Source organism: Hyperoodon ampullatus (genome assembly GCF_949752795.1).
Source record: "Hyperoodon ampullatus genome assembly, chromosome: 12".
Classification (NCBI taxonomy): Eukaryota; Metazoa; Chordata; class Mammalia; order Artiodactyla; family Ziphiidae; genus Hyperoodon; species Hyperoodon ampullatus.
The window spans coordinates 78,003,516-78,147,694 of record NC_136925.1 but is presented as its reverse complement, the minus strand read 5'-3'; the positions used below and the strand labels follow the sequence as shown (position 1 = coordinate 78,147,694).

The window sequence follows — 144,179 nt, the reverse complement described above, 5'->3', positions numbered from 1 at the left end:
TTGAGATACACTCCCAAATCCTTCCAGGAGTTCTCATTCATTCTTTCTGCCTTTAAGGACATTTTTACACACTTGAGAAATGCCTCAATGGGCAACTGCACATGAGTGAAAGCCTTCCAATGACAAGTTTGGAGACTTGACCATGGTTTGAATAAGGTCTGCAAGTCCAGAAATTTCATTTGGTTAAATACATGGTAAGGTTATAGTTAGTTCACAATAAAATCCAAAATAAAAATGTAATGGTTAATAGTGATGATGGGGCTAATTATACCAGAAATCTGGGCTAAATAATTACTAAATTGTATAAAAGCAGATACTCTGAGCTTACTGGAAGCTAAGTAAAAAGAAAATAGAATAAGTGATGGCATTCTCATTTTATACTAAATGAAGAATAATATTGTAAAGGAGAGTAGACAAATATATCCAAATTCAGAAAAATCAGAGAGGCCAAATGCAGGTGTGTTTTTATAAGGAACATTAGGATTATATAATGAACGTTGTATATAATAGTAATTTTATAAATTATGGAGAACTACCCTTTATAAAGTCATTTCTTAGCTTGACCTTGGAAAAGGTGAAAAACATGTCACTATATTGGAAACTTGTCAAATCACTTCTGCAGAAAGTTGAACACTAATGTGTTCCAGCCATGTAGCATTTCAGCGACCTAACTTGATACAAGGGTAGATCTTAGAGAATATGGAGAAATGAATGACCACTGCTTTTTAAATGGTAAGTACTTAATTTTTATAATTTTGCACATTAAAATGTCACCAATTCCACAAGAAATCCATGTTATACTAAAAAGAGTAAGTTCAGTTGTATCCTTAAATATTAGTTGTTTAAAACAGAGACCATACAAGAGATGTTTTGTATCCCTGAAAAGAAACAACCCACAAATGTTTACCCAAGAGCCCATGGTAAATTGGGACTGGGAATACATTGTTAATTCTTGTCTTAGATTTTCAAACTGTAATGGTGATTAAATACTCATCAGTAGATGACTTTTTCCTTGATATTTTTTATTGTGGTTTAAAAAAAAACACACAATGTTAAATTTACCTTCTTAACTATTTAAGTGTACGGTTCAGTGGTGTTAAGTATATTCACATTTTTGTGCAACAGATCTCTAGAATTTTTTAAACTTACAAAACTGAAAAACTCCACTGATTAAACACTAATCCCCTTTCCTTCCTGCTCTTAACCTTTGGAAACCACCTTTCAACTTTCTGTTTCCATGAATTTGACTAGTTTAGATTCTTCATATGAGAGGAATCTTACAGTATTTGTCCTTTTGTGACTGGCTTGTTTAATTTAGCATAATATCCTCAAGGTTCATCCATGTTGTAACATATGACAAGATTTCCTTCTTTTTCAAAACTGAATAATATTCCGTTATACGTATATACCACATTTTCTTAATGCATTTATCCATCAAAGGACATATGAGTTGCTTCCACCTCTTGGCTATTGTGAATAATACTGCAATGAACATGAGCATACAAATATCTCTCTAAAATCTTCCTTTGAATTCTTTTGACTATATACCCAGAAGTGGGATTGCTGGATCATTTGGTAATTCTACATTTAATTTTTTGAGAAGCCTCCATATTGTTTTCCATAATGGCTGCAACATTTTACATTCCCACCAATGGTGCACAAGGGTTTCAATTTCTCCATATCCTTGTCAACACCTGACATTTTCTTTTGTTAGTGGTGATCCTAACTTCTGTGTTGCCCTATCAAATATCAACTGTGCCAGCCAGTCTCTTGATAGGAATACTGTATAGCAAGCAATTCAAGATGGAGGTTGTTTGGATGCCCTGAATCATAGAATTGTAAGGGTTGCAACAATCTTAAATGTATACATTTAATTAATTTGAAATGGTTTAATAATGGTGGGCAGTCAATGGTGGGTGCCCATGCTATACAGTAGTGGCCTTTGTTGACGCAGTGGCCTTCGGTAACGTGGTATAGCACTGTCAGAGAAGACGGCTTGAGTTTCCCAACCCTGATCCTGTCACTATCAAGTTATAGGATGTGGGAAAATCCTTAACCACTCTGAGCTCATTTCCCACATTTGTGAATTGGGAATAATGATATCTAGTGCACAGCACATTGTTGGCATGAGGATTAAATGTAAGGATGTACATAAAGTGTCTGGCACATAATATGCTATCAACAAATTTTAGCTTCTTTTTGCTTAATCCCCAAATCCATTTCTCATGCAAGTTAATATATTGAGAGATCAAGACCTGAATTTTTAATAAAAGTATGATAGAAAGTTTCAGGAGACATTCAACAGTCTCTGTAATTTTAAGGAAGATTTTTTTATAGTAGTCTACACCAGACATTCAACCTGAAGCTACCCTACATGAAGAGGAATCTGCCACCCCAGATAAGATTTAAGCAATGCCTTCTGGAGAAGAGTTGCCTTATCTTTATCTTTAATATAAGATGTTAAATCAAAAGGGCTTTCATGAGTGAGTTGTCCTAGCATCTTCAGCAACTAGGGCCTGAGAATCTATACTCATAGGCCCGAAGGAACATGGAGAAGGCCTTACACTGATGTCTTTGGTAGCTCACCAGTCCATTCTATTTAATAAATGCATTATTAATCTATTTTCAACAGATCAGCCAGAGGGATATTCTTAAGCTATTATACCTCTTAATCCTGTCACACCTCCAACAGCTACTAGAAAGTTATTAAGCCATAGATGGCAGGAATCTTGGTCCGTTTTGATCACTGCTTTAAGCTTAGTACATAGAATAGTGCCTAAAAGATAAGAGGCCCTTAATAACTACTTATTGAATAAATACATATATGAGTAAAGGAATAAACGAAATAGTCAAACTGAAAGAATTTCCATACAGTATCCCAGGTTCTGATTAAATGTCCTACTTCTTGTCAAAGCCTTCCTTGACTTCTAACCAAGGTCTCTGAAATAGAGTCAGGAAACCAGTGAATCCCTGGTGATGCAAGTGTGTGTCACTTCCTCTCTGATGTTTGAATCTACAGTCAGTACAGACATCTCTCCCTAAAGACTTCCGGGCTTGAACACTGTAAATTGTTTTTAACTCCTCCCCGCCGGAGGAGAGACCTCACTCCAGTTCAGGCTCCAAGTCGGCATAAAAACTCAGGGCAGTATTGTGGAGGGAGAAGCAAGTCTAGAGCACCATTATACTTTGAATTCCAACTAAGATGTTCTTCTCATGGACAAACAAGGATATGCTAAATAGTCAATTATCAATAATTTTTTGCTCCTTCTATGCAAACGAGGTTACCGCAAGACTTATCTTTGAGTTTCACTTAAATATATTGAGTTGTAGTTGTGAGTTTGATCCACAATTTCTCTTGTTGGATAGGATATCACTGTAAGAACAATGGCCTATTGGAAAACAATATCCTAACATTATCCTAAGCTAGGTAACCTAGCAATAGAATTTTATTAGAACCATTTCTATTCTTGACATTCTGACTCACAAAATTACTGTGTCAAATAAAGGGTGCCTCAGACATATAATGTTTAACCAGCTCTCTACTTGGGACCATAAATCTGGACTTTCACATGCCCACTGGTAGTGTGCGTGTGTGTGTGTGTGTGTGTGTGTGGTGGAGAGACAGAGGTAGGGACAGAGAGAGAGTGAGATAAAGACAGAACATACTCAGAGCTGACTTGCCAATTAGTCAGTCAGGAATTAGAAATAGATTCTCACTGGTTTACATTCAGATAGTTTACACATGACCTGATTGATACTGACTTCACTCAGTGTGATCAAGAAGTCCTGAACTCCACTAAACATATGTGGTTGGGTGATATTCTCTCAAAAACACAGAAAGAAAAAAAAACATAAGTAGAAAAGAAAGGTTACTATATTGAAGTATCAGTAAGTTAAATTTAGAAAACTGAACTTAAGGCCTTAGAATATTGTTTTCAGAATTGAAAGTGCACACATATCACCCAAGGTTCTTGTTAAAAATGCAAGTTTTTGCTCAGTGGACCTGGATTGGGACTGAGATTCTGCATTTCTAACAAGTCCCAGGTGATACTGATGCTGCTGGTCCACAGATCACACTTTGACTAACAATGTTTGCAAACATGCTGGCAAAGGCCTGGTCCCCCCAAATGAGAAAGAAGCCATCCAAACAAGGTAGGTTAAAGCCACAAGTGATTTTAGAAAGCCCTTGAATCATTGTTAACTCATTGGAAGACCATGATTACATTATGGGAAGAAATCATTATTTTATCGTGTGTTATAGTTCAAGCTCCCTTCCTGTCACAAGCACGAATCATTGACGCTTAGTCTGCAGTTGTTGCCATGAGTTGTTATTTCTTGAATTCAAGAGCTACACAATAAGTCTCGCCTTTAGCTCATTCCACATTTATAGGAAAAAGAAACAGAATCCTATGCAGCAGCACTGTATAAAACCAGTGATCAGGGCTTCCCTGGTGGCACAGTGGTTGAGAGTCCGCCTGCCGATGCAGGAGACGCAGGTTCGTGTCCCGGTCCGGGAGGATCCCACATGCCGCGGAGCGGCTGGGCCCGTGAGCCATGGCCGCTGAGCCTGTGCGTCCGGAGCCTGTGCTCCGCAACGGGAGAGGCCACAGCAGTGAGAGGCCCGCGGACCGCAAAAAAACAAACAAACAAACCAGTGATCAGAATGACTGACACCAATAGGGAACAGCTGAGACCAACTGGGAGAATAAAAGCTGTTAGAAGTTCATCTGTGGACATGATTTGTCCACTTAGCCTTGAACTTTAGGAAAAGTCTTTAAAGTGTGAGCAGGCGCATTGGGCAGGAAGGCTTACAGAAGCTCTGCACCCCCCTGGATGCCTGCAGCTCGCTGCTGCCTTGCCTCCTGGGGGCGCTCTGGTCCCCTGCCTCCTCCAAGCACCACGCTGGGCCACGATGAGCATCCCTGCCCCTCCCCAGGACACATTCAGCATCAGAGGCTACGCCTGACCAGCACAGAACAGAAGAAAGGGGACAATCATGTGAAAGAGCCTAGGGGGAAATACCAAATAAAAGCACTCAGAAAAGCTCTTTAACTTGCTGAAAATTCATAACTTGAATAAAGGTCATTTACTTTTGAGCTTTTCCTACAGAATTCTCTGGCGTGTCCTGTTGTGCTGCATTGAGAAACAAAGCAAAGTCAGACAGTTATTTTCCTAACTGACTGAGCAGAAACATACATTGAAGTAGATGTGAGTATATCCGGAAACAGCAAACTCATCCACCTACAGTAAAGAGAAGATGCAGAGACCTTTGACTTTGGAAGTTTCAAGGTTTGACTTCCTTGTTATAATAACAAAACATAATTTATGGGCCTTACATGACCATAGTTCTAGACAAAATGATTTTGGCTATGACACATCCAATTGAATACTGAGGAGAAAAAACAACTTATTCTTTAACAGTTGTCAGGGTCAGTGTGACTTGCCTGAATATTGAAGCACATGTTCTGTGGGCGGGTAGGACATTGTTATAGGTTGAACCCTATGAGTATTGGAGTGGAACGGGTAGGAGACACTGAGGGCCTAAGGAATGTGTTAATGAAGAAAATATAACGAAAGACAGAGCCAAGGACTTAACTTCAGGGAAATTTTATACTTAGGGACAGGAAGAGAGAGAAGAGCCATGAAAAGTCACTAAAAGGAGTGGTCAGGGTCAAATGTATTAGCACAGAAGCCAAAGACAAGAAATGACTTGGGAAAGGGATAGAGGTGTCCAATTGCATTAAATATTCAAGAAAACTCAAGAGGTATGAGCACTGACAAAAGGTCACTGGACTTCACAAGCAGCAGTTTACCTTGAGTATGTAGCGTAATTAGAGTTAATATAAATGACATTAGAAAGGGTTAAATTTAAAAGATAATGTGTTCGCAGGGAAATGGCGAAGTTTAACCTTGTATGAAAGAAGGTTAAGAGGGAATAACAAAATTAAGAGTTTTGAGAACAGGATGGAGAAAACACATTTATGTCAACATAACATGGAGAGGATCCATGCCAGACAGGTCAGTTTTCTAGTCATGGTAGGTGGTGCCATATCATTTCTGAGAGGGACACATGGAACAGAGCTAAAGGAATATAATGGGCTTTGTTCTGAAATAGTTGGGAAATTAATACGAGAAGGATACAAAGCCTGCTGTGTATTTATATACAAATATAAATACACTTAAAGTTGGTAGAATTTAGCACTAAAATGACCTTAAAACTCACTTTATAAAAAAACATTGCCCATTTCTTTGATTTCTCGGAGTTATTAGTTTTATCCCTTGGTAATAATACTATCCTTTGATAATAATTTATAGAAAAAATCTTTCTAAACAAATTTATTATATTTATTTTTTCTGTGCACATCTCTGCTCAGCCAAAGTCAGAGTAGCAAACACGGAAATAAACATGGCAGAAAGAGGCCTTGGGAATCTTCTGGTCCAGTGTGAGCCCATTTTCGGCCTCACTGAATGTGCAATACTGTGATTATCACTCATGGTTGTCACCCACTGCCTCCCCTACTCTCCATTCTTCAGAGGAAGGAAAACACATAAAGATCCTGTCATCCTCCTGACATTACGTACCCAACTGGTGATTGATAAAAATCGCCCAACCTCTGTTTAAGACCCAGTCCTCTGTCTGTACCTCAGGCATATCCCCCTATTTAGCCAGAACTCTTAACCTCTTAACAGAGACCTGAGTTCACTCAACATTTGATCTATTTGGTAATCAGTCATCTTAATAGTAAAATCTAAGAGGGTTCACCAAAGGAATGTGTTATCGTTTTAAAATATTTACTTTATTCAATAATAGTCCTATACAAAATAACTCACGACATTATTCTATTGATTATTTTTTTTAATAAATTTAGTTATTTTATTTATGTTTATTTTTGGCTGTATTGGGTCTTTGTTGCTGCATGCAGAGTGGGGGCTACTCTTCGTTGCAGTGCGCGGGCTTCTCACTGCGGTGGCTTCTCTTGTTGCAGAGCACGAGCTCTAGGTGCACGGGCTTCAGTAGTTGTGGCGCACGGGCTTAGTTGCCGTGGACGGCACGTGGGATCTTCCCAGACCAGGGCTCGACCCTGTGTCCCCTGCATTGGCAGGCAGATTCTCAACCACTGTGCCACCAGGGAAGCCCTATTGATTATTTATTTATTTATTTATTTATTTATTTTTGGAAATGTTCTGATTTTTTTTAATTAAGTAATTTATTTATTTATTTATTTTGGGCTGTGTTGGGTCTTCATTTCTGTGCGAGGGCTTTCTCTAGTTGTGGCAAGTGGGGGCCACTCTTCATCGCAGTGCACGGGCCTCTCACTGTTGCGGCCTCTCTTGTTGCGGAGCACAGGCTCCGGACGTGCAGGCTCAGCGGCCATGGCTCACAGGCCCAGCCGCTCCGTGGCACGTGGGATCCTCCCAGACCAGGGCTCGAACCCGTGTCCCCTGCATTAGCAGGCAGGCCCCCAACCACTGCGCCACCAGGGAAGCCCCCCTATTGATTATTTTATGAGACATAGTTATGCCAAACAGACTCTCCCTGATTGCCAATTCTGCACACACAAATTCTTGGTTTTTCTACAAAAGTAACTTGCATGTGTTTATATTATCTTCATATAAAGATTTGTCCCTGCCCCGTAGTCACCAAAATGTGTATTTGTATATGAAACTCAACACTGGTATCATTGGCCCTGGGCTACCCATACTCCTTTGCTTAGAATCCTTTGTGATGGAGTGTATATTCATGCAACTTTTGACCTGCTTAAGTGTATCATCCAAATAAAACAGTCATTATTTCTTTTGTATAAATATGTGGTCTAAATGGAAACTAAGCCTAAGAATTTGGACTCATTAGCATGATGTTCAAACTGGCTTTGTTAACTCCCAGGAGGCATTATTACCCTGAAATATTTTTATTTATAAATCAGAATACAATCTCATGTTAATATATCAGTATTGTTGGAAAAGGTAGTGTTCTAGGAAGATTTCAAAAATAAAGCAAGGAAACAGGATCAGGTACCACAATACAGGGAGAGACACTGGTACACACCAAACATGTACAGAGGTAAACAACAAGAATCCTGGTCAAGGGCTTCCCTGGTGGCGCAGTGGTTGAGAGTCCGCCTGCCGATGCAGGGGACACGGGTTCGTGCCCCGGTCCGGGAAGATCCCACATGCCGCGGAGCGGCTAGGCCCGTGAGCCATGGCCACTGAGCCTGCGCGTCCGGAGCCTGTGCTCCGCAACGGGAGAGGCCACAACAGTGAGAGGCCCACGTACTTCAAAAAAAAAAAAAAAAAAAAAAAAAAGAATCCTGGTCAAAAAGAGAGCTGAGGGTCAGAAGCCAGCAGTTTATGGTGATTTGCGCTGGTTGATCACTCAGAGCAAGGGAATGAGGAAATACACAGGCAGGAAGGAAAGACAGGATGAGTTAAGAGAAGCAGACATGCTCCACAGGAAGCGAGGGGAACACATCGTGAGGTCAAGCTCTACCAGAGCCAGGAATTTCCTCCCACAGGGAGTATCATTTTTCTTGCAAACAAACCACCTTAGAAATGAGTGGTTTAAAACAATATCCACTCTTATGTAACATGGGTATATGGACCCACTGGACAGTTATTTCTGATGATGTGGGCCAGGCTCAGCTGATCTTGGCTGAGCTTCCTCATGCATCTGTGGACAGCTGGGGTGTTGGCTAGGGCTGGCTGGCCTTGGAGGGCCTCACCTCAGAAGACTCAGCTCTTCTCCAGGTTAGCCTGGGCATGTTCTCACAGTGGAGTACAAGAAAAGAGATTATACAAGTGCCTTTTCAAGCCTTTGCTCACATCTGGTCTGCTATTGTCCCATTGGCCAAAGAAAGTCATGCAGTTAATCCTGGAACTAATATGGAAGGGCACAACCAAAGAAGATGGTATACGTTGGAACCATTCGTACAATCCATATAGCACACTAAAGAGCCAGTATCAGGGCATTGGTCGTTTGGAGCTAAATGATAAAGACAGGTAAGTGCACATACCTTCTGATGAAGAAGAGCCTGGGAACTGATGCAGGGAAGGTAAATATTTCACTTGTAAATACTTGCTCAAAAGTAATTCAAGGAAGACAGGCCACTCAAAACCTGGCTGCACATTTCTACCTGCTAAGGTTTCAGAATGCAGCATGGGAGACTTAGGCTACATGTAAAGAAAATCTTGCTGACAATGAAAGTTTTTAAACACTGCAATGGATTACTAAAGGAAACTGTAATTTTCTTTTCTTTTAAAGTACTTAAAATCAAACTAGCTACCTTGTTCTCTGGTACGTGCTCTTGGACAGAAGCAGAAAGATGAACTCATTGACCTTTCAGAGTTCCCTCCAGACCTGTTATTGTCCCGCTGAACCTCTTCACACAGTGGAAGAAAGACTCTAACAGCCTGCCTTTTATTCCTACACTTAACGCACATTCATTACAGACCCTCTCTGTGCTTGGCACTCTGCTTGGTGCTAGAGATATAATCTCAGCCTTTGAGGAGATCACAGGCTTTGGTCAAAAGGTGAAGCAAAAATGCTCCATCTACATAAGTGTTAACACATGGGGGACAGAAGATGCTATTTAAAACAGTGAATGTCTTCAAAGGACAAAGGCTACTGTGAAGGGGAAGACCCCTTGCCCTGGGTCTCTGCCTATCTTTTGAGCTGCCCAAGAGACCAGAAGGCTCTTTTGTTCAACTGGGCCCATTGATGGGTTTGAGATAGACAAAGGGACTTAGAGCAGAGTTACAGGTACGGGACTGGAGAGAGCAGAGCTCTCTGCATAATTAAGTGAGAATTTGTGATTTGCTGGAAGACGTAGGTAAGGATGGGAGCAGAATAGGGATGGAATAGGGAAGGCAAGAGTCCAGGCGTTACAGGGGGTAACATGGCCAGTGAGAAAGCCCTTGGTCTGTGGCAGCTAAAGCCTATCTGTGAACCTAACAATCTCACTTTTAAAAAGCTAACAAGAGAGACTTCTGTCCAAACAAGATAACTAGTATAGACTCGTCTCTCCCTACTTTTTCCGACTTAGGATAACGATAAACGCTGGAAATAATGCAGGATAAAATCAATCAAGGAGAGGGCTTCCCTGGTGGCGCGGTGGTTGGGGGTGCGCCTGCCGATGCAGGGGACACGGGTTCGTGCCCCGGTCCAGGAGGATCCCACATGCCGTGGAGCGGCTGGGCCCGTGAGCCATGGCCGCTGAGCCTGCGCATCCGGAGCCTGTGCTCCGCAACGGGAGAGGCCACAACAGTGAGAGGCCCGCGTACCGCAAAAAAAAAAAAAAAAATCAAAGGAGAACTCTGAGAGGTGGTAGGTGAAAGGCAAACTGATTTAAGGAGGCCAGGACCAAAGAAACAGCATTATGTCTGGGCATCTTACAACCTCATGCCCAACAGAAGGGCACGTGGTTGGCATTTCCCAACCCCCAAAGCTAATGACAGAAGGTGTTCAGGTAGTCCACAGGGGTTTGATCGAAGCCCCAGTGAAAACAGGTTACCCAGGGAAATAGTCTCCTTCCCTGACAGTCCTGGGACTCCCCTCTCCTACTCAGAGACACCCACAAAGCAGATCCCACCACAAGCACCTGCCCAGGAAACCCTCTCTGTCCCCACAGGTCAGAGACTTCATTTTCTCACCTAGAGATTTAGGACAGGTGACACACCTGGTGACATTCCTTCCACCCTTTCAAGGAGCACCAGTGAAGATCCGTTGGAGTCCCGTGGCTGACCTTAAAGAATGGCCAAAAGAAGTTCTTCAAGCAAAAATGAAATGAAAAAGAAGGTTTCCATGCCACGAAGAAGGAAGAAAAAAACAGTGAGAAAGGCAATACAATAGACTGTCATTCTTCTCTTGAGTTTTCTAAAATATGTGTTAGGATTGAAATTAAAATTATAACACCATCTAATACTTAAGACAATGATATTTAAAGTAGAGAAGGTAAAAGATAAATTGAAGTGGGGTTTCCACATTTAACTGGAAGTGGCAAAATGCTGATACCAGTAGTCAGTGGTAAAGCATGTATATATATTGTAATGCCCAGAGCAGATACCAAGAAAACTATACTAAGCAAAATTCTCAAAAATACAAAAATTATATCAAGGTGGAATCTTTAAAACATGTTCAAGTAACCCGCAGAAAGGCAAGGGGGAAAAAAAACAAAGAACAAGAAACAGAGGAAATAAACAGAAAACAAATAACAAAATGTTAGATTTAACCTCTATCACATCAGTAATTACTTTAAGGGTAAATGGTTTAAATATGCCAACTGGAAGGCAGAAATTGGCAGACTGGATTTTTTTTTTTTTTTTTTTTTTTTGCGGTACGTGGCCTCTCACTGTCATGGCCTCTCCCGTTGCGGAGCACAGGCTCCGGACGCTCAGACTCAGCAGCCATGGCTCACGGGCCCAGCCGCTCCGTGGCATGTGGGATCTTCCCAGACCGGGGCACGACCCCGTGTCCCCTGCATCGGCAGGCGGACTCTCAACCACTGTGCCACCAGGGAAGCCCAGACTGGATTTTTTAAAAAAATGATCCAATTACATGCTGTTAGCAAGAAATTTACTTCAAATTCAATGGCATAGGTAGGTTGAAAGAATAAGGATGAAAAAAGGCATATCATTTTGTTTATAAAAAGGGATTGAGATACATGCATAAGCTTGTATATGTATAAAAATGTTACAGAAGACTACAAAAAACCATTAACAGTATTTAGTTCCAATGAGGGTAATTGGGGATCTGGTATGAGAATACTTTTCACTGTCTACCCTTCCATGCACTTTAAAAAATTTAACACATGCACTTGTAAAGTTTATGTAAAAATAAACTGAAGAAAATGACTTTGGTTAATAAAACGTAAGGACTATCTAATAAACAATGTTATGTTACTATCTAATAAACAATAATAGACCCCACCAAGGCCAACAACAAACCATTAGTAAAAGTCCCACATTAGGGCTTCCCTGGTGGTGCAGTGGTTGAGAGTCCGCCTGCCGATGCAGGGGACACAGGTTCATGCCCCGGTCCGGGAGGATCCCACACGCCGCGGAGTGGCTGGGCCCATGAGCCATGGCCACTGAGTCTGCGCGTCTGGAGCCTGTGCTCCACAACGGGAGAGGCCACAGTGGTGAGAGGCCTGCATATCGCAAAAAAAAAAAAAAAAAGTCCCACATTATGTGAGTTATCTGCAGTAATATTGCTCTAGAGTTAAAGGAGAATCACGGAAAAGGATCCATGTTCCCTGTTTGTGTCAACACCGGGTCTGAGATATAGGAATAGCCACAAGCTAAAGAATGAAGAATAATAGCTCAGCAGAGGCAAGAGAGAGCCAAAGTTGCTCATAAAAATATAAGTCCCCTTGCCCTCCCATTCCCAACCACCAGAGAGTCACAGAAATCTTGATGAAGCCATTGAATTTTACAGTCATGTGTGGTTGTTCAAGCTCATCTCCTTTTCAGCTCAAAGAAGAGAGACTTTTAGCTGACCATTAGGTGACAGCAGCATGACCTATACCTTGGTGTAGGCCACTTGTGTCCACTTGTGGAAAGACAGCGTTAAATGGTTTGACCAAAAACAATTCATCCAGAGTTCTCAAAATTTTTCAGTGGTAATGCCCATTGACAAGATTTATTATTTTAATTACTTAAGTATTATTTCTAAATTATAACAAAAGAATCATGTTCCTTAGATACAAGCTACTTAAAGCATCTATACCATGTTTGCAATATACCTACATCCATTTTCAAATTCAGGAAGAAAATTCTCCATGATCAGAACCCTGATGACAAATTCTGTTTCCTCCTTCATGACAGTAGCAGTGGGTGAGATAGATGACTCAGAGCTTTCATACATTAAGGTTTTCCCCATTAGCTATTTATAGGGAAATCTTTTAAAAATGTATATGCTTAAAAGTTTAAAGTGTGTTTCTCAGGACATTACATTGACAAATAGATATGCCGTAGGTTCTTTCACTCCAGACAATTTTATTGCCAAAGGAAACAGAAAATGTAGAACGGTTCAAGCTCCTGATCAAAACCCTTAAGTAGGGACTTCCATGGTGGCGCAGTGGTTAAGAATCCACCTGCCAATGCAGGGGACATGGTTTCGAGCCCTGGTCCGGGAAGATCCCACATGCCGCAGAGCAACTAAGCCCATGCACCACAACTACTGAGCCTGCCCTCTAGAGCCCACGAGCCACAATTACTGAGCCTGCATGCGACAACTACTGAAGCCCACGTGCCTAGAGCCCATGCTCTGCAACAAAGAGAAGCCCCGCTCACCGCAACTAGACAAAGCCCGTGTGTAGCAACAAAGACCCAATGCAGCCAAAAATTAATTAATTAATTAATTTTTAAAACTTCAAGTAAAAAGAGAATTTCTTCCTAGATAAAAAATATTATCCAAAAATCCTTAAATTAAAAGGAAACAAAACAGGATTTTTTTCCCTAGAAAAAATACAACAGTACAAGACAATACACTTGTAAGCGTGATTCAGACCTAGGAAAGAAGTGGTATTTGGAGGTACAGGAAGAATATTTAGATTAAATGGAAGAAATGACAAGAAAAACCACCAAAGAGGAGTTGGTCTTAAGGACCTCATTGCCTATCCTTGTCACCCATCTCTTCTGTCTAGTGGCCTTAGAAGTGGCACATTTCTAAGTGAAGAGATGAAGAAATTACTGTAGTGGTTGCCATATTAGAATTTTATCTACCTCATTATCAAGTGAAGTTCATTTGATTCCTATGGATAACTAAGGTGCATTAGTCAGCACATTGAGATGGAGAAGTTTTTTTATATAATCAAATGACCTATTTAATTGAAAATCATGATTTCATCTTGGACAAACTACTTTTGGCCTATGCCTGCCTAACAGTAAAAAAAAAAAACCAGACCAGATCTTGCACTACCATTCATCAGTAGGCTTAAGCTTCTTGGGATCCACTCAGTTTCCTTAAAGCCAAGAATACAATCTTCCACTTGGCTCCCAACCAGAGACGCCAAAACTCATTGCCTAATGCTGCAATTTATTTTGAGTGACAGCCCTCTTCTTATCCCATATTTAAATTCCAATACAAAATAGATACAGGAGGCACTTGGGGTTTCAACTCTTATGGATTATATTGTTTAAGCCTAGAAGAACAAAATGCCCTAAAGTAGTGCATGCAAAACATGTATAAGTATCTTGAAGATCCAAATTTCTTTAAATCAATATAGTATTCCCTTTCTGCTTTCACTATAGTACTAAGTGGCATATGTGAAGGACATAGGCACACCTGTGGAACCCGAGTCTGAAAGATTTTAGGACAGCAGCCCATAGTATAATAAAATCACTTTTAATTCAATAGAGTTATTAGGATAACCTAAAGTTATATACCAGCTTTTTAAAAAAATATACAAAGCTTAATTCAGCTGACTCCCCTAAATTTTTTCCCTGTATTCAAGGAATTTGTAACTGAATAGTATAACCAGCATAACAAATTGTTCAGTGATGCAAAAGATTATAAAGAGAAGAAGAGAGGTAAAGAAGGAAACAAGGATCACCATTGGAGAAAGGAAGCAATGATTTACATGGAATATTTGGCATGGAATGCTTTACCTTGTCAAGACTTGCTGTGCACTGTAAAATCCTGTTTAGAAACTATGGCAGTATATTAAGGAGACTTAGTGTTATGAAAACAAATGGGGAACTAAAAGTAATAAAATGAAGTTTCTAAAGTCAACTGACACTAAATGTGTGACCTCGAGCAAGTCACTTAACTTCGTAAGTTTTCATTTCTATGAAGGCTTTAAACTAGAATTATTTCTAAGCTCTACACAATAGGAAATATGTTTTGGTTTTTTGTTTTTTGGGTTTTTTTTTGTTTTTTGGGGTTTTTTTTGTTTTTTGTGTGTGTGTGTGTGGTATGAGGGCCTCTCCTGTTGCCGAGCACAGGCTCCGGACGCGCAGGCTCAGCGGCCATGGCTCACGGGCCCAGCCGCTCCGCAGCATGTGGGATCTTCCCGGACCAGGGCACGAACCCGTGTCCCCTGCATTGGCAGGCGGACTCTCAACCACTGCGCCACCAGGGAAGCCCGGAAATATGTTTTTTAAGTATTAGGAGTCAAAATTTTAAAACATATATTTTGGAAGAAGTAATACATTGACTATTGTTTCTTTCGGAAAAAAATTTTTACATTTGATATTTTGCAAAAATAATTTCTATTAAAAAAGACATCTATGATGTTTTTCTCAAGAATTTTGCATTATTAAAGGTTGGAAAGTCAGGTGAGACTTGAATGTTTCTGAATAATAACTATGTCTAAAATTTTTTTTAATTATTCAGTCTTCAGACAAGTTGATAATAGTTTATTTTAAAAATATCTTGCAATATGATATCAGAAGATGTGATACCTGTAAAAATCTTTTGTCAACTGAAAGGCAATAAAAAATATAAATATCACTGTTATTATTGTTATGCTAGAAAATTCTACATACGCTGCTGAGTTCTTAGGTTTATGGATTATTCCTTTGTATTTTTAGTGAGGATAAAATCTAGATGTTAAATTCTAAGCAAGATCCTAAGATGAACAGCTCATACGAAGGTTCTTTCTCCTTAGCTTTTAGAATATTTGGTAAACCCAGATCCTATCTATGATTCTTCAACAGTTTTATTCAAATACAGTACTAGTACTGATTTTAACTTAAGAAGATATCCATTGTCACTCATGTAGCTCTGGATGAATGAATTTTAATTTGACCCTCAAGAGTTAGTCTAGCCAAATAATAACAATGAAAATGCATGAGAACAGTAATTTCAACCTGGCTATTTCACAGACAAGCTTATTTTATGCATCAATAGCAAATAAATCAAGAAATTGGATGGACTTGCTGAATGTCTTTCACTGCTCTAAGTAAATCCATCTAGCTAGCGTAACAAGCAGTTCTGAAGATTGGAATGTAAGCAGAGAAGAAATATTGATTGATTGCTTTATTTAGAGTAGAACTGTAACACTACCTATGCAAGGCATTTAGCATATCAAGCTAGGCAGTACCATCTTGTTGCTATAAACTTAACTGCAAGATAGATTAGACACTGGTGTGTGGAGTCTGGTCCCATAACTAAGAGCCATCTCTAATAGCAAAGCAGCTCCTACTAAAGGCATCAACTTTAGGGAGATGCAAGTGACTGCTGGCTGGCACATTTGATTTCCATACTGCAACACTACAGGGCAGCAGAGCATCTGTGGGAATGTCAAAATTCGTGTGTAGGAGTGAGGTGTTTCCAATCAATCTTGTAGGCACTTTAAAGAGGAAGAACGCCAAATTCGTGCACCATTTTGGATGTTTGGACATTGTTATGGACACGTAACAACAAAGCAACCTCTAGAACAGTGGTCCCCAACCTTTTTGGCACACCAGGCACTGGTCTCATGGAAGACAATTTTTCAACGGATGGTGGCGGGGAGGGGGGTGGTTCAGGCGATGGGGAGCGGCAGCTGAAGCTTCGCTCACTCTCCCACCACTCACATCCTGCTGTGTGGCTAGGTTCCTAACAGGCCACAGACTGGTACCGGTCCACGGTCCAGGGGTTGGAGACCCCAGCTCTAGAAAATCCTCTCCTTCCCTATCAGCAATTCTTATTGTTGCTGTAATTATTATTTCACAAATAGAAATAATACAAATAAGCCCTGGCCCATCATCTGAGACCTAGTAGATGTCCTACTGAGCCTGAAAGAACAGAAAAGAATTAAAAGAATGGGAAATACCTGCATTAGCAATGTAACTGCCTGGTAGAGATATGTTTAAGTGCTTATTCCATGATGAGCAGCATTTTAATAACAATGCCAGGCCTGAGAAAAACTGGGAAAAATATTTACCAATCTCGTAAATTTCTAGACTAATCCACAAGATTATCCAGATCACTCAAGTTTTCCAGTTGATGTTTCTCTGGGATTGACACATCTATTTTGATGCCTTGCTTGAACAGCTTCCAGCCGGGGCTACATTCATGGGCATTTGAAATGCTTGCCTATCCCTGGTGCCTGAGATTTCAGGGCACCCCTCATGCCCCAAGCTCCATCTCCTACTTGTACAGTGTTGATGCAGACACTCCTTGGGGAACTTAGATATGGGGGAAACAAACTTTAAAAGGAGACAACTAGAAATTCGAACAATTGGTTACCTTATGCCAAGAAACCAAATTGTCTGAAGTAATATAGTGACTTGACATTCCAGGAGACCTAAATCCCAAGAGCTTTGTGTACTACAAATTAACACCCAACAACATAGCTTATAAATTCTTCTGTAAAATAAAGCAAGTTGTATCTGAAGGACAGACTTAAATGATGTCTGCAATTGCTCCAAAGAGTTACTTTGAATATCATAACCAGTAGAGGAAAACAAAGCAGTATTCAGATTTAGGAGGGTCAGCTAGACTCACGCCCTAGCTCGAGTACCAACCAGCCCTGTAGAGGTGAGAATGCATGGAACCCCAGTGCATGGAATTCCAACTGCTTTTTCAGAAAAATGACAAATTGCTATAGATCCCAAGCCTTGAGGAGGGTCACTTGTAAATATAACTGCTCAACCTTAATTTATTACTGTGTAAAACCTTATAGGCATTTTTATCAGAAGAAGGATGTTTGTTCTCACAAATAACTTGATATAATCAGTTGTAATGTGATTCAGAAGTAAAATCATTGGTTATATTTGATACAAACGTCAAGGGAAAGTGTTTAAATATATTTTTAGTACAATCAAATGACCATTAGTAGTTTGTTAACTTTAAAAGAAGAAAACGATTATAATTCTTTTTAAAGGCTTGGTTTATAAAGATCTTCTCCAATAGCCTTCAGAGACTGTCCTGTGAAACTGATGTTTGTCTACCTTTTACTCTGCAGTTATAGTACTCTAGCGAATCCATCACGACAAGCCTTCTCTAAACACCACAGTTCCTACACTGGAGGATTACAGAAATAGGTGATATGTTCTACTGAATTTTATAGCTTTCACTCTGTTGCAGTGATGTCACACAATGTGAGCATTATTTGTATGAAGATTCTGGAGCAACCTGACCTGGGTCGCTCTCCTTTTCCCGTGAGACCTCACCTCTCCTTGGTGCTCCTGCAGTTCTCTTTACCTCGATCCTGGCACACAACCCACCGTGTTGATATTAATCCAAACATCATGTGAATGAATAGACAATAAGCTCTACAAGAGTAGGAGCTTTCTATTATTCAGCTTTCTGTCCACAGCCTCAAGCAATAACTGCATGTCACCCAAAAGTTCACATAACATGTTCTTACCTGTTGAACTGAGTAATGACCATTTGACTATGTCAGCTTATTTTTTCTTCTTTTCTTTTTGCGGAATCTAAAAAAAAAAATGATACAAATGAAGTTATTTACAAAATAGACACAGATTCACAAACATAGAGAACGAATCTATGGTTATGGGGGTGGGGGGAACAGATTGGGAGTTTGGGACTGACATGTACACACTGCTATATTTAAAATAAAATGCCCTTCCATATGTCAGCTTTCTATGCCTAAAGACCAATACTTTCATCTGAGGCCCCAAGAGGCGTAACCAACCAACTTCCTGGCAGCAGCTCATAGGACTTTTTGGTCCTCCAGTGACAGAAGACAAAGCCAAAGCAGGTTTTAGAAAGGAAGCTACTGTAACTTTACACAGCAATGCTGAAGGGAGATCTAAGTGCCTCTCTTTGAGATGCAGAAATGGGAATAGTTTATCACCTACTATAAACAGAAAAAAATGAGCATGTTTACTCTCTTTTCTTGTAGTACAGTATGAAAAAAAATTGAATAAATATCCTTGATGCCAAACTCATTAGGTTTCATTCTAGAAATGACTGTGTGAAAAGGGAGAGTTTCAGAAAAGCTTTTTCAAAATGAGCCTGTTTAAGTAGGTTTTTTCCTCAATCCAAACTACAAATTTTGATTTATAAACCACAAGCAGTTTCAGAAGCATCTCTGAAAAGGCTACTTTTACTCTTCCAGGCAGGAATCTGATAGTGCTGGGTGGTTATTTTTCTAGAGAAAATGCTGTCTTCCAACAGGTTGGGCTTGCATTGTTCCATAGGAAACCACATTTCTCCCATCAGTGAGATCTCCCTGCTGAAAAGAGAATGCCATTTTCTTGAACCTTCTTTCTGCCACATCAGAGAAGAAATACCTAGAAGTTTGCACAAAGCTTGCCGAGGATTGAGCTGCAACAGCATGAGAAGACTGGTAAACTCCCCACCCCTCACTATGGGCACGGTGGCATAATGCCACGTGACTCCTGTGGCGGGTATCACAAGCTCTGTCATAGAAGAGGACACAGCGTCTGTGTCTGTTCTAGATTTTTCTAGCAGTGATTTTCCTGTTCCTGCTCCTGTTTGAATTGCCCCTTCTCTTTCTTCACAAAACAAATCAAATCACAGCTTCATTTTCAAGGCCAAGGAGGAGCGTAAGCTGTTTCCATCCAAGGGTGATTTTCATAGTCAGTTCATCCCATTTCACATTCCCAATTTATTTCATGTATCTTCCAGTCCCAATAAAGGACCATATGAGCATTTTTATTTTTTTAAAGATATTTTGCAAATGGAAAAAAAAAACAGTTTTAAAGTGTCCTCTAAAGTTGTCAGGAACATAAAATTCAAATCCCTTTAAGATACCAAAATCAACCTAATGAAGAACAGATGAATAAGATTTCAGGAAACCTTTTTTTATTCCCTTAAGCAGCTCCAACTAAGAAAAATATAAATTCAACTCAATAGAAAATTCTTTCATGGGAAATGATTAAGGTTTGGAGAATGAAGTTTAGGAAGGGAAGAGGGAGGCCATTCTTCCACAGTGAGGACTAATTTCTAAGGTTAACATCATTCACTCATGTACAAAATGGTTCTGAAAATTTATGTGGACAACTTACTATATCTACAGAGTAAGGAAACCATCATGAAAGATTTCACCCATGAAGGATTAAATGCTATGAAAATTTCCACCTGCAATAAACAACTAGAAAATGAGATAATATATATGAAACAAATGTTTTCAAACAGTGGACAACAGGCAATGTAGGTCAGTGCTTCCTAAGAGAAGGAGAAAATAAAGTAAGTCCTACAACTGCCCTTGTTTACTGCCTGGGGTCAGTTTCTAGGTCCAAAACAGTGAAGCAGGAAATAAAGAGAGGCTGAAGCTCTCACTGAGTTGAAGAGATCAGGTCTGGAGTTTGATTGTCTAAGCCAGATTGTCTAAAATTTACAGAACAGAATAGGGGAGAAGAGGGTAGCTCCTCAGTGGGTAGCTACACAGAGGTAGCTCCAGAGATCTGCAGAAGTGTCCATTGAAATCATTGCCTAAATACTAAACTATGCATGTGCATGGTAGAACTCCAGAATGCTGGGGAAAGAACCAGAAAGCAGTAGGATAAAAACTTAATCTAAGAGAAGGCAGGAAAAACAGGAGAAAACAACGACCAAAAAACCCCAGATGGGACAAATAGGTAACAACTAGCAAGATGGTAGATTTAACCCAAAACTTGTCAATAATTACATTTAATATAAATGGTCTAAAAACTAATTAAGAGACAGAAATTGTTAGATTTAATAAAAAACCAAAACCAGCTATACACTAGCTTCAAGAAACCAATTTTAAATATAAATACTCAGATAAATTAAATATAAAGGAATGGAAAAAGATATACCAAGAAAAATAATCTAAAGAAAGCCAGAGTGGCTATATTAACATCAGACAAACTAGACTTCAGAACAATAAATATTACCAGTAATTAAGAGGGATACTGCATCACAATAAAACAGTCAGTCCATCACAATCTTAAAGGTGTACATACCTAATAACAGAACTCCAAAATATATGAAGTGAATATTGATGGAATGAAAGGGAGATATAGATGAATCCAAAATTATTGTTAGATATGGCAATAATGTTTTTTTCTGTAACTGAAAAGACAAGTAGAGAGAAAAATCATTAAAATATTGAAGACTTGAGGAATAACACTATCAATCAACTTTGACCTAACTGATATTTATAGAAAACTCCACCCAAAAACAGAAAACTAGGGCTTCCCTGGTGGTGCAGTGGTTGAGAGTCTGACTGCTGATGCAGGGGACATGGGTTCGTGCCCCGGTCCGGGAAGATCCCACTGTGCCGCGGAGCGGCTGGGCCCATGAGCCGTGGCTGCTGAGCCTGCGCGTCCAGAACCTGTGCTCCACAACGAAAGAGGCCACAACAGTGAGAGGCCGCGTACCGCAAAAAAAAAAAAAAAGAAGAAGAATATTATTTTCAACTGTAGATGAAACACATTTACCAAGATAGACTGTGTTCTGAGTTATAAGACAATAAATTTATTTATCTGAATAAATTTAGATAGACCAAAATCATATAAAGTATATTCTTTGATCACAGCAGGATTAAACTAAAAATTTAAAAAGATACCTGGAGGTCTCGGGCTTCGGTCGGAGCGCAGGGAGAGGACTGGGGTTGGCGTAGTGAACACAGCATGAAGGGGGCTAGTGTGCCACGGCTAGCCGGGAGGGAGTCCGGGGAAAAGTCTGGAGCTGCCGAAGAGGCAAGAGACTTTTTCTTCCCTCTTTGTTTTCTGGTGCGCGAGGAGAGGGGATTAAGAGCGCTGCTTAAAGGAGCTCCAGAGATGGGAGCAAGACGCGGCTAAAAGCGCGGACCCCAGAGACGGGCATGAGACGCTAAGGCTGCTGCTGCCGCCACCAAGAAGCCTCTGTGCAAGCACAGGTCACTCTCCACACCGCCCCTCCCTGGAGCCTGTGCAGCCCGCTTCTGCCAGGGTCCCAGGATCCAGGGTCGGCTTCCCCGAGAGAACGCACGGCACGCCTCAGGCTGGTGCAACGTCACGCCGGCCTCTGACGCCGCAGGCTCGCCCCGCCTCCGTGCCCCTCCCTCCCCACCCCACCCCGCCCCGCCCCGGCCTGAGTGAGCCGGAGCGCCCAAATCAGCGGCTCCTTTAAGCCCGTCCTGTCTGAGCGAAGATCAGACGCCCTCCAGGGAACAACAAGCAGAGGCGGGGCCAAATCCAAAGCTGAACCTCGGGAGCTGTGAGAACAAAGAAGAGAAAGGGAAATCTCTCCCAGCAGCCTCAGAAGCAGTGGATTAAAGCTCCACAGTCAACTTGATGTACCCTGCATCTGTGGAATACATGAATAGACAACGAATCATCCCAAAATGAGGAGGTGGACTTTGAGAGCAAGATTTATGATTTTTTTCCCCCTTTTCCTCTTTTTGTGAGGGTGTATGTGTATGTTTTTGTATGAGATTTTGTCTGTATAGCTTTGCTTCCACCATTTGTCCTAGGGTTCTATCTGTCCGTTTTTTTTGTTTTGTTTTTTGTTTTTTAATTTTTTTTCTTAATAATTATTTTTATTTTAATAACTTTATTATATTTTATCTTACTTTATTGTATTTTACTTTATGTTCTTTCTTTCTTTTTTCCTTCCTTCCCTCCTTCCTTCCTCCCTCCCTCCTTTCTTTCTTTCCTTCTTTCCTTCCTTCTTTCTTTCTTTCTTTCTTTCTTTCTACTTCCACTAATTCTTTCTTTCTACTTTTTCTTCCTTTTATTCTGAGCTGTGTGGATGAAAGGCTCATGGTGCTGCAGCCAGGAGCCAGTGCTGTGCCTCTGACGTGGGAGAGCCAAGTTCAGGACACTGGTCCACAAGAGACCTCGCAGCTCCACATAATATCAAACGGTGAAAATCTCCCAGAGATCTCCATCTCAACACAAGCACCCAGCTTCACTCAACGACCAGCAAGCTACAGTGCTGGACACCCTATGCCAAACAATTAGCAAGACAGGAACACAACCCCACCCATTAGCAGAGAGGCTGCCTAAAATCATACTAAGTTCACAGACACCCCAAAACACACCACCAGATGTGGACCTGCCCACCAGAAAGACAAGATCCAGCCTCATCCACCAGAACACAGGCACTAGTCCCCTCCACCAGGAAGCCTACACAACCCACTGAACCAAACTTAGCCACTGGGGACAGACACCAAAAACAACGGGAACTACGAACCTGCAGCCTGCAAAAAGGAGACCCCAAACACAGTAAGATAAGCAAAATGAGAAGACAGAAAAACACACAGCAGATGAAGGAGCAAGATAAAAACCCACCAGACCTAACAAATGAAGAGGAAATAGGCAGTCTACCTGAAAAAGAATTCAGAATAATAATAGTAAAAATGATCCAAAATCTTAGAAAGAGAATAGACAAAATGCAAGAAACATTTAACAAGGACCTAGAAGAACTAAAGATGAAACAAGCAACGATGAACAACACAATAAATGAAATTAAAAATACTCTAGATGGGATCAATAGCAGAATAACTGAGGCAGAAGAACGGATAAGTGACCTGGAAGATAAAATAGTGGAAATAACTACTGCAGAGCAGAATAAAGAAAAAAGAATGAAAAGAACTGAGGACAGTCTCAGAGAGCTCTGGGACAACATTAAATATACCAACATTCGAATTATAGGGGTTCCAGAAGAAGAAGAGAAAAAGAAAGGGACTGAGAAAATATTTGAAGAGATTATAGTTGAAAACTTCCCTAATAAGGGAGAGGAAATAGTTAATCAAGTCCAGGAAGCACAGAGAGTCCCATACAGGATAAATCCAAGGAGAAACACGCCAAGACACATATTAATCAAACTATCAAAAATTAAATACAAAGAAAATATATTAAAAGCAGCAAGGGAAAAACAACAAATAACACACAAGGGAATCCCCATAAGGTTAACAGCTGATCTTTCAGCAGAAACTCTGCAAGCCAGAAGGGACCGGCAGGACATATTTAAAGTGATGAAGGGGAAGAAGCTACAATGAAGATTACTCTACCCAGCAAGGATCTCATTCAGATTTGATGGAGAAATTAAAACCTTTACAGACAAGCAAAAGCTGAGAGAGTTCAGCACCACCAAACCAGCTTTACAACAAATGCTAAAGGATCTTCTCTAAGCAAGAAATACAACAGAAGGAAAAGACCTATAATAACAAACACAAAACAATTAAGAAGATGGGAATAGGAACATACATATCGATAATTACCTTAAATGTAAATGGATTAAATGCTCCCACCAAAAGTCACAGATTGGCTGAATGGATACAGAAACAAGACCCATATATATGCTGTCTACAAGAGACCCACTTCAGACCTAGAGACATATACAGACTGAAAGTAAGGGGATGGAAAAAGGTATTCCATGCAAATGGAAACCAAAAGAAAGCTGGAGTAGCAATTCTCATATCAGACAAAATAGACTTTAAAATAAAGACTATTAGAAGAGACAAAGAAGGACACTACATAATGATCAAGGGACTGATCCAAGAAGAAGATATAACAATTGTAAATATTTATGCACCCAACATAGGAGCACCTCAATACATAAGGCAAACCCTATAGCCATAAAAGGGAAAATCAACAGTAACACATTCATAGTAGGGGACTTTAACACCCCACTTTCACCAATGGACAGATCATCCAAAATGAAAATAAATAAGGAAACACAAGCTTTAAATGATACATTAAAAAAGATGGACTTAATTGATATTTATAGGACATTCCATCCAAAACAACAGAATACACATTTTTCTCAAGTGCTCATGGAACATTCTCCAGGATAGAACATATCTTGGTCACAAATCAAGCCTTGGTAAATTTAAGAAAATTGAAACTGTATCAAGTATCTTTTCCGACCACAATGCTATGAGACTAGATATCAATTACAGGAAAAGATCTGTAAAAAATACAACCACATGGAGGCTAAACCATACACTACTTAATAACAAAGTGATCACTGAAGAAATCAAAGAGGAAATAAAAAAATACCTAGAAACAAATGACAATGGAGACACAACGACCCAAAACCTATGGGATGCAGCAAAAGCAGTTCTAAGAGGGAAGTTTATAGCAATACAATCCTACCTTAAGAAACAGGAAACATCTGGAATAAACAACCTAACCTTGCTCCTAAAGCAATTAGAGAAAGAAGAACAAAAAAACCCCAAAGTTAGCAGAAGGAAAGAAATCATAAAAATCAGATCAGAAGTAAATGAAAAAGAAATGAAGGAAATGATAGCAAAGATCAATAAAACTAAAAGCTGGTTCCTTGAGAAGATAAACAAAATTGATAAACCATTAGCCAGACTCATCAAGAAAAAAGGGAGAAGACTCAAATCAATAGAATTAGAAATGAAAAAGGAGAAGTAACAACGGACACTGCAGAAATACAAAAGATCATGAGAGATTACTACAAGCAACTCTATGCCAATAAAATGGACAACCTGGAAGAAATGGACAAATTTTTAGAAATGCACAACCTGCCAAGACTGAATCAGGAAGAAATAGAAAATATGAACAGATCAATCACAAGCACTGAAATTCAAACTGTAATAAAAAATCTTCCATCAAACAAAAGCCCAGGACCAGATGGCTTCACAGGCGACTTCTATCAAACATTTAGAGAAGAGCTAACACCTGTCTTTCTCAAACTCTTCCAAAATATAGCAGAGGGAGGAACACTCCCAAACTCATTCTACGAGGCCACCATCACCTTGATACCGAAACCAGAGAAGGATGTCACAAAGAAAGAAAACTACAGGCCAATATCACTGATGAACGTAGATGCAAAAATCCTCAACAAAATACTAGCAAACAGAATCCAACAGCACATTAATCGGGTCATACACCATGATCAAGTGGGCTTTATTCCAGGAATGCAAGGATTCTTCACTATATGCAAATCAATCAACGTGATACACCATATTAACAAATTGAAGGAGAGAAACCATATGATCACCTCAATAGATGCAGAGAAAGCTTTCAACAAAATTAAACACCCATTTATCATAAAAACTCTCCAGAAAAGTAGGCATAGAGGGAACTTTCCTCAACGTAATAAAGGCAATATATGACAAACCCACAGTCAACATCGTCCTCAATGATGAAAAACTGAAAGCATTTCCACTAAGATTAGGTAAAAGACAGGGTTGCCCACTCTCACCACTCTTATTCAATATAGTTTCGGAAGTTTTTGCCACAGCAATCAGAGAAGAAAAGGAAATAAAAGGAATCCAAATCAGAAAAGAAGAAGTAAAGCTGTCACAGTTTGCAGATGACATGATACTATATATAGAGAATCCTAAAGATGCTACCAGAAAACTACTAGAGCTAATCAATGAATTTGATAAAGTAGCAGGATACAAAATTAATGCACAGAAATCTCTGGCATTCAAGTTTACTAATGATGAAAAATCTGAAAGTGAAACCAAGAAAACACTCCCCTTTACCACTGCATCAAAAAGAATAATATATCTAGGAATAAACCTACCTGAGGAGACAAAAGACCTGTATGCAGAAAATTATAAGACACTGATGAAAGAAATTAAAGATGATACAAATAGATGGAGAGATATACCATGTTCTTGGACTGGAAGAATCAATATTGTGAAAATGACTCTACTGCCCAAAGCAATCTACAGATTCAATGCAATCCCTATCAAACTACCACTGGCATTTTTCACAGAACTAGAACAAAAAATTTCACAATTTGTATGGAAACACAAAAGACCCCAAATAGACAAAGCAATCTTGAGAATGAAAAACGGAGCTGGAGGAATCAGGCTCCCTGACTTCAGACTATACTACAAAGCTACAGTAATCAAGACAGTATGGTACTGGCACAAAAACAGAAATATAGATAAATGGAACAGGATAGAAAGCCCAGAGATAAACCCATGTACATATGGTCACCTTATCTTTGATAAAGGAGGCAAGAGTATACAATGGAGAAAAGACAGCCTCTTCAACAAGTGGTGCTGAGAAAACTGGACAGCTACATGTAAAAGAATGAAATTAGAACTCTTCCTAACACCATACACAAAAATAAACTAAAAATGGGTTAAAGACCTAAATGTAAGGCCAGAAACTATCAAACTCTTAGAGGAAAACATAGGCAGAACACTCTATGACATAAATTATAGCAAGATCCCTTTTGACCCACCTCCTAGAGAAATGGAAATAAAGACAAAAGTAAACACATGGGACCTAATGAAACTTCAAAGCTTTTGCACAGCAAAGGAAACCATAAACAAGAGCAAAAGACAACCCTCAGAATGGGAGAAAATATTTGCAAATGAAGCAACTGACAAAGGATTAATCTCCAAAATTTATAAGCAGCTCATGCAGCTCAATACCAAAAAAACAAACAACCCAATCCAAAAATGGGCAGAAAACCTAAATAGACATTTCTCCAAAGAAGATATACAGATTGCGAACAAACACATGAAAGAATGCTCAACATCATTAATCATTAGAGAAATGCAAATCAAAAGTACAATGAGATATCATCTCACACCAGTCAGAATGTCCATCATCAAAAAATCTGGAAACAATAAATGCTGGAGAGGGTGTGGAAAAAAGGGAACACTCTTGCACTGCTGGTGGGAATGTGAACTGGTACAGCCCCTATGGAGAACAGTATGGAGGTTCCTTAAAAAACTACAAATAGAACTACCATATGACCCAGCGATCCCACTACTGGGCATATACCCTGAGAAAACCATAATTCAAAAAGAGTCATGTACCAAAATGTTCATTGCAGCTCTATTTACAGTAGCCGGGAGATGGGAGCAGCCTAAGTGTCCATCATGGGATGAATGGATGAAGAAGATGTGGCACATATATACAATGGAATATTACTGAGCCATAAAAAGAAACAAAATTGAGCTATTTGTAATGAGGTGGATAGACCTAGAGTCTGTCATACAGAGTGAAGTAAGTCAGAAAGAGAAAGACAAATACCATATGCTAATACATATATATGGAATTTAAGAAAAAATAATGTCATGAAGAACCTAGGGGTAAGATGGGAATAAAGACACAGACCTACTAGAGAATGGACTTGAGGATATGGGGAGGGGGAAGGGTAAGCTGTGACAAAGCGAGAGAGAGGCATGGACATATATACACTACCAAACGTAAGGCAGATAGCTAGTGCGAAGCAGCTGCATAGAACAGGAAGATTAGCTGGGTGCTGTGTGACCGCCTGGAGGGGTGGTGTAGGGAGGGTGGGAGGGAGGGAGACGCAAGAGGGAAGAGATATGGGAAAATGTGTATATATATAACTGATTCACTTTGTTATAAAGCAGAGACTAACATAACATTGTAAAGCAATTATACTCCAAGAAAGATGAAAAATATATATATATAAAATAAATAAATAAAAAGATACCTGGAAAAATCACCAACTATTTGGAAATTAAATAACACACTTCTTAATAATCCATGTGTCAAAAAAAATTATAAGGAAAATGAGAAAATATTTTCAACAAATGATAATGAAAATCCAACATTTGATATTTGTGGAATGTAGCAAAATCAGTGCTTAGAGGGAAACTCATAGCTTCAAATACTTATATCAAGAAAGAAAAATGGTCTAAAAATTATTATCTAAGAAATTAAACTCAAAGTAAGCAGAAGAAAGACAATAATAAGAAAAGGGACTATGAATTAGAAACGGGACAAACAATAGAGAAAAAAATCAGTGTAACCAAAAGCTGGTTATCTTAAAAAAAGAGAAAGAATATAAATTACCAATATCAAGACTAAAAGAAGTGACATCACTGCTGATTCTGTAAATTTAAAAGAATAATAAGAAAATACTATAAACATATTTATACTAATAAATTTGACAGCTTAGATAAAATGGAAAAATTCCTTGAAAGACAAAAATAATTCACTCAAGAAGAAATAATGTTGAAGACCTATATCCTATTCAAGAAGTTGAATTTATAATTTAAACACCATCCCACAAAGAAAATTCCAGGCTTAAGTGACCTTATTGGTAAATTGAACCAAACATGAAAGGAAAGAATAACACCAAGGCTTCCAGAAAACAGAAGGGAAAGGAATATTTCCCTAAGACCAACACTATCCCAATTCCAAAACAAGACAAAAAAATATTACAAGAAAAGAAAACTACAGTTGAAGATCTTTCATAAACATAGGGGTAAAAATTTTTAATGAAATATTAGGAAATCAAATCCAGCCATATATAAAGACAATTCACCATGACCAAGTGGGATCTATTTCAGGAATGCAACATTCAAAAATCAATGTAATTCATCATATTAAGAGGTTAAAAAAAAGCAAAACTACATGATCATTTCAATAGATACAGAAAGAACATTTGAAAAAATTCAACACATACTCATATCAAAAACTGTTAATAAACTACAAAAAGAAAAAACCTTCCTCAACTTGATAAAGGACATCTACAAAAAAAACATCTTCAAAACACACTGTAAAGAAGTTAAGTCACTCTTGGAGGAGATATTTTCAAAACATATATCTGATAAAGGACTTTTACCCAGAATATCAAAATAACTCATAATTTGTTAAGAGGAGAATCCAATAAAGACTGGGCAAAACATGTGAACACTTCTTAAAAGAAGATATACAAATGGCAAATAAGCACATCAATAGGTGCTCAACATCATCAGTCATTAAAGAATTTCAATTGCTACTAATATCCACTAAATTGGCTAAAATTAAAGACTAATGCTACCAAATGTTATTGAAGATATGGAATAACTGAACTTTCTTACATTGCTTCAGTGTATAAATAAAATGAAACTTGCTATAGCTACTATGCGAAATAGTTTGGCAGCTTCTTACAAATGCTGCAAGTACATTTACCATACTACCAGAAATCCCACTCCTATATATTTACTTAAGAAAAATGAAAATATATGCCATGCAAAGATATATCTGAACATTCATAGCAGTTTTATTCATAATAGCTCCAAACTGGAAACAAACCAGATGTTCCTCAAGTAATGAATGAATAAACAAATGGTATAACTATACAGGTGACTACTACTCAGTCACAAAAAGAAATACTGAAAGACTTGAAGCATAGATGATTCTCAAATGAATAATGCAAGTGAAGGAAGCCAGACACAGAGAATCTACAGGCCAAATGACAAAGACAAAACTAATGCCATGCAAAGATCAGGAGTTTCCAGGGTCCAGAGCAAAGGAGAGACTGAATGCAAAGGGTCATAAGAGGATTTTAGGGATGATAAAAATGCTCTATATTTTGATTGTGGTGATGCTTACTTAGCAGGATTCATTGTCAAAATTATACATTTGATTAATTTTATTATTTAATTCTTCATCAATAAAGCTTATTCTTTAAAAATATCAGAAGGAAACATAATAAAAAGAAGCCATCATCATTTATTTAAAATTCTATGTGAAAAGATATTGCTCTTTTTTTCCTATTATTGTGTGTCCTGAGGTGTGTTTTATCTTTTATCGAATAGGGGAAAAATCAAGCTATTTTAAACTGAGATTATGTGGAAAGAGCTTCAAGTGGTATAAATACATTTATATTAAAATTAGAGTACTTTACAATAACTAATTGATGGTTTTTTAAGATATATTTTAGAATGCAAAGAATACACATGGATGCTTATCTTTTTTTAAATTAATTTTTATTGGAGTATAGTTGATTTACAATGTGTTAGTTTCTGCTGCACAGCAAAGTGAATCAGCCATACGTATACATATTGGATGCTTATCTTCATTGTGATTTATTAAGTAGTTGGATGGATCTACTCAAATCTCAATATTTACTACTTTCAGTACTTCATTTGAATTACAGTTTCATTTAGAGAATTCTAATTTTTATAATCAATAAGTCATTACTTTTCATATACAATTATAATGAACATAACGTTGGGATAACATTATGTTTACTGTTTTGCAGTTTCACTTCTAGACTATTTCGTAAAAATTTGAAAAACAAATTCACTGATGGGAATAGATTTCCTCTGCTTGGCTTTCAAATTCATTGTAATCAATCCTGTAACATTAAGCACATTTCCTCATCAATATGAAAATTAAACTTCAGGGACTGACCTTATAAACAGATCAGAGAAAGCAGAATGACACTGAGAATAAGTTAACATATCCAAATAATCAAGCCCAATAAAAATGTAGTGTTTGAATATGAATTTGCAAAATAAATGAAATTCAAAGGTACGTTCCCAGACTTTAAATAGCCCATGCTGAAAGAGAAAAGAGTAACCTAGTAAATCTTGATCACTTTAAATTGGCAACACCTTGAGTGTGCTCTACAGAAGGTTTGTGTTAGATACACACACACACACACACACACACCGTGAGTTCATTATTAAACCAATCACAATAATGTAGTGTAAACAAAATAAAACCAATTTTCTCATATCAGGACATCTCAGAACCTTTAATATGCTAATCTACATTGGGATTCTTACTAGAGAAAGTTGCATGTACCACAAATTATTTAACTATGAAATCTTTTATCCAGGATCAGCTACTGGAGTTTGTATTTGAAAAACGAACTTTGGGAAAGCTGGCCTAAAGTGGTGTTTATTTTCCCAGAAAAACTCTTACATATGTGAGCACAGTTCTCTAAACCACATCTCACTTAATCTTTTAATAGGTATGTTGTTTTATTTGTTCTGTTTGGTAAATGCCCGAAATAATTATTTTGTTGCTTGTTTTTTAATAATCTCTTGGAAAGTGTTTATTTGTACACATTTTCAATAAGTAAATAATTATAAAATGTATGTATATAATTTAGCTAACTATGAATGGCTCTATAACATTTTCTAAACCTAGGCAAAGCTAGTCTGCTTTATAGTAGATAGGCATACCCTCTTATCTACAAAGGGACACTTTAAACAAGAACAGTTGTTAGAAGACAATTCTCCATGGGTCTCATGCATTTCTGTATGTCTTATGACCAGAGGCATTGACAATTTTTTCAGTACTATCTTTTGAAAGACATTTGTCTAGCAAACAGCCTTGGAAGATACAGAGTCTTCCTCTGGGGCACAGTACTCCAGACAAAGGTTGGGCAGGATTGCTAGCAGTCCCCTTCAAAAGAATAATTCCTTTAAAGTTTGGTCCCTGAACTCCCTTTAAACACTCAGGGCTTCTCAGCCATGAGACAAATGCACTGCACGGGAGTGTCCACCTGGGCTGCTCCATATCACACCTACGGGCCTCACGGTGCAAGAGAAACATTATGAACATGAAGTTCAAGCTTCCTGCTGTGCCATGAGTAATAAGATCCTTTGTCTCTGACCCAGGAGTCTCGTATCTGCAAGCATCCATGAAACTGTGACAGGCTAACGTTAGCTTGCAAATAGGATAAAAGCTCAGACTTTTCATAGTTCTTGGCAGCTGTAACATTTACACTGAGGTGACACTTTCAGGTGAATAACTTCCTGTATAACAGCAAGAAAAGTTTGAAGATGTCAGTGGAGGATTGGACAGCACAAGACAGGGAAGGAGTAAGGAGGCTTAGTCTTTGATTTTATTTTACTTTTATTTTTTGGCTGTGTTGGGTCTTCATTGTTGCTCACAGGATTTCTCTAGTTGCGGTGCACAGGCTTCTTATTGCGGTGGTTTCTCTTGTTGCGGAGCATGGGCTCTAGGTGCACAGGCTTCAGTAGTTGTGACATGCAGGCTCAGTAGTTGTGGCACATGGGCTTAGTTGCTCCGTGGCATGTGGGATCTTCCAGGACCATGGATCAAACCTGTGTCCCCTTCATTGGGGGGCAGATTCTTAACAGCTGTGCCACTAGGGAAGTCTCAAAGGAGGCTTAGTCTTATTGAAAGAACCAAATACATACCATTGTTTCCCAGGAATGACCAATGTAAGACACAATGACAAAGTCAGAAAGAAATGACAGAGGCAGAATTTCAGAACACAGGGGTTTTGTTTTCATGGTCCAGCTGTACCTTCTACACAGTTTATGGGACTTACAAGCAGAAAACAGTGACAGGAAGAGTCAGGACAAGTCTATTCTATAGGTCTGCAAGAAAAAATCTAAAAAGCTAAAATGGTTCTATGTGTAAACTATAGTACATCTTATTTTGGTTGCTCTGGCATGATCAGAATACATACTTCATGCTTGCAATTCTAGAATGGAAGAAAGGACTTGAAAGGTAACTTGGAATAAGGACAAACTGTAAAGGAGAACATTCTAGAAAAATAAGTGCTCTAGAATTAGAGAAATAAGATCCTACTGTCTACACTCACGGTTAACACCTAACAAGTTATTCCTATACCATTTTGTTCATTTTATTCTTTTAGGACCCAAAAACCAAAAATCCCAAAGTTTTGGATGATGAAACTCTGGGTCTTATTATTCAATACTGTGGTAAGCAGAATGATAACCCCATAAATATTCATGCCTTAATCCTCTGAACCTGTAAGTAAGTTGCAGTACATGGCAAAAGAGACCTTTCAGATATAATCAAGGTTACAAACTTGAAAATGGGGAGATTATTCTGCCTTGTTTGGGTGGACCAATCTAGTCACACAAATTCCTGAAAGCAGAGAATTTTTTTCCAGCTAGAGGCAGTAAAGATGCAGCAGTGGGAAAGTCAGGGAGATTTGAAGCATGAGAGGGACTCGACTAGTTGTTGCTGTAGGGGCACCACATGGAATGCATGAGAAGGAATGTGGGCAGCCTCTAGGAGCAAAGACCAGCCAGGGGCAAGACCTTTGCTGACCATCAGCAAGGGAAGGGAGACCTCAGTCCTACAACTTCAAGGAACTAAATTCAGCCAATGACCAGAATAACCTTAGAAGTGGATTCATCCCAGAGCTTCAGAAAGGAGTGTAACGCTGCCATCACATTGAATTCTGCCTTATAATCCTTTAAGCAGAAGACCCAGCTAAGCTAAGCTATACCTGGAAATTCTGACCTATAGAACTGTGTGATAATAAATGGGTGTTGTTTTAAGTGCTAAATTTGTGGCAATTTGTTATGGCAGAAATAGAAACTAATACAACACTAAACTCCCTCTGTAACCACTGATGGACAATTTGTCTGAAGCTTTTATATTTGAGGATTCAAGCAGTGATGACCCGATAAGCAAACCTATGGAGATGATGCCAGTTTTTAATTCCAGTGTCATTTATTTGCCTACAGACATTTGTCTAGTAAATGAAATAACTTGGTGAATAATTGAAACTTTGCTATTTGATACCTTTTCAATTATTCAGTAACAAAAGAGAATAACAGTATCAGTCCCAGAGAGTTTAAATAAATATTTCTCTCCTGAATTTATTTAACACTTACACTGTGACCATAATGTCAAGGCTACCAGGCTGACAGTGAAGATTGGAAAACTTCCTTTGAATTATTCTTTTAGGCATTGCATGTGAGGTCGCTGTAGGTTAGTGAAGCACATAGGTTAGTATTTTCATCAAGATGCAGTCCTTCTAAAAGGATCTTTCTTGTTCCTTTGAACTAAGGAAGCTAACTTTGAGAATAAAATTCCTTGACAATCTAAACAGTAGAATTGGAGTGTTGTAACTTTGGGGAGATGGTTATATAGCTGATCATTAGTTAACTCACAGCAAGATTATTTTTATTAACAACACAAGAATAGTAGTAAAGCATGGAAAAGAGAAGAGTGGTCTCTCTAGGATACAGTGAGTGGTTTGGAAAGATCACGATTATTTATGTGGTAACTCTGAGTCAATACTCCAGAGGAGGGAATGCTTTTCAGTATCACTAACGAGGTCTTAACCCTTCACAGGGTTTCTCCCCATCCTTTCATTTAATATTAAAGTACGTTAGCTGATAATAACAGATTACCAATTACCTTCTTCCAAACATAAATTTCAGAAGCAGAAGATTCTATTTTCTGTCAACAGAAACAAAACTAGAAGAGAAAAAGATGCTGGTACCTCCCTAGACAATGTTCTGCACTGCAGAATGTGGTAGAGAGAATTAAACCCCTGCCAGGAGAACTTCCACTTTGATAATAAGAATACACCATATCTCACTTACAATGTATGGTCTCTAGTAATGGAGTATCAGAAAAATTGAGGGGAAATTCTCCTTATTGAGTCAACATTTATTTTTTAAATTGTACCCGGACATCTGTAAAGGGCAAACTCAAAGTGGAGCTTAAGAACTAAATGCTATGTAATATGTCCTCTTTTTAAGAAGGACAATACCATCTCAAGTGGATAAAATTTCCTGGTTTGAAAAAGTCCTCTAGAAAGGGGAATTTCCCAGTGTCCTATGGCAACTCATATTGATACAGCATTTTTGGAACACTTATTGTCATATATAACTCAGCTGTTGAAGTCTGCTTCTTCTTGAAAACTCTTTCAGTCAATATTTATTAAGTACCTACCATGGTCTGATTCTTCCTATCTCTTTAAATAAGAGACAAAGTTATTGAGCTATAATTCACATACCAAAAATTCACCCATTTAAAGAGTTTTTAAAGTGGTTTCAGTGTATTTAGAGTTGAACAGCCATCATCCCAGTCTGTTTAGAACATTTTCATCACTCCAGAAGGAATCCCATTAAAAGTCTTTCCAGCATTCTTTCTTCCCCCCCAGCCACTGGCAACCACTAATCTGCTTTCTGTATCTGTAGATTTGCTTATTTTGGATATTTGATAAATATATGGAATCATATCTTTAAGACTGTTTTTTTTCACTTAGCACAATGTTTCCAGGTTTATCCACACTGTGGTATGTATCAGTTTATCATTCCTTTTTATGGCTAGATAATATTCCACTCTATGAATATATAACATTTTACTTACCCATTTATCAGTTGATGGACATTTGGGTTATTTCCACTTTTTGGTCATTATGAATAATGCTGCTTTAATCATTCATTTGTCACACAAGTTTTTGTGCAGGTGTATGTTTTCATTTCTCTTAGATACATACTAAGAGTGGAATGAGGGATCATATGATGTGGTTAACATTTTGAGGGACCACCAAATTTTTTCCCAAAGTGGCTGCACAGTGTTACATTCCTACCAGCAATGTCCTACACATCCTCTCCACACTTGTGATTAACTGTCTTTTTTCTTACTGCCATCCTAGTGGATCCACAATCACCTTTTCATGTGCTAATTAATCACTTATATATCTTATTTGGATAACATTCTATTCAAATAGTTTGCCCATATGTTAATTGGGTTATTTATCTTTTCTATTATTGAGTTGTAACAGTTCTTAATATATTCTGGATACAAATATTTTATCAGATACATGATTTTCAAATATTTTCTCCCATTCTGTGGGCTGTCTTTTCATTTTCTTGATGGTATTGTTTGCCGAAAAAACTGTTTGTTTCTCTGTTGAATTGTCTTGACACCCTTGTCAAAAACCATAAATGTATGGGTTTATTTCTCAACCTTGAATTCTATTTCATTGATCTATATGTTTATTTTTTTGCAAGTACCACACTACCTTGATTACTGTAGCTTTGCAGTAAGTTTCAAACTTGGGAAGCAAGAGTCCTTTAGCTTTCTCTTTTTCAAGATAGTTTTTGCTATTCTGGGCCCCTTCAGATTCCATATGGATTTTAGAATCACTTTATCAATTCCTACCACGACCAAAGAAAAAGCAGCTAGGATTTTGACAGAGATTGTTTTGAATCAGAAGATCAATTGGGGATGTATTGCCATTTTAACAATACTAAGACTTCTGTTTTGTGGTTTGCACTTCTTTTGTTAATTTGTTTCTTTTGTTAATGTGTTTTACAATCAGTCCCATGAATTAACTGTCACTGTGCCTACTGACCAGGCAGTTTGACTTGTTATGTATAAAAGTTCTTTAAAGCTGCAAATTCTCTTTTCTGTTGACTTTAAATCTCCCACAGTACCCGGTTAAAGTATAAGATACTCCACAGAAAGTTAATTTGTAAGCATTGAATAAATAACTTTTACTGAAAGTTAATTTATTACACATTGTGGGAGCTGAATGATCCAATGATCACGAACGTGGAAATGAAGACAATATGCCAAAAGATATTGGAGAAAGTCACCCCAGGAGTGGTTGCTGAAGATAAAAGATGCAGTCGTTGACTTATAAATGATCTTTGGCTGTATAGCAAATGCTGTGGCTTGTACATTTTTTTTCCACCACCAGAAACCCAGACATCCATAAAGGCGGGGGCATAGGCACAAGAAGCCTCTTCAGTCAATAGCAGTGGTCAACATTTTTATTCTAAAAAGGATCAGATAATAAATATGTTGCGGGCTATCTGTCCTCTGTTACAACTACTCAATTCCACCATTGTAGCACAAAAGCAGACACAGACAATATGTAAACAAATGAGTGTGCCTGTGTTCTAATAAAACTTTGTTTATAAAAATAGGTAGCAGACCAGATTTGGGCAGCAAGCAGTACATAGTCAACTCCTGGTCTATCGTGATGTACCTAGAACATAGTGCTGTCATTACAGACCCGTTTAACTAAACAGCATGGGCAGAGGGTGCTAGTTCAAAGAGAAATATTTTTCATTATTACAACCTAAGGTATCAGAAACACATCTGCATCAGGCATTCAGCTGACCAAGAGGAAGATAGACTGCCGATTCTATACCTTCAGTGATGACTGACTACTGAAGAGGGAGCTGGGTTCATGCAGCCAGAGAATGGGGAGCTACAACTGCCCAAGGCTTCTGGATTAGTTTGCTAGGGCTGTTGCCACAGACTGGGAGGCTTAAACAACAGAAATTTATTTTCTCGCAATTCTGGAGGCTAGATGTCCAAGATCAAGCACGTCAACAGGGGTTGGTTTCTTCTGAGACCTCTCTCTTTGAAATGTAGATGATTGTCTTCTCCCATGTCTTTACATGATTTTCCCTGTGTGTCTGTGTCCAAGTTTCCTCTTCTTATAAAAACACCAGTCATGGGCTTCTCTGGTGGCGCAGTGGTTGCGAGTCCGCCTGCCGATGCAGGGGACACGGGTTCGTGCCCCGGTCCAGGAAGATCCCACATGCCGCAGAGCGGCTGGGCCCGTGAGCCATGGCCGCTGAGCCTGCGTGTCCGGAGCCTGTGCTCCGCAACGGGAGAGGCCACAGCAGTGAGAGGCCCACGTACCACAAAAAACAAACAAACAAACAAAAACCCCACCAGTCATATTAGATTAGATCCCACCTTAATGACCTAAGTCTAATTTAATCACTTAAAGACCCTGTCTACAAATAGTCACATTCTGAGGTACTGGGGGTTAGGACTTCAACATATGAATTTGAATACAGTTCAGCCTGTAATACTTCTCTCAGAGAAAACCCAGAAACACTTAGTGTAAAACCAGCCCCTATATTTTCCTTTTCTTTGTTTCACCTGTCTCTGTACCTGTACTTCCCACTTCCCTTTCCATGGCCACCACCAGCTGTGTAGGATCTGGATTTCTTCCCATCCTAGTCTACCAAAGAACAGATAAAATCTCCCAGCTTCTTTCTTATTTCTCCAGCCTATAAAGCATGCTCATAGCCATCTGAAGATTTCCATATGTTTAAAGTAGTGTGTCATAAATATTCTTTCCCTCTTTCAGAACTTAAACCTTGTTAGGACAGACATAGTTATACTAGAAGAGATTGTTGCATATACAATGGACAGAAGAAAGATTTGTCTAGTTTACTGTTAATAACACTAACTCACATTAACATCAAACTTTGCCAGCCACCAAAATATACATATACATATATCATCACTTTTGATCCTTATGGTAGCCTGTGAGGAAAATAGGTCAACCCCAATTTACAAATGAAGGATCTGAGCTTTAAAGAGTTTCAGTGATTTTGCCTAAGATTATACAACTAGGTTATACAACCAGAAAAATCCCATGGCTCTGACAAAGACTTGGGGTTACTTGTTCCTGATATTGCTCAGATATTCAAAGCTAGAAACTTCCTTTTAAATGTAAATGAAAGTGCGTCATTTCTGTCCATCAACAGATGAATGGATAAAGATGTGGCACATATATACAATGGAATATTACTCAGCCATAAAAAGAAATGAAACTGAGTTATTTGTAGTGAGGTGGATGGACCTAGAGTCTGTCATAGAGAGTGAAGTAAGTCAGAAAGAGAAAAACAAATACCGTATGCTAACGCATACATATGGAATCTTAAAAAAAAATGCTACTGATGAACCTAGTTGCAAGGCAGGACTAAAGAGGTAGACATAGAGAATGAACTTGATGACATGGGGTGGGAGGGCGAAGCTGGGGCGAAGTGAGAGTAGCATCAACATATATACACTACCGAATGTAAAATAGTTGGCTGGTGGGAAGGAGCAGCATAGCACAGGGAGATCAGCTCGGTGCTTTGTGACCACCTAGAGGGGTGGGATAGGGAGGGTGGGAGGGAGCCTCAAGAGGGAGGGGATATGGGGACATGTGTATGCATATGGCTGACTCACTTTGCTGTACAACAGAAACTAACACAGTATTGTGAAGCAAGTATACTCCAATAAAGATCTATTTTTTTAAAAAGTGTGTTATGTCTGATTGAGAAAAAGGAGGTAAAGATGGAGGGTAGATTTGCCCAAGGACTAATGAGCAGATTCAGTCCTAGAAGAAAGGGAAGAAAATAAGTAAGGTAAGTAGGCTGCAATATTCAGAAAGTACAATACAAACCCCAACCAGGAGGGGAAATAGTGGGCTTCCCCTCCCCCCACCTCTGCTAGGCTGAGGGCCCCCAGGCAAAAGTCTGAAGTGCTAGCTTAGGGGAAACATGAGGGAGAAGCTAGGCAGAGCTGCCTGGGCTTCCCAAAGCCATTTTCTAAAAGGAAAGATGGCAGAAGGCTATCCCAAGAGGTAGCTGCTCCCACGACCACGGGGGAACAGGCTTGCAGACCTGTTTCAGGTGTTCCAGGCCAATGTTCCTTAATATGCAGCCAATGTATGTCAGACACAAGTAAGCCTGGATCTGCCTGCAGCCTGTTGACAGAAGAAATGGTCTTAGGTTTATCTTAGCGATAAACCTAAGAAGAAATCCTCACATTGGAATACTCTGTGTTGAAAAGAAATTGTACAATCCTTCCCTCCCTGTCCTCCAGAAATGGCTTTTTATTTTCTAAAGGGCATGATGCTTAAATTGTTCCAACCAAGGCTGTGCAGAGCTCTTCAAAGGGGCTTCTGTGGCTGCCCTTGGGAGACAGTGCCAAAATACATTAGATTTTGAAGCTCTAATTTGAAAAAATGTTTCTAATTCAGATCCTCCAGTTTCCTTTAGTAAATTTCACAGTGTTATTTCTCGTTACACTTCCTCTTGGCACTATATATAATCCTACCCTTCTTCTTACCCTTCAGATAGCAGTCAAGAGTTATTGCATCTCTCCAATTCATCACTTAGTTAAGACGTATAAAGCATAGTGAGTTATTTTAGCCTCCTTTCTCAGGCTTAAATCCTTAACATGGTCTCTTTATCGTCCCTAGCACTTTTCTGGCAGAAGATCTCAAAGCTGGGAGAAATTTTAAAGATCACCTCAGTCCAGCCACCTAATTGATATCTAAATCCCATTCACCCAGAAAACCAATAAAAAGAACCCCAAATGGCTACTCAGCCCTCAGGTAACTCAGTACCTTGTGAAGCAACTCTTTCTTTGGACAGTGGATATGGTTTTTCTGTGTGTTTTTTTGTTCTAGTGGGGGAAAAAAATATCTGTGGCTTCCAAATATTGTTCCATGCTTTAGCACTAAACAAGAGTCTATTCTTTACACATGCAGCCAATCAAGTATTGAAAACAAGTTTCGAGCTCATTGACTATCCCCAAGACTCTAGCCAAGGTCAGATAGCAAGGGTGTACATTAAATTTAACTATGAAGTAAGCAAATTGTCTACCTACTTACTCATTAGCTTGAGTGGAAAAAACACAAAGAAAGCATCCAAGTGCTATTTACAGAATTTCCACCCTCCCCATGCCTTTTCTTGGTCAGTGTCCTGCTTGTTCTCCCTGGAGAGCCTTTACTTTTACCTTTTCCCCCATCATTAACCTATATTTTCCTTAAGTCCCTACTACGTAATCGGTTAAAAATCTAACATGTGAATTTGGACTACTAAGTGACCATGACAGAATGACTTAGTCTTCTCTGACAACATCATTTTTTGAGAGACCATCAATATTTCACACTAATAAATACAGGATAGTGCAAACACCAGATGACCTAATAGTTTGAAAGGGGTGAGACCCTGAGCTCTGGAAAGTAATTTTGACCTTTTTAAAAGTACATTGTTTGTCTAGCCTAGGGCTCAGTGCTGGAGAATAATAGTAATGTATTTCAGATTCTTGAATAAACCTCCATGTCAACGTTGAAGAATTGCTTATGTTTTTTTGTTTTGGGAGATGACTCAACACTTCCAGGGTAAGCTGCAAATCAGCTCAGCTGAATTGCATTTGCATCTGGGAAGTAAGAAGCTTACCATAAGCATTCTCCCTTGATTAGTCATATATTCAAGGGAAGAAAGGTCTTGACTAAATCTTTACCCTCATTTCTAGAAATCCCTTCATTCTATGGACAGAGAGACCCATTAGCTTAGCTGTTTCTCTACCAAGGCAGCACTCCTGCACCTTCTCTGACTGATGAGAAGTTAAGGATTTCCCAGGAAGCAAGTGCCACTGACTCCTGTGGTTACCTTTGTCAGCGTGGCACTTAAATATGCCTGTATGTCGCCCTGCACCTCCCACCCTGATTGCAAACCCTCTGAGTCTCCTTGCCTTTTTCTATTCTCCCCATGAAGGCATTTTTCACCCTTCTGGCCCTGACAGATTAATCTTTGCTGGGCCAGCTCTGACCTCAAAGAACTCTAGACGTTCCATTTGCTTCCAGAATAAAAGCCAAAGTCTAACCAGGCATTCCAGATTCTTCGTGAGTGAGCCTCTTCCTACTTTTTTGGGCTGACCTCCCACATTCCCTTCACAAATCCTCTTAGGCAGAGCTAACCATTGGGCTCATCTCCCATAAACACAGACCCTTTCACACCAGCCCTTGATGTCCCTTCTGCCTGGAACTTCCAAAGGGATACGTTCTGCCGCCCTTCAGAATCTAACACTAATGCTGCCATCAAGAGTTCTTCGATATTGCTCATAACATTTCCTTCTAAACTCTCAGGAGATTGGCTTTATTACTTTTTTGTGGTACTTACAAATAGCCTAACTTGCACTATTTTATCATCTTCCTACCTGCCTATAATAATGTCTTACACCAGCACCTAGTACTGTGTTTGAATCCATTGGCACTCAATAAGTGCTTATCGGATGGCATCAAGCTAAAGCCATTAACCTGAGCTTATTCATAAACTCAAATTCCAATGAAAAAGAAATAAGAAAGAATAAATATATAAATGACACATATACATGTTCATTTTAGGCCCAAGACCAGCTTTTTAGAACATTGACCTTGGGCACTTGATCCAAGGCATTTTTGTGGTTGTATCACTGGGTCCTATGTTATTTATATATTTTGCTATTAGAAGAAAATGAAAAAAGCTCATCACTCACTCCCACCAAGTTTTAGTACTGATAAACCACCCTGGAAACTCTTTTGTGTTTCATTCATTGCTGGCTCTGTCACAATGTTGTATTCCATTGGTGCTCTTGCTTTCCTTTTAACATTTCTGCGTTGTTCTCTTAAAGTCCTTGGAGTTGTTGCAGAATATCATTTTGTCTTGTAATCACTGAGAAAAATGGAACAATTCAAGTTCCCACCAACATAACTCTGGGTAATCCTCTTTTGCTGCTAATTCTGGAAAGTACCAGAAAACACAAAGAAAACATCAAAGTGCTATTTCCTGAAGTAATTCCATTCTCCTCAACGCCTTCTCAAAAGTGAAGCAGAAGCAGAAGAAACAAGGTGCAGCTTCCAGAAGCTAATGACAGTGCCGCAATCCAGGACTGCAATAACTGAGTTTTAATGTTCTGAGCTGTTGCTTGTCATAAATCCTCTATATGTAAAACTCTAGCCTCCGCTAGGCGAGATGAATGGTTAGCAGCGTATATATTATTTATTAAACCTCTTTTTATGTTGCTTGGCAGTCTGTGCTACCTTCAGACAAGTTGAAATAATTGACATTTAGCACATCAACCTGCTTTTGACTGAGAAGCATGACATTCATGTAGATAGTAAACATTTGGCAATTGCTGTAAATGTCTCCAAATTTAACGTCATGACCTTTCCTCAGGTAAATGTTTTTGGATAAAATGTAAATAATGATTCACTGTATGTCAAATACCACAGTATGTCAAATACTGTGCAGTGTCAAGTTTACTGTCTTGTTACCCTCCAGAGGTTCATAGATTGGTTGACCTGTTGCATCTTTCAGTGAGTTTTATATTAAAACTCACCATTATTTATTATAATTTATTGGCTTTCCAAACTTTTCTCCCCCACAATAGTTCTGATTAAGAAGAAGTGTGGTTTGGTTTCATTGTTTAATTAAATGAAACTTGGCATTTTAAAAATCCATACTGCGGCATGAAAAAATTAATTCTATTTCAGAGGCTTCTAAGCACAAGGATACACACATGCCTCGGAGTCTCTGGAAGTAGTGACTGCAAATCACCAAATAGAAAGTAAGACTAACGGATTCAAGGGGCCCATTTTTTACCCTCCAACATCTTTGGGCTCTTCTCCAATCACATAACAAATGCTGATGTTATGAAAGTATAATGTAACTGCATCTAATCGTGCTGCTTTATAAAAATTCATCCTCATTCATCACCATGAAAAGGATCACTCTAATTAATAATCCATAGGGCCTTTGTTACTGCATTTAAATCCTTTCCCTAAGAAGAGTTCTACTTTTCAGATGGCGTTCTCTTTGTACATGCTAAGTGCACATGGAATTTTTTTCATGCATCTTCCATTCCTTTAGTTTAACAAAGTATTCTAGACAGAGTATTTTGCAACTGTTGAAGTGGTTCAATTAGACTCTTTTAATGTAGCAGTAGAAATAGATATGCATTGACATGCTAAGAATAAAATGAAATCTATTTAAATTTTTTTTCTGATGTTGAAAAATAAGATAAGCAATTCGGTCAAATTTCTAGAGAGGTTCCTACAGAGGAACTCAGATAATCAGTTAAAGAAGAAATAGGTATGAATTCTGTTTTTAAACTGAAGTTTAGTTGATTTATAGTGTTTCAGGTATACAGCAAAGTGATTCAGTTTTATACATATATATAATACATATATGTGTAAGTATGTATATATATATATATATATACATTCTCAAATATATATACATATTCCAAAACAAGAATTTAAAAAAAAGAAATGGCTATGAAGACCCATTGTTTGCCTGATATTCATTTTGCATTTTGATCACCCTTTATTCAACAGTTTTTTCAACAGAATTTTATTAAGCCCCTACTCTGGGCAAAAAGTCACTCTAGACCTTGTGACTTTCACTCTGGATGAGGCATTGGCGTGCCTTCCTCACAGAGCTTACACTCTGGGGGAAACTTTACATTACACAGACTCACCCTCTCTTTGTTTTCACAACACCAAGGCACAGTTAAAACTGTTGAAGCCTAAGAGATCACTTCTTCCAACACCTTCATTTTCTATATGGAAAACTTTAGTCCCAGGATTTCTCTCTGACTTGTCCAAAGTCACACACTTTCAGCAGAATGAAATGAGAATGGAGTTCTCCCACCTCCTTCAGGGTTTGTGATCATCCCACTGTCCACCTAATTCATCTTCTAGTCCATTTAAAATTCAATTCAAAATGGCACCTCATACAAAAGTTTGGGAAAAATTATCTTATCCTTATGCAATTGCCATTATGGGAAAACACAATAAACTGCATAGATATTTAAATATCTCTTAGGAATACTGTCAAATTGTGGTTAAAAATAATAGTGATGATGATAATAATATTAAACTCCTTTATCATGCCTCTTAGCTTCCAGATATACTTCTAAGCCCTTTACATATATTAACGCATTTAATCCTCAAAACACTATGGGGCAGGTCCTATTATCCCCACTTTACACAAAGACACAGAAAAGGCACAAAGAAACAAAGAAACTAGCTCTTAAAATATTCTTCAATTTAATGAGACAGTGAGGCATTAAAAATAATAAGCTGACAATGTGTACATACTGTACACATTATTGATACTGTAGGATTTCCATAGTTTATTGTTAAGTGAAAATATATGCATTTATGTATGTGTGTAAATACATATATGTATACATATGTACATATGTACCTGTATATGTGTGTGTGTTGCTATTGTTTGTTTTCTTTTAATCACCAGAGAAATTTGTCAAAAATACACTTTCCACACTAGTCAGGCATAAAAAAGAATGAAATAATGCCACTTGCAGCAATATGGATGAACCTAGAGATTATCATACCAAGTGAAGTAAATCAGAAAAAGAAAGCAAATATCATATGATATCACTTATATGTGGAATCTAAAATATGACACAAATGAACTTATCTACAAAACAGAAGTGGACTCACAGAGAGAACAGACTTGTAATTGCCAATGAGAGTGAGGGGATGATTTGAGAGTTTGGGATTAGCAGATGCAAATTGTTATACATCAGATGTAGAAACAACAAGGTCCTATTGTCTAGCGCAGGGAACGATATCCAATATCCTGTGATAAATCATAATGGAAAAGAATATGAAAAGAATGTATATACATGTATAACTGAATTACTTTGCTGTACAGCAGAAATTAACACAACACTGTAAATCAACTATACTTCAATATATACAACACTGTAAATCAACTATATTTCAATAAAATAAATTTAAAATAAAAAAATTATATACATACATGTGTATATACATATACTTTCCAGTGTCTTAAATCTAACCTATCAAATTAGAGTATCTCTGGATGGGGTCTACACCAGCTGATTCATAAATAGATGATGCATCTAAGCACTCTTGGTTAGGATTGCCTGCCCTAGTGTAGTCGAACTCAGCAGGGAAACAGCATTCTAATTAACTGATTACAATAAGTTATATTAAGTTATGAAATCCAATAATCTTAAAATTCTCAAGACTTATTTACATATATATAAATATATCCCACATCGTGTACAAGGAAAGAACACATGAACAGGAACAAGAGCTTTCAGCCCATTGCTAACAATGGGCATCCATGAAATCTTTCCTGTCACTAATACACCAGAAAAGCAGGGTTCAGAATTTTAATTGTTAATCCCTGATTTAGACCATTGAACTGCAATGCCCTTTAAGGCTAAACTAAATTTTAAATTCAATTCACTTGAAGGAGTTCATTGGTGACCTTTGAGAAATCAATTGTGTAGTATTCCAGGTAAAAAGATGATCTAACTTCCCTGTAAATTGATGACCTTAAAAGACAAGTGCCATCCCTACCAAATATATTGGGAGCGCACTTTCACGGTTCAAGTTCGATGACAGACTCTTATGTCCTAATGGGAAACTTTGAGTCTCCACAAAAAGAGGGATGAACTCTGAGAGCCAGCTCTGAGTTTGGTTCTCTGGAGAAACATTTAGCAATTTTTTTTTTTTTTTTTTTTTTTTTTGCTTTTACGCGGGCCCCTCACTGTTGTGGCCTCTCCCGTTGCGGAGCACGGGCTCCGGACGCGCAGGCTCAGCGGCCATGGCTCACGGACCCAGACGCTCCGCAGCATGTGGGATCCTCCCGGATCGGGGCACGAACCCGCGTCCCCTGCATCGGCAGGCGGACTCTCAACCACTGCGCCACCAGGGAAGCCCTAGCAATTTTTATAAACACTATTTTGGCCTCACCCGCTCATTGTTTTGATTACTTAAATAAAAATTAAAGTCAGTCCTTGATTAAAATCTTTATTTTAAAAGTAATAACTGTTCTGTTTTGGAAAAATAAAAGGTGAAGTGTTTTGTCTCTAGACAAACTTTAGAGGTAGTCATGGAGACACAATTTTCAGTATGTAGATACAGAAAACAGTAGCTGTCACCATGAATTTTCATAACGCTTGAATGAGTCCACCTCCCACAAGTTGCCATGGTCTCACCACGTGCTTTCTGTCTGTCAGGGGCCCAGGATCCCTGAACATCCAGATTCAGGAGTTCCTTTCCTATGGCTGAACCTTGTTTCTATTAAATTTCATATCAAGATCAGTGGACCTCCCTACATGATGTATGACCTGTTGCGGAGAAGCTCCCTCTCCAGAGACAGCTGACATCCAAGCAGCCCTTGTCCCATGGAAATGCAAACCAAGCTCCAGTATGTTAGCCGGGGTGGTGGCCATCCCATGAGATAACTCCGTGATTGACTACAACTACCAGTTCCTAATATTACTGGCACTTATTAGTTTAATAAATCCACTAATGAGGTAAACAACAGAGTACAACGTTTAGACAAAACAAGGAGATGACCCCTGTTTTGTGAGATCAGCAGAAGCTTAGAGGAAAACAGAACTGGTCCAGAAGATAACGAAAGAAGTGTTAAGATGCCCCACGTTTCATTTGTTTTCAAGGAGTGTTTGTCAGCTCCACTCCGACTCTCAGTAAACAGCGGCCTAGGTCCCTGTTCTATCTGCCCAGCCAGCAGAGTTAAACACTGCTTCTCAGGACAGCCTTATATAAATAAGTTATGGACAATATATTGCCACCTTCCGCCACCTAATAACATCATGTATTTTTCAGGTATTGTTGGGATTCATAAGTTGGAGCTATATCCATTGAGATGGATAATGGCTGTGCTCTTTTACTTTATGCACTTAGCCTTCTTACTGAGAACTGCATAATCTTGTGTTTTATAATGGTGAATGCCAAAGATGTGTCTCTCCTTCTCCGATTACAAAATAAAATCCTGTTTTGACTTCTAATATACTTGCTACTTCTTTCATCTCCTGCTTAGACATTTTTTATTAGTATAATTGTTTTTAGAGTCATAAACCAAAAGCTGAAGGAATGTTTTTAAATCATTTCCTAGAGGAGATCTAATACAAGTGCCTGGAAACGCTAGGGCTCCAACAAATGGAGTTAAATTTCAGATTAATTTGCATTGATATCAAGGAGTATTAGGTGATTTAACCATCACTAGTTTCAAATTGTTATACAGATTAAGTAGCTATTTTATCCTAAATGCAAACACAATGGCAAAACACAGAACTATAATTTAATTGTTTTAAATAGGCTGTAATTTTGAATATTTCTAGTATGACAGATTTTCTCAACCCCTCTGAAATAAGCAATGCTGCAAATATGTGAACAAAAACCAGTTAGTGCAAACACACCATTACACCGTAGAAAAGAAAGCTTCCGCAGATATAAGCTTTCTGCAACTACACATCTATGTGGACTTTCTAACAAATTTCTTAGCTTACAAGACATCAGAGACCAAAGGGACTGTGAAAGATAATCTAGTCTTGCACCCTTATTTTACACTGGACATATCTGAGTGGATAAGTGGTCATCACACAGCTGTTTGAAGAAAGAGATTATGTAAGAATACAGGACTCTGTCTTCTACAACAATATTGTTTCCACCAGACCATCTCATGTCTACATGACCATAGAAGAGCAAAGTGGTAGAGTGTATGTGAAATTTTTTGCCATCCTTGAATAAAAATTTGAAGGACTCCATGACTACTATAATATTTTAAAAAATAAAACTAGGTAAAAACCAAATTGTTCTTGGGTGTTACATACAATACCAGCCACTTTTTTTTCTATTTTTGTTGTTTTATTTTTACTGATGGTTCATGGAACTTATTTTTACTGTTTCTCTAACCTTGAAACCATCTTTTAGAAAGCATTGTTTTCTGATCTTTGTTGTTTTCACTTAGGGTGCAGTGATTGTAAATACTTTGTTAAGATTTGAAAAGGAATATCTGAGGCATTGTGACAAAGCTATTGAGAGCTATTACATCTATACCATCAAATGACTCTATTAGACATACACATTTTCATACTAAGCCTAAAAATGTGATTAAGACCACCAGAATGAGAACCAAGAGGACAAATCTAATTGTTGTACTTATATCAGTAGTTAAGATTGCACTGTTGCACTGTTGACATGTTGCATGTTAGTAGAAATGTAAATTGGTGCAGCCACTATGAAAAAGAGTATGGAGGTTCCTCCAAAAATTAAAAATAGAACTACCATATGATCCAGTAATTCTACTTCTGGATATTTATCTGAAGGAAATAAAATCATTATCTCAAAGAGATATCTGCACTCCCATGTTAAATGCTGCATTATGTACAATAGCCAAGACATGGAAACAACCTAAGAGGCCACTGACAGATAAGTGGCCAAAGAAAATGCATATATATATATATATATATATATATATATATATATACATACAGCCATAAAAAGAAGGAAATTCTGCCATTTGTGACAATATGGATAGAAGTTGAAACATTATGCTATGTGAAATAAGTCAGTCAGAGAAAGACAAATCCTTGTATGAGTTCACTGATATGTGGAGTCTTAAGAAAACTGAATTCAGAGATACAGAGAACAGACTAGTGATTGCCAGAGGCAGGAGTTCAGGGTTGGACAAAATGGGTGAAGGCAGTCAAAGGTACAAACTCCCAGTTATATGACAAGTCCTGAGGATGTAAGGTACAGCATGGTAAGTATAGTTAACAATACTGTATTGCATATTTGAAAGTTGCTAAGAGAGATCTTAAAAGTTCTTATCACAAGAAAGAAAAAATTTGTAACTATGTCTCATGATGAATGTTAACTAAAAATTATTTTGGTAATCATTTCCCAATATATACATATATAAAATCATTAGGTTGTACACCTAAAATGAATCCAATATTATATGTCAATTATATCTCAGTTTTTAAAAATTAAAATATATATGTGTAGCAATAGTTAAAATTTATTGAGTATCTATTGTGTGCCAAGCCCTTGTGAAGGGCCTTATATATATATATATTTTTTCATTTAATTCTCAGCACAAAACTACAAGGTGGATAGCACTACTGCTCCAGTATGCAGTTGAAGAAAGAGAAGGTCAAAGAGAACTTGATCAAGATCATATTGCTTGGGAGTTCAGGATTTTTGAGAATGAGCCACCAATTCTTGCTTGGCCCTGCAATAAATCTTTCTCTGCTCAAAAAAAAAAAAACATTAAAGAAAAGAAAGATCATATTGCTAACCAAAGATAGGTCAACATTCATATCCTGGCAATCTGGTTCCAGAGACTTTGCACTGAAGGAATCCAATGGAAACTTATTAAGAACTTCACTTGGAGCACATTTAGGACCAGTCTATCTTCTAATATGCAGGTAACAACTTCATGAGATTTGAAAGCTCTTTTTCCAATAGGCTCATCAATTGCTTTCAATTTCTTATGCAAATGAATTTACAGATATGTAAATGCAAGCTCAAAGCAGAAATGCAAACCTAATAAATCTGTAATGAATGCAACCTTTATCAACAGTCTATGGTTCCAATGAGAACTCTTCCTATAATTTATAGCAGTGGCGTAATTATTCTATTTCCCATAAATGGCTACCATAGTGATACCAAGTTTGTAGCTTGTCACATGGATGACAGCACAAGTCATATACAGCTGTTCATTTTTAACAAGTCAGATACATTGTGGGTATTCCCTAACAATAACATTATGAAATATATTTATGAATTTATGGGAACATTTACTTAATGGCACAACTTAAAACATTAAATAAGAAGTAAATATGATAAACAATGAACTGCAGCATACAAATAAAATGTTGTTATACATTTTGTCACTTTTGCCTTGCTACCTCTATACTTATCCATTTGTGCCATGTTTTTAGTTAATGTCTGAGTGACAAATGTCACCACAATTAATCCTCCGGTGAAGAGAACTATTTCTATCAATGCAGTTATGAAGGGAAGAATGATATCTGGAAATACTTTGGAGTCCTATTTCTGAAATATTGGTATTAAATACCAAAGAATGGTTTAATTATCTTATGTCATTATTTTACTTCAAAGTCTAAAATATTGATAATGAAGTAATTCACAGAGAGTGATGACAGTAACCTTTTACCTTTGTTATGTCTTGAAAGGTCACTTGGTTTTATGGACTTCTACGGGCACTTGTTTCAAGTAATTGTATACTATATATATATCAGTGAAATCAGATGTATAATGTCAGAAGAGAAAAAATGTTCCAGCCTAATTTTACCCTATGTCTTCTAGACTGAAGGTCACAATGATGTGTTTTCACATTCACTTAGTTTGCTCAAACAATTACATCTTGGATACCTTCAAGATGACAGAAAATGGTGTAATGAATCTTAAGTGTGTGATCCTCATGTTTGCCCCATAACACTGTGTTTTCTTCTGTCTTATTGCTCTGTAATTGTCCATTTGCTAATTTAGGGGTCCTATCTCCCCCTAAATTATAAGTTCCTTGAGATGATGACTGTGTCTTCTTCCTCTTTGAATCTTCATGTTCCTCTTTGGATTTTGAATACAGGCACATTACTTTGAACACAGTAGGCATGTGACATCCATTTGTGGAGAGAAGAAAGGAGAAAAGAGGGAGAGAGGGAAAGAGTGATGGAAGGGAGGGAGAGAGGGAGGGGAGGAAGGCAAGAAGGAAGGAAGGAAAGAAGGAGGAATGAATTCTGCTGCATCCTCTTCTTAAACTAACAGACTCCCTCCTTGTAGTCCTAGCAATGACATACATATGAAGGAAATGTGAATTCTAGATGAAGATATCACACAGATACAATTGATACCAACAAAAGACATCAGCACAATATTCTGCTGCTATGAAACTTAGAGAAAATTCCTCTGGTTACAGTGTACTTGGAGTTCTATTTAATTAAGTTAATCAAGCATGAGATCATACTGATCATTGTTTTATTTTTTTTATACATCTTTATTGGAGTATAATTGCTTCACAATGCCGTGTTAGTTACTGTTGTACAGAAAAGTGAATCAGTCATATGAATACATATATCCCCATATCCCCTCCCTCTTGAGCCTCCCTCCCACCCTCCCTATCCCACCCCTCTAGGTTGTCGCAAAGCACTGAGCTGATCTCCCTGTGCTATGCTGCTGCTTCCCACTAGCCGTCTATTTTTCATTTGGTAGTGTATATATGTTGATGCTTCTCTCACTTCCCCCACCCCCACCCTGCATCCTCAAGTCCATTCTCTATGTCTGCATAATTTTAAAATACTCAAGTAGTGTTTATTAAGTGTCTAGCATAAGTCTGATATTATGCTATCCACTGAAAGAAAAGCAAAAGAAGTTGTGCAATCATCCATTCATTCAGCATTTATTATTTAGTAATTTGCCAGATGTGTTGAACACTTTCCCTGCCCTTGAGATAATTACATTGTTCCTGGGAAACCAAGCCCTGCAAGTGTAAAAGAGGACACTGAGAACGCTGGGATAAATATAAGCATTTAATGATAAAGGTAGTATTAGCCAACATTTAGTAAGTGCTTACTATGTGTCAGTCAAGGTGTCAAGCATTATACGTGCATTACTTTATTTAATGTTCACAGTACTTTATACTCATGTCATTGAAATACCCATTTTATAGCTGAGAAGTCTCAGCCCAAAGCATTTAAATAATTTGCCAAAGGCATCACCAATTAATCTGAACCAATGATCTTTCTGGCTCCGAAATTCATGCACTTAAACATTATGCTCTACTGTCTCTGGTCACCTGCCTAAATTTTTGGAAGTAGACAATATACTCTAAGGAATAGAGACTCTGTTTTGGCTAAAATTAATTTTTTTTAAGTTTCATGGAATAGACAAAACTTGAGATACAGGTCCTGAAGTGTGTGCATGATTTATATTATTTGAATAAATAGAAGAAAGAATTGGTAACATCAAAGTGAAAGTGTGGAATAGTAAATCCAAAAACGTCAATGCAAATTTATGTGAAATGATGAGATCTGCCTAGGAGCAGATAATTTCATGGGATGGACGCTTTTGGACCATGAGTCTACCAAGACCAATGGATATGCTCAAGATGGCAACCTAAAACTAATGAACCCCCATTCTCCCCTTCTCCATCAGCCCTTTCTTAAGGACACCAAGTTCTGTTCACTTAGCTTTTGAATCAGTTTTCTCCTTTCCACGTCCATCAACAAAACCTTAGTTCCCAACTACACAGTTTCTTCCTCAGATTTGTGCTCCAACATAACTACTTTCATGCAAAGTATTAAATCTTTCTCTAATCCTAAGTTTTCCTATTAGAGAAGTGAATAGGAGAATAAAACCTGTTTCAAGGCTAGTATGTGCATTGAATAAAACAATACATGTAAAGTACATAGCTCACTACTATTTGCCTGGCACATAGTATGAACTCAATAAATATTAGTTTGCCATCTTCTTATCTCATCTTTTTATAATGTCTCCTCTGTTACCTATCTCCTAAAATACTGCTAGAGTTAATGTTTCCCAAAATACACATCTCATCATTTCAGTTTGCTGCTTTAAAATTTTCCAGTGAGAGGACCTTCAAAATGGCAGAGGAGTAAGATGTGGAGATCACCTTCCTCCCCAAAAATACATAAAAAATACCTCTACATGTGGAACAACTCCTACAGAACACCTACTGAATGCTGGCAGAAGGCCTCAGACTTCCCAAAAGGCAAGGCACTCCCCACGTACTTGTCATGTGGCTGACAGTGTCTCGATGCTCTGGCCAGGTGTCAGGCCTATGCCTCTGAGGTGGGAGAGCCAAGCTTAGGATATTGGACCACCAGAGACCTAATGGCCCCATGTAATATCACTTAAAGAGAGCTCTCCCAGAGATCTCCGTCTCAACACTAAGACCCAGCTCCACTCAATGACCAGCAAGCTCCAGTGCTTGACATCACATGCCAAACAACTAGCAAGGAACACAACCACATCCATTAGCAGAGAGGCTGCCTAAAATCATACTAAGTTCACAGACACCCCAAAACACACCACCAGATGTAGTCCTGCCTACCAGAAAGACAAGATCCAGCCTCATCCACCAGAACACAGGCACCAGTCCCCTCCACCAGGAAGCCTACACAACCCACTGAACCAACCTTAGCCACTGGGGGCAGACACCGAAAACAATGGAAACTACGAACCTGAAGCTTGCGAAAAGGAGACCCCAAACACAGTAAGTTAAGAAAAATGAGAAGACAGAGAAATACACAGCAGATGAAGAAGCAAGGTAAAAACCTACCAGACCAAACAAATGAAGAGGAAATAACCTGCAGTCTACCTGAAAAAGGATTCAGAGTAATGAGAATAAAGATATCCAAAATCTTGGAAATAGAATGGAGAAAATACAAGAAACTTTTAACAAGGACCTAGAAGAACTAAAGAGCAAAACAAACAATGATGAACAGCACAATAAATGAAATTAAAAATTCTCTAGAAGGAATCAATAGCAGAATAACTGAGGCAGAAGAATGGATAACTGACCTGGAAGATAAAATAGTGGGCATAACCATCACAGAGCAGAATAAAGAAAAAAGAATGGAAAGGAATCAAGGACAGCCTCAGAGACCTCTGGGACAACATTCGAATTGTACATGTTAGTACAACATGGTAAATGTACCAACATTCAAATAATAGAGTACCCAGAAGAAGAAGAGAAAAAGAAAGGGACTGAGAAAATACTTGAAGAGATTATAGCTGAGAACTTCCCTAATATGGGAAAGGAAATAGTTAATCAGGTCCAGGAAGCAGAGAGAGCCCCATAGAAGATAAATCCAAGGAGAAACATGCCAAGACACATATTAATAAGGCTATCAAAAATTAAATACAAAGAAAAAATATTAAAAGCAGCAAGGGACAAACAACAAATAACATACAATGGAATCCCCATTAGGTTAACAGCTGATCTTTCAGCAGAAACTCTGCAAGCCAGAAGGGACCGGCAGGACATATTTAAAGTGATGAAAGGGAAAAACCTACAGCCAAGATTACTCTACCCAGCAAGGACCTCATCCAGATTCGATGGAGAAATTAAAAACTTTACAGACAAGCAAAAGCTAAGAGAATTCAGCACCACCAAACCAGCTTTACAACAAATGCTAAAGGAACTTCTCTAGGCAAGAAACACAAGAGGAGGAAAAGACTGACAATAACAATCCCAAACCAATTAAGAAAATTGTAATAAGAACATACATATTGATACTTACCTTAAATGTAAATGGATTAAATGCTCCAACCAAAAGACATAGACTGGCTGAAAGGATAAAAAAACAAGACCCATATATATGCTGTCTACAAGAGACCCGCTTCAGACCTAAGGACATATACAGACTGAAAGTGAGGGAATGGAAAAAGATATTCCATGCAAATGGAAATCAAAAGAAAGCTGGAGTAGCAATTCTCATATCAGACAAAATAGACTTTAAAATAAAGACTATTACAAGAGACAAAGAAAGACACTACATAATGATCAAGGGAACAATTCAACAAGATATAACAATTGTAAATATTTATGCACCCATCATAGAAGCACCACAATACATAAGGCAAATGCTAACTGCCATAAAAGGGGAAATCGACAGTAACACAATCATAGTAGGGGACTTTAACACCCCACTTTCACCAATGGACACATCAACCAAAATGAAAATACATAAGGAAACACAAGCTTTAAATGATACATTAAACAAGATGGACTTAATTGAAATTTATAGGACATTCCATCCAAAGACAACAGAATATATTTTCTTCTCAAGTGCTCATGGAACATTCTCTAGGATAGATCATATCTTGGGTCACAAATCAAGCCTTGGTAAATTTAAGAAAATTGAAATCATATGAAGTATCTTTTCTGACCACAACACTTTGAGACTAGATATCAATTACAGGAAAAAAACTGTAAAGAATACAAACACATGGAGGCTAAAATATATGCTGCTAAATAGTCAAGAGATCATTGAAGAAATCAAAGAGGAAATCAAAAAATACCTAGAAACAAATGACAATGAAAACACAACGGCCCAAAACCTATGGGATGCAACAAAAACCGTCCTAACAGGGAAGTTTATAGCAATACAATCCTACCTCGAGAAAAAAGAAAAATCTCAAATAAACAACCTAACATTACACCTAAAGCAATTAGAGAAAGAAGAACAAAATATCCCCAAAGTTAACAGAAGGAAAGAAATCATAAAGATCAGATCAGAAATAAATGAAAAAAAAAGAAGGAAACAATAGAAAAGATCCATAAAACTAAAAGCTGGTTCCTTGAGAAGATAAACAAAATTGATAAACTATTAGCCAGACTCATCAGTAAAAAAGGGAGAAGACTCGAGTCAACAGAATTAGAAATGAAAAAGGAGAAGTAACAACTGACACTGCAGAAATACAAAAGATCATGAGAGATTACTACAAGCAATTATATGCCAATAAAATTGACAACCTGGAAAAAATGAACAAATTCTTAGAAATGCACAACCTTCTGAGACTGAACCAGGAAGAAATAGAAAATATAAACAGAACAATCACAAGCACTGAAATTGAAACTGTGACTAAAAATCTTCCAACAAACAAAAGCCTGGGACCAGATGGCTTCACAGGCAAATTCTATCAAACATTTAGAGAAGAGCTAACACCTATCTTTCTCAAACTCTTCCAAAATATAGCAGAGGGAGAAACACTTCCCAACTCATTCTACGAGGCCACCATCACCCTGATACCAAAACCAGACAAAAATGTCACAAAAAAAGAAAACTACAGGCCAATATCACTGATGAACATAGATGTAAAAATCCTCAACAAAATACTAGCAAACAGAATCCAGCAGCACATTAAAAGGATCATACACCATGATCAAGTGGGGTTTATAACAGGAATGCAAGGATTTTTCAATATATGCAAATCAATAAATGTCATACACCATATTAACAAATTGAAGGAGAAAAACCATATGATCATCTCAATAGATGCAGAAAAAGCTTTCGACAAAATTCAACACCCATTTATCATAAAAACTCTCCAGAAAAGTAGGCATAGAGGAAACTTACCCCAACATAATAAAGGACACATATGACAAACCCACAGCCAACATCGTTCTCAATGGTGAAAAACTGAAACCGTTTCCACTAAGATCAGAAAGAAGTCAAGGTTGCCCACTCTCACCACTATTAGTCAACATAGTTTGGGAAGTTTTAGCCACAGCAATCAGAGATGTAAAAGAGACAAGAGGAATCCAAATTGGAAAAAAAGAAGTAAAACTGTCACTGTTTGCAGATGACCTGATACTATACATAGAGAATCCTAAAGATGTTACCAGAAAACTACTAGAGCTAATCAATGAACTTGGTAAAGTAGCAGGATACAAAATTTGTACACAGAAATCTCTTGCATTCCTATACACTAATGATGAAAAATCTGAAAGAGAAATTAAGGAAACACTCCCATTTAGCACTGCAACGAAGAGAAAAAAATACCTAGGAATAAACCTACCTAAGGAAACAAAAGACCTGTATGCAGAAAACTATAAGACACTGATGAAAGAAATTAAAGATGATACAAACCAATGGAGATATACCATGTTCTTGGATTGGAAGAATCAACATTGTGAAAGAGACTATACTACCCAAAGCAATCTACAGATTCATTGCAATTCCTATCAAACTACCACTGGCATTTTTCACAGAACTAGAACAAAGCATTTCACAATTTGTATGGAAACACAAAAGACCCCGAATAGACAAAGCAATCCTGAGAAACAAAAACGGAGCTGGAGGAATCAGGCTCCCTGATTTCAGACTATACTACAAGCTGTAGCTTGTAGTGCTCATGATTGTATGGTACTGGCACAAAAACAGAAATATAGATAAATGGAACAGGATAGAAAGCCCAGAGATAAACCCACGCACATATGGTCACCTTATCTTTGATAAAAGAGGCAAGAATATACAATAGAGAAAAGACAGCCTCTTCAGTATGTGGCACTGGGAAAACTGAACAGCCACATGTAAAACGACGAAATTAGAACACTACCTAACACCATACACAAAAATAAACTCAAAATGGCTTAAAGACCTAAATGTGAGGCCAGAAACTATCAAACTCTTAGAGGAAAGCATAGGAAGAACACTCTCTGACATAAATCACAGCAAGATCCTTTTTGACCCACCTCCTAGAGAAATGGAAATATAAACAAAAATAAACAAATGGGACCTAATGAAACTTCAAAGCTTTTGCACAACAAAGGAAACCACAAACAAGACAAAAAGACACCCCTCAGAATGGGAGAAAATATTTGCAAACTAAGCAACTGACAAAGGATTACTCTCCAAAATATACAAGCAGCTCATGCAGCTCAGTATCAAAAAAACAAACAACCCAATCCAAAAATGGGCAGAAGACCTAAACAGACATTTCTCCAAAAAAGGTATACAGATTGCCAACAAACACATGAAAGGATGATTAACAAAACTAATTATTAGAGAAATGCAAATCAAAACTACAGTGAGCTATCACCTCACACCAGTCAGAATGTCCATCAACAAAAATCTACAAACAACAAATGCTGAAGAGGGTGTGGAGAAAAGGGAACCCTCTTGCACTGTTGGTGGGAGTGTAAATTGACACAGCCACTATGGAGAACAGTATGGAGGTTCCTTAAAAAGCTAAAAATAGAACTACCATATGACCCAGCAATCCCACTCCTGGGCATATATCCAGAGAAAACCATAATTCTAAAAGAGTCATGCACCACAATGTTCATTGCAGCACTATTTACAATAGCCAGGACATGGAAGCAACCTAAGTGCCCATCGACAGATGAATGGATAAAGAAGATGTGGCACATATATACAATGAAATATTACTCAGCCATAAAAAGAAATGAAACTGAGTTATTTGTAGTGAGGTGGATGGACATAGAGTCTGTCATACAGAGTGAAGTAAGTCAGAAAGAGAAAAACAAATACTGTATGCTAACACATATATATGTAATCTAAAAAAAAAAAAAAAAAAAGGTTCTGAAGAACCTATGGGCAGGACAGTAATAAAGACCCAGACATAGAGAATGGACTTGAGGACACAGGGAAGGGGAAGGGTAAGCTGGGACAAAGTGAGAGATTGGCATGGACATATACACCTGACCAAATTAAAATAGACAGCTAGTGGGAAGCAGCCCCATAGCACAGGGAGATCAGCTCGGTGCTTTGTGACCACCTAGAGGGGTGGGATAGGGAGGGTGGGAGGGAGACGCAAGAGGGAAGGGAATGGGGGATATAAGTATATGTATAACTGATTCACTTTGTTATACAGCAACAACTAACACAACAAAGTAAAGCAATTATACTCCAATAAAGATGTTAAAAACATAAATAAATAAGAATAAAAAAATTTTTTTAATTAAAAAAGAAATAAAAACTTCCAGTGATTTCTCATTGCATCCAGGATGAAATTCAAACCGCTTAGTCTGATACTAGCCCTGTAGGCCATTCATTCATTGGTAGATTAGTTTCATTTTAAAAATAAATAAGCACCTCCTATGTGCCAGGAACTATTCTAGATGTGCAAACAAAAACAGCTACAAACTTGGTAATTCAAAGTCTAGAGCTCAAGATGAAGTTCTGGACTAGAAATAGTTTGGGGTTCACCATCATTAGGGTGAAACTATAGGTCTGGTTGAGATTGCTGATGGAGAACATGAAGCTTGAGAAGAAAAAAGGGTCAAAAATAAAACCTTTGAGATAACCAACATTTGTTGTGATGTTGATCAGGATAGACAAAGAAGAGTTCATGAAGGAAATTCGAAGGAACAATAGGGAGAAATACAATGGGAACATATGAGGCTGACAGTAAAGTCAAGGAGGAGGAAGAAAGGAAGGAGAGAGTAGTCAACGACATAGGTAAGTAGACCCTGCAATGAGAAAGCCACCAGTAATGTGTGCCCTGGCAAGGGTAGAAACCTACCTGCAACAGCTAGAAAAGAGAATGGCAGGTGAAACAATGAAAGCAAGGTTATGGGCTACATTCTTAGGTGCTTCTTGGTGAAATGAAAGAGATACATCCCTCTATGCCCACCCCTGCATCTCCACACAGACAAGAGCAGAATTTTCTTTAAAGAAAGATTTCATTTGCCAGGAGCTTTCAACCCTGACTGCTAATTAGAATCACTTCAAGATGGTTTAAGAAATAATGACACTGTGCCAAAATTCTTATCCAGTTGATTTTGAAATAGATCTGACATTAATATTGTTTTAAAGCTTCAAAAGTGATTCAAATTTGCAGCCAGGTTTAAGGACCATTGTCATAGGCAACAAGGAAGAAACGAACCACAAGTCTTCTGGCTATCTCATGAAAGAAATGGGTAGAATCCTGTTGCGTGGCAGGGACTTTGAGTAATAATAACTGATATGTTTTATGCGTTTATGCTGCACTGTGCCCAGGAGTTGATGTACACCATCTTAATGTATCCTTACCATCACCCTGTGAGTATGAGTATGATAATCATCCCCATTATATGGCTGTGGAAACTGAGGCTCAGGAAGGTTAGGACTTTAGCCAACGTTAGCCAGCTGGTAAGAGCAGAGCCAGGTTTCACAGGAACCCAGTCTGTTGATTCCAGTTTCCTGTATGCCTAACCTGCTCAATCCCACCACAAAAGCACTGTGGCTGACAACACAGAATAACCAAATAATTCATTCCTGTGACTATACAGACAAAAGCAAAAAACCAGAAGTGAAAATTTAAGACTAACAACACAAACCAACTCTACTGTAGGTTCTACTAGAACATTCAGAAGTACTATGTTGTTAATTTCCAAAGTTATCCCTACATCATTTACTTGGCTAACCCTAGACTGCAGAAATTTAATTAGCAGGTCCAACACAATCCAGATAAACCACTAGACAGATAATTAATTTTGCTTAAACTAACACTGAACCTGAATGGCACTTCTATTCTACATTCCTAAGTGACCCAAAACCGAATGGATGTGATGACATAAACTTAAATAATGATTTAGTAGATCAATTACCAGAAGTTAAAAATTTTCTCCTAAATGATCTGCATGATAGAGAGTCCTAAATTTGCACGTAAGTGAAAGTTTATAAATTATTCAAGACAGATGAGTGGGAGAGTATCACCAGCCACCCTAAATTGTAACTCATTGTAACTAAAATTCATTTCATGGCACACACACATACAAATCATGCCTCAAGGAGTAGACATAAATATGTTAGCATGTGTGTGTATGTGTGCAGTATTCACATGTTCCCTAACATGGAAGAGCTTAGGTCAATCACAGCATCTACAGCCGCACTGACAGCCACAGCATTTTAGGGGCTAAGTAAACAATGGATACTTTTTTAATTTGTAAGTGACAGGATGAAGAATATTGTGGATTTTCCCCACCAGACTATAACAATATTAAGGTAAATCAAATTTTGTACCTCATTTATTTAACAATGTCATTTTTCAGTTGCTATAGGGTTTTTTAGCCTCTCAGAACACAAGGCTGCACAAATTTCCCAGATCTTATTTTTGCAAAGAAAAAAAAATTGTTACCTCTTGAACACTTAATTATAATTGGTTATGCTTCTTTTCTTTTATTAAAAGATAATTTATGAAAGACTATTTCAAGATTGTCTAAAACGCTGCCTTTGGAAAGACTGAAGCAAGGGAATGTAATCACTATGTAATGTAATCAGAATATGTAATTAACATATAATCATAAAAGAAGAAAATAGTCTCACAGCATCTGTGCCCCAAAGTCAACAACAGGACTGTATTTAAAAGGCTATATATGTTTTTAAAAAATATTTTTAATGAAGATAATACGGTTTTTTATAAAATATTTTCCCAATTTTTTTTAAAATTTCAAACAGAAAATTTAAAAATTTGACCTAGAACTTAGTACCGGAAGGATACTGCCTCTGGTTTTCAAATCAGTTCACACACCCCTCCATATTCCCCAGCTCTCACTGAGCTCCCAATCATTCTCCGTCCCAAATGTTTCTCCAGTCACATCCTCCTCCATCCACCCCATACATTTCTTCTTTCTCTTGAGTCTTTGTTTGCTACTGAGGGCCATCCTCCAAAACCAAGACTTTGTTATTTTTAATTTCTGGTAAAATTTTTTCCTAGTTAAGGATCCATAAGAACATAGAGAAATGCAATCACGGAAAATCACTGAGGATGGGGAGTTCACATAATTTTGTACCCCAAATCCATGACAAAACACAGGGCAAGAGACAAATTTGATTGAGTGATAAAGGTAATACTAAGAATCATAATAGCAAACAAAATTCAGAATCAAGTGCCTTTTACACATTCTCCTAGTTGTAGACATGAGGTGGTTTAAAATTTATTTCTTTTAAAAAATGCAACAAACTTCTTGTACATACCTCCTTGGATACATGTGTGAAACTTCTTTAAGGCAGGCACCTAGCAGAGTTGCTAGGTGGTAGGGTGTACAAATATTCCAGACAGCTACGTACTACTCAAAGCCTTTCCAGAGTGGTTTTAACAGTTAAATGGTTGGGGGAATTCCTTTGCCTTAATCCTTGCCAACTCAATATACTCTGGCATTTTAATTTTGCCAATCGAATGTGTCAGAAAGGTTTCTTTGTTTCTTCAGTTTGTATTTCTCAAATTATTAATAAAGTTAAATTTCCTTTTATAAGTGTGTTGACCAATTTGATTTCCTCTTCTCATTGCTGTCCAGATTCATGTGTTTAGTTTTCTAGAGAGTTTTCTGTCTCTTTCTTATGGATTTCTAGAATTTCCTTCTATCTTTATATTAAAGGTATTAATTATATAGCATTAATATATGTTAAAATTTTTTCTCAGTTTTCACAATCCTTTAACTACATATTATGTTTGTTATTGTATAAATTAAAGCTTTAATTTTGTTGTGGTCAAATTTATAAATCTTCTCTTTTGTACCTTGTTTAAGACATCCTTTTTTATTCCCAGGTGATAAATCTATCTCCTGTATTTTCTTCTAATAGTTTCAAATTTTTGGTTTTCATCTTTATGCATTTAATCCACACAGAATTCATTTGTATAGATAGAGTGAGAAAGGGAACCAATTCTATTTTTTCCATATTGAAAGCCATTTATCTTCTTATCACGTATTAAACAGTCCATCTTCTGCCCACTGAGTTGTAACGGCACCTCTCATATAAGTTCCCACATAAGATAAATCCTCTACTAGACATTATATTCTGTACCATTCAGTAATTTGTTCTTATTCCAAAACCACATCATTTTATATTGTATCATATTTTTAATTAAGCTTTATATTATCTTGGTACTTGACAGAATAATTGTCCTTTCTTTGTGCCTATTACCTTTGCTTAATTTTGCTTTTAGAATTATCTTATTTTTCAATTTTAATTTTTGAATCTCTTTCTCAAATTCCAAAAACTTAGTTATGAGATTTTAATGTAATTGCATTGAATTTAAAAATTGATTTGGTGGGGAAATGGCATCTTCATTATTGTGAGTCTTCTCACTCATGAAAATGATACATTGTTTATTACTCTAAGCTGATTTCAGTGTTTACATTACAAAGTTTTGTAATTTTTTCCATAACAATATAACATATGTTTTGCTAAATTTGTTCCTGGCTACCACATAAATTTTATTGCCATTGTGAATAGGATTTTCTTACTGATTGTATTTTAGAAATAGAAAATCTATTAATTGTGTATGTTAACCTTTTATATACCAACTTTCTTAAAATCTTTTAGTTGCTATAATTTCTGATTCTCTTGGACCATATATGTAGATAATCATTTGCAGTCTGCCTTTTTCTTTATAATTCTATAAATTGTAGTTCTATTTCTTGTATTATCTTCTTGGTTAAGTCCTCGAGAACAAGGTTGGATGATTATAATGAGCATCTTTGTTTTATAAAGTATATTAATGGAAAATGCTTTTAAGTTTGTTTGTTTGTTTGTTTTTGCAGTATGCGGGCCTCTCACTGTGTGGCCTCTCCCGTTGCGGAGCACAGGCTCCGGACGCGCAGGCTCAGTGGCCATGGCTCATGGGCCCAGCCGCTCCGCGGCATATGGGATCCTCCCGGACCGGGGCACGAACCCATGTTCCCTGCATTGGCAGGCGGACTCGCAACCACTGCGCCACCAGGGAAGCCCAAAGTTTTATCATTAAGTCTGAGGTTCATTATAACTTTTTGTTAGATGCCCTTCTTTAGTTTAAGAACTCTATCTCATATTCATAGTTTAATAAGAGCTTTCATCATAAATGAATATTGACTTTTATAGAATAATTTTTCTCCAACCGTTGAGACAGTTCTATTGATTTTGATCTGAATTTGTTAGTACAGTGAATAATATTTAGAGATGTCTATTTTTTTTAAAAAACACTCTTGAATTCCTTAAATAAACAGTAGTTTGTCCTAACAATTTTTTCTCTATACACTTATAGTCAATTTGCTAATATCTTACTTAGGAATTTTACATCAAGTTTCAAAACAAAATTTGTCTATAATTTTCTTTTCTTGTACTTTATCTAGTTTGGCTATCAAGATTATACTAGCATAGAATTGTATTTATAAGAGAGACATCTCTTGTAAAGGTTCCATAAAACTTTCTTCTAAAAATTCCCGGGCCCTTTGTCCTATCACTGCATTGGGAAAGGACAGGGTAAGATTTTGATTATTAATTAATTTCTTTAATAATTACTTTTCTACTCAGGTCTTCTATTTCTCCTTGAGTACATTGCACTAATGTATATTTTTCTTGAAAGTCACATGTTTTATCTATTTTTTTCAAAATTTTAGAGAGTTATGCATAGTATACTCTGATGCTTTAAAAAAATCTATGTTGTTGGGTTCATTGCTTCAGTTTTGTCTTTACTGTTTTGTTTTACTTATCTTTCATTATTCATGCTATTATTTAATGATCATCTTCCTCTCTTAACTCTCTATTTTAAACATTTATTTTAAAGTCTCTTTCACATTTTTCTATTATTTCTTTTTCTAGAACTCTTTATTTTGTTAAATATTAGAGAGGGTAATATTATGAACCCCCATGTACTTGCCCTAGATTCAAAAATAGTAAACTCTCGGCCAGTCTTTATTCATTTGTTACCCCCCATCCACTTTCTCCTACCCCTTGATTATTTTTAAACAAATCTCAGACATTATATCTTTGCATCCACACATATTTTAATATATCTCTAAATGATAAAGACTCTTTTTTAAATGTAATCACCATAACATTGTCATACCTAAAGACTATATATATATATATATATATATATATATATATATATATATTTGACATCACCAGATCCACTCAGTGTTCAGTTTTCTTTACAGCCTCATAATTTTTTATAGTTTTATTTTCAGTTGTTTATTAAGGTCCATGCTCTGCAACTGGCTAATGTGTCTTAATGTATAGATTTCCTCTAACTTTCATGTTGTTGTCTGAAGAAACTGAATAGGTTGTCCTACAGAGCACCTCTTAGTCTGGAATTTGCTAAATGCCTCCAGGTATTATTTTAAATAATAGAGTATTTTATACTCTTCTATACCCACTACTCCCTGAAAATTGGTGGTTAGATCTAGAAACCTGATCATATTCAATATTTTGCTTGGCAAAAATACTTTATAATGTTATGGACCATGAAGAGATTCATAATGCCTGGTTGAATTTCTTTTTTTGATGTTATCAACTAGTGATAAAAGTTGCCTAAGTCCATTCAAGTTGCGTTTCCAAATGATAATTCTAAAATTTTATTATTCCTTTTGCCATCATAAGCTTGAAATCAGCCCTCCTAGAAAGAGAATTTTTCTTCATCAATTATTTGGTTACCCCACAGACAGTTCAAACAGAAAGGATAAAAATGTAAAAACGGTTGACTCTTTCCTTTTAACGGGTTTCAAATGAGCTGGTGTCCCAACAGCTTTGAAAGGTGACAAAGGAGGGGCTTCCTTTTAATATCTTTATGAACTCGTGCCTTTAAATATATTTGATATGTGCTGTCTTTCTTGGTCCTCAAATTGTTCCATCTCTGGCCTGTGGGAACTTTCTCAGTTTGGCTCTGAAGTCTCATTGACATGTTACTTGGAGTCTTTGATAGTTCCCTTGTTTTCTGGCATGACAAGGTAGTCCAGGCTCTTGCAAATTTCCTGCTCCAGAACTCAGCCACTTCTCCATGGATTTGTGGCAAATGGTATTTAGAAACCACAACCTGAGCCAAGAGATGTTCATTGCCCCTTTGCCATTTGGTCCCCTCCCCGTCCCCACCACTGGCCTTTTTTATTAGCATAACTAGAAAATAATCTTTTAGATAAATATATCATGATGTTATACTGATATTTCTAGTTCAAATCCATAGAGTTTCCATTTAGCCTCTTTAAGCTCACATATGTATCATCTTTCCCCACATTGAAAACCTTGGTTCTCAATGACACAAAAATAAATATTCATTTTCTTTATCCTTAATACACACAACAGTCTTACAGCAATATTACCAATAAAAGTATAATTTAGTTCTTTTAGTCCTTACAGTTTATACCTCAAATGTAGTTCAATTACTTTTAAAAATAAGTTGGAATAATTCCTTTTTATATAGTTATTGCTCCTTTATTCTTAATAATTTAGATGATAATTATCTAATTTACTGTCTATGGACCGTCTTGCTGTGTACCGAATCTTAAATGTACTAAAAATTTCCCTATGTAAGGTTATCTCTCAATCTTAAAGGAAACCCAGTAGTTGAGTGCTACCTTCCATGGGACATCTTCCAACGTCTCTGCCAAGACCTTAAAAGTTTTGCTGGTTATGAACCATTTGTACATTAATTCATGGCTCTATGTTTATTGCCTTTTAGCACAAATTCAGGGTTCCAACTCTCAAGGCAATTGTCTCCTCCCACAGTAAGGTATGAACTCCTGTCTTCCAGGATTATACGCAAATATCTTTCAGTTCTTATTGACAGACAGGACAGTGATGTCACAGCTTCTTCCATTGGGTAGGGAGCCTGTATCACCTCTTGGGTATGCGTGGGGCATCTTTCCTGACCTGTAAGTCCTGAGGTGAGTTTCCACACTGGAACCCACCTCTCACCACTACTTCTCTGCATACTGTGCCCTCTTCATTTTGCTACCTGGAGTTTTCTCATAAACTTGGTTTCTTAATATTTAAAAATAGTTTAGGTGGCAATTTCTGTGTACTCTAAGTAGTCGTGGAGTTCCCTGCATCTATGAACACCACACCCTTGATCAGAAGTGTCAGAAATTAAACTTGTACAGATATGTTCACACAGTCCAGAAAATCCAGGTGAAATCTGGAAGCTTTCTTCATCCAGATATTTTGATATTTGTAAACATCTGAATAATTGAATTTTTCACCTGGACACTTGAGTTCATGTAGATATATATCCAGTTTAATTTCTGGTACTCATTTTAGACAGTTTTTAACCTTTTAATCTATGTCCTGCAATAATTTGACCTTGAGCTTGATATTTACACTCTCAGTGATTCAATGGGGACTGCCTTCTAGATCGTGTGACTTTAACAGATGCACTGATGCACTACAGGCTAATAGATCCTACAAGTTTGAAAGCTTTTTCTCTGAGTGTGCACCCAGCACAGTTTAGGGGTATTATCTTTTCCAGTTCCTTATTTAGTCAGTAGTTGTTCTGAAGGAGACTTCAGGGCTCCTCAAGTGTCTCATTTGCATTTGTTATTAGGTTCCTCAAACTTAGCCCCCATCTCTTCTTAAAAGTTTAATTTTTCAGAAGAGAAAGAACCACATGTTTTCAGCACTTTCTTCTTTTATGTCTTAAACCTATCTTAACACGATTTTTTAAAGATGTTTTAAAATTAAATTTATCCCTCGGCAATTTGATTTGTAGGGTAAGGAGAGCAAAGTTTTACAAATGGAATACTTTTAAATAAATCATAATTAATTAACTATGCAAATATATCAAATAAGTGTCGATACATAGTTAGATGACTAATTACCATTCAGAAAGGTTAGAAATTGTAATACTATTTTTTAGCTTGGTTAATATAATATTATAATTGGGGTTGCTTTGATCATAGGGAATGTCACAGACAATAATTTTTCAAGCTTGGCTGATTTTGAAATCATATGGTTATGAGTATTAGCAGCTTAATATAAAATGTGGTGCTGTCCACAAAGTTAAAAGAAAATTATTTTTGTCATAATAAGCTATATTAAGTTAATTAGTTGTGCATATGGTTACATTTTTCATTTGAAAATGAAAGCAGAAGGGTCGTTGATAGATCCAGTTTTTTAAAAAGAGAAAAAAGAATTCTTTGATATTTTAATTTTACAGGAAAAAATTTTTGTCTCCTTAGGTTTTATTATTTCATATGTCCTAGTTTTTTTTAATGCCTGTTAATTCCTGTATCATTCAGTAAGTGTTCACAGGGGCTCGGTGATGCATTAAGGCTGCCACTCCTTGAATTAACTGAATATGCTCTCTCCCAGCCTAATGCAATGACCTTCTACTTTGCCTCCTGGTTTCTAGGCTCACTCCCTCAGATCCATCCTCCACCTTGACACCAAGATCGTCTTCTGATGCTGCAATCTGGGGCCTGTACCCTGTGTTTCACATTTTTACAGGGCTGATCATCCCCTACAGCAACAGTTCTCAACCAAGGGTCCATGAGCCATTCCCAATCAACAGATTCATTTCTTGGGCTCATACTGTAATATAAGCCTTGGTTTTATTTTCATTTAAATTTGTTCCGGAATTTTAAAATAAGGAGATTTTATGTAAAATTCTAGAAATCTGACTTTTCTTCAAAAATTGAAAAGATATAATAATGCTGGCCCACGTTCCTTCAGGAGCTGAGTAGCGGCTGCTCCTCTCAGATGAGGTCGGTCACAGCAGGCAACTTGGGCCCCAGCTCACTGACATTAACCACCTGGAATCTGAATCTGTGGTCCCTGAAAGCAGGCTCAGATCCAAATCTGTCATTTTTTTCCTACAAGGCTGTAGTGGATTAAATTGTTGCCCCCAAAAGATACGTCCACCTGGAATGTCAGAATATGACTTCATTTAGAATAAGGGTCTTTGCAGATATAATAAAGGTAAGTATCTGAGATGAGATTATCTTGGATCAGGACAGGCCTTAAATATGATGATGGGCTGTCCTCATAAGAGACAGAAAGGGAGAAGACAGACACACACAGAGAGCAGAAGGCCAAGTGAAGACGGAGGCAGAGATTGGAATTACACAGTCCCAAGCCAAGGAGAGCCAAGGGTGTTGGCAGCCACCAGCAGTGTAGGACAACAACTTTCTGTTTTTTTTGTTTTTGTTTTTGTTTTGCGGTACGCGGGCCTCTCACTGCTGTGGCCTCTCCCGTTGCGGAGCACAGGCTCCGGACGCGCAGGCTCAGTGGCCATGGCTCACGGGCCTAGCCGCTCCGCGGCATGTGGGATCTTCCCAGACCGGGGCACGAACCCATGTCCCCTGCATCGGCAGGCGGATTCTCAACCACTGCGCCACCAGGGAAGCCCTTTCTGTTGTTTTAAGCTTCCAGCTGGTGGTAATTTGTTACAGCAGCCCTAGGAAACTAACAAAGTCCCTCTGTGATCTGGCCCTGGTCTGCCTCTCCAGTCTCTGCCCCTGTACATGTTTGCCGTTCCCTCACAGCCACGTGGTTTTGTGATTCTGTTTTTGCACCTGCTGCTCCCCCTGCCTGGAAAACTCCTACATCTCTTTCTTCCTGGTTGAATTTCAATTCACTTTAAGGCTCTTACCAGAGGGCAAACTCCATGGAGAACCCCTCTTCCTTAGCTGGGAAAATGAGCAGACTGCTGCCCCCTAGTGGTAACAATGTTCCTTGACCTACAACACCTTTTAGCACTCGCCTCACTAGGCTGAAAGCATGCCAGAGTAAGAAAGCTTCCAGAGGTGCTCATATTTGAACTAATCCTTGATGGCGGTGAAGGTTATGAGGCATGTGATGGTTAATTTTATGGGTCAGCTTGACTAAGCTATGAATGACTAAGCTGTGACAATGTTGTTTGGTCAAACACCAATCTACATGCTACTGTGAAGGTATTTTTTTAGATGTATTTAACATTTAAATCAGTAGACTTTGGGACTTCCCTGGCGGCATAGTGGTTAAGAATCCGCCTGTCAATGCAGGGGACACGGGTTCGAGCCCTGGTCCAGGAAGATCCCACATGCCACAGAGCAACTAAGCCCATGCACCACAACTACTGAGCCTGCGCACTAGAGACGGCAAGCCACAACTACTGAGCCCATGTGCTGCAACTACTGAGGTCTGCATGCTCTAGGGCCTGTGCTCCGCAACAAGAGAAGCCATCACAATGAGGAACCCATGCACCACAACGAAAAGTAGCCCCGTTCACTGCAACTAGAGAAAGCCCACACGCAGCAACAAAGACCCAATGCAGAAAAAAAAGAAAATCCATCTATAAAAAAATATATAAATAAACCTCAAAAAAATATCAGTAGACTGTGAGTAAAGCAGATTATCCTCCACAATACAGGTGGACCTCATCCAATCAGTTGATTTGTTCTGTGCTTTAGAAAGGTAGATACTTTGACTGCAATATCAAGATGGAAGCAGAATAACTACAGACAGATATATCAGTTATGGACTGTTGCAAAAATGCAAGTAAAATGTAATAAAGACATGTAGTGAGGGACCTGGAATGAATGGGATGGCTGGCGTGCTGCACTGTAACTTCTTGAAGTCAGGCTTATGTCTTATTCCTCTTGGCCCCCCAGGGCCCACACAGCACTCATGGGACACAGCATGCAAGAACTTGTTAAATGAGGGATAAATGGAAGAACATACAGGAGAAGAACGAAGAAAGGTTTAAAGACAGCCTTGATGCTTCTATTGATACATCAGAATATCCATTCTGGATGAATGTTCTATGTATATCTATTAATTTCATCTGCTTTAATGTGGTGTTTAAGTCCAATGTTTTCTTATTGATTTTCTGTCTGGATGATCCATTGAGGTAAGTGAGGTGTTAAAGTCCCCTACTATTGTTGTATTGCTTTCAATTTTCCCTTTTAAGTCTATTAATATTTGCTTACATATCTTGGTGCTCATCTGTTGGATACATATACTTTCATAAATGTTATATCTTCTTGCTGGATTGACCCCTTTGTCATTACATAATGCCCTTCTTTGTCTTTTATTACAGTCTTTGTTTCAAAGTCTATTTTGTCTGATATGAATATAGCTACTCCATGTCTCTTTTCATTACCATTTGCTTGAAATATCTCTTTCCATCCCCTCACTTTCAGTCTGTGTGTGTCCTTTCTACTGAAGTGAGTCTCTTGTAGAAAGAACATAGATAGTTTTTTTTTTTTAATCCATTCAGCCATTCTGTTTTTTGATTGGCAAATTTAGTTCATTTACTTTCAAAGTAATTATTGATATGTATGTATTTATAGCCATTTTTATAAACTTTAAAAAAAAATTAAATTCCAGAGCTTCATCTTTTAACTCCCCTCCCTCACATTTTATATTTTCGATGATACATAGGCAAGGCTGCCCCTAGACCAGCTGCAGAGCCTAGCCATGGCTGCTATGGCATGCTGGTGGGCAAGGCTGGCCCCTGGAGTGGCTACAGAACCTGACCACAGCTGCTGTGAGATGCTGGTAGTAGGGCTATCCCCCAGATGAGTCTAGGCAATTTTGATTCTAAGTATGAAGTTCTGAAGACCATCTTTTAAAAAATTTTACTTGGGACTTCCCTGGCAGTGCAATGGTTAAGACTCTTCACTTCCACTGCAGGGGGCATGGATTCGATCCCTGGTGGGGATCTTGCATGCCGCACAGCATGGCCAAAAAAAAAAAGTTATTACTGAGTCTTTTGTGTGTGCATGTCCTGTGTTGTTGGATGATGGCTGTGGTGATGGCTGTGGACAGGTTTGTCCCTTTTTGCCAGTTTCTAGTTTAGTGTTTATTGAATATTCATAGCAATTTTGTTAAGCTACCAAGCAAACATACCTCTTTTCTGTGCTTACAGTTCTTTCTTCTATTGTCCATTTTTAAAATTTTTGTATTATTATGGTTCAGCTTCCTAACTGAGTCCTTTGTCAAAAAAACGAATCTTTAATGTTGTAATAATACAAATATTGATAGCTGAGCAGAATAATAACAAATTGCACATGAGATGACGAATGAGCAGCAAATCATTTCATCCTAGAAGAGAGATACCATTGAGCCGGTTGAGTGACATTGACATCCTTCAGAACAAATGTACAATGCTTTCTCCAGCTAATACTTTCCTATCTGATGGCTTTATTTAAAAAAAAAAAATACAAAACTTTTGTTTCATCTTTCTGTTCTTTTCTGAACTCTGATCAAACAGTCCTACAGTTTGGCTTAAAAGTAAACTTTCCAGCTTGTCTAAATGGATCATGAAAACAGAATATTTCAAGAGGTGTTCATTTGCTTTTTTATTTGCTACCAGAAAATTCATAGCTTTTACAAAAAAATATTTATTTTTAGGAAGCTCGTTTTATGTTGTTTCACCCCTCCCCTGTCTATTAAATCAAATGGATGTAATCCACTGCTTGATTCCTCAGAAACTTTCCTGCAGCACACAGGGGATGAGGAAGCATGCAGTGTGAAAGAGCAGCAGGAGACATGGTTTGGAAGTGCTCTCCTCATCACAAATATGTGTCTTCAATATTTAGTTGTTGTGGCAGGAAAACAGCAACAAATACATGAACTGTAAACCATCTGGCTTGAAATATGTTCAAATATGAATGTTCATCTTGAAAAATGAAATCTATGGAATTCTGGCATCCACTTTGACTTTTGAGAGATGAACAGCTTGGATATGCAAAGAAGGGATTTCTAGACTAGCCTTCTTAAACTTTAAATTTTCCTGAGCTAGAAGTTAAATAATTCACTACCTAGACAGGAGAACGTTCCTCTCACTTTTAAACTTTAAGGAAAAACGTTGCTCGAAAATCCTGCAGTTGCATCTGCGTAGGGATTTGTACAGAATTGTCTTATGTTTCAGGAAGAAGAGAAATGAATGTGGTTCTGTGTTTATTAGTTAACATTTATTAAGTTTCATTGTATGCTAGGTATGATATAAAACACGTAAAAAGCATGATAATTCTGACTTTCACCAAATTCCTAAACCAAAAAGTGAAAACTGGCAAAGCAAGAGGCTTTGAACTGTTCCACTTAGTTTGGGGGTAAGAAATGATGAGTTAGTCGCTCTGTTTGCTTTTGAACTATGATCCTGAGGCTACCCAGCATCCGTGCCCTATAAGAAGTAGCTCTCCAAATGACTCTCAGAAATATTTTAGGTGACTCAGTAAATGTAAAGATGAAATGTGCTGCAAACATATGTGAGCAATAGGGAAGATGAAGGAAAACAAAGCACAAAGCCCTCTGGGCTTAGCAGACTGGATCAGAGGTAACCACAGAAAGAGGACTAGAAGCAGGAATAATTTTTGCTTGCTGTTTGATGTTTTGGGAGCTTTTCAAATCGACCCTTTGAGAGACATAGACATTCAAACTTATTTGCCTCCTTCTCTTCTTCACGTTATATAATTTTTTTTTTTTTTTTTTTTTGCGTTACACGGGCCTCTCACTGTTGTGGCCTCTCCCGTTGCGGAGCACAGGCTCCGGACGCACAGGCTCAGCGGCCATGGCTCACGGGCCCAGCCGCTCCGCGGCATGTGGGATCTTCCCGGACTGGCGCATGAACCCGTGTCCCCTGCATTGGCAGGCGGACTCTCAACCACTGTGCCACCAGGGAAGCCCCTATAATTTTTGACAAACCCCAGATTGATCCCCATCTAGAGAGAATTCTCCCTACAGTAAATCCTTCAGCTAGATCTCTTTGTGCTTCAGTGACCCTCAGGTGGACAATCTCTACCACTCCGGGATGTACTCACCTTTAAATGATTCTTTAGTTGCTGCACATATTCCCTGCTACATCGTAAGCTTCTAAATAGGGGACTATTCACTATTCACCAGACTCTAAGACCCTCTGTGCCTAGCATCATGTGATGCACACAGCAGTTTCAGTAAGTATTCATTTGAAATTATGAAACTTGGATAAATGAAAGAATTATGCCTAGGTGGGAAAAAAAGGCTTGAACTGGATAATGTTAACAAAGTTTGTGAAACAAGCCATTTTTATATGACATTAAGAGAGCATAATGTTTCCTAAAACAAAAATACAATATACTTAATTCAGCAAAAGGTAGGGTTTTGGTGATATATTTAATTAAATTTTATTTTAAAATCAGATATATTTCAATGCATGGCCTTTCTTTTTTCTTTTATTCTACTTTTTCTTTAAAAAGTTGAATTTATTCAACATATGATTTATCTAACAGAATTTCATAATTTTCACAACAAATGTTCTTCAAAATAACTATGTAAAGATCTGAGATATATGTGTTTGTATTTTTTAATTTCTTTTTTTCACCTCTTTTCACTTTAATACTTAGTTGTTTATAAATGCTTTTAGGAAAAGGGGCAAAAACATGTTCAATGCTTAGAAGAGGAAATTTGGCAATGTTATTTTTATGCTCTGTGAACTCTGCTATATCTACAGGAAACTTAGATTTTAGTATGCAGCAGCAAAAGCTACTAGATGATCAGTCTTGCCCTTGAGGTGTTTCTTTGTTTGGTCAACTGTTCAACTAAGAAACTAAAAAGAACTAAAAATATAATGCAGCAAATCCAGTCCAGGAATGTATTGCGGGCAGCATGCAGTTTGTGTCATACATACAAGCAATTAACCTGCCTTTGTAAACGTATTTGTTTGGTTTCCCTCCTACTTTTTCCATTATAGAAAGTTTGTTATTGGTGATCTTTACAAGAGAAAAAAACCCACATCTTTTGTGTAGTGAGCTGGAAGAACCAACGAGTGTATCCATTTACTTAGAAAGACTGTATCTGCCTTAGAAACACATAATGCAGATTTCACTTCATTTGTTCTGAGAAAATTCTGGAAATGAAATGGACACAACTTATTAGCAACGAAAAACAATTAGATGAGACTAGATCAAATTCTGAGCATTTATATCATTTTGGTAGATTTCGTACAATTTCCTCTCCTTAGGTGCAACTCCATTCACTTGGCCCCAATTCTTGGGAAATGATTCAGATAGTTCTGATTTAAATTCTGATCTGTACAGATTTCTTCACTGAAGTAAAAACTGCGGCAGACATTTTGGGGCATGATAGGCATCCTCGAACTTCACCAAGTAAATTAAAAATAAAGAGCGCAACCACAATATCTTAGTTATCAAAACTGAGAGCTTCTGAGGAGCCCAGAGGCTGAACTGAGTTGTATGTGGGTGTGTGATATAAGGTATGATATCTTGTGTTTTATAGAATCTGATTCCAACATTGTAAACCAACCAGTGATGTCAACAGATTATTCTTATGTGTGAATATAGAGAAGATGAGAAGAAAAGGTATGTCCATCAATTGAACAAGTGTTGAGTTCTGAGTGAATTGAATATAATTTGAAAGTCACATATTTTTTAATATGAGTAAACTAAATATCATGCAAGTTCTACAAAAATAAAATCTATAAAGAAAAGTGCTGAAGTTAAATCATGATTTATACTTTCATAATACAACTATGAACCATTTTTCTACGCTATAAATGAATAATAGCTTCACTTTAACACAAAGTATCTTTACATATTCAAAATGAGGAACAAACGCATCACATTTTAGAAATAAGAATGGCGCATGCAAAGATGTGTTTTTAAACCTAAACCTTTATATTTTTATTGTAGCACTAGAAATAGTCTAAGCAATTAACAACAAAAACGTGACCACAATTATTATTCAGCAATATACGCCTCTCATTTGTAACACTGTGTGAAGAATACAGAAGGCTAGAAAAGCCCAACTCTTCCTGACACTCACTGAATCTAAAATAGACAAGATAGTATAAAATTCTGGAGGTAGTCTCTCTGAATTAATTTTTATAACCCAACTGAATAATGCCTCTAAGACATGTAAATCCTAAACACTTCAGAAATAACAAGTCATTTCATCATGGAAGATTATTGGCTTAAAGAAATGAATATGAAAACTTTACACCTTTGTTATTTCTCCCTGTTAAAAAAGCTACTGAGGATATTTCACTAGCTGCACGCTTACTTCAGGTTAATGCTGCCAAAATACATGTACTTTTATCTATTTCTAGATAAAAGTACAAAAATGATATCTTTTTCTAAAGAGAAGCAAATTTGCTAATTTTTTGTGGCTACTCTAAAACTTCGCATTATCTCACATAAGTGTGAGTGTTTTATAACTGTGTGGGTGTATGTGCCTTGGTTAGGGGGACTGGAAGTGGAGGAGGAATGAGGTTGAATTCACGAGGTAGATATTACAATTAGCCTCTCTAAGCAAATGTATAAACTGAGGCTCAAAAGAGGTAACACAGCCAGGTCTGGGTGACAAGGACATCCATCGAAATGCTTAACTTATGATACCAAAGTTCAAAATGGTTAGAAATATGGGTGTTTTAAAAGGTACCTGGGATTTGTTCCAGCCAAGTATGGTAAGATGACAGACATGGAGACATCTGCCTTGAAAGAAGAGTTTCTTACCTAGAGTTCCCAAGAGGAGGGGACACACACACCACACAGGGCCATATAGGGAAGCACCAGGGTCAGTCAGGAGGCAGGAGAAACGGGATGAGCATGAGCCAGAGCCTTTATTGAGGTTTTTGTGGGAATGAATGGGTGAAACAGGGAGGGCAAACTCAGCAAGCTTAGGATTGGGTAGTTTGAATAATTCCAATAGGCCCTGGGATGGAAAAGTGGTGCCTAGTTGTCCAGTATCTGGCCCTCAGGTGACTTAGGGAAAAAAGAACATTAGATTGGTGTGTGAGAGTTTGATCCAGGAGACGTTTGGGGAATGGGCTCTAAATTGATTGGTTTGCATATCAAAGGCTGTTCTCTGTAGATTGCTTTCTATCGCTAGGAATTAGCCAACCCTGGAAGGTACAGTTCCTCCCCTGAGTCTGCAAGTCTCCAACATGTCAAAGACATCTTCCTATATAGAAAATTAAAAAGCAAATGGTTAATAAAATAGGATAACATATATTCATTTCTCTATAACCTATCGGCATTATGCAGAAATAGATGGCATACTTAATCACATATAACAGCATACAGTTATTGCTCTGTACCTGCAGGATCCACATCCATGGATTCAACAACCACGGATTGAAAAAAATTTTTTTTTCCATTTCAGAAAGTTCCAAAAGGCAAACTTGAAGTTGATGCACTCTGGCAACTATTTACTAGCATTTTCATTGTATTAGGTATTATAAGTACTCTAGCGATGATTTAAAGTATACAGCGTGATGAGTATAGGTTATATGCAAATACTACACCATTTTATATAAGGGACTTGAGCATCCGCAGATTTTGGTAGGCGAGGGAGTCTTCGAACCAATCCCCTGCATTTACTGAGGGAGGACTGTGTTTATTCACAATTAATTATTAACTAAATTAAATTAATTCCTATGACATAAATGTGTCCGATTACAAGAATGCAATTTATACTGTATGTTAAGTGTGTTTGATGCACAAATCCATTTATTAGTACTTCATAAAAGGAGATGTTTACGGAGCTGTGCTGGTGCTTGCCGCCATCTTGGCGGAGAATCGCTGCGAGCTCCTGGGGTTGGGGGTTGGCCTCGGGGCGGGGTTGGGGGTTGGCCTCGGGGCGGGGTTGGGGACGGCCAGGGGCGCGGCTGGGGTGGCCTCGGGGCGGGGCACTGCGCCTCAGCGGGGCACTGCGCTTCAGCGGGGCTCTGCGCCTCAGCACGGCACCTCCCAGAGCGCGTCCTGCTCAATGGCCGAGGCACCGCTCTGCAGGCGTTGTGCCGGGATCCGAAATCCTTCCTGCACCGTCTGTGCCAGGCCCACCTGGACCCGGACTCGGACAAGCATGAAACAGGTGTCTCCTTCATGGTCAGAGACCGCACCTAGTTCGGGCCCGTGGTGCACTCCCTGAGACACTGGTCGTTCACAAAGACCTCGCAGAGGGAGCGGAATTTTACAATATCACCTCACTAGTAAAACTTGCAAAGGACAGAATTCGAGAAGGAGACAGCAAAACTTCACAGCTGCGGGTGACGCACGTGCACCGAGGGCTCCAGGGTCCAGGGGCGGAGCTCCCGCAGGCCGGGTCCACCAGGCCGACGGCGGGAGGTCCGAGCAGCTGGGCAGCAGCATCGGCTCTTCCTGCAACGACAGGGGTGCAGAACAGGTAGGTTCCTCTGCGGGGCCTCCCAGGAGCTGCTCGACTCCCCTCGAAGGCCCAAGCAGGGAGCCCAGCGAGAAGGCCACCATTTTGTAAGAACGGGGTTCAAGGAAGGATGTGAGGAAGACAGTATCCACAGCTTTAGAAATATTTTACCTTTTCCCAAGATGCAATGATCCGCCATGTCGAGGAAGACTGGCTGTGAGAAGAAACCTGCTTTGTACAATTTCTCGAGAGAGGTCTGGGTGTGACTCCTGTGCCCTCGAGGTGGGCGGTGAGGGACGGGGCCAGCTGTCCGAGGCCGGGCGTCCCCACTCAGGAGGCCTGCTGCCCGGGTGGGCGTCCCCGTAGGGACCTCCGCTTGGTTTTGCCGAGGGCCGCTCGGGCCTGAGGCAGGGCGCTCCTGACTGACGCATTTTTTTTTTTTTTTTTTTTTTTTTTTGCGGTACACGGGCCTCTCACTGCTGTGGCCTCTCCCGTTGCGGAGCACAGGCTCCGGACGTGCAGGCTCAGCGGCCATGGCTCACGGGCCCAGCCGCTCCGCGGCATGTGGGATCCTCCCGGACCGGGGCATGAACCCGTGTCCCCTGCATCGGCAGGCGGACTCTCAACCACTGCGCCACCAGGGAAGCCCCTGACTGACCATTTTAATCACCGAAGGTCGCTGAAAGGACAGCGTTCTTGGTGCTACATAAACAGACTTTAACGGAGCCTGGGCCTCACTGGTGGGCAGTGGCAGCAGCGCCATGGCCCTGGGCTCTGGGTGCCCGCTGGTCACCCTGGCAGCACCAGGCCCTGGTCCTCGGGGCAGGGGGTCTGCTCTGCCTCCTCGATGAGACGGGTTGGTGGTTTCTCCTGGCCTCCGCGTGTTCACTGCTTCCCGGGCCTCCTTCCTGACCCGGCCCGGAACAATCGAGGCTTCTCCATTTGTCATTTCCAGGCGAGAGCCCTGTGCATCCTTTCTTTCTCCGTGTGCACAGACCACACAGTGCTTTTACTTCTTAGAAATGCCCGAAAGTGCTGCTGCCTTTGGGGCTGGTCTGTTAAGTCAGTTAAAAGGAGGTACAAGTTTTGCCTCGTCGGACCCAGCCGGGACCTCGGGGGACCTGGCGCCCATCCCTGCCTTGGTCTGGCATGGGATGGAGGTCAGGGCGGGGTGTCTGTGCAGCCAGCTTCTGGAGCCGAAACTCCGGGTCACGTTGCAAAGCGGACGTCTACAGCACATCGCAAACATCTCTTTCCCACGGGCCCTCTAGTCCTCTTGTGTAACTATGCACGTCTCCCTGATATTTCTGGGGCGCTGGGGACACAGCCTGCACGGGCCGTGCTCCCCGACATGACGTTGGCGCTGCTAGGATTCCTTTGAAAGCTTCCTGGGCTGGTCGTGCGGCCTGTCAGTCCGGGGGGCCTGGGTCAGAGGGCAGCTCTGCTACCTGACCTTGGGCTTCTAGGCAGGTCTGGCTCCAAACGCTTCCAGGGGCTTCTCGCCTGTGCCCTCTTCTCCTTTGCCAATATTACCTGATGAACCAAGTTCTGCAGCACCTAGGACTTACCTCCTCCTTTTTGTAAGGTCTGTTGTATGTTGCTAAATGTTTGGCTTCATTGGTTTATAGCAACCTTTCTATAGGGCACACTTTGCCCTGCTGACCCGCCCTCCCTGGAGCCCGCAGGCATGGGCGGCCCCTTCTTGGCCCGTGGGGCGCTGCTGTGATCCTGACATAATACATAGGCTTGTGGCTTTTTTTTTTTTAATTTAAAGATATCAAGACTTAATTCACTAAAATTTATTCCAAGTGGATATTTTTACTTTTGTACTTCTTTAAGTATCCATATTTTATCGGCTTACGGTTCATGCCTAAGTTTCCCCTGAAAATAGCAAATAAAATTGTGTATTTGTGGGGAAAAAAGAAATGTTTAGGGTAATGGTTAAAAATGAAGATGCTAAAATCAGAGAGAACTGGATTGAGGTCCCAGCTGCCCCTACTGTAAGTTACTTCATTAGGCCTGTTTCCACTTTTGTGTAAGGGGGCTTATCATAACCTACCTCATAGAGTGAGTCAGTGTATGATTTAATTGGACAATACTAGAAAAGTCCTTAACCTGGTGCCTGGATTATTGATTTAGGATTTAGAATTACTCTTATTATTTAGGTCAATGAATACTCATAATTATTATTCTCGACAGATTTTTTCAAAGTTTTTTTTTTTTTAGGATAACTAAATAGATTCACCATATGAAGATGCAGAAAGCTTAAGCAATTATTCAAATGATTCACATCTCCTCCTGTTTTCATCTTAATTGTCTGAAAAATTTAAATGAAATATTTGAGTCAAAACTAGCCAAAAATTTGCTTCAAGTGGGCCAAGTTTGCCTACCAGAGCAACCATAGTCACTGTTTAATAACTATAACTTACACAAAATCAGAGAATGGACCAGGCCTATGCACAGCCACTCCTGGGATCACTAAGGTATGAAAGAATATTCTCACTGACCTCATGGGTGCACCAAGTGGGATTAGGAAGAAAATATGGTTTATTCCATCAATCCCACAAAAATGTCTCCTTTATTCTTCATAGTCACATGTTAAATTTATGAAAATTCTTCCATCTGTGTTTTTTTAAGATCCTTTTCTTTTTTCTTCACCGTCTTCTGAAAGACTGTTTAACTTATATTTATTTACCCGCTGTTCTATGTCTTCTATAAAAAGGTTTTTTCAAAGAGGGAGAAAGGAAGTAAAGAAGCTAAGTAGAGAAAACTCTATAAAAATGTTTTGCTGTATCCAGCCATCAGCAGCTAGGTTATTCTTCAAATTTCATAAGGATTTATTATCATCTTGACTGCAATCATGTAGAAAACGAATGGGGTACAAAGTACATGAGGCTAATTTAATAAAACGAGCTTTCTTTGCTTGTGAAATCTTTGAAGAAAGGAATCATTAGACAGAGACTTGCCTTGTTTTCACCAAGGTCAGGAGGCATGTCAACTTGGAGATGTGCCTTTGGCGAGAAGTCCTTAATTAGAAATTCCTCCAGAGCTGCTCCCAGTAGGTGCTTCCTAAGACGAAAAGACAAAATAACTTAGCAGGGAAGCCCTTACTAAGGATAAGGTTACAACGTCCAGGTTCAGGTGAATGAAAGAAACAATTTGCTGACAGCAAAAGAGCAAAGCTGTCATGATGGGTTGCTGGATTTTGAATGAAAGTCTCTCCATCATATTAGTAGTAAGTACCATTTTTGTTATTTAACTTTAAATATATACATTGAATATCTTGATTCTTAGGATAACTTGTATAGTGATATGAAATAACTTCAAGTATTGCTCTGGTTAAAGGACTAAAACTTGATAGAAAACATTCAATAGATCCATTTAATTTACCCTTGCAGAATCATGTAAGTCATGACTTTTAAAGTCAAGTAGTTTGCTTTTACATCATGTATGAATGTTTCTCTAAATCGAATGAAGGCTTTGAATTAGACTATGAAATTGGGATTTTTCTAGAGTACTTTTCTGAGTTGTTTTTAAAGATTTCCTCCTTCTTGACATCATTGACTTAAAACGTTATAGCAATGTTGATTAGGATGGTTTTCATTAATTTCCTTAAAATATACCCATATATGTTTAAAGTCTTTTTTTATAAAGTTAACAATTTCTTACCATTACGATCACTGTTAAAAAACTAATCTATGAGAAATAAGTACTGTATATTGTGGTTGATATTGAGAAGCTCTTCATTTCACTTTAAAAGAAGAACCCCAAGAATCCCAAGTGATTTTGAATAGAAGAAAAGGTTGAAGACAGTATTGATTGGTTCTTTTTTCATTCTACTCTAGCTCTCATGGCTGGGAGTAAATTTATATCTGTTTATTGACACATTCTGTTGGTACGAAGAGGAAGAGTCTTTCCTTTATACACGAGTTATTCTGGGTGTAAGTAGATTTGGGGACTACACATTAATTATCATTTCAGAAAGAAAATGCATTCTATTTTCCCCAGCTTCCTTGTTTTCACTGTATCTCTTTCTTGTGTGTTTATATATGGACAGTCAACACTGGCTTGGGCTCGAGCATCTGCAGTGTGCCTGAATTTTAACTGCATGCTAATCCTATTACCAATCAGTCGAAACCTCCTTTCACTCATGAGAGGGACAAGTAGTGTAAGTACTAAATTATTTGAAATAATTTCAGTTGTTATGATCTAATATGTGTCATTGAAAACAAAGATGTACTTCACTATGAAATTCCCAATAATCCTGGTTAGACTGAGGTTTGTTTCTCTGTAGTGAGCACACAAGGACTAAGAGTGAACGTCTGAAATTGGTACATCTGATTTGTCTTTTGCTTTTGCCGTTGACTCCCTACATGACATTGGACTCATTGCTCAACCTTCCCCTGATGCACTTGCTTCATCGGAAAAGAAGAGCTAATAAGATTGACCTGACTCATGAAGGTGGAAGTACTATAACAGCTTGAATTATTACAATTTCTGATTAAAAGGAGCTAAATAAGTAGATAAGCCAAATGCACTAAAGAAGCATCTCTCTGAGTTTTCAGCCCAGGAAAATACAGTCACTGTACATAGATTTTAGTATGTAAATTTTAGCCCCTACCAGACGTATTGGGGCATTTCCTAATTATGTAGATTTCACCGTGTTGGGTACTTACCTGTGTTTCCTGCCAAACAGAATAATGCACTGTACAGAAAAATAAGACCTTCAATAACCCTTCTAGACTACATAATTTATTATATTATCATCTTTATAATTTTATGAATATTTTGTTGTAGATGAATATAGAGCCTTTCTTTGTGTAGTAGGAATAATTTATAGACTACTTAAACCATGTCGCTGAGGATGATGGTTGTCATCTTCATTTTCTAAATTAGCTGAGGCATGATTATTAGCAGGTTTATTCTAGAGTTTTGGCTTATAGCCAGGCAACTACTAACTCAGTCACTTTTATTGAGTTGAAATTTCAGCAAAGCCAGTAATAACCATTTGATTTTGCTTGTTTAATTAATGGCCACTAATTTTTGTGTCATGTAGCCTCACCTTCAGTAATTTAGAGACAGGGCCTGAGTCTTGCTTTCTTAACTTTTATGACACTGTTATTGCTATGATTTTCCCTGAATAAGACTTTTAATTTTTGTTATTCTAGTGCTTCAGAGGACCGTGGAGGAGGCAATTAGACAAAAATCTCAAATTTCACAAACTGGTTGCCTATGGGATAGCCATGAATGCAAGTAAGTGCTTGTTATTAATTGCCTGATTAATTTTATAATACCTCCCATTCACTTTATAGTTTTATTTCCTCCCTGCCAAAGACTCACCCTTAGGTAAAAGAAACCTGTGCCTTCCATCTGACCGTACAAACCTTACATAAATGGATTTTTAAATGTCTGATTTATACGCATGCAGTCTTCCCTACCAAGCCTTCAATTTGTCAAGGAAAAGTTTATGAAACTTATTTCCATTTGTGAATAACTAAGCTTGTTGATAATACCATGGTAAAAACCCACTTGAAAAATGAACACTTTGTTATTCAGTATAATTCACATCAGAAATAAAATTGACCTATACTCAAAATCCCATTCAGTCGCAGGAAAATGACTATCAAATGGTATCATGGGCAATAAAAAGAAAAAAGAAAAGCAAGATCATGTGAACAAGGTTCTGAATAGTATGGAGCTAGAGGATATAAAAGGATCTTGAAAAGAGAAGAAGCTTTATAGGTATATAAAGTGTTATCACTATTTCTTGAATAGAAAACAAGAGAATTCAAGATAAAGGCACTAGAAATTAGCATCAAAGGTCAAGGTTAAACTCTGGTGAGGAAGAAAGGAACAGGGGCAATAACCAACTGGCTTGTGGTTTTGTTGGGCAACAAAGACATTGAAATAAAAGGCTATCTGAACAATAAAGAGTTATGATTCAGGACTGTTTCCCTCAAACTAATTTAACAATAAACTGTTTTTCTCATTTGTTTTTATCCTCTCATGCATAAAAAATAGCAGAGTAAAAAGAACACTCAAAACAAATGTGGGTTTAATTAAGCAACAAGACATGACAGACGGTGCCCCAGTGCCAATTAGCGCAACTTCGGGTGTGCACTGAGATGTGTGGGGAGAGTTCCCTACCGGCTATCTTCAATGCCAGATTAAACCAACCCCGGAAACGTGTGCAAAAGGTCTTTGGAGTTTGTTAAGACTTAAGCGTAAAAATACATCATGTCTTAGAGAACACTAGCGAAGGGATGGGGGACAAAGAACAGGGCTAATTCATGTTCGTGTTCCAAGGCCTGCAATGGCACTGAGTATATGTAGGTGCCAATAACCTTTGATGAATGAGTGAATGCGGGAAAGAATGAAGACTCAAGGAAGCAGATTTCAGCTCAGAAATGGGAGTCTTTGCCAGACCTTGAAAATTATCTAAAATTAGAATGAGGGTCCCCTGAGAGTGCTGAGTTCCCTGTTGGGGGAGGTGTCCTAGTGGAATCCAAATTGCTCCTTGAAAAGCACTTCAGAGAAGTAATTCAAGGAATCTCTAGGCTTCCTTTAAAATCTTAAGAATCTTTAATTCTGTATTAAAAGAGGAGATAAAACACAGTACAATGGCAGGAAGAATATGATCACTCTGCAATAGCTTTAAGGCAGAATTGGACTCTAAGAGAAAGTTACAAAGGTATTACAGAGAGAAGGAACAAAAAAACCCCACAGCATCAAAACAATCAGAAAAGAAATCAAAGCATAAAGGAAAATATGTATTATACAATAGGTTTCTCCTTAAACCTTTGGGTATGTATATTTCTTCATCTGGAATCATATATCAATAGGATACCTGCATCAGTGATGTGTATTGAATATCTCCCTCCCATGTGCAAGATACCCTGATAGGAGCTGTAACCGTCTGAAAGTGGTACAGTCAGTAACGTTTTCGGATGGAGTATAATTCATAGGGACAGCAGTTGACTAGAATCAGATAACCAAGTTATTTTATACCCCTGCTAGTGATGGGTTGTGTGATCTCGGATAAGTTCCTTATGTCCTCCTCTGTGGAATTATAAGAACAATAATCCAATCTATCCATCCTTATAAGATGCACAGACCAGTTGTCAGGAGTGGACCTCTAGGAAACCGACAGACTTCAAGGTCATTCACTGCTGCTGTTGCAGAGAATCAGATCCAGGTTTAACACGGCCAGCAGGCTCCACTCGTCAAGCCCCGCCCACTGGTGCTCCCTCTCACCTCTCACCGCACCCCTTAGCTTTTCCCTAGCTCCTGGCGGTCCCTGAGCCGTCTGTGCCTTTGTCCAAAATGCTTATCCTCTCCTTCTTCACTGGGTAAGTGGTTGCTGTACCCAGGACTCGTTGCCTGGCCAGCTTTCCCCTGAGCCTCCAGGTCTGGGCTGTTGGCCCTCCTCACCTGCGGGTCCAGCCACACCTCCTGCCCTATAGTACTATTTCTCAGACTCTGATCACCTTAAAATTTGCGACAGTGCCTTATGCCTCTTGGCTTTCCTGGTCCTCGCACATAACAGGTCCTGAACAAATTCGGTCAAACCTGAGGATGAGTAGAGAAGTCAGCTAGCAGGCAAAAGAGATCAAGAGAATTACTGGAAAAAGAGACAAGATGTGAGAGTGCGGGAGTTCCCGGGAACCGGGAGCAGTTTGGGGTGGACGAAAGAGAGAGAGGGCAGTGAAGGGGTTCAGGATGACGCCGGTCATCCAAGATAATCAGTTCGCATTCTGCTGCGACAAGACAGAGCAGGCTGCTCTTTCTCCTCTTTCCCTCACAGACCCCTGGAGAGAATCAAGTATTCTCCCTGGCCCCCTTCTGCTTGAGTCCCCACTGTTTGCCAGGCTCCGAGACATCTCCCGGGGCTGTGCCAGCAGGGGCTGTGCCAGCAGGGTCTGACTGCTTTTGAGAGCAGAACGTCCCTCTTCTCCCACCTCCATGGCAACCAGCAGCGCTGCGGTTGTTTCCATTCCAGGCAAAGGCAGGAAGGTGGGGAGATCGCTCTCTGCTTCTCCCAGACCCTGACAAAGCAATGATTACATTTCACATTAACTACAAAACGCGGCTGGCAACGGTGCTTTTGGAAAAAAAAAAAAAAAAATGCTAAGCCCTGGTTTCATAGATATACCTTTGCTTTTCACATTTTGTCCTTCCGGTGTATTCTCTTGGGAGCAGCTGAAAATGTCCCCGTGCTTATTTTATTAGCATCGCCCATGATGCTGCTTTTCAAATAGCCAACTGGCTTAATAGAGGTGTGTAACCTTGGAAGAAGTGCATCCGCATCGACGTTTGCCTGCCAGCCTCTCATTTCTCATCCGTTCCCCTATAAGTTGAACTGCAGGCTTTAATTGGTCAAATCATTAAAGGATGTAATTAGAGCCTTGTGAAAGTAGGCTGGGGAGGAGGAGGGAAGAGGCAGACAATGGTATCCATAATCAAGGGCATCACTGAAAAGGCAGTGACAGGAACTCTTCTTCCTTTGGCTTCCTGCCTTCCTGCATGCCTGCCTATGATAAGAGCTGCTGGAGCCTCCTTCAACCACTAATAAATCATTTTCAGAGCTCTATAACCTCACTGGTATAAAAATCATAGTTTTGCAGCGTCTCCGTTCTTATTAATGCAGGTCTTTCTGGGCTCTCTGGTCCACAGTAGACCTTGAAGACACTTCCAATGGAATAGTAGTCCTTTGAGCCCGAGCTTCCTTCAAGGGGTCTGTGAATAGTGACCAAGGCAGCGCTCTCTGGTAAATTCTGCAGCTTGCATCCGCTAGGTTCTGGGGTGGACAGTGACCCACGTGTAGTTCCTGATGAGTTGCTGATTAAACCTCAAGAAACACAACACAGACAGGTTGAGAGAAACGACCTCAGAATTGGGGTGCTAAGAAAAAGTGATTGGGAGGCCTCACCACAGAGAACAGTCCCAGAGGCCCAAACTCTTCAGGACTTGATCCCAAAGGAATGGCTACTCGTTCTGCTTGAGGCACGGGGAGCTCCAAGGAGGCTCTCTACCCCGTCCCGCCTATAACATGATTTAATGTGATTTACAAACGAGTGGCATGCACAGGATGCCAGAGGATATGTGTATTCTTGCAGAAATCAGACCACAGATTTGAAAGTTTGGGGCCAGGTTCTGAAATGCAGAATCAAGAAACGCAGCCAGGATTTGTCCCAGCATCCTTCTTTCTAAAAACTGCTTAATTAGGAGGTGACTGACTTCGGACTGACAGTTATCACTGACAGGCAGGCAGAAAGGTAGCAAGAACTGACCGCACTTCCAAAATTCTCCCTCAATTACACTCCCTTTGATCTCCTGAAAAAGAAAAAGAAGGAAAGATAGAAGGGAAAGGAACTTTCTCAGGGCAACTGGCTCTAATTGTAGCCTTTATGGTTTTTTTGTTCACTCTTCAATAAAATCTCCTTATGTGAGCTCAGAAGTTCACACACCAATTAAATGGGCATTTGTAGTGGGTCTAAGACTGCGGCTCTCTTTTAACTGTAAAAGTACTTTGGTAAGAAAATAAAATTGTGGGAAGACCCAGTCACAGCATCTTTTTGTCTGGCATTAAGGTGGGATCTGGAAATGCGTACCTAGGGCTCTTCCAAGGGCTTTGGCACAAAGTGCCCAGAGGCACCAGGAAGAAGGAACCTGTGTAGTTGATGACACTGGATTTGCTGTAAGACTTAAGAAACCCCTTTGAGACAGTGTTGACTTTGAAAACATAAGTTTCATGTTTGCATTGCTCTCATATTGGACTCCAGCTCCCTTTTAGATGACAAATACTCCCAATTAGCTTCAGATGGAGACACAGGAGCCAGACAGCTGGAAGGGAGCCTAGACATCAAGGTTTAGTCCAATCCACACATTTTACAGATGAGAAAACGGACTGAAAGAAGTTAAGTAACTGAGAAGTATCCTCTTCAGTATTGTTCCTCCTACATGCTCATATCAAATCTAGTAACATGATATGATTTTGATGACTAAGAGGAAAATAAAACCATATCTCTATTTTATCACATACTTGAAGCAACCGTCACTGTAAATATAGCATGGCTATTCATATTAAAATAACTAAAATGTATAAAGGGAAGAATAGGAAATGTAATGTCTGAAAAAGAACAAAATCAGTTTCTCCTGGTATCTATCAAGTCCCAACAGTCCTGGATTTGGTAGCTGGGATACCTTTAGTTCCAAGCCAAGATCACAGTAAAATTAGGGTCTGATCTAAGAGGAAATAAAACATTTAGACAAACAAAATGGGCACAAGCAGTATCCTCTCTGAGAATTCCTGAGATAAGTAAAATAAGATATTCTACTTTTTATTTTCTACCTGTGAAAAGAAAACAACATGGAGGTAGCTGGAGCAAAGGAACATTTAAGACATGAATTTTAAAGTACATTAAAAAAACTGGAAAGAATAGTTTTCAATATATTCCCTCAGGAGCTACCTTTTGCAAAGCATCTTGGGATTTCTTATACTACTTCATTAGTTTCTTCAGCTCTGTTACGGGAAACCTGGCAAGAAGAATAAATAAAGGGTTCAATATCTTTGCTCATTCAATAAATGTACTTAAATTTAGTGTATCAGTGTCAAATTCTCACGTGGAAATCAACCTAACAGAAAATAGATTGTGATCAACAACTCATTACATGGGAGAAAGATGTTACAGAACGTAAACTATAAAAGACCTAGAATTTATCCTGTGTTCCGTTTCTGACCATCACATGTGGACTATATAATGGTAAATACATCGCTTAAGTTTTTGCTTGAAGCTCAGTATCTATTTCTGTAAAATGGGAACAGCTCCTCTCTGTCTGGTGTGCTTTAGTCCACAAAGGGAGAATTGAAGAAAGCTAGGAGCAGGGGAGTGAGGGTAAAGGGATATAATGTAAAAGGAGTATTTACACCCACCTACAAAGAGGACTCCAAAGGTCATAAGTCTTAGGAGCTATTTGACTCTAGATTAGAGACACCAAGTGAGCCATTCAAAGAGTCTAGCTAAGCCCTTAGGAGAAATTCATTTTCAGTAAACTGTAAGGGTATAACAATTATTGATTAGTGAAAAGAAGCAGTATAACTTAAAGGTCAAAAGATGGGGCCCTGGAATCAAGCAAACAGGGTTTTATCCTACCTTTGCCATTAATGGACTCCAGGTCTCTTAACGTGTTATATACTGGTCTGTAAAGTGGGAATAAGATTAATACCTGAGGATTACATGAGATCATATGCCTAAAGAATTTATAACAGTGTTTGCGGTATAATAAGTATTCAATATATGTTAGCTATGAAAAATATTACCTGTTTTTTTCAAAACTTTAAGATACCAGAAAACAGCACTTAAAAATACTGGACAATGTTTATGTTCAATTTAGCAAATAGTTCCTATTTTATATACAGCATATTGCAAGAGACTGCTGCCGGGTGAGCTTTTCTAGCTCTGTGGACGCCAAGACCAAACAAGGCAGCCCCTTCGTAGACGTGGCCGCATATAGTAACAAATCGAACATAACGAGGAAAGCCACTGCCCCTTTGGTGCTAACCTCACCAAACCCGTAAGGAGACAGTCAACAGCACAGACTCAGAAACGCTATGATGTGCTTTGCCTTCTTAAGTGAGCTTCAACCAAAAGTATATTTGAATTGATTTCTAACTAAAAGGCTGTAGAAAAATGTGCTAAAACACGTATTAGCAGGGAAAACACTACTCCAACAATGTTGCACACAGATTGACTCCCTGGACCTTTCTCCCTTTCTGTAATCTTATGGTCACTCTGCAAATCATTACTAAGGACAGGCTGGTGCTAAGCATGTGCCAGGTGTTGAGGTTTCAAGATGAACGAGTCTTGAGGGGTCAAAGTCCATCAAGAAACGCAGGTATAAATAAATACTCAGAACCATAGTATCTGGGAAATGTCATCAAGGTATGACATCCGTGCTTGTGGAATCAAAGAATGCTTGAGAAGACAACTTTTGAATTGGGTCTTCAAGCGTGAGGACTACTTTGCAGGGCAGAAGAGGGAATGGCTCTGTTAAAAGAAACTCAGGTGGCAGAGGGAAGAGGCTAAATAGAAGATGTCATTTCTAAATGTATCTGATACTGGGACCACAGGAATCAAATGCCACCGATATTCACAGAACTTTCTGCTGTTCCTTTTTCCCTCACTCCCCATACCTCAAGCCACAACTTACAGCCATGGAGGACCCCAGAATTCACCCGCAACTGTAGAGATTTATAATAGTAGTAGCCTCTGCTGCTTTTCACTGTGGGTGCAGGAAAAAAAGAAAAACATATCAACTGGGAAATTATCTGTACTCTGGGTAATGAATTCTCATTTCACACTTGAATCTGATCCCAATGGCAAGTATCAACTGGCCACCCAACAGGGCTTCCATTGGTAGGAAAAGACTCAGTATGTCTTTGTCTGGGTGTTGTGACTGCTGGCTTCCCCACAGATTTCAGAAGACAGGGAAGAGTAGCATCGGGCACAGACTTCTTAGGCTGGATGATGCTGTGTTCTGAGTTTATTCTCTTCATTTGGAATTTAGACATCACCAATTCCCAGAATTAGAAAGCTGAATTTTCTTCTTAAGAATATACAGAGAGGCTTAGTTCCATAAATACTAGCTTATTTCAGTCCACTAGGAATAACAGATGCAAGTATATGTGTGTATGTGTACATGTAGGTATATATATACATGTACACTAAAATGTATAAAGTAAGAATAAAAAATATAAAGTCTGAAAGAGAACAAAAACACTATCTCCTCTGGTATCTATAACGTATGTTGTATGCATATATATTATTGTGCATGATGCACAGTATTCTAGAAAAATGCTTTCTTATTTCTTGGGAAAGAAGGTGTGTGTGTGCGTGTGTGTATCTTCTTATATATATATGTATAGGATGGTATACACACACACATATATATATATATATATATATATATATATATATATAATTAGCTTGTATATCATAATATCTATTCCAGGTCCAGAATGATTATATGTTTATAATTAAATTATGGTGAATTAAAATTTAATTTATGTGAATATAATTAAAATGAATGTTATGAATCATACAATATCTTCAGAAGTATTTGGTTCATTCCATTCAAGACACTGGGAAAGATGCACAAATTACTCTTCCTTAGATATTACAAAAACCAGAACAGAGAAACTTGACCAGATAGGCACTGAGTTTCTGAGTAACTACCAAGGAAGAAATCCACATGGTGCATGTCCCATGTCATCCCCGGCCCGTAGCCATCCACATCTTGGCGCATTTGTGTAACCTGGAGCACTACCACTGGAGCCAGTCGCCGGAAGCAGAGGGACTTGTAGCTGCGCTTTCCAAGCTTGGCGACACCCCAGATGAGACCTACCTCAACCCCATCCGGACCTTCCACACAGTGAGTTCTCCTTGCATGTCACCTAGCTCCTCATCCTCCAAATTCTTCCTTTTCTGATCCCTTTCTCAGGAATACTGTATTTCAAAAGCTTTTAATGAAACAAAAAGCTAGAGAGTTTTTTATGCCAAATGCTAACATCAATTTCACCTTTTAAAAAAAGTTATTTTCTTCTGCCATCAATGTTGCTGAGAAGTTATGAACAAGAAGAAAAACAGATGCCACTTAATTAGTTTATAACAAAAGATAGTAAATACACCTAAACAAGAAATGCAATAACCTGTTAAAACCCTAACATTAAAATTTTTTAAAGTAGCTCATGATTAGATATTTTTTTGCCTATGTTAGAATCATAAAGAATGTGAAGTGCCATCTAAATTCAGGGAGGAGGAATTGGATGTCTTCATTTTCAGTTTGCAAATTGTTTTCTGGATCCCTTCTCCTGTGTCATTTTTGGCACACAGGTGACTAGCTAGTTTGGCAAATCTGATGCTGGGCAAAGCAGCTAATTCCAGAATAAGACCCGCATGGCCAGTGACATCATTAATGCTAATTAGCTGTGTGCCCATGTGGGAAACAAAAAAGAATACCCAAAGTGTAGCCACAGAAAGCCACCTGTAAAGATTAAGACATTTCTCTCCTTTAATCCACCCTCTACCTCTCTTTTCCTGATTGATTTAAACTTTTGCCATGTACTACCTACTATATTGGAACATATATCCAGCACGTTGACGAAGCTCAAAAATCTGTACTGCCCAAGAAGAGCCCTAAGACAATACTCTCCAGAATGGAAATTTTTCCACTACCATCTGGGCCATCCCTTTAAGTGACCCTTTTGCCCACGCAGCCTGATTTGAAGAAGCAAAATTCAAAGTCTCTTTTTGGGGAAATTCTTCCATGTCATGTCCTCTAATTATCTTAAGATGATTTTGAAAAGCAGGCCACTGATCAAGTAGAGCTACGTTTTCTTAGCTGACAACAATTAGAAGCTACAGATGCCCTAAGCTTGTGGGAATGGAATGCCTTTGGTGTACTCATTTGAGCTGCAGGATTTGTCTGGGCACCTACTGGGGTTAACTCTTTTCCCCACTAAGGCTCTGGCAAATTCATTGCAATACACACCCGAGAATAAATCTCAACATTTTGAAGAGACTAGGTAATAAATAGCACTTATTATAAATATTTTTAAAGCAATTTAACAAGATGATTAAGCTACTCCCTATATGGTTATTTCGTAATTTTAGAAGCAATATACTATGTAAGTACTAATTAAGTTCAGGAAACCCTCTAATTTGGGATATTTAGAGAAAGATGGGTATCAGTAACACAATGTGTACATTACAGAGTATTTCTAAAGAGACATAGTGGAATTGTTTAAGATGAATCATTGCAACTGAAACCAGTCTATAAATATGTCGTGACAAGAGAGAAGTGGGGATTTGCTTTAATAAGCAAAGAAGAATGATTTGTCATTAGCACATCATATGATGTAAATGGATTTCTAAAATGCCTGAGTACACTTGAAAAAAGTCTTTTAAATGTTTTACACATACCCCTTTCAATTTTATTGCCACTGTTTGCTCTATGAAGAAAAAATAAACAACAGAGAAGTCCCTGTCCAAATTACCTTAAGATCTCAAAGCAGCCCAAATTAATGAGATTTTACGGACAAAAGCTATAGTGTGATTTCACTGAGCTCATTGTTGTCTCAAAGATAGTAACACAATGTGTGAATACTAATGTACTTGGCCAGAATATGGGAAACTCACAATAAAAACAACATGCTTTGTGATTCACATTCTAAAAAGCTATTTAACCATCCTCTACACTCACAGGGCAGAATTCTGGCCTTTTAGCAGGGTCTATCTGATAAGGATAGCTGTATCTTTATTGATCACCTGGGATTTACAAAGCCTTATTCCAAGCCTCCTGAGGTAACATGAAAGAAATGCAAGTCATGGTCCTTCCAATTAAAAAGTGAGAGCAAGGAATAACCACCAGGGGAACAGAGTGTGCAGCTGCTTTATTAGGAATGCCCCTGAGGGACCTCTCCAAAAAAGTGTTTATTAATGTTAAGACGCAATTAAGCATGGACATTCTCATTTTTATTTTAAAAATTAAAAACTTGAAACTTGGCTTTATTTTGCAGTGTTGTATCTTCAAATGCATTTTCATATATTGTCCTAATTTCAATTCAACTTAATAACTTTGACATGACAATTGATTTATACAGATGGAAAAAAAAATGTAGTTAACAAAATGGCATTGGGCAAAACTTGAGCAGAGTGAATTTCCACCCTGAGGCGGAGTAGAGGGAAGGGCAAGGAAGTTCCCTCTTGAAGTGCATGGGGATGCTTTTCAAGGCTAATATGCTTCTGATTAGAACACTGTGAATTGCTACCTGCTTGGACTCTCAAATATTGATCCTAAAATGGAAAAACAGGACTGAGACATTAATGTCATGGTGCTTGTTTCTTTTAGAACACAGTCACTGAGTTGCTAACGACAGTCGCCGGTATTACTGGCCTGTTGATCTCTCTGGCTTTCATCTTGATCATGACCTCTTCCACCGAGTTCATCCGGCAGGCGTCCTATGAGTTGTTCTGGTACACACACCACGTTTTTATCATCTTCTTTATCGGTCTGGCTATCCACGGGGCAGGGTGAGTCCTTATGACGTTCAACGTGTAAGATTTTATCTCTGTGAATCTCAAAATAGCCTTAGAAAGTCTTTTAGATGGAAAACCATGACATGCAGGACTTATGGACACATAGAATGTATGAAAAAGTGCATTCTCTGTGCCAAACACCTTTTTAATAATACTGAAAATAAGCAACATAGATGGTGAAGGATTATACTTTTCCTAGCTAACTCTGTTGGAGAGTCTTGACATGTATATAAGAATTTTAATGAATGCTGAGTAACAATAGATCTCTGTTTCATTCAGAACCTATTTTCACGATCCAATTTATATGGGATTCGTTGGGATATATATTTTTGACACCCAGAGTTACTTCTGCTTGACCAAAATCATCCCAGTGTCGGGGAGGGGACAGTGTGTGAGATGGCCAATCTGACCTAGGCTCTGCCACTAGTCTTCAGAGTGACCGTGTGCAAGGTTTTCAGTTCCCTGAACCTCAGTTTCCCCGTCTGACCTCTAGGAATCCTTTTTGCTCAAACATCCAATAAAATGCTGTGCTGGCATTCAACACCCACCTGGTACTCTTAATTCCTTCATCAGGAAGCTAGAGCAGCAGCATCTGAAGTATAGCACCTTCAAAGATAATGTTTTCAATTCTTTAAATATTACCAAAATGGCTCTAGACCAATTAACCAACTGATGTCTGTAAACTAGGTTGTCCCATATTAATTATTTCATAAATTGATGCCCTTGCTTCCCATGTTAAATTTTCAAAGTACATTTATGTATATGCATGATCAGTTTGACCTTGAAAACCGTCCTGCCCAACAGAGACGGTGCTGTTATCCCCATTTCATAAGGAGGAAACAGATGTTCAAAGGGCTAAGTGATTCGCTCATGATCCCAGGACAAATAAATGGCAGAGTCAGACCCAAGACACTGGTCTTCAGGTAACCAAACCTTTACTCGTAACAAGCCCTGAAGATTGGGTCTCTACTTTCGTGAATAAACCATTCCTCGACCCTTGCAAGACTGTGCCTGGTGATATTGCAAAGCCCTGTATGGCTTGCCAGAAGTTCTTCATCTGCTACCCACACTCACATGATACCATGTCCTGCACCTTGTTCTCCCACCACGGCAGCTGCTGAGTGCGGGGGGGGCCGAGTCTCAGAGGTGGGCTCTGTTTCTGCCCAGACCTGGAAGGGCAAACACACGGCCCAAGAGGCTGGATGGCCAAGCAAGTCACACACCACGCGGTGACTGTGGATCCCATGCGGGGCCCTCTGGGAGCTCTTCTCAATCCGCACCTCCCAGCAAGTCAACTGCGTCCTCCAGTCTCCCTCCCACACTAGAAGCACCCCTCACCTCAGCCCTCCACTTCTTGAAGGGGGTCCGAGCGGCTGCCACTGCCTCTGCCCAGTTAAGAGCTCCCCCATCATCTGTCAGCTTGTCTGACACATAGACATTGTAGGAGGAAGAATTGCCCCAGGGGTGTATTTTACCCTAAAAAACTGGCCATCCCTCTGCTAATCTTTAGAAACCTAGTCAGTCAATGTTCATATTGATGCTGCTGCCTGGCTAAGGGCTTTCTAGCCTCTTTTAACTTTAAAATACCTGCAATTGACTCTTCTGGATGTTGCATCCCTCACCCTGACTTTTTGTATCTGGAGGGTGGGGTGGATGGTATGTAGTCCCCAAGCCTTCCACCCCAAAGACTGTCAGGCCTTCCTTTCTCTGTGGGCTCTTCTGCCGGTGCCCGGGTGTTAACCCCTGTAGTTCATTTGAGAGGCCCTTCATAATTCACATGTGTCTAGAAGAACTCTTCACAAAAATGACACGTGCATCGCCCTCCTCCCCAGCATTCACACCCTGGTCCATTGTAGAAGCACAAGAGGATTTCAATGGGCAGTGTTTCATTGGAGATATTTTTTAATATCCAAATAACATTTCATAAGATGAATTTTTTTTAGTCATTTTAACTTAGTTGGAAGGCTTATTTTGGGATAAGGGCCTCATTTAATCTTCTCAGCGTGAAGTATTCTACAGCTACTGTTTACAGCAAAAAGTAATTTGCAAATTCTCTACAAAAATGCCAAGTAGGATTATTGGAATGTGTTAAAGCCCACTAATCTTCTTATTTTGGGATGGCATAGATGAAGACATAAAAAGTTTTAAAATTTTTAAAAAGATACCTACTGCATTTGAGAAGTGTTCTGAGGTTCCTTTAGGTAAAATAAGAAATGTTGTCTAAGGCCTGAGAACGAAGGTGTTAAAATTTACAGATTCTTTTCCTCTGGCTTCTATTTTTTATTCACCCTTCCTCTGTCTGGGTATCATTTGCTCATGGGAGATTCACAGATAGTTTTGTTCATCTAACTCAGTGGGGTGTTATCAAGTTTGGATGACTTCCATAAAATAGACTGGGACAAAGGCCAGGATGGCAGTCCTCCAGGCTGTTTCCAAGGGCATTGCCGTGCCCTCCTCCCAGGCCCTACGATGCAAAAGGAGACATGTTACTCCACAGGCTACCCAGGACCTGAGCTGTGTCATGCTAAATTTTCTCTGTGAGGATCATGTTCCTCAAAAGTTAATCCATGTATTTTACTCATAAACTGCTAGGAATTGAGCAACACCTGGATTACATGACCTCAGCATCACATGCTTCACAGCCTGTGCACCAGTGGGTAAAGGGAGGAATTTGTGCCTAAGCAAATTGTCCAGGGTCGATGGGTACTGCATCTGTAGCAAATATAATATAGCAGGATCAGAACTTCCCTGGCAGTCCAGTGGTTAAGACTCCGTGCTTCCACTATAGGGGGCATGGGTTCGATCCCTGGTCATGGAACTAAGATCCCACATGCTGCATGGCACGGCCAAAAAATGAAAAATAATAATAATAATAATCTAGCAGTATCACAGGACTCTTGATCCAGTGTTCCATTCACGAAGGCCAGCTTCCTTTTTCACTCTCCAATTCAACAATATCGTCTTGAAGGCACATTTCACACTGACCTATTTTTACCCTGTCAAATACTAAGCCTGCTATCGGTCACTGGCAGGAAAAATACCATTATTCAGGGCACTTCTTTTGACTTCTTCACTTGATAACTTCTAGGTGCTCAGAAACAAACCAGGAAGGGTAGAAGTTCAATAAATTTGCAAAAGACCCAAATAGTACAAAGTTAACCAATTAGCCCAAATCAGCAATCAGGACAAGACGTAACCTAATTAAATTCAACAGTCTACAAAAGGATGTGTTCCAACAATTTTCCTTCATTATGAATTCTCTAATACAGACACTTTCAATTTAACACAGGATACCACCGAGGAGCACTTCTTTTCTGGTATCTTCGAAGTTACTTGAAGCTTCTTAAATTCCTATTTTTAAAGATGCTCAGGGAAATACACCCCAGCCCAGATTTCAAGACAGTGGAAATGTTATTGCAGAGTCCGTCATAGACTATGTATCTGTGGCATCCCAAGACTGCACAAAATCAGTTTCAAATTTGGCGGTTTTGTTTTGTTTTGTCTTTAATGGCAAGTCGGATTGTTCGAGGGCAAACCCCTGAGAGTCTTCTGCTACACAACGTCACCTTCTGTAGAGAACACCTCGCTGAGTGGCAGACAGCTGCCCGGTGCCCCGTGCCTCAATTTTCTGGCAAGGAACCTTCGGTAAGAATGAGCCCAGGAGCTTTTAAAAATAGCCGTCGCCACAGTTAAAATAGCTAGAGCTTTTATATGCTTGAAAAAAGAACAGCGCATGGCACCATGAGACAAAGCCAACTCTTTATTAAGTGTGCTAATGGGGAACTCGAGTTATGGATCATTTTACGAGAGGTTGCCTGCCAAAAGCACTTTGTTCATTTTGAAATGTGTTCTTCCACTTACATTTAAATATGGATGGCTGAGAGGGTGGGAATTCAGAGCCCCCCCACCCCCACAAGCACAGTCCTGTCTCCAGAGGAGTCAGAAAGCTGTTTGGCTCACCTCCCTCCACCCTCTGCACTCAGCTCCCTACCCCCTGAACAACTGCCCTCTCCATTCTGAGAATTAATGGCATCCCTTCCCAAATGAACATTAGGCGACGACCAAATGAGAATCATGCCCTCTTTATAAGCTTGCCTTCTTTCTTTCCACAACTTTCGAGATGGAAAAAATTGAGTTTACACGCATTTGCTTCCTGTTCTAATTAAGCTTTTACTACTGAAATAATGAGAATATTAGCCTCAAATGGATTTAATTAGAGTAGATGATAATGTCCACAAGATCTCAAAAGTAAGATTTCCAGGGTGTGCTGTAAGCATGACACTTGGTGGCATAGATAAATAGAAATGGTAATTCTCTTTGGTGTCCTCACAGGTCTTAGAACAATGCAAACCTTGGGGCAGCTGGGTAATGCATGAAGGAAAGTAAATGAAGCCAGCAGATTAAAACAAGGAGGAAACAAGTGCCAAAAAATATGTATCGTTAAACAATGGGAAGATAGTTTTCAGTATATAAATGGTGAGGATTCGGGAAATTATGTCATCAGCATATGAAGAATATAATGATTGACTTTTTCGAAAATGCTTAACTCTGTTAAATTAAGCGCTGGATTTTAAGAGTGGAAACAGTTAGGAAGGAAGAATGTTTAAAACCGAGAGAAGTAGAATGGATGTGTCCATTAGACTGTGGTTCTTTTAATGGCCGGTATAGATTGTCTCTGTCTTAAACCCAACCATCGGGAGCCACTACCCAGCCTGCATATTAATGAGGAACATGAATGCCTCACTAAAATGTTCAGCTACAGTGTCTCCATAAAAAAATCAATACTCTCCCACACCTCATGAATACAGACTAGAGCCTCCTCCCAGCAGCGTATGCTGACTTTAACTATCATGAAAAGGGGGGAACGTACCCACCTCTCTGTTCACTCTCCCCTGCTATACTTCCTTGCACACCCAAACTCACGTTGTCACTCTTTCCCATTATTTTTAATGGATCCTGATTCAAAGCGTGTGTGGGCTCTGCAATTACCGCTTGGCTGAGCTGTATGATATTCTCTCTGATGTCTTAGAGACACTGAATACAAAAGGCATCCCAAGGACAAGTGCCCTCGCTTCACTGCACCACACCTACCCTGTCTTTGCAGGAATCCATCTCTTCCTCTTTGCCTCTCTTAACTCCGTGCCTTTTCATGGTGCTTTTCTCAATAGAATATTTATCAGTTCACCTTTAGGGGTGTACTACGCCCATGGTAGAGCTAAGGATGCTTTGTACATCACCTCATATAAACTGAACTGGTCAAAGGAAACAGTTATACTTTGCAATCCCCTTTTCCCCCACTTGTCTCACTCCGCCTTTCTACCCAAACTCACAGATACATGCAAGACTCCAGACTCTAGAGAATTCCTCATGCAATCCATCTCAAAAGATGCCTGGTCTTCCTTAGCCAAAGAAGCACCTTATTTCATTTAACTGCAACATTAACAAATAATAATAGTAATAAGACTGGCACTTTTTAAATTACTAGGGAATGATGTCAATGGTATAGGAAAAAGCTTTAACTGAGGTAGAGTCAATTCAGCAAACTTTTGCCGAGTGGTTATTATATTCTTGGCGTCGCAGTAGACGCAGGATTCAGGGATGTGGTTTCCGCTCCTGGAAATCTTATTGTCTAGAAAAAGAGGCCATTCATAAACACATACATAAAATAAAATCAAAGCCAGCATGTTCTTATTTCTGGTAGGAATGAAAAACCAGGAGTGAAAGTGGAGGAAACAAGTTTCATTACTGCAGCTTTTAAATCAACATGGTTTTATTTCTATCATAAAATACTCACTGTACCATGACTTTTTGAGTATTTTTAGAGGAGAAAAAATAAAGCTAAAAATCCACAGGTCTTTTAACATTAAAGAAACTTAGATACTAAATAGACCTGGCCCTTTATTTAATAGATGGAGAAATCGAGGTCCAAGGAGTTTTTATTTCTTACCTGTGGTCACAAAGGGCATTCCTAGCAAAATCACATCAAGGAGCCAGAGCTCCTAACTCTGTGGCCGTGAACTTTCACCTCTCTACTCTTCGACATTCATTCTGAATCTCTGGCCTCCTTCCACTCCTCATTTTGTCAGCTCTCTGCTGCTATCTACAGCTCTATGCCCCCGACATTGTGTTTATCTCTGTGAGTAGAACTAAAACATTTAAGAGCTTGGAGGGAACCCAAATAATAATTTCCTTCCATTCTCCCATTTTATAAAACAGAAAATTTGAACATAAAAAAACCCAAGATTTTCCTAAAGGCATAGGGTGAGGGATGGTTACCCCGAGACCAGAAGCCAGGTCTTCTGGGACCCAGTCCAAGTTCTACCTTGCCCCTCCCGCTCTGGGCCGTGTCTCCGCCTTGTTTATACTTGCTCTTGCCTACCCTGGTCATCACTGCTGGGATATTTATCTTTGAATATTCATCTCTGGCCATCCTCTCCCTCCATCCCTACCTTCCAGGGGCCCCAGGAGTATCACAGTGTAACTAAACTGGGCTTTCTCCTCCTGGAGCAATTTATGTACTAGATAGAGATAGAGCCAAGGATTAATAGCTTACATTCTCCTTCCTGACTAACCGTACAAAGAAAAATAATCCATTCCATTTTATCAACATGGAAAAAGCAGAGACCATGACTGACTTGACACCAACAAAATGAAGTGTATGATGTCGCAAACTTTCTAAAATGGGTGTGGAAGATTACTTGTAAAATTACGTGGAAACTATGAGAGTGTTTTTGCAAATCTCTCTCTAAGCTCATATAGGAAGAATTGCATCCTTGTTATCATTTCTGTAAATATCCAAGCCAACTCTCAAAATATTTTTTGGTTCATTCGAGCATAAGAGACCTAAGGATTCACTGCTTGGGTCCAATGCCATCCTTCATGTCTACCGCTTCCTGCCTTATCCCTTACTCTGATCATCATCCTCACCTCACCCACAGCATAAGTGGACAGCAGGTTTTATTCTCTCTGCTATTCTGAACACGTTGCTGAACCCCACTGAGGCAGAAAAGAATAAGTGGGTCAAATTGCTTTGTGTTGCCTACATAAATCGAGCCTTTGTCAGGCAAACAAGAGGCTCCCAGGGAAAAAGCACAGAAGGTTGATGTAGGTGAGAAAAAGTGCTGTGCAAACAGACCTAGAAATAAACAAAAGAGATTTAGAAGAAACAGAAAGATAACAAAAGCAAAAATGATGCTGGAGGGCTTGTGACCTGTCAACAGAAAAGACAGAGAAGGATAATAGATCGGGGGAGTAATGAACAAGGAAGGTGATGAGTCAGTCGGTGAGGTCTTAGTGAATATCTGAGTTCAAGAGAAGGGGACACCCTTTCTGTTCCTGAGATAGGATTCTAAGAGTAAGGTCGGTGGATTTAGAATTCCAAGGAGGGAATTTGGGGAAGTTAGGAGAAGGCTTGGGTTCTCGTCCTGGCTCTCTGTGACCTCCTTCTGTGTCCCTAGGCAACTCATACTCATTCCCAGAACGTTACGTTATTTCTTCTTTAAAAGAAGAACTAGACTAGATTTCCAAGAACCCTTATCAACCTAAAACTCAATGAATTAATGAGTCTCTAATAGTTTGTAAAATACGTACCCTTTCTAATGTCAGCATTGGACAGAAAGAAGCATGATTACATGGGAAGAGAACAGGCTGGGTGGTCAAGACCAGTTCATGTCTTCACTGTGCACCTTGTTTATCACCTTTGTGACCCTGGACAATTTGTTTCATCTTGCTGAGCCTTAGTTTCCTTTTCTGCAAAATAAAGAGAATATCATATGCCTCAGAAGGTTGTTTGATATCAAACCTAGTATAAATCTTCAAAATTTTTAAGTTTCCATTCCTTGCCTTTTAGGGGAAGCACACACCTAATGCTGTAACCCAACCCATGGTACAAGAGTAGCCTGCTGGTAAACTGATCCTGAGTAAGGCAGATTATACTCATAAAAGGTTAACACAGAACGGAGAAGTTCCCTGTCAAAATTCTCCAGACAAGTGTTGAGACTTTTGCTCTGATTCTGTAAACCTAGATTTAAAGTGTTGAAAACTGGGGACTTCCCTGGCATTCCAGTGGTTAAGACTTTGCTTTCCAATGCAGGGGGTGTGGGTTCAATCCTTGGTCAGGGAGCTGTGATCCCACATGCCTCGTGGCCAAAAAAACCAAAACATAAAACAGAAGCAATATTGTAACAAATTCAATAAAGAAAGACTTTAAAAAAATAAAGTGCTGAGAAACTAAGTTTGTTTTATTCCATATAACATTGGCTGCACACACGTGTGTGAGTGGGAGTGGGAGGGTGGGTGTGTGAGTTGCTCTAGGCAGATCCCCCAAGTTGTGATGCATTGTTGGCCCCCAGAATTACTATTCGAAACATTTTTTATTGAATTTTCATGTCCTATTAACTCAGTAACGTAGTTTGTAAGCCTTTGACTTTGGCTGAGTTTGGGAGCATTTATGACCCTATCATATATAACATAATCATCAATCTGCTTTCTATTTCTTTGCAAATGCAATTATTTCTAATTACATAAAAGCATCATTGATCAAGTAAGCCTAAAAACCAATACAGAAGAGTTTAGTCTCTTAAATAAGCTTGTAGACTTCAAGGAATAATTGAATGTTATAGTATTTAATACAAGGAGATATCTTTGTTGTTGATAACTGGCCCAAACTTAAAGGAAAATGTCTAAACTCCATCATGTTACATATTGATTGGTTCAAATTGGAAATATTTGGATTCTATTTTCATTTCCTTTTCCTCTCTCTCTGCAGGCTTGGAAATGGGTTTTAGGCCCTGTGGTCTTGTATGCGTGTGAAAGAATAATTAGGTTCTGGCGATTCCAACAAGAAGTTGTCATTACCAAGGTATGCATGTAGGTTTATGTCTGAATAAAAACCTGAGTGTAGATGAAAATTTTTTATTAGCCCAAGTTTTTAATTTGCCATTTTTATTGCAGAGCCATCTGTAATTTAGAGGCTCATCTTCTGTTCTAGTAATTTCTTGTATCCTGTGCATCTTTTAGTGAGACTAATTTTACTGCAGACAGGGATCAGGGCTCTGACTGGTACACAGAATTCTGATAAAGGTTATGGTACAGCCCTGGAATCGTCTGTATTTCTCTTTATTTCGGTGTCTCTCCAGGGGGAAAATGCAGGAGGGCTGAGTGTGCTTTACATGGATCATAGTGACTTAGAGTATAATCACTTCCTCCACAGCATAAAAATACGAATGTTGAAACACACAAATAATGTTCACATATTTTCAAATACACACACTCTCACCTGGAACCACTAAACAGAAGATGCGGGAACAGTCACCCTCAGGTTCAAAGGGAAAAAGGGCACTGGTGGGGGGGGTTCAAGATGGAGAGGAAGGGCCCTGCCCTAAGGAATGAAGGCGTGGTGGTAATATTTTCCAATCTTGCCATCCCTCCTCACCGCTCTCCAATTTTTACCTCGTGCTGGAGGAAGACCTCAGCAGATAGATCAAGAATACATGCCTAGGGGCTTCCCTGGTAGTGCAGTGGTTAAGAATCTGCCTGCCAATGCAGGGAACACAGGTTCAAGCCCTGGTCCGGGAAGATCCCACATGCCACGGAGCAACTAGGCCCGTGAGCCACAACTACTGAGCCTGCGCGTCTGGAGCCTGTGCTCCACAACAAGAGAGGCCATGATAGTGAGAGGCCCGCGCACCGCGATGAAGAGAGGCCCCTGCTTGCCACAACTAGAGAAAGCCCTCGCACAGAAACGAAGACCCAACACAGCCAAAAATAAATAAATAAATAAATTAAAAAAAAAAAAAAAGAAAAAACTTCTTAAAAAAAAAAAAAAAAATACATGCCTAGGAGGACTTCCCTGACGGTCCAGTGGTTAAGACTCCATGCTTCCACTGCAGGGGTTCAATCCCTGGTTGGGGACCAAGATCAGGCATGCTGCGCAGTGGGGCCAAAAAATTTTTTAAAAAAGAATAAATGCCAAGGAAACTGAAAGCTTACCCCAAACTCTCCCCCTAGTTGTTTCAATCTCTTAAATTCTCTGCTAACCAAACCCATGCAGCTTTGCTAATACAATATTAACAGAATACGCTGTCTCTTTAACTGTCTTCATGAAAGCAGATGCCCAGAAATTGCTTCATATTTCTGTTTTAAACTGCTTCTCTGTTGCTGTTTTTAAGTTAAGCACCAAAGGATATCAAGCTGTATCAAGAGCCAGACAGTAAAACTTCTGGAAATCTACTCGAGCTGTTACTAGGGAGACCATTTAACAGCAGAATCAGAACGAGTATCAGTAGGGAGAGGAGAAACTAATGATTACAATGCTGTGAAGTTCTCTTCTGAATGGAAAAATACTGTCACAGTATCCAGACACTAGATTCTGCCCCCTTATACCTCCTGCCACAAAAGAAGACATGGGGGCCTGGAAACAAGAGGGAAGTCTAAGAAGGGAAATTAGTTCATTGTCTCTGATAAGTAGCAAGTTATAGAGCTCTTTAAAAAGCAGTAGCCTTGGGCTTCCCTTGTGGCACAGTGGTTGAGAGTCCGCCTGCCCTGCACGGATGCGGGGGACACGGGTTTGTGCCCCGGTCCGGGAAGATCCCACATGCCGCGGAGCGGCTGGGCCCGTGAGCCATGGCCGCTGAGCCTGCACGTCCGGAGCCTGTGTTCCGCAACGGGAGAGGCCACAACAGTGAGAGGCCCGCTTATGGCAAAAAAAAAAAAAAAAAAAAAAAAAAAGCAATAGCCTTTGCATCATGCTTTCTTACGTCTAAAACTCAGAGCCTGCATAGGAGATTGGATGAGACTTGACTAAAACCAAACCAAATGAATAAAACATTTCAGAGTATGAAGGCTGTTTTTTACTCAGAATGAAGAAATACCAGGGTTAGTTCACAAAGAAGCAGGAAAAGATGCACATCACTGAAAATAGTAACAAACTGGACCTATATTTTAAAACACGAAGTTGATTCTGTGGCTATTTGATCACTTTAAGCATGATTAAGTGCTATGGATGATATGCTAGTTTATATTCTCTTGCACCTGAAATTAACTGTGCTATCGAAATAGTGGCCACTTGGGACAAACAGTCACGTGCTGGACACCACTTTGCCCCTGGTTGCAGCTACCCAGATTTCCTACCTAGCACACTGAAGGAGGTCAATGTCATTCTTGCTGGAGTTGCCATCACTTTCATGTCCAGGTTGGAACGATTCTTGAAAACTCATAATGAATGGCCTATGTCAATTATACCTCAGAAAAGTTGACATAAAAATTTTAAAACCTTTGATGGAATGGAGGCCATTGTCTTAGTATTTAACCTGAGCGAAAGAACCAACACCTCTCTTGCTGTGATTTAGGTGGTAAGCCATCCATCTGGAGTGCTAGAACTTCACATGAAAAAGCGTGACTTTAAAATGGCACCAGGGCAGTATGTCTTGATCCAGTGCCCATCCATATCCTCGCTAGAGTGGCATCCCTTCACCCTCACCTCCGCTCCCCAGGAGGACTTCTTCAGTGTGCACATCCGGGCAGCAGGAGACTGGACAGAAGCTTTATGCAAGGCCTTTGGGGCAGAGGGACAGGCCCTGAAGGAGCCCTGGAGCCTGCCAAGGTGGGAGCCCATTTCTTTTTTATGTGTAAGTTAGAATATTATAAAAGATAAGGTCCTTTAGGGCATCAACATGCTAACAACTTCTGCAATATCTTATTCTGTATGGTAAATTTGAATCCATTTATAAAATCTGAGAACCTCTATTAAAAAATATAACTCAGCAGATTTCCATTAGGAGCAAGTACATTTCTTTAAAAAACAAATGTTCGATGAAGACAGGTGATGATCCAGGGAGAGGAAACATTTTGCTTTCCCGGGTCCAAAACATCACTTTGGCGAATTATAAGCAGCTTGTGATGAGTAAGGCAGCCTGGTGAACTTTTTGCTGTCACGGTCCGAGGTTTTTCAATTATATTTGTAGAGTTTGGTCTTTGTAAAAAGGATGCTTTACAGTCCAGATTAATCTGGCAGCCTCCATACACTGGAGAAAGAGCTAAACAATTAGACTAAAGCTCAGAAAATGACAAAATAATCTGAGAATCAAGAAAGTTAGTGGTGGTGTGCATTGTCAGTCCCACATGTGTGATCGCAAAAGTATTAATTAACCTCCACTGTGTGCCAGAAATACAAAGATGGCAAAACATTGCCTCCGTTCTCTAGGACTTCTGAAATCAACACTGGTGTGCAAACAAATGATTTAAATTTGCTACAAGGAAGATGGGTAGACCTGAGAAAGTGGAAGAGCACTGATACCATCTGTAGTTTCCTAGAGTTGTCGTAACAAAGTACCATGAACCAAGGGGCTTAAAACAACAGAAGTGTATCCTCTCACAGTTCTGGAGACTGCAGGGCTGAAATCTCGGTGTCAGCAGGGCCGTGCTCCCTCTGGAAGCTGTAGGAAGGGTTCTTCCTTAGCACCTCCCAGCTCCTGGTGGTTTGCCAGCCATCCTTGGCATTCCGAGGCTGCGGCTGTGACAGTCCAGTCTCTGCGTCTGTCATTACATGTTGTCCTCCCCTCTTGTGTCTGTGTCTCTGTGTTTCTGTGGTCCCTTCTTGCAAAGACACCAGTCATACTGGATTAAAGGCCCATCTTCCTGAATGACCTCATCTTAACTTGATTACATCAGCAACAATCCTATTTCCAAATAAGGTCACATCCTAAGATAAGATTTCAACATATCAACTGGGCTAAACAATTGAATCCAAAACAACATCCTATTCAGAAAAGCCAGTGTTCTTGGCTCCTTTTAGTAAACAATGGCTTAGAATTGATTCCCACTCTTGCTGCAGGATTACCCAATAAGCACTCAAAGCCCATGTTTCGGGACCCAGAAAAACAGGGACACACACACAAAAATGTTGAGAAAAACTTTGTGAAGGAATTTGATATTTCAAAAGAAGCATCAAGACATCCCCTCTTCTGCCATCCTTGGAAGGTATCAGGAACTGCCAAGCAGTGACCACAGCTACAAGACTTCGGGTGGTGAACCCAGTAAGGACACACTTAGAATGGAACTTCCTAAGGGCACGAGGTTGTCCTCCTCTATACGTCCCATGCCTAGAACAGTGTCTGACATGTAATGGATACAGAGTAAATATGTGATGAGGAATGAATACCTGGACCCAAGATGGACGCTTCCACTCATTTAATTTAACAAATATTTACCGGAGGTAAACTAGGCACCAGAATAAATTTAAGGCACACAATCTACTCAGCTTATTGTCCCTCCTCTGTCTTCCCATGGGACACTGAACTGTGACTATGTAGCACTGGACTTGCTTGTGTTGAGTGGGTGGGAAGAGCCACAGTCTTCATTTCCAACACTGGTACTAAAGAGCAGTGTGATGATAAACCAAGTACAAACATCATCTATTCAGACTAGAGCCCCAAGTCACAAGACAACATTTGACTATTCCATTAAGACCTTATCCTTTTTATCATGGAAAGGAAGCCATGTAACAGAATTCTGAGGTTCAGAGTGTAGTGTGAATGCTTAAAATCAGGAATGAAAGTAAACACACATACGCACACGTGCATGCATGCACACACACAGGTCCCAGCCCTCCCTTGGCATTGCCAAGGTGGATACCTTCATCCTATTTGCTAGCCTGGTTTCTGCTCTGAGTGTATACAGTTGTCCGGCCTATCGACCAACCTTCCTCTTCACAAACCAGCTCTCATTTCAGCCAGTCCCCCAACAAGAGCTCGGGAAGTGTTTCTCCGTAGTCGGTATGCTTGCTTTCTTTTTGTTTTATTGAGGTAGAGTTGATTTACAATGTTGTGTTAGTTTCAGGTGTACAGCAAAGTGATTCCGTTTTACATAGATACCTATATCTATTTTTTTTTAGGTTCTTTCCCCTTAGAGATTATTACAAACTACTGTGTGTAGTTCCCTGTGCTACACAGTAGGTCCCTGTTGGTTGTCTGTTTTATATACAGTCGTGTGTACATGTCAATCCCAACCTCCTAATTTACCCCTCCCCCACTTTCCCCTTTGGTAACCATATGTTTGTTTTCTATGCCTGTGGGTCTATTTCTGTTTTGTATATAAGTTCACTTGTATCTGTTTCTTAGGGTTCCACATAATGTCGTATAATACTTGGCATGCTTTTATCTCCAGAGTGCATCTTCAGCGCAAGGCCTGACACGATCGGGCCCCCAGACCTCCCTGGGCACCCCTGCGCCACCACCTGCTCCCTCGCTCACTCAGCCACTCTTCCAGCTTCTTGCTTCCCTCCCACACCGAGCACACTCGCCTCAGGGCCTTTGCCGCTGCAGCTCCCTCTCCCTGGCACACTCTTTCCCCCGTCTCTGCTTCGCCGCCCCCTCACTGCCCCCGGGTCTCTGCTCTAATGTCTCCTAATGAGGCCTTCCTTTCTCGTTTCCTGTGGTCCAGCAACCCCGACAGACACTCCACACTCGTCGTGGTCACTGTGCCCCGCGCCTTACTTTCTTCCTCTCCACCTGACACACTAAATACCTGGTTGTTTATTTGTTTACCCTTTATCTCCCCACACGAGAATGGGGACTTTCTCTCTTTGATTCACTTTGTTGTCCCCAGTGCCCAGAACGGGCCCTAACTCTCAGCTGGCACTCAATAAATATTTACCAAGTGAATAAAAATGAGTCGTTGTACACAGTGCAGCATCCCTTCATTTGTTAACTTCGTTTGACCTCTGCCTCTCTATACGTGTAGGCATAAGAAACCCCCCAAAACCTAGAATTTGTTTAAATCTTCAACACGTGACAAATCAGAATTTTATTGAACTTCCTTCGATGATTTTACCTCTCAACATTGTTTTAATTTTGGATTAAACAAAACAATTTAGGGAGCGCACCATAATTTTTCACGACTTTGCACCCAGAAAGGATTTAATCCAGTCCCAGGGACCTGTGAGACAAGCAGTGACTGAGGACGCCGAGAGGAGATGCAAAGCTTAGTGAAGAGCAGGGCAACTCTTCCTCTGAACTCAGGAAAAGGACAATGCAAGCTCTTTTAAAAGACTTCGCATTAACAGATACACACTACTATATATAAAAGAGACAAACAACAAGGACCCACTGTATAGCACAGGGAACTGTATTCAATACCTTATGATAACCTATAACGGAAAAGAATCTGAAAAAGAATAGATATATATGTATGTATCACTGAATCACTTTGCTGTACACCTGAAACAATGTAAATCAACTATACTTCAATAAAAATAAATAAATAAAATAAAAGACTTCACCTTCTGAAGTAAAATGGAGGAATTTCTCAGAGTCTGTGTTAGAGTTTTTAGCGATTTAATCTACTGCCCAGAGCCAAGGGTTCCAGCGTCCGACAGCCTGGGTTCAAAGCCCAATTTTGCATGTGATCTTGGAGGATGTATGTAACACCTGCCTCAGTTTCCTCATCTGTAAGATGAAGATGACAATAATAGTACATAGGTTCTGTTTAGGATTAAACATGACAGTCCATATGAAGCCCTTAGCATAATGCGTAGTAAAAAAAAGTTAGCTACTATTGTTATTGGCAAAATAAGAAAGGTCATCTACCACAGAGGCGACAGTGAAAGTGCTGATGACACAGGAGGGACAATGTGGATGAATAAAGTTCATGGGTTCAGAGAGACAAGACAGGACGTTGATGAGGAGGTGGTGGGTGGTGCTGCTGACAGGAGCAGCAAGGGCCAGGGGATGTGGCTGCTGGAAAGGGGACTCACTTCTAAGCTGCTTTATTAGAAACTGTATCCACATCAGACAGGAAGTAACTGAGTGAACTTGACAAACGAGAATTTGTGCAAAGGAAGCCAATTCAACATTGTGAGAGATGGAGATATTTTGGTACAAAAAAGAACAATTGGGCTGTCATGATAGCTAGATCAACTAGTTTAAGGGTTGAGAGGCAGGAAAGGGAAAATACCTGGTTTGTTTCTCAGGAAGGCAAAAGGCATGAGTTGTCAGAAGACAGATCCCAGTGAGACACGAGGAAAAACTGTCTAATACTTAGCCCTCCCTGCCCCTCTATGGAGCAAGGGGCCCTACAATTTCACGTGGGAAAGTGATTAGTGATCAGGGATGTGAAAGGAGGGCATCTCTGTATGAACCAGGAGGTAGGACTCAGTATTTCCTCCTGATGCTTCCAGCTTAGATTCTCAATTTTAATTATGTAGAAATTTGTTTATTATGCATTTCTATGAATTATATGACACAATTCTTCTTTAGGTTTAATTGTTATCGTTTAAAATCAGTGTCAAATAAATCCCAAATACGACTAATTCTAAAAACTATTAACAATAAGACATTTTAATCGTGGACCGTTTCATATTTTTTCTCTTTCTCTCAATTCCCCTTATCTAATTATTTATAAAAGAATCTACCATGGGCTGAGATACTAACCCTTTCTAATTAATGACCTTTTATTTTTATTCTTCTATTTCCATATATCAATATGTAATAAAGCCTTATTAATTAAGATTAACTTGAGGAGAGTTAATTTGAATTGTTAGGAGGTCTGGCATATGGAATATTTTAAAATAAACCCAATTGAACTTTCATGAACACATAGTAAGCCCAAAAGGGGCAACCTCGGGTGCCTTCAACAGACACTCCTTAGGGAATGGTTATGAATAACTTAGAAGCTTCTTAATTAGCATATCTTTGTTCATATGTAAATGTGTGCTTTTGGAATAGTTGAGGTTATTTAATACATTCCGTTGACTGAAATATTTTAAACATTCCCTTTACAATTTATTCAATAAATTGTTATTGAACAACTCCATGTAAGGTGCTGGGATGCGGTGGTGGGCAAACACAGACATGGTCCCTCCCTCTGCAGACCTGAGAGTCCAGTGACCAAACAGACACAAATTAAGTCATGCACACACACACACACACACACACCACCCAAAACAACTATAAAATTACAACTGTGATAAGGACTACAGAGGAGAGATGCATGGTGTTATAAATTATCTAAGAGGGGATTTAACCTAGTCTAACAAATCCATGAAGACTTCCCCAGAGAAATGATAATTGGGATAAGACCTAACGGAAGGGTAACTATGAACCAAATAAGAAGATAGGAGATAACTTGGGGCAGAGTATTCCAAGTGATTAGTTGGATTATCACGTGCAAAGGCCCCTTAGCCAAAGAGGGTCCTTTATGTACGTTAAGAAACAAAAGAAAAGCCAGTGTGGAGAACTGGCCATGAGAGATGGAGCAGAATCCGGGGTCAGTCCATTTAGGACCAAGTTAAAGACGATTGCACTTATTCAGTGAATATGCATTATCCTTATAAAGAAAAATTTGCTAAGCAAAGACAAAACATCAGTGCAACTCCTGGCCTAATTATCACAGATTTTTGAGTTCGCATAATCTAAAATAATGAGTTTTAGAAATTCCACACAACTGACAAATTATTCCAAAATTATGTTTATTCCAAATGAATGGCTTCCATTAGACTAAAATTATATAAACATATGAAGAGGTGGGAACGGGGAGAATCATATTAGCAAAAGGACAGATAAGCCTTCTAAGCCACCTTGTTGATTCTGTTTTTTCCCTCTGAGGGCAGATGGGGAAAAAAAGGAAAAGAAAAGGCATCTTCTACCAATCTTCATGATGCTTGAAGGCAAAACAAACTCTTAAGAACTGTAAAAAAGAGCTGTGCCATAAGACCGGCCACCATATCCCTACACTATGTGTGTCCAAATAGGACATTCTCAAGCACAGAGCCAACTTCCCTGCACACATTTGCTAACACATCCCATACAAAGCACTCGTTTAAGATGGCTTTGTTTTCAAGAGTGGAGTGTCCTGAATGTCAAACGGCACACTTTGTGATTGCAGGCTGGCGGTGGACGGGCCATTCGGAGCTGCACTGACAGATGTGTTTCACTATCCGGTGAGCATGTGCATTGCCACGGGAATAGGGGTCACTCCCTTTGCCGCTCTTCTGAAATCTATCTGGTACCAATGTTGTGAGTCACAAACCCAGTGGAAGCTGAGCAAGGTATGGAAAATATCATCAGCTTACCCTTCCATGAATTCAAAGGTTCAACATCCTTCTATCTATCATCTGCCGATTCCTGGGGAGGGTTTTAATTAACTGTGCGGGATAAACTCAAGGATCCTTAACTACACTTATGTTCTTAAAAATCTCCATTCAGTATTACATTTATGAGAAGGGTTATGTCTAATCTTGTTAAAGATGACAAGACATAAATTTTATTGCTTCATTGCCATTACAGGACATGTAATTGCTCATGTCAGTAAAATATGGACAGGCTGCAAATGGCTATGTGACTGCGCTGCAGTGAGTACTATTAACAGGCAGCCTTAGACTCGAGCTTGATACTGTGGTTGCAAGTGTACGATTCAACATCTTCATCTCATGGACTCGGGGTCTTAATTGAGAAGCAAAAATGCCACAGTTGGGATTCATTTGTCTGCTTGCCTGGTGTTGCCATCCTGCTCCAAATCTCCTTTTTGTCATTTCTTGTATGTTCTCTGACTAGCTGCCTCCATGGTTCCCTTGCTCCCTTTGTGCATCCCATGTTTTAATCCTCTTAGGATCAGCAACAGACACTAGAGCAGCAGGAGAAAGGGAGCCATGCTAACACTAGATGGTGTCAACTCAGGAGGGCCAAGGACATCAGGCAAACTTGGTTCTGGTCCTGGTTCTGCCACTTCTCTGATTGACACTTTGGCTGCAGTCTTCTCGTCTATCCCAGGAAGATGCTTGATTAGGTCAGCATGTCTATGGGACGTTAGTCATATGAGAAGGTCCACTAAAGAGACCTGTGTAGTGAAATGATTTCAGAAATGCTGTCACAGATCCCCCTTTAGAAGATTCACATCTTCTCTTAGCCTATTAAATAAGTTCTGCAGAAAAGAACCTCATTCAGTTTCATTTCACCCACGCTTCCCAAGCATATTTAGCCATGGAAACTTTCTTCATCTATCATTCTTTAAGAAATGGCACTTTGCGAAGCACTGGGGCAAGGCCAGAAGGAAAGACCTCTACAGGTGGGGCTTTCTCAACCAAGAAGTTAGAGTAAAATTAGCTATCATTTCATGAGTTTCCAAGTGACAGGCGCTTGACATGTGTTTTTTCATTTTATTTTTATAATCTTCCCAACAACCTTAGAAAGTAGATAGCACAAGCTCTGTTCTCCAAATAAGGACCCTGAAGCTTTAGAGACACTAAAGTCACTTTCCTGAAAATACACTGTTAATGAAAGGCAAAATCAGGGTTCGAACTCAGGTGCCTCTGGCTCTCTGGTTTGACATAACCAACACATGGTAGACATGGCTTCCACCTACTGTATTGTAGGAAGACTGTGGGATTCCTGGTCAGAGAATCTACTTCAGCCTGATTCCACCCTCACTAGAAGCATCGCCCTGAGTGCATCAGTTCACCTCTCGGAGCTAGGTTTCCTGATATACACGATGGAGAAATAAGAGTCCATATCCATCACGGAGTTTTAATACCAATAAGACAAATAAATAATGTAGAAACATTACTATGTAAATGTGTATAAGATTATATTAAATGTGCATTATATCTGCCAAAGATATAAATAGATTACTAGTACTACTATTAATACTAATAGCCTAGATTAATCAATCATTGACTACCTAGAAGGCAGGGAGTTAGGCATTTTACACATACTATCTCACATCATCTTACACATACTATCTCACATCATCTTTACTTACCACTTTCCCATTTTACAGATGAGAAAACTGAAGCTGGATCACAAAGCTAATAGGAATGATAGAATCATATCATTGAATTGTTATAATACTTCTTGCAGATAAGTAGTATCCTCAGATTACCAGTGAGGAAACAGAAGCACAGAGAGCTAGTAAATATCAGAATGAGGGTTTGAACCCGGGTTCTTCTTAAGCTAAAACCCATCTTCTTTCCTTTATACCACAATAAGATTAACCAAGTGTTTTAGTCTGTTCGGACTGCTATAGCAAAATACCATAGATGGGGTGGTATACCATGCATACAACAGAAATGTATTTCTCCTACAGTTCCGGAGGCTGGAAAGTCCAAGATCAATGCACCAGCATCAGACTTGGTGTCTGATGAGAGCCCACTTCCTGGTTTATGGATGGTCATCTTCTAGCTCTAACTTCCCACTGCAAAAGAGGGCAAGATTTTTGGACACTGATGGTCACTAATCCAATTCAAGAGGGCTCTACCCTTATGACTTAATCACCTCCCAAACTCCCCACCTCCAAATACCATCACACTGGGGATTAGATTTCAACATATGAATTTGGGGCAGGGGGCACAAACATTCAGTCTAGGGCACAAAGCAAGCAAAACAGACACTGTTTCATACATTTGGACTCCACTGCAAAGCTTTGTTATGGTTTATGTTGATTTCCCCATCTCTGTAAGCTCTTTCCTCTTGCTGTCTACCAAGTCAGACCCACTTATAGCAGCGGCTCATTGCTTCATGGTTCTCACTGTACAAAAGGTCACATTATGCTTCACATGGAGATGGTGATGGAATTGTGTGTCTCACTTTCATTCACTTATTCACTCAATAAGTATTTATGCAGCACCTACTATGTGCCAGACCCCACTCGTACTGACTGAAAAGCCTATCACTCTCCTCTCACCAGACTCACAATACCTGACCCTTCTCTCAACATCCATTACCCCTGTGTTGTTCTCCTTTTATATCATTTATCCTTCTTTTTTTTGTTCTAACATTCACAAAGTACTTTATTTCCCTTAACAGATTCTGAGCTCCTTAAGCGTGGCTTTTCTCGATATCTCCATTATTAGAAAGATATATATTTATATATGCACACACACTATAAATTTTGAATAAATCAATGAGTGAATAAATGTCCACTTGGCCAAAAGAATTAACAAATGGCTTCTGCACAATTTTCTGTAAAATTCTAGGTTACAAAGATTAATTTTTTTTTATTTAAACAAAAGACTATTCAGCAAGTTTATAATTAAAATAATACATTCCAATTATTTTATCACAAATAGGAAAATTCTTCTAAGAATCCACAAAATCTTAAAGTCCATATTGGAACCCACAGAATATTAATACCACCTTCTCTCTCACCATTTCACTGTTATTCCTGGGCTGTTTATGGGTTTTCTCAAAGCTGTTTCAGTGGGAGGGCTAAGGAGTTACCACAAAAGTATAAAACAGGGGCTTTGATCTCTAGTCCAAAAAACAGAAATCATAGACTTGGAAATAAAACACAATGTTTTAATGACTTATAAAAATTGGGGGTAATATTGAGACAACCCTCAACTGAAAATAAAGGCAGGAGTTATAGTATATGGGAGAAAAGAAGCTAAAAGCACGGAATCACAAAATTGAAGGGGCTTGACCTCCCAGTTTTGCATAGGACAGTACTTACAGTGGGAAGTGATTTGTCCAAAGTCCCTATCTGGCTAGCCACTGAGTTAGGACAGGAGCCTGTGTTTCTGGTTTCAAAGCTCTTTTATGAAAGAAGTGAGGTTTCATGCTACAGAAAGTTCAGGCTGAAAATCACACTTGACATCCACTTCCTCAGAATCTGCATGCTTGAGAAAAAGCTTAGGAAATTTCTCTGTTTTAAAGCAATTCTGTGTTTATTTGAGTACAGCTAACATTAGGCTTATGTAACTAATATTTGTCAGGGGCGCCCACATGCTTTTGAGAAATAAACACTACTTCCACTAAACTGTCATCATCTCTATAATTTTTTAAGTGTGGGAGAGCAAAACAGTACATTCTTATCTAACAGCATCTTCACAATTATAGATCTGGGCTATAGTTTTAGAGTGTTCTTTTCTGCAACAAGGAAAGGGGAGAAAACAGCATAGAGGTTCAGAGCTGGAATTTTAAGCTTAAATAGTTAACTGCAGTTGGTTGGGATTTTCTCCCTCCTGTGTAAAAGTTGGCATAAAGGCATTTGTTTTTACGAACAAGGCTTATATTGCAAGTCTAGAGTAAAAAATTTGCACCAAAGTTTTCTTAGTTGTGACCATTGCAAACTACATCTCTTTCTTCTTCTCCTCTGCCACATTATTCTAGAACTCTTCTGAGTAAAATGCAAAAGGATATCCAGTAGGACTCCTGCATCTTCTTTGGGGTCATATGTAGCACTTTCTGTTTGAAGCTAGTATTTTTCAAATTTTTTCTAGCTATGTGTTATTACTAAAGATAGTGGGGACGAGGGGCAGAGGAAGAGAGAGAAGTGGTTAGGAGAAGACTTACCAAGAAGGCAAAATAACAATAAATATAATGATGCCCTGCTGTGAAGAAGATGGGAAAAAGTTGTAATATATTAAAGGGATATTTCCAACCCAAGAGTAAGAGCCAAACTTCACTTAGTTGGAGGCAAATGAGAACACAGTTCTCTTTTGGGATGAAGGAAGGGGGTGCGAGCGGCTGGGACATCCCTATGATACAGTATGGAGGAAACCGAGGGTTAAAATACCCCTTGGGGATGAATGTCCCCCCAACTCCTGCCTAACGGGGATGATTAATTCTACATCACACTCAATTTGTGAAAAGAGCTCTTGAAAAAAGTTAGGACAGTTTGCTTGTGCAAACTGTCAAAATGATGAATGGAAATAGGTGTGTACAAACCGGGGCGGTTGTGGGGAGCGCAGATTGCTGACATAAATGTACTGGCCTCCACATTTTAGTTCTCCTAATATCACAGCCGTGCAGTCAGAACCGAGAGAACGGCCAACTGGATGATTTGGTTCATTTTCTTAACTGCATATGTAATCTTCAGATGATAATAAAATAGATTCTAGAAAAACTGAGATAACCTAATTTCTTCATAAATTGTCTTCCTTCATCAGCTCAATAATATATAACCATGATAATGAGTATTTATAGTGTGTCCCACGCAAAATGGCCTTTGGGTTCTTAACCTAATATAATAAACAGATAATTCAAATAAAAAGACAGCATGGGCCAGTGGGAACAAGGCAAAGAGGCCAAGAAAGGCAAAAATCCATACTCTCCTTAAATATATTAATAAAACAAAGGAGGGCCTGCTCTCTTTTCTAATGAATGAAAAATGCATTTAATTTAATCTGTTTTGAGAAATCATTTACTTTCACTTTCCCTCACCCTGCTGCTCTGGCTACTCCTGGAATTGATCATCTCTGGTAACCGCTGAGAGTGTCCTGATAAATTGAACCAGGGAACATGAGGCCAGCTTGCATCTCCAGGAGACACACGTGCTTCTCACCTTTCACTAGGCAGCCTCAAAAGACTCCAGTCCCCCAGGAGGTCTCCCCATTGCCCTGTGGGGAAGTGACCAGTATTAATATTTCTAATATCTTGGTTTATTAACCACACAAGCCATACATGACTACAGGGTCCTTGTAAAAGATTCAAATGAAATACTCAGTCAAAAATCTCAGTCAGAACAGATTTGTGGTTGCTGTGCGGGGCGGGGGGGGCGGGTGGTGGCGAGGGATGGACTGGGAGTTTGGGGTTGGTAGATGCAAATTATTACATTTATTATTACATTTAGAATGGATAAACAACAAGGTCCTACTGTAGAGCACAGGGAACTATATTCAATATCCTGAGATAAACCATAATGGAAAAGAATCTGAAAAAGAATGTATATACATATATATATATATATATATATATATATATATATGTACAACTGAGTGACTTTGCTGTACAGCAGAAATGAGCACAACTTTGTAAATCAACTATACTTCAATTTAAAAAAAAAAGAATGTGTAAGCATAGCTTTACAGAGAGGAAAGTGCACTGTTCTTGGGACCCTTGCAATGAAAGACATCAAGACTTCATTTAGCTGTGTCTTTTTTAAACCTCATTTCTGTTTAGAAATAAATTGAGTTAGCAGTTTGAAAAAAACCTCCCTTTATTCACCTTCCTTCCCAAATTAACCACCACCACCACTTGGCCCTCCAGGGTTCTCACCTGAAATGGTTGAGTGCATCTTATTCCATTCCTTTCCTGCACTTTTGTGTACACATACGCACCTACACACATATGCAAGGTGTTACTTTATTTTTACGTAAATAGGGATGTGGGGATGGGGAAGGAGGGAGAGAAAGAAAGGTGTGCAATTTGTGTTTTTGTTTTTCATTCTAACATGGCCTGGCGCCCCTTCAAGTGTCACAATAAAAAGTGCCTATTTATTGACTTTATTTTATTTAGCGCCTTCAGCAAATTCTGTAGTATGACTATCTAACAATTGATTTTATCATTCTATTATTAATGAGCATTCCAGTTGTCCAACAACTATAATTTGAACAAACCGAGGCACAATAAACTTTAGGCCCCAGTCAAAGGGCAAAGCAGCAGCATAGCCATGAAATAGTTAACGTTAAGGATAATGGCTTTAAACAAAAGTCTTAAGGACTAAAAGTGATTGACAAAGGCTGGTCTTAGTCTTACAATGGAGAATGGGAAAAACAGTTTTATAATTTTATTTCTTTAAAACCAGATGTGGAAGCCATGTTAGGGAAGCTTCTCAAAACTAGTTGCTTCAAAATCTGTTTGCTCTTGTCTTCACCCACGATGACCTTGGTAACAGCAACCACAAAATAAAAACCAGGACAATAATAGTTACCATTTATTGAGGAGGTATTATGTTTTCTAAATATCAGTCTCAGTCTTTATCTTTTCAAAGAGAAAAGTTCTCTTTTTAGAAAATATTCATGATTCCCTCCATGGAAAGTCACCATCACCCTCCCTGATTGAAGCTTCTATCAATTCTGTTACATTGTATAGGGAGCGTGGAATCTTCGCTCAGGCTACTATAACAAAATACCAAGGCTGAGTGGCTTAAAACAACAAACATTTCTTATAGGTCTGGAGGCTGGAAGTCTGAAATCAGGGTGCCAGGATGATTGCGTTCTGGAGAGGACTCTTCCTGACTTGCAGATGGCTACCTTCTTGCTGTGTCCTCACATGATGAGAAAGGGAGCTCTGGTCTCTTCCTCTTCCTATAAGGGCACTAATCCCATCATGGTGGCCCACCCTCATGACCTCATCTAAATCTAACCATCTCTTAAAGGCCCCATCTCCAAATCATCACATTGGCGGTTAAGATTTCAACACACAAATTTAGGGGAGATGCTTTCATACCATAACAGTGGGGAACATAGGATGCTGCCCAGGAGGAGGCAAGGTCACAGTGCAATCCCACTGGCCTCCTAGGGGGAGCTGTTGGTCAAGGTCAAGGTCAACCATGGCACCCAACATGGATCTTAGGGTACCTTTCACTAGTGAATGGGTTCCTCTTTCAGAACTACATCTTTATAATCAATGCTGAGGTTTCAAGACCAGTGCTAGAGATTTTGGTTTCACCTCCTGTCAGTAACCACCATCTCTATAATTCAGGAGTGACGGTGGACACAGACCCCCAAGTAAGGCAAGTGTCTCCCTTTGCTCTCTAATATAAACATGTGGCATTCATTCTGTAAGCTCCTCCAGATGACAGTGAGGTAGTAGCAATATCTCAGCTAACATCTCAGAGCACTTAATGCATCTTTAGACTTTGAGCTAAATGCCTCCATGAAACCTATCCTTTCATCTTCAAAATAATCTCATGGATTATTGTTCTGTGTTTTTGTTTTTGTTTGGGTTTTTTTTTTTTTTTGCCATTTCAATGTGTGATAATCTAGACTCAAATTACATAACCTGCTCCCAGTTACACAGCTTGAAGATGGTGAAGCCAGGAGACTAGGACAGGTTGCAGGACTCCAGGCTCACAATGGTTAACTACTATGTTATATTACACCTTCAACCTGCACCCTCATGTGCAATTTCCTTCCTTAGAAAGGAAAAAGCCCCTTGGTTGCTCTGGGCGATAGATAGATGATAGATAGATAGATAGATAATTTTTGTCCCCATTCCATCCTCAGGAAATTGATTTTTGGGTCTAAAGAAATGCAGGTTGTATTTGAGGATGTGTCCTCTGCTGTGTTTGTGGGTACCTATCCAGACCATGGCACGGGAACCTCTGATGGAAGAGTCTGGTGCTCTGGTAGTAACATAGATAAGTAGCTTTTCTTATTTCATTTCCTGGAATTGTTTATCCAAAAATAGCATGGGGACATTTCCTACTGGGCCCAGATGACCTGGTCCACACTCTCTTAAAGAGAAGCCCAGGCTGTGGGAAAGGTGGGGATGAGCTGGAGCTGAGACCCAGGCCCCCCCAAGATTGGCCGTGGCTGAGTTTATCTCATGGTTCGTGCTAGGAACGATGTGACAGCAAAGGCCTGTGATGGGCCACATGCATACAGAACTCCCTCACCCCATAACAACGTCCTGGAGTGGTGCCCTACAACATCTGGGGATCCATTAGATCTACAAAAATGTGTGGGCTGAGTCCTGTAAAAGAAAACTTCATTACTACAGAAGTTCAGAACTTTCATCATTTTACTGAGGATGACTTTCTGTGTAACGAAACCTTTTAAAGTTACCTGAGGTATTTTAGGCCTCTGTCATCTACTATAGAATTCTGAAAGCCATGCTTTATACAGGTAACCGATTTTAGGGTGGTTTTATTTTTGGAGACTGAGGCGGGGCGAGAGTTGGGAAGCACAGATCACAGACGTGTAGCCTATTGTTTGGGACGTTTGTTCTACCATTGACCAGACCCTTCCTACTGGAGGAAACACAGAGGTGGGAAGCCTGTGTCCCTTCACAGTGAGCGTCCCTCACTATTAGAAAGATGAAAGGGAGTCAAAATAAATGTGCTTTTTCCTCTCTTCAAAGTCCGTTTTCTTCTTTTTCTGCCCGAGGCACTTCACCGGAGCCCATTCAGTGCCCCTCCATTGCCTCTGGCACCAAAGCTGCCCAGTGTCACCTGTAAGTCAGTCACAGAGGGAAAAACACACAAAGCCATTGCAAGGAAGCAGAACGTATAAAAGGCTTGGCGAACCCTCAGAACACTGACACACAGCTAAGCCACAGGAAAGTAAGGACAGGAATGATTTCTGTTTGAAAGAATAAGGGTCAGTAAGTGGAGGAAAGCTAAGATGTGACTGTTCTTCAAGTAAGGGTGATTGGGACTGGATTTGAAATTGACAGTTTTTTTTTAAAAAAAGATTTTTTGGTTTGTTGTTTCAGATGAATGTATTTTTAGCATGTTTCTTAAAGAGTGAAAATAATAGAAAATAAGTCAATGATGTTTGGTTTATACCAAATGCACCGTTAATATTCTTAGATCAAACAAGCTACTAGGGGCAGGAATGAGGGGAGGAGCATAGGTGAAAAGGGCATTAAATTCACTTGGTTGGTTTTGGTTTCCACAGGGAGCAAAGCGAGTTAAAGGCAGGGCTGCGGTTTTGAAAGAGTAATTTAAATGAGGCGCTATACACGGTGGAAAGAAAGAGGGTGGCAGTATTCATCACCTACACAGCGTATAAGATCAGCCTCTGGCCTCCATTCTTCCTTCCTTCCCCTCCCCCTCCCCGATTCACCGCCCAGACTATAAAAATGCTGCCAGAATGGTCCGCCTGGGATCCTTCCTCAGATGACGTCATTCCCCTGCTGGGCACCCTGCAGTGTCTCCCCACCTCACTCAGAGTAAAAGTCAGGACGGCCTCACAACCCGCCCCCCCACCGTCTGCACCTCCCCGCCTTCCCCTCAGACCTCACCTCTCGCTGCCCACCACCCCCCCACTCCGGTCCACCAGCTCCTGGCTCCCCTCTGACAGCTCCCACCCCAGGCCTCTCCCCTAACCATTCAACTCTCTCCACGTCTTGGCTTCAATGTCCTCTTTCCTTGTCCATTTGACTTAATATTGCAGGACTTTCCAGCCTGCCTTTTTTTTTTTTTTCAGAGTACCGATCACCCTCTGACATAGTCTATATTTTAGTTGTTAATTTATCATCTTTCTACAATCACCCTCTGACATAGTCTATATTTTAGTTGTTAATTTATCATCTTTCTTCTCCCTCTAAAATGCAGACGCCATGAAGACAGGGAATGTTTGTCTCCTTTGTTTGCTCTTCTAGCTCCAGAGCTGCAAACGGTCTTGACATAGAGTGAGCATTCAGTATGTTCAGTACATTCAATTCAATTCTTTGAATCAACAAGGATGAACAGGATCAGGAGGGAACCACTGACTCAGTTTCACAGCTGAGAAGAAGCTCCTTTAGGGGTAGGGAGCTAAAATACCCAGGGATTATTATTAGTCCTGAGATTAATATTCCAAGAACCCTTCCAAGCAGCAACTGTCCAACAGATATGTAGGCTCTAAGCTTTTGTTCTTCTCAAGTATTCATTTCATAAATTCCTGCACAAACCTGGAGAGAATAGGCAAGATACTTAGCCTTGACACACGTTCTGTGATTTCTTTTTCCTCATGAATGTGATCTGTTAATTAAATCTCGCCTGTAAATTTCATTATATGATCACGGTGAGCTTGCAGCCTGGTGGAGGAGGGGAGGGTGAGAACACTGGCCATTGGAGACGATATTTCCTGGTGGAGATCAAGGCCGGCCCCCTCCTCTATCCTGTTAATCAGCATCTCTTTTGGGAGGGGGTTCAGGAAAGAGCAGTGGACAGTAGGGGGTAGGAGTTTGAGAAAAAGAGGAGAATTAATAGATCTATCTCCCGTGGTTTCTTCTAGATACAATTATCTGAAACTCAAAGCACAAAATCTAAGCCTTTATTTTAGCAAAGCCAAACTACTTCTCATCACATGCCGTTTGCTAAACACAGAGAGTTTAAAAAAAAGAAAAGAAAGAAGAAATGTTCCTCAATGTAATTTCATTATAGCAGTTGACACACAACCTCAGCCACCACCCACCAGCTTCCTTGGACACTGATACGTCTGGCTGATGGGACACTTCTGGCCTGTGTGGCTTGATTCTGCAATTACCATAATCTCCACCCTCCGGAGGACATGACTGGTGAAGTGGATTAGTGAACAAGCCTTTGGGTCTCTGAGGAAGGTTCAGATCCAGAGCTTAGGTCATAAGTGAAGATGAAGGGTGTTGGTCTAACAATTTATCCCCCTTTGGGAAGAGAGAAAGGCACAGCTAGTTATGATTATTAACCTCATTCAGAAGAAGCACAGCCAGGAATGGGGTAAATTGATCCTCATCCAGAGAAACTGGCAACAGCCCACAGGCTCCTGACTCTGAATTCATTCTGGGCCTTTTCAAACACAATGTGAATTTTTTCAAAAGAAATCACAGTGTGACTATTGGTTCACTGGCAGAGAGAAGCATGTTATTTTGCAGAAGTGCCCATTTGGGTTCAAATAATTTAGTGGAGATAAAGTAGTCTGCGATTATCAGCACGTTATGAAAAGAGGGACAGATCTGTTTTCTTGCCTTCTCTCTTGACAGGTGTATTTCTATTGGATTTGCCGAGATCCAGGAGCCTTTGAGTGGTTTGCCGACCTCTTACTGTCGCTGGAAACAAGGATGAGTGAGCAAGGGAAAACTCACTTCCTGAGTTATCATATATTCCTTACCGGCTGGGATGAAAATCAGGTATAGATAAGACTTCGAGACTGAGCAATATTATCTAACTTGTCTCATGATAGAGCAAAGAGAAGAGGAATAATTTCAATAATGAGCTACACGGTTATCTAGCAGCATGAAAGTATTATTTTTATGTTCTTTAAAAGAAAAAGAGAATAAAATAAAACCAGATAAGAAACAGCTATTCAAATTGTAGCAATAAAAGCTACAGTTAATTTGCTGAGGAATAGAAAAGAAGATTGGAAAAAGAGGCTGGTTAAAGGGATAAAACCCCAAGTTTGGAAATCCAAGAAAAATTATGTCATTAAAACTTGCATTGGGGGCGGGCTTCCCTGGTGGCACAATGGTTGGGAGTCCGCCTGCCGATGCAGGGGACGCGGGTTCGTGCCCCGGTCCGGGAAGATCCCACGTGCCGCGGAGCGGCTGGGCCCGTGGGCCATGGCCGCTGAGCCTGCGCGTCCGGAGCCTGTGCTCCGCAACGGGAGAGGCCACAACAGTGAGAGGCCCGTGTACCGCAAAAAAAAAAAAAAAAGTTACATTGGGGGCTTCCCTGGTGGCGCAGTGGTTGAGAGTCCGCCTGCCGATGCAGGGGACATGGGTTTGAGCCCCAGTCCGGGAAGATCCCACATGCCGCGGAGCAACTAAGCCCGTGTGCCACAACTACTGAGCCTGTGCTCTAGAGCCTGTGAACCACAACTACTCAGCCTGTGTGCCACAGCTGCTGAGTCCGCTTGCCTAGAGCCCGTGCTCTGCAACAAGAGAAGCCACCACAATGAGAAACCCGCACACTGCAATGAAGAGTAGCCCCCGCTCACTGCAACTGAGAAAGCCCACACCCTGCAACGAAGACCCAATGCAGCCAAAAATAAAAAATAAATAAAATAAATAAATTTTTTTTAAAAGCTGCATTTGAAATTTAGTAACATCAAGCAAACATTATGGATTGGCTATATTGTCTCGCTGAGCTCCGAATTAGTTCTAATTCTGTGTTTTGAGCTGTTCAGAGTTAAACAGAAAAAACTGACAGGTGTTGACATTCAGCATTTTGTATTGTAAACCATGTGAGTTCCTACAGAAAATAATTATTATGAATACATGATTTATCTAGAGATTTATTTTTCTTAAGCCATTCTTAGAAATTGTGTGCACGTATGTTTATTCACCTAAGATCAAAATGATCTTCTGTTGGGGCAGGTGTTCTGCTGTGTCCATTAATATGTATTAATGACATATTAAGGTTGAGTTTACCAAAAATAATGCATATCAAAATATTGCACTATGGTACTATTTCAGTGTTGATAGTATTGAATGATAACTATTACATTTCCAGTCTTTTTTAACTCCTCAGATATGGAAACTAACAATGAAGTGATTACTAGGTGATGACATTTATGTCCTAATCAGCACTTCTGTGACAGCTACTATAGATATTTAAGGAAAATGTGTTTGAGCCAGAGATTTGCATTCGTTACTAAATTTACAAATGAATGCACTCCTGAGAGCCTCTCTCTCTCTCTGTCTCTCTCTCTCACGCACAGACACACACACACACAAATTGGCCCTATAGAACATCACTGTAATTTGACTCTGTGCTTCTGCAAATGAATAAGACCTTGCTTGAAATTCAGTAGCTAAACATTTTTTTAGGGTCTTATTTGCAGTCGGCCTTACATATTTATTCCTCTGGGCTACTCTGAAATAGAGGTTTCCTGGGAATTAGGCTTGAAACATCTTCATGAATTAAATAGTGTTAATTATATTTTCCAAACAAATACTTTTTTCTTACTCACATGGGATTTTTGACTAATGATCCACTTGGTGAAGTACAAACACAGCCTTTGTCTTCTGCTTGCTGGTCCTGGGCTGCCTCTTCTGCTTCTAAAGTGAATCGATCCCGAGTGTCCACCTAGGCAACCCCAGTCACTTGGAAGTTGCAAGACCGAGGCTCCGTCTGATTTTGTGACAACACAACTCTACCCCATCCCATCCCTGCCACTTGCAAAAGTACGCTGTTAAGAGAGAGTTTTCTTCTGAATACGAGCAAATTAAAATAGACATGTTCTTCAATTTTTGCCATGACATGTTGGAAATTCTTGAGATGCTTAAATTTCAGGACAAAATAATTGGTACATGCTGTCAGTCAGGAATCAAGAGGCTGTTTTAGAAACAGCCAATTGCTAAACTGAATTCCACCACCTCAAAGTGGCAGCATGACAAGAACAGAAGGCACAGATGGAAAGGGCAAATTATTATTATTATGAAGGGCAAATCGACAGGGTTTGGAGATTCATGGAACACTGGGCTGAGAAATATGGAGCAAATACAATTCCAAATGTTTGAACATCGGTGATTGGTAGCTAGAAGGTACCACGAGCTAGAAGGTACCACGGACGGAAGTGGGAAAAACTCTTTTTTCTACTGAATAATGCCCAAACTTCTTAGCAGATAGTTCCAGGCCCCTCCTGACCTGACGGCAAAACCCACTTGTTCTATAGAATTCCCATCGTTTTCCCCTGACACCAGAGCCACCGAACAACACATGTTTTCCAATCACACCAAGGACTTTCTCACTTCCATCTCCCCTCATACTGTTTCCTTTCCCTGACATGTCACTCAGTGCCCTCTGTCCCTCGTGCAGCCTACTGCATGGAATCATCCTTTCAAGACCAGTCCCCACTACCGCCTTCCCCAGTTCTCTTAGTCAAAATTACATGGGGCTTCACCAGAGTGACATGCTTACTTCTCCAGAGCACTTTGCTTCTGTCTCTGGTAAAGAAGGGTGGTGGTGTGAATCAGGGCATAGAAATTGTGCACATGGTCTGCCTCTCCCTCCGATGACCAGTGCCTCACAGAGCAGAGACCTTCTGTCTGTCTTCTTTGTACCATTCCATTCATAGCACTCTGCCTGCCTATGGAAATCACTTAACAGTTGTACGTGGAAGTAACTTGAAATCACAAATTATTTGGAAAGTGAGATGATTCATTTTTAGCTATGATGGTCAGTTTGAAGGAACAAAAAGAATTCTACATAAAAATATGTTTGGGGAGTTTGAGGTGCAGAATTCTACTCATACAGGAAGAGGAAGGCTTGGGAGAGAAAGTTTGAATTCATCTTTGTAGATTATGCTTATTGGATTGTGAAAATGGAAGCTCTTTGGGGAGTAGTGGTCCGAAAGAGATGCAGAGAGCTGAGCTAGAGACTGAGAAGGCAGCTACATATCAAGACAGGAGAATATGATAAGAAAATAACAACTACTGTTTCTTTCTTGAATCAGAGAGAAGTAGAAGAACTAGGATTTTGTAATGCAAATAGAATCAGGAAGAAGCAATGTTCAGCCACATGGTGGAGAAGCCAAGGAAAATAAGGCCTGAGTTGGTCATTAGATCTGGCACTTAGTCAAAAGGGAGTCAACTGTCTCTGCCTTCTTATTCTGCCCACTGCTAGAACCAGCTTCCTCTAGAGCACCAATCCATCCTACTGTTAAGCAAAAGCCTGTGGAGATGCAACAGTGCCATTCTAATCTGGAGGCCGATACAACTCTGGCCCTGAATTCCAGTTCTGATAATGGGGCTTCTGCCAGTTTTCAAGGCTCTGTCCTCAACTACCACCTCCGTTCTTATCCCTGAACTCTTGTCTCATATTTCGTGCTTTGAAAACCTTGCCTAAGAAGGGGGTCCTGCCCCACTCTTGCGAGTTTTCCCTCTCTTGCCTGGAGTCCTCTTCCCAAATTCAGTTCCTGTAGTAGCCCTGCTACCTAGGCTCAGACTTGCCTGGTGCCCACTTCCTGCAGCCTGGATATCTGAGACTCCACCAAAGTCTGTCACTGTCTACTGCCTGTTAGGGTGCAGCCTCCCTACCCCTGGCTGCTTTCCTAGACTGATGTGAAGGCCAGCCGGGGAAGCCAGTCTTGCAGCAGGATCGTGGGGTAAGAGTTGGGCCAAGCAGGGTTGTTACCCATACTGGTCAGAGGATGTGAGCAAATGAAGCACCAAAGGGTAAAAACCCATGAGCTCAAGAGCTGTGGTGGGGTCTGAGCAGAGCAGACACATATCCCAGGAGGTAAGAAGCAAGAATCCTTCTTACCTACCAGAGTTCAGCATGGACTGAAACAAATCATAGCAACTTAAAAAATCACTAGGCACGGCTATTCCCCAGGCTCTTATTTTGTCGACTGCTTGATGCCTGGGTGCTTTCGTGTAATTTGAAGGCAAGCCTTTGGCCACAGAGATCCAGCCATGCCCCTTGCTAGATCTGGCCACCTCTCTGCCTGCCAGACTCAACATCCTCCCAGCACTTGAACCTGGACACAGACCGTTTCACTCCAGTAGGCAGATCTCACCGTAAAATCCAGCTTCACCCTGGGCGTTTTCTATCACTTTAATCTGTCAGGGCCCTTCTCAAATCCGCAGGATTTACTGTGAAGTGAATGGGGACAGAGCTAGAGATTACTTTTTGAGAAATTTGGCAGAAAAAAAAAAAAGGAAGTAGCTTAGTGCTTGCTTTCCTTTACCCCTTTTTACCGTATTACTCTCATCCTTTCAAGAAAAATCTTCTTTCCAGGCTCACGTTTCTGCACATCAAGCACATAGAAGGCACTTTGTTTCAATAGTGCCCAAGGTAGACTACAAAGAATTTCCTATAAAAAGTTGTGTATTAGGGGCTTCCCTGGTGGCACAGTGGTTGAGAGTCCGCCTGCCGATGCGGGGGACACGCGTTCGTGCCCCGGTGTGGGAAGATCCCACATGCCGCGGAGTGGCTGGGCCCGTGAGCCATGGCCGCTGAGCCTGCACGTCCGGAGCCTGTGCTCCGCAACGGGAGAGGCCACGGCAGTGAGAGGCCCGCGTACTGCAAAAAAAAAAAAAAAAAAAAAAAGTTGTGTATTAAATCTACAAATGAGCATAATTACTTCATCCTTCATTTATTAGAGGTTTGTTTTCTTTTTCCTCTAAATGTCATCTGATACCACAATTTTTACTTTAGGCCTTTCACATAGCTTTACACTGGGATGAAAATACTGACGTGATTACGGGCTTAAGGCAGAAAACCTTCTATGGAAGACCGAACTGGAATCACGAGTTCCGGCAGGTAGCCTACAGTCACCCCAGGTAAGGCAGCTCTCTCTCCTCTGCCTGTTGGGAGCCTCTGTGGAGAGACAAAGCCTCCATTGCTGCTGGAATGGAAAGCTCTCAGGCACAAACCGGTTAATCTGCAGCAGTGGGCCTCTTGTTTAGAGATAAAACACCCACCTTAGAAAAGGAGGTCATGGGATGTTTCAGGAACCACAAACCTCTGCTTGAGCAGATTACAACATCTGACACTTATCAATTCCATTGAAATTTTTCACACTTAAACCCAATCGAAGATGGTATTTCTTTTTTCTTAAGTTTTATTGAAGTATAGTTGATTTACATGTTGTGTTAATTTCTGCTGTACAGCAAAGTGTCTCAGTTATATATATTCTTTTTTATATTCTTTTCCATTATGGTTTACTAGAGGATATTGAACATAGTTCCCTGTGCTGTACAGTAGGACCTTGTTGTTTATCCATCCAACGTATAATAGTTTGCATCTGCTAATCCCAAACTCCCAGTCCATCCCTCCCCCACCCTCCCTCCCCCTTGGCAACCACACATCTGTTCTCTATGTCTGTGAGTCTGTTTCTGTTTCATAGATATGTTCATCTGTGTCGTATTTTAGATTCCATGTATAAGTGATATCATATGGTATTTGTCTTTCCTTTCTGACTTTCTTCACTTAGTATGATCATCTCCAGGTCCAGAAGATGGTATTTCTTTTTCTTTTTCTTTTTTTTTAAATTAATTAATTAATTTATTTATTTTTGGCTGTGTTGGGTCTTTGTTGCTGCACACGGGCTTTCCCTAGTTGCGGGTACTGGGGGCTACTGTTCGTTGCTGTGTGCAGGCTTCTCATTGCAGTGGCTTCTCTTGTTGTAGAGCATGGGCTCTAGGCGTGCAGGCTTCAGTAGTTGTGGCACGCGGGCTCAGTAGTTGTGGCTTGCGGGCTCTAGAGTGCAGGCTCAGTAGTTGTGGCACACGGGCGTAGTTGCTCCATAGCATGTGAGATCTTCCCGGACCAGCGATCAAACCCGTCTCCCCTGCACTGCAAGGTGGATTCTTAACCACTCCGCTGCCAGGGAAGCCCAAGATGGTATTTCTTAAACTCCCTATGCCTTCAAGAAGTCTTGGGTGAACACAGTTGACCTCTAATTACTCAACTGGAGAACTCACTTATGCCAGACTCTAAACTATATCTAGCATATCTAGCAAAGCAGACAAAACTACTCTACAGCCAAGCAGGGATTTGGGGTGGTAGTAAGGACCCAGAAACTGGAGTCCTAGTGCCTGTGTATAAATCCTACCTCTGCCGTTACCACCAATTTACCATGAACAGGTTATTTAACCTGGCACTGACTTAGTCCCCGTCTCCGTAAACCGCAAATAATAAAACTGTTTACCTCCTAGGCTTCTGTGAGGATTAAATGTGAGAATACTTATAAAGAGCCTAAAACAGTGCTTTGAGTTCAGTAAATGTTAGCTGCTATCATTAGTATTATTATTTTAATTATTACTGTTATTATTATCATTATATGTAGAGGAAGAAGAGCATTTGCTCTGGGACTATAAGGCAGGAGTGAAGGCTGATTCTAGAAGATTCTAGAAGATACTGGCTATGTGACCTTAGACAAGGCCTCACTATAAAACATGAATGATTCTATGCATCCACAGTGTTATTTTCATATTTTAAAGACGCATAGTATGTTGAAGAGCTTCGTAAAGGGCCAAGCACTAATATAAATAGTTGTTGTTATTCTATATCACCTAAATCAGTCTTTGTTTTGAACCCAATCATCTACAAATCTTGAAAGTAGCCTGTCCTAATATTGTCTTTGTTTAAAGAATAGTTTCCACATTTGAGGAAAGTCCTGGAGGGAGCAAGGGAGTGTGCCACGTGGACAACTGGGAAAGAGCAAAAGGGCGGCACGTGCCAAGGCCCTGAGGCAGGATACACTGTTCCTGGCATGATCCAAGAGACCAGTGAGGTTGCGGAACACAGCAGTTGAATGAAAGAGTAGCAGGAGAAGGCATTTAGGAGAGACAATTAGGGAAAAGTACAGGTCATTTTATTTGGATTTTACTCTGAGAGGGGAAGCTACTTGAAGGATTGAGCAGAAGAGTGAAATAATCCATCCATTTTATGTTTAATTGGATTCCTCTGGCTGCTATAAGAGACGAGATTGTAAGGGGCCTTGGATGGAAATGGAGAGGCCAGTGAGGAGGTGGCCTGGATTGGGGGGGCCACAGTGGAGGTACTGAGAAGCCTTTGGATTCTGGATATTTTTTGAAGGTAGAGCCAGCATGACTTGCTAATGGGTTGGATGGGAAACATGGCCCAAGCTAGAATGGAGTTCCCAACAGCCGAGATGAGGACAGCTATAAGGAGTGGTTGGCAGGCATGGGATGTCAGGAGTCCAGTTTCTCAACATGTTTAGCTTTAAGATGCCTGTTATACATCCAGGCAGGGATTTTGAGTAGGCAGACGAATATGAGTCAGGAGTTCACGGGAGAAGTTCAGAATGGAGATACATGCTTGGGAGGTGTGAGCGTATAAATTGTGTTTGGGGCCATGAAACTAGATGAGATGGAGAAAGAAGCAAATATAGATTGATGAGGGTTCCAAGAACCACAGTATTTGGAGGATAGGGAATTATATTGTCTATTTGCAGGTTATGGAGTTCGATATATATTATTCATCACTATTTTATTAATCATGTTGTTTAGGTCTTCTGTAGAACCCATTTTCTAACCATTTTATCCATATTGAACCAGTAACAGTAAAAAAAAAAAAAAATCTACTAAGGTATTTCTGACTAATTTCTCATTTCCTGTGATTTCCCTGTTGTCTTCACATCTTTCCCCCCAGTTCTGGCATTGATGCTTTGTGGCCTGCCTTCACAGAGGTTATTGCTTCATTCAACTTTTTGTAGTTCCCTAGCATTTTTCTGCTCTCTGGAATACTTTTCTGGTGAATATTATTCCTCTTTTGGTCAATTTGGATGCTGTTTTATACTTTTTCTTATATTCTCTTTGTGCCAGAACTATTCTACTTTTAAAAAAATTAATTGTCACTGAATCTGTTAGACTTCCCTGGACCAGCTATTTGAAGGAGGTTTGGTGAGGAGGGAGGTGTGCAGGAGGGACCAGATGGCTGCCCAAGGTTCATAACCTATCCAATTCCAGTGGCTTCCTTTGTGTGAATTCACTCTGACCTAAACTGTCGTGCGCTGTGAGGCCCCCGGCCAACCCTTCTGCACCCTATGCCCAGGCAGCCTTTGGGAGAAACCCTGGACCCAAAACAGTGTTCACTGCGGAGGCTCCGACCCCCTGACCCCACCATGCCAGTGTCAGCCCAGGGAGGAGACAGAAGGAGTGCCTGTGGGGAGTTACTCCTGATCTTGAATTGTCCTGAGAATAAAAGACTTCCAAAGGGAAAGGCCCACGAAAGCTTAATCTTTGGCTTCAGGGTTAAGGGAAGGAACGAGTGGACCAGCTGCACTACCTCTTCCTCACCTCGGGCTCAGCTTCAGATGCCCTGTAAGAGCTGGCCAAGCCCCATGAAAGTGGCCTTGGGACTCTGCAGGCACCACTCCTGAAACCCAGCTGCTTTACTTCACCTCTTGCCTTGACTCTTGCTGACATTTGGTCTAGAATCCAATTCTCGCCCTCCATCCGTCCAAATGTGGTGCTTTGAACCCATCCTGGCTTCTGGAGCCTCAGAATCCAGTTCCTCTGTGCTCCTTACTCAACACCCAGTCCTGGCTCCTAGACTCCCAGCCTCCTCTGAGCCCTGAAAGTCACCCTTCATCTCACACCCATCCAGTACTTCTTGTCCAGAGGTAGAGACTAGATTATTATATCTGCAGTTTCCTTTAAACATTGTAGGTCGAAAACTAACAAAATGTTACAAGCTTCTATGTTACAATCGCATTGGTATTTTCTCCTTTTGGAAAAAAACATCTATTCATGTGATAAATGTTTTACACTCAGTTTTCAGTTATCATGAATGTTCCCACGTTGCAGGCTTTTGACGTGGACACGTATATCTTGGTTTTTAAGTTTTTATAGATGAGACTGCTCTTTGCTATGATTGTCCCTCATTGACTCCTCACATTGTATTTGTTTATTTGTGTTACACATGAAGTTTGCAGCCCAGTGGGAAGGCCTTTCAGACCAAACCATTTAACTACCTCCCTTCCCTCAGAAAGGTGTGAGCCAGAAACACAGCATCAAGAGACCAGGAGTGGAACTGAGTTTGCACACATTCTGTCTCCAAAATTATATTGCATCGTGCTGAAAAGTGAGTCTGCCTAATTTTGCAGGGAGTGAGGAGTAGAGAAGAGTTTGAAGGTGGGAAAACTATGTAGCTGTCACTTTTCTCGTTGCCCTTGTGAGGAGTGTGTTCATTCCTTTTCAAAAGCCATAATCAAAGTGTAGTACAAACATGTACCTAAAGCCCAGTTGAATCATTCCGCACAGCTGAAAACTTGTGGAAACTCTCTCTTCCTAATGGATGACTTCATCTCTTCCAGAGTAGAAGAAGGCCCCAAGATTTGGATGTCACTGAATCAAGCCTCTATATCATACTCCCTAGCCCCAAATTCTAAAGATAGTGTATTTGTAATAGATTTAGACTCTAGAACACTGCAACTTGTTATATAGCTTCAACTATCAATGCACTTAGTATCAGACACGTGTAGGCAAAGATCAATGATCATTTTATCCATAGAATGCCAGATCCCTGGGAAGAGACAAGTCACCAGTAAAACGCTTAGCACTACTCTTCCAAAAGACCTTTTAAATGTCCTCCTTAAAATTTTGTTTTCTGCTGTGTAAAGAAGATTTATGTTTAATGAAGCTTTTAATGAAGAAATCTCAGAAAGAGAATGCCAATAGAATCTAATTTTTAAAAAAGAAAATCTAATATTGAGAAGTATTTCAATATCCTGGCCTTTGTCCAGATGTAAATAACACACACAATTCAATTATTGTTCTGCACAAAGGACAAAGTCACATTAATTTTCCTCAAGATGGTTATTAAAGAGATAAACGGTATGTTTTCCCCTGATTATGTCAAGGAGATGTTTGTTCGCTCCCAAGCCTTCTTGGCTACTCTTATAAGACAGGTCTGTCCTGTCATTAGCTCAGATCTTTTGGCAAAGATGGGCCATAAAGAATTGGTGTATTTGTTCGTGGCCTCAGAAAAGGTTCTTTGTTCTTGAGGGTCTTTGAAGTAGGCTCTCAACCATTTCTACTCACCAGCATGAAGCCAAGGATTCTTAGGGCTTACTCTTTTAAAAACATTTACCTGTTCACTTAAAGCTGGACTCTGTTCTTGTTATAAGAAGAAGGAGTTGAATCAAAAGACTAAAGGGAAGAGGGGCAAAAATGTTTTTTTACAGAACATGAAAAACAGCACCAAAAATAAAGCTTGAAGGGAAGCAGATCAAAGAGAACAGTGCACGCTATAAAGGAAGCAGAAAATTGCAATAATAACAGTAATAGAGAAACAAATTGATGGGCATCAAAATGAAAACAAATAAGGAAAGGGAAAGAAAAAATTAAAAAGAGATCAAAGACCAAGAGTAGAAAATAGGAAAGTATATTCTGTTGTTTTCATGTGCAATTAATTTTCATAATTGTATCAGCTGTATTACAAAAACACAAGTACAAGTATATTTTAAAAAGAAGATCAATAAATAGCAAGTGGATATGTAAAAAGTAAGTCTTTTACTGATACGGCCAAACTCACACACGTGACAATTGTTGTATATTGCTTAAGTTAGACAAGCACAGAAAATTACTCTAAACACAAAAACAATGGAAATTATTGTCTTAATTAAAATAAAATAGGTTAGTTAAATACATACAATACATACACTGATACCTATGTCTTATTAATCTTTAGAAATGTGTATCTTATACAAAAATAGAAGTTATATTTCATTTTTTGTAGATGTTCTCAATATGTTCCCAAGCTTTTGGCAAATGTTCAGAAAATCAGGAAATCGTTTCCAAGAAGATAAACAGAATGAAAATAAATATATCTTGATCACATCTAGCTACTTTTTTGATAAACACACATTATGCGTGTACCCAACCTTCTGGATTTGTAGATCAGTTGTTTTTAATTAATTGAATAAAATGATTCCATAAGACTTCAATCTTCGATCTTACATTTCACATAATATTTATAGTTTGCCACTTTTGACTTATCTACTAATAACTTCACCATGCCTTTTAGGCATAAAACTTTATGCAACTAATTACCATAAAAACTTTGAAGGTTTGGCCATTTTTTTCATAACTTCAGTAGAAGTGTTTCTTTTCTCTTGAAGGAAAAAATAAAGAAGAATACTACCATTTGTTAGAACAGCACAACCCAGCCCAACTGTGAAGGAAGGTGCCAATTTACCATAAGATTGGGAGCTTCTAATCCATGCTGCATGAATGTATTTTAGAACACCCATTGTTTTCAGAAATGTAAAAATACCTTTATACTAAATCGAGTAAATGTGTCCATCTGGAACCACATTTGCTTGTGTGCACACCCTCCAATTCTCATTTGTACGTGCATATGTGCAAAATGTTTTCAAATGATATTTTTAAGAAATTAACATTCTGATTATAGCACACAAGTCTGCCTATCTAAAAGGATATCCTAAACATTCCTTACATGACTAAATTGTTCAGAATATTCAAAGAAATAGACTTAAATGGAAATCCCACACAAAATAAATTATAGCTTCATAAGAAAAAGAAAGCCACCATAAACTTATGACTGGATATTATTAGCATACGTAAATATACCTTTGCACCAGAGGACATCCAGCCCTCCAGTTATAATCAAGTGAAGATTCAATGAAAATTACTGGCACTATTCCATTTGTGGCAGGTGGGATTAGGGAGGTGGGTGAGCACAGGGTAGATTTATCACTATTCTGCAAATTTTCTTTGGTGATATTATCTATGAAATCATTAGATATGGCAAAAATATTTGGATATTTCTGGGTGAAGTATTTCAGTGTGAAGGTGTATATTTTTTAGTGTTTTATCAGAGAAGGGGAGGGGACAAGATTGGCAGAAACATGGCTCTACCATTCCCAGGGATCCAATACCACGAGTCAACTGCTTTCATTTCTCTCCCCTCTTTAACCGTGACATCCTCAAGGGCAGCAACTTTATCTGTGCTCCTCAGAGCCAAGCACAGTAACCAGCTTCAGCAAGTGAAGGGACCCCAAGAGGGATGAGGAAGCTAGGACAAGAGTGCTGACTCGCCAAAGAAGATGGAGCTGGTGGAAAGAGCTAGAGAAGTGTCTCAGCCGTGAGCAAAGCACCATTAGGGACGCCTGTAGCCCCTAATCAACAGCTGAGTAATTAGGATGCAGAGAAAAGTAGTAGAGCAGGCTGCTACAAATCAGTTGGGAGATGGGTTTAAAAAAAAAAAAAAGGCCAACACAATTATCATCTGTGGTTATGAAAAAGAAGGTGTTGTACAAAATATAATTATGTGCTGAATCATTTGGAGGCATTTCTAATGAAAAACATTCTCTAGGAAAGATTAACCAGAAGTTGTGTCCATTGTCTGATACCGAGCTTGTAGCTCTTGTTGTCTTCTTTCTAAGCCTCCATAAATCCATGGGAAGCTTCTGTTTATCGATTTTATTTGCAGAATGCACTCAGGGCATAAAGTAATTTGATTTTTTTTAAATGGGGTTTAGGGTCTGCCCCTACAGGGTTATAACTTACCAAGCATAAAAGCCAACACAGAAAAGCAAACATACAATTTAAAGAGAGCAGGGCTCAAGGCAGCAGAACCTGGGAAGTCAGCAAGATGGTGGGATTACTCCCAAGCACACCCACTCTCCCATATATCTGCTGGGCGGAAATCTCCTGGGAGGTGACATTTTGGCTGCCTTTCAGGCATGGCATCGCTGAACTGTTCTGAAAAATGCATCAAGCCCACAAAAAAAAGCACAATAGTTATCTAGCAAATAAGAGGGGGACAGGAGGATTTTCTTTATTGTTTATCAGAGCTAAAAATAATGCTGTTCATGTTAACCATCTTTGCAGCTTGTGTAAAATGTGTCCTTTTCCCATGAAAGTCAGCAGCCCAGACTGATCAATGCCGCTAATGTTGTCCCTGATCCAGTGCCTCCCGTGTGTGCAAACTCTGCAGCTTGCAGGCTGTAAACTGAAGAATAATGCCTTGCGTTTTTATACTTCTTTTAGAGAGAATCTTTTTTTTTTCATTCTGCGCAATCGTGGATAATTAAAGTTTATAGAAGAATTTTTTCTTTACCAACCCCATTAGGGTTCTGTTGCAGTTGTCCGTTGCCTCATAAGAGAAAAAAAAAATGCTGTGGCATCTGTGCCTTAACCACTTTGTGGGGCTTCTCAGCTCCATGCTTCACAGTAAGCCTTCGTGATGAGAAAGCTCCATACTTGAAACCACAAACGCCGAGGAGGAGAAGCAAGACAAGCAAAAGAATGCCACATGTGGGGACAGTGATGCAGAGAGAGCTAGTGAGCCACCGGCCTTCCCGCCTTAGTGGAAGGTAGATAATGAATGGCCTTTGTGAGACTTTTTGGTCATTGCATAACCATGACAGTTACATAAATACAGAAACGTGTGTACTCAGCTGTGTAATGTAGTGGCCACAACTTCACAAGAGGCAGGGTGACTGTGAACTGCTGAGGACACCAGTGGTACACCTGGCAGCCAGCAATCCGAATCCTTTGAAATGGAGTCTTAAAGGCAGAGCAGCAAAGAGCATCTTCACGATCTGCAAACAGTCACCATGGCTGCAAACGAAGGCAATCTTCGCCTGTTGGGAATGGGCCAGTGGGCAATCTCTTTGGTGACACCTACACTAATGGAAAAATATCACCACCCATAACAATGTCTTTGAATATATAGATGCAGGATGCCTCAGGACAGCAGACTCCCCACTGGGAAGCGTTTTGCCTGACCCATGTATCATTCAAAATGTGGCAGTCCAGAACTCAAAAAACCTAGTGCAAGAGTGCTGATCCAGGAAGTCAGTAATCACTGCTGGGTTAACACCCCATATCGCATCTTGTGGTCAGCCTCGTGGAGCAGGCAGACATCGTGTGGGTCATAACGTAAAACAACGGTTCCCAAGAGCTCACCGTGTGCTACGTCTGGTCTAACCCTCACAGAGACACTAGGAGTTTGGCATAGAACTGTCCCCATGGAGAGGTAAAGAAAGGGGGGCTTTTAAGAGATGAATTAACATGCCCTAAGTTTCCCAGCAACGAAGTGGTGGAACCAGTAGCACTCTTAACCGTTGGGTGATATTTCCATAAACACCTTGAAAGTGCTTCATTAAGTCATAAACATAATTCTTCCAGTGGGCAATACTTTCTGAAAAAGTATTTTCTCAAATTTAGCCATGGGAATGATGTCTTTAAAAATAATACTTATACATTTTAAACATACCGTCATTTACAAATGAATCCACTTGATAAGTTCCTTTGAAGCTAGAGTTTGAAATGTAATTGAACCATCAATTTCTACCATGGATATTATGGTCCTGGAACACATAATTAAATGTGGATTCAATACATGGCAGGGAATCATATTAATATACAAGCTAAGAAGAATGAGACTATAGAGGCATTTCCCAACAAAAACGGTCTGAGGAGGTAAAGGTGGTGTAATGAGCCGGTCCCGGAGTCTGAGGAATTTCTCTAAGACAGTGTTTATCAAAGTGTAGCTCATACTGCCATGTGCTTTAATGTCACCTGGGGGCCTTGCTAAAAATGCATTCCTTGGATTCGAGCCTGGGACTCTATGTTTTAATCATCTGCCTAGATAACTTTATGCACAGCAAAGTATGAGAACTTTTGATCCAGACTAGAGCAACTAATTAAGCTTGTGCCAGAGATTGCAAAAATACTACAGGGAATAGTACAATGCAAGCTAAGGGGAAAACATGGTCTCTACAAGTCCCTATAGAGACCGGCCCCTCCTGATTCCCAGAGACAGCCTGAATCCTGGTGCTGACTCATTGTTTATATATAACAAGAGCTGGCAGTTGTGTTTACAAGGGAGCTGAGCAGCCCCGGGATAGTCACTATATGCAAAAACACCTCTTCAACACTGTTTTCTGAAATGCCATAATTAGAGATGACAACTTTGGGGTGACTCCATTTTCAGCCATGTGATTTTCCTTTCCACCTCTTCTTTTTGACCTTCCTTGAAAAGTAAAGTAATTCCAAAGGGAGAAATAAACTAAGTTGCTAGAACTTTTGTGTAAATGTTATCAACTATGAAAAGGCAGGGTTGAATAATAGTAATAACTAACACTTTTAAAACCTTTTGGAACGCATCACCTCATTTTGCTTTGGAGAAAACATACCACGTAGTCGTTATTAACTTGGCTTTAATCATGAGGAGATTGAGGTTTAGAGTCTTACTCAAGACCCTGCAGATAGTAATGAGCAGAGCCCTTTATTCATTCCTTCAACAAACATGTATTGAGTGTCTCCTCTATGCTGGATACTATTCCGAGTGGTAGGATTACAGTGATGAGTAAAACAGACCAGGTGCCTGCTCTCAGGGAGCTTACATTCTAATCGCCAATCCAAGACGTGGACCAAAACTCCAGGCGTTATCACCTCTATATTGAAATGCCCTCACCTGCCCTCATGGCCCCTGCCAGCCTCAATCTTCTTGGTCTCACCTACCTGTGTGATGCAGGGCATAACAGCACTCTGGGAACCTGTGGGAGAACATGGTACTGAAAGTAGGAGAAAAGAGTCTAAGAAAAAAGGAAGTGGGTGGAGAAAAACAAATACATAAAGTCACAACCGCAGCTACTCACTGACTGTACCATTCTGTCTTGGTTCCTGGCTGGCCTTGCCCTGTGTAACACGTTCTACCCTTTTCTTACCTCTATTGCAGCAGTAACATTGGAGTGTTCTTCTGTGGACCCAAAGCTCTCTCAAAGATAATTCAAAGAATGTGCCGCTTATATTCATCAGCTGACCCCAGGGGCATTCATTTTCATTATAACCGAGAAAGCTTCTAGACTTTGGAGGAAAAAATCCACATGTTGTGTAAGCGCCTACAATCATACAGGTCAAGAGTTGGGAAACTTTTCCCGTAAAGGACCAAGTAATAATTATGTCAGATTCCGTGGACCACATGGTCTCAGTGGCAACTACTCAACTCTGCCGTTACAAGCACCAAAGTAGCCCCAGGACCTCAACAAATGGGCATGGCTGTGTTCCAGCAAAATTGTATTTATGGACACCGAAATCAAATTTCACAGTATTTTTCTTCTGTCATGAAATATTCTTCTTTTGATTCGTTTTCAACAATTTAAAAATGTAAAAGTCATTCTTGGTTCATGGGCTGTCCAAAAAATGGTGGGCCAGATTTGGCCTGTAGGAGGTAGTTTGCTGAGCCCTGATATAGGTCATCTTTCCCAAGCTTGTTTTCATGCTTAACAATATGTCCAAGTGGAGACCAGCATGGCTGCTTGGCTCGAAGCCTCCTTTAGAAGTCATTTCAAATTTCATCTCCCTGATGGCAGAGACATCTGCCTTGTATCCAAACCTGATCTTTTCTGCTTTAAACTTAAGCTCCTTTGTGCTTTTTTTCATCCTCTATAGATCTGAGAAATCACCAATGGAGGTTATCTTTCACAAAAATCCTTTCTATACTTGAAAATGATAATAAAATCATCCTTTACCTATCCCTTTTCTAGCCCAAACAATACTGAACTCTTAACTTTTCAGCCTAGGATATCTATCCTAGCACTTCAATCATTCTTGTTACCCTTCGTCAAATCCATTTTCATTTCTTCACATCCTTTTAAAATGTGTTGACTAAAATGAGACAATGTTCTAATCTAAGCATGACTAGTAGTGGCTAGAAGTGTGATATTTTTTTAGAGCTTGTGTGACGTATGCTTTTCAATACGACTAAATTCTGCTTGCCTCTCCTTCTTTCCTTCCTTCTTCCCTTGATTCCACATTCTTTCTCACTCTCTTTTAACAAATACTTTTCATTACTATCACATTTTGATCTATGATCATCTTGACACTTATACCCCAACTCAACTTCTGCCCCACAAACATACTGGGATTTTTTTTTTTATACTCACACTGAGCCAGTCTTTCCATGCCATGCAGCTCTTTTACCCCCAAAGTGTTCACAAAATAATCCTCATAGCGTATAGTTTTATCTACTATTATCAATTATTTTTTTAGAACTTTTCTTTCTAATAGTTCGAGATTGTTTTCAAGTCTAGCACCAGTGACTAATACTGGTATTTAGCTCAGTAATATCTATAGATTTAATTAGTGATATCTCAAACCTTTTGTTTAGATGTTCAAGTTTAGATTCTTTTGTTTAGATTCAAGTTATCAAATCTAAAGAACTCCATCATGAATTCTTGTAACTGCCTGTTAATGTGAGCACCCACTTGGGAATATGTTAATAATAACTAGCCATTGAGAATGGCACATCACCCTATACTTTCTTAGCTTAAAAATAACATGTCATATACAATGAAACAAAAGCATTTATTGAAATTAAAATAGACTGTTTTACAAATGCTTCTTATCTTTGTAGACTGCCATTTTGCCATAGAACAGAATTAAATTGGTCTGACATGATTTGTTTTTACAAAGTCAGGCAACCACTTAAGCTCTTTCAGGTATTTCTACATTATAAATTGATCATTTCTTTTACTTTATCCTCAGATATTAATGTTGATTCTATAATTTCTAGGGTATATACTTAACTATATTCTAGGAAAAAAGTTGGGTATATTCTCTGATGTCTCAAAAATTATTTCTACTAATTTTGCATTGGAATTTATTAGTATCTTTAAGTATTCCTTGGTGAATATTATTCAAACTCCACTAATTTTAATATACCCAATCTTTCTATTTATTTCTCCATTTAAACTTGATTCAGGCTTTACAACTAGGAATTTCTGCAGTCAAATGTACATATCTAAAATCTTTAGCAGGAAAATTAAATATATTAAAAGATTTTCTCTTGATCATATTCAGTTATTACTTTTCTTTCCCTGTCTATTTGTAAATAAAATGCACTCTCTGGTCAACTAATTTTGTCTAATAAGTATACTTGTCATTAAAAATAGATTTCAGTCTCTGTACATTTCTCTTAATTTTGTTATAAACCTAAAACTGTTCAAAAAATAAAATTAAAAAAAAAGATTTTGCTGCATTTTAAAAAATCTTTGCTGTTTGCATCCCTTTTTAGTTTTGAGCTTTAGGTTACTTCTCTACATACTATTTAGAATCTGACTTATCTAGATAGAAAAATTACAAAAAAAGTCAGTAGATTTCTTTAATGCAGCAATAATCAAATAGGAAATGTGGATTTTTTAAAAAAGAAAATACTATATTCAAAATAGAAACAAAAATGTAACAAACATAAATTTATTTAACAAGAATTATGCAAGATGACTTGATAATGAGCAAACATTTACAGAGAGAGATTTTTAAATGGGTAGAAATAGCATGTTCCTAAATAGGAATATTAAACATACCAAAAATATTGATTTGTTCCAAATTAATTAAATAAAATTACAATTGAAATTTAAATTCTCTTTAAAACTTTTTGAAATGGTAGATATGCTAAAGTTTACCTAGGAAAATATATAAGCAACAGAGAAGCAAAAACATGTGAGAAAGAAAAGAGCAAGCAAAGGGAAGAAAAGAAAAGAGAAGAGAGAAAGAAAAAGAACAGAACAGAAAGGAAGGGAAGAGAAGGAAGAGAAAGGAAAAGAAAATTCAACATCCAGAGCATCACTGTAAAACAGAAGACTGTAAAGTAACCGGAGAGAAAATGCTGTTACTTACAAATAAACAACAATAAATTGGACAGCTGCCTTTCAGAAGCATCAGTAGAGACGAGATGATACTGAAGTAATATCTTCAAAGTGCTGAAGAAAAACAATTGAGAATTTTGTGTTCAGTGAAATTATTGGTCAAAAGCGAAGGCAAGGGCTTCCCTGGTGGTGCAGTGGTTAAGAGTCCGCCTGCCAATGCAGGGGACATGGGTTTGAGCCCTGGTCCGGGAAGATCCCACATGTTGTGGAGCAGCTAAGCCCATACACCACAACTACTGAGCCTGCCCTCTAGAGCCCGCGAGCCACAACTACCAAAGCCCGCATGCCACGACTACTGAAGCCTGAGTGCCACAACTACTGAAGCCCGTGCGCCTAGAGCCCATGCTCCGCAAAAAGAGAAGCCACCGCAATAAGAGAAGCCACCGCAATGAGAAGCCCGCGCACCATAACAAAGAGCAGCCCTCGCTCACCGCAACTAGAGAAAGCCCTCATGCAGCAACAAAGACCCAATGCAGCCAAAAATTAATTAATTAATTTTTTTAAAAAGTGAAGTCAAAATACAGATATTTTCAAACAAAAGAAAATCCTATAATTTATCTCCCTCACTGAAACAACTACAAAAGGATAGATTTAAGGAAGGAGGAAATTCAGTTAGTGACATACAAAAAGCAGTGATGAGCAAAGACAGTGAGAAATATTTTGTCAAAATCTCTACGCATTGGCTATAAAAGAAATAAATGATTATTTCAGAAGGAATGCTTTTAAAAAGCAAAACTAAAATGCTGGATGACGATAATATGGAAAATGGGAAGATGACACTAGAATTGAGAGATTCTAAGGTCCATATAGAATTGTTCAGGAGGATCCAAGAAATATTGACTAAATGTAGCCTTTTATTAAGTTCTATAAATAACTTTAAAAGGGATAACCTGAAATGGATTCCCTGCTCACCACCATTCCTTGTAATATAATTTCTCTATTCTTGAGTTTTTATTCAGCCTAAATGACTAATTTGTTGAATTAATTGTCAAGCAATATGTTTTAAGAAGGACTCATGAGTGTTATATTCCCTGACTTAGTTCATATTTGAGAATGTCAGTCTGTTGCTTTTTCACTCAACTGACAGTTGGTTGCATCTAGTGCTCTTAGACCATATTCTTTTCCCCTCAGAAGTTTGCAGTATTACTCCGGTGTTTTCTGTCATCTAATATTGCTGTGGTGAAGTATGAGGCCAACTACATTCTTTTCCCTTTGAAAATAAATTCCCTTTTTTGCCTAGATGTCTAAATAATTCTTCTTTATCTTTGAAGCTCATAACTTTTTGGTATTGAATACTTCATACTGATTTTTCCTGTATTACAGTGTGCTTTTCTGAATATTTTTTCTTCATTTCAGGAGAATTTTCTTGCATTAGGTCTTTGAGTACACTTCTATTTCCTTTGTCTTCTTATTTCAGAGACTTCAGTTATCCCTATACTGGATCTTTTTTCTTGTACATGAATTTTTCTAATTAATCTCATTGTCTCTTTAATTTACTTGTGGCTTCTCCTATCTTCTTACTGGTCCACAATCTCTTTCTGAAATGCTTAGAGCCATATATGTTTTGG

The 144,179-nt window shown here is 39.5% G+C and overlaps 1 protein-coding gene across 1 annotated transcript; it reads left to right on the top strand.

Moving 5' to 3' along the window:
* Positions 1-81,166: 81,166 nt before the first annotated feature.
* NOX3 (NADPH oxidase 3) lies at positions 81,167-139,770 on the top strand (the record flags this gene model as incomplete). Its single annotated transcript, XM_079716243.1, has 13 exons — positions 81,167-81,256; positions 81,867-81,962; positions 82,079-82,189; positions 83,190-83,274; positions 91,307-91,452; positions 93,931-94,112; positions 97,634-97,763; positions 102,886-102,978; positions 105,467-105,720; positions 111,999-112,161; positions 123,500-123,646; positions 128,619-128,743; positions 139,644-139,770. Exons 1-13 carry the CDS (start codon positions 81,209-81,211, stop codon positions 139,768-139,770), a joined length of 1,707 nt encoding a protein of 568 aa, XP_079572369.1. The 5' UTR covers positions 81,167-81,208.
* Positions 139,771-144,179: the final 4,409 nt, after the last annotated feature.